The sequence below is a fragment of the Molothrus ater genome, chromosome 2, assembly GCF_012460135.2.
Source record: "Molothrus ater isolate BHLD 08-10-18 breed brown headed cowbird chromosome 2, BPBGC_Mater_1.1, whole genome shotgun sequence".
Classification (NCBI taxonomy): domain Eukaryota; kingdom Metazoa; phylum Chordata; class Aves; order Passeriformes; family Icteridae; genus Molothrus; species Molothrus ater.
Genome location: NC_050479.2, coordinates 97,321,854 through 97,449,117, shown reverse-complemented (window position 1 = coordinate 97,449,117; position 127,264 = coordinate 97,321,854). Strand labels below are relative to the sequence as shown.

General features: G+C 39.1%; 2 protein-coding genes across 2 annotated transcripts; one reads left to right on the top strand and one right to left on the bottom strand.

Moving 5' to 3' along the window:
• Window positions 1-52,446: 52,446 nt before the first annotated feature.
• On the top strand, window positions 52,447-60,634 carry LOC118692634 (T-cell receptor-associated transmembrane adapter 1). The gene is made up of 6 exons (XM_036392583.2): window positions 52,447-52,486; window positions 54,816-54,926; window positions 56,468-56,504; window positions 57,788-57,849; window positions 59,156-59,214; window positions 60,350-60,634. The coding sequence occupies exons 1-6, from the start codon at window positions 52,462-52,464 to the stop codon at window positions 60,632-60,634; spliced, it is 579 nt and encodes a 192-aa protein (XP_036248476.2). The 5' UTR covers window positions 52,447-52,461.
• An 8,624-nt stretch (window positions 60,635-69,258) lies between these two features.
• LOC118693904 (uncharacterized) lies at window positions 69,259-121,093 on the bottom strand. Its single transcript, XM_036394834.2, has 32 exons — window positions 121,054-121,093; window positions 120,030-120,544; window positions 119,133-119,199; window positions 117,328-117,389; window positions 116,487-116,514; window positions 114,216-114,262; window positions 113,598-113,637; window positions 110,908-110,966; window positions 109,649-109,750; window positions 108,833-108,896; window positions 104,734-104,780; window positions 104,115-104,154; window positions 101,425-101,483; window positions 100,166-100,267; window positions 99,350-99,413; window positions 96,639-96,697; window positions 95,380-95,481; window positions 94,564-94,627; window positions 90,465-90,511; window positions 89,846-89,885; window positions 87,158-87,216; window positions 85,899-86,000; window positions 85,083-85,146; window positions 80,984-81,030; window positions 80,365-80,404; window positions 77,676-77,734; window positions 76,387-76,488; window positions 75,571-75,634; window positions 73,110-74,674; window positions 72,549-72,612; window positions 72,297-72,384; window positions 69,259-70,247 (listed from the first exon to the last, which is right to left on the bottom strand). Exons 1-32 carry the CDS (start codon window positions 121,091-121,093, stop codon window positions 70,202-70,204), a joined length of 3,948 nt encoding a protein of 1,315 aa, XP_036250727.2. The 3' UTR covers window positions 69,259-70,201.
• Window positions 121,094-127,264: the final 6,171 nt, after the last annotated feature.

The window sequence follows — 127,264 nt, the reverse complement described above, 5'->3', positions numbered from 1 at the left end:
TTTTAGTTCTTTTCCACAAAAATATAAAAATATATCCTGAAAATTCAGCTTCTAAGACATCATTCATTGGTCTCAAATATCACATAAATCAATTAATGAAATGCAGTAAGAAGTTAGCTCACATCATAATGCCCCCAAAGTACTGCCTTCCTGTTAAGAAATGTGCAAATAAAGCTGTAGGAAGTGACAAACCTCACTTACACTTAATCACATTTCTGTGCTTCCGCTACATACGCCATCACATACAACTGCACTATAAAAGTTTGAGCTTTTGTCTTAATATTTGACAAGACTACATCCAGGGTGTTTATCTGTCCTTCACATCTAGAGTCATATTAACAGTGGCATCATTTTTACCTTGTGAATTTTCTTTTATTAGTAGTTCTTTTTACCATTACTAATATTTTGCTAGTCACTAACTTACAGTGTCCTGTCAGAATGCTGTGTACATGACAACTACAAACAGTGCCATCTTTGCATAATATTGAAAATAACACTTATTTCTTACCCCCCCCCCCCATCCCCCGTAGCAATTAGGCACTGAATTATGTAAAGAAAAGCAGGATGACAACATACAAACTTAAGAGGGCTCTTGCATAGTTTTCTAAAACACTGGGGTGCCAGCATTTAACTTTTATCCCACAACTACCAAACTTTCTTCACATAATCCTCTTCCTTTACTGATGGTCTGGGCAGCACTATAGAGAGGTGATCAGAGAACCAGGCTCTGCAAGAATGTGCAGTGCATGCACAGGACAAAATGATGGTCCCAGCTCTCAGAAGTTTACAGGACAAGTTCACACAAGGCTTGGATTCATATCTTGGGCAAGACAGACATGAACACCCATACAGAAGCTTATGCTTGAAAGTATCAACTTTCTAAAGCTAAAGGCTAAAACACAAATAGGAGTTTAAGTCACAGACTTAAAAAAATGGGGTCAAAAGAATAGGCCAGGAGAACTGATTAAAGCCGAATTTATGGAGCATGACAAAAGCAAAGAAAGCATCAACCATCATCCCACTTCCAAAAATGGCTACTAGTGGATATATAGGAAAAGAAACAGTAAGATACACCTTTTTTGTACAAAGGTGAGTACAGTTCTTGTACATAAGAGGATAAATACTGTGAAAGGACAGCCAGGATAGGAAGCTTATCTGTAAAAATCAGTAGGAAAAAACATGTCCTGCTAGACAGAAGCTGCAAAGTTCAGATGAAGTCTGAATATGGGAACCTATAGATGCCCCAGCAAAGGTGACATTCAGCTTTGTGTCCCTTTAGTTGTGCCTTGTGGTAGAAAACATAATGGAAGAATGGTTTTAGGGAAAACCGGCTCGGTAGCCCTAGATTCCAAGAGAATGCATCAATTAATTTAAAGGGTTCTGTTAGCCAGTTGTCTCAGTCAAAATCTTCTGTGTTTCCTCAAAGGAAAGCCAGAAGGAAGCAAAGGGAATCCCTCAAGGAGAGTGGAAATCACAACAGAGCAGATCATAGGATAGAAGGGAGAGAGGCAGACAAAAGGGGCACAGAATAAGCAGCAGGAAGCATAAGTGAGATCCTGTAAGGAGTCCTTACAGTGAGGGTCACTAAAACCATGGGAAGAGTGGCAGGTGTTTCAAGGCCAGTTACACTCACCCAGCAGGTCAGTGGCTGAGGTCAGCCACACAGGATGGGAAGGGCAGAGGAAAGGCAACAAAGGAGGGAAAGGAAGGGAGCTAGGAAAAAAAAAGATTAATGAATGAAACAGAATCTGATTTTCCTAAAAAACAATCAAAGGCTGATGAGAATAATAAAAAGGGGAAAATATCTAAAGACCATTTGATTTACCTTTGTTTAAAGACTTATCAGCAAGCACTGATCATACAACAAGTGATTCATTAGGCAGTATGAAGTACAGGTACCATGACTTTCATGTGAACATAGCCCATGAACTGCATTGCAGGATGGTTTTCCCACACTGCTTCATCTTCTCTGATCAAATTAATTTTGATTTTCTCCAGCACAGTTGTATATGAAAAGGTGAACTTTTCTCTTTTTCAAGGACAATTTATAAAAGTGACCTGAGTAGAGACTATGTGAGGATTCCCAGCTTTTCTGTGGATTTCAGAGCCCAAGAACTTCACTTTGGCAGCTTACTATTTGCCTGCAAAGGCACCTGCCCTCTCTCTGTGAGAAACATTCTCCCTAACCCTTAGCTGGTCTCCTGCTAGATTTCATTATTTTGTAAATAATTGGATGAAAATATATGAAATCAGATTGTAGTTTAGCCCAAATCAGTGCTTGTAGACCCCCAAACTAGTTAGACAACCTTTGTTCTTTTTGACACAAATTAGTAGAGGCCAACATTTATCAAGGGCTTTGTGTTTTTACAGCATGCCTAGATTAGAAGTGCTGAGCCAGGCAGGAACATGCTTTCTCTCTCTTGATTAACAGGGAGAAAAAAAAGGACTTGAACTACTGCAGCACAGCTATAACAGACTCTCTTGCTGATGGAGTTCTCAGTTCTGTTCCATTTTGACTCCCTTTCACAGACAAAGCTTCCCACTGCTACTGTTGCTACTATCAAATTCATATTCAAATCCAAATGCTCCATCTCACAGCATGAAAGCTGAGTGCAATGATTCTCTGGCTTGGTGCCTCTGAAAATAACTCCACTGCACTGGTTAAAATAATCATGAAGGAGGAAGCAGAAATGAAAATTAACGGCACAAACGCTTCAATTTTTCTTTGGAAGTCTGAGAGTTTATCAACAAAGCTTATTTAACTCCTGTAGAAGAGAGAGGGGTAAGATTTTGTGCTTACCTAAAGACTATTATAATCTATTTGTATAGATATGCTCCATTAAAAAGGAGGAAAATACATCTTACTATGCAATCATTTGTGGTTCAGCTCATCTCTGCAACCTGAGACACTGGCAGTGTAAATGTGGGAAGCCTTCCCTGTTCTGTTTGTTGAGACTGTCCTACTTGCAGCTCAACACCTCACTTCTGTGATCTAGAGAATACATCTGTTGGATATGAATTCACAAGGACCTTATTACTCATCTGTGAAGAAAAGACTTGTTATGAGACACCACTTAACATATATGCAAAAAATTTCAAATGTTCTGCAACTGTTATTAGGACCAAAAGAGAGAAACTGCAGTGCAGAAACCCTTTACACACAAATGCCAAGAGCCCTGAATGCAGCCCCTAGGGATGACTGGCATGGCTGCAGGGTGTCCTAGGTGCTCCCAAGGGACAGTGACCTGACCCAGGAGCTGCTTCCAGTCAAGGTGCACCAGGAAACTGGTAGCTCAGGGATGACTGCCTGGTCCTGGCCCTGAGTGCCAGCCTGTCCCCAGCCCCATGGAAAAAGCCCTGAACATGACTGTAAAACTGTGCAAGTGTTACATCTGGATTTACAGAAAAATCAGATGTTATCCACAAGTTTCCTTGCAAAATTGGAGATTATTAGTGTCATACTAAAAGGTGATTTTTAACAGCAGACCTTTCAGCAGACTATCAAGTAATCTGTTTTCTTGCACACCCTCTGAGAGCCCTATTAGGCCCTTCCGCTCTGCAGCCCGTGCTCTTTACTACATGCTGGGCTTTTTATTTTAGTGAGGAGTTTTTTCAGTTGTTTTACTGCTGAAAAATATGGAAGGCCTGTCATGCTGGTTTATCACTTCATGATCCATTATACTGCCTTCTCAAACTGAGAGCTGCTCTGTAGGTTTCTGTAACAACTTTCATAAAATAACATTTCACTGAGCTTGTTACAGACAAATATGCAATGGTTACATCTAATACTGGGCTAACAGCAGGTGGGGTAGACTTTGGCTTTAGAAAGGTACTCAGTTGTTAAATCTTAGGTCCCCAAAACAAGTGAGAAATTTCTTTCATAGTGAGTGAGAAAATGGATTTCTGGATTATGTTACAGAGTTTGTCCAGTTATTTATTTTAAACTGCAATTAAATTATGTATAGAAACTAAGAAGGAACCAACAAGGTAACTGATATAAATCAACAGAGAGATCTCACCTCTGTATTAGCGTATTATATTTGGGCAATACACATCTCTCTATATCTATCTAAAGAGAAGCAGAGAGGGTTTTTATCACAATTCTTAGAGTAACTTCGTGAAGGGATAGGACCTGTAATTGAGACCAATCTCAAGAGGCTTCTGTGGGACTCCCTTGTATCAATATTTTTGGTTGGAACACGTCATTTTCTCCCCCTTTTTACATTTCACACAGCTGAGTTAAGAGAGAGAAAAAAAAGGAGGGTTCATTTTGTCATCTCAGGAAAGAATAAGGCTGATGGGTACATGGTCACCCTGTGTCCAGTGGTGATTGATAACTCCCAGTACACTGCATACCTTTTGTCTTGATTTCTCCCTGGATTGAGGGCTACAGCAGGATGCTGAGGCCAGCCTCAAATTTTGATATTTTCATTAATCAATTCCAGCCTTGTATAAGGTGTGTCACTTCAAAAGCAAATGCTCTTATATGTTAAAGAACAGGTACAGAAGAGAGCAAGGCAGGGATTTACACACCCACCTCATCATGGGCTGCCCTGGTTTCTTCAGAGACAGCACTGTGGTGGTGCAGGAGGAGCAGGGCTGCCCCATTGGCCACACAGCAACTGCAGGAGCAAAAAGCAGTGGTAGGCCTTCCTTTGGCCCTGCCATCTTCAGTGCCCCAACACAGTCACTAGCTGTCTAAGGGAGGGCTGAGAATTACCATGCCTAATGGTCACTGGATGCAGATATGCACAATGGCTCTTCCTGCAGGAAATAATCCTGGGCTGGCTGTGATAGTCATCAAGCTTCTAGCACCATTTTACCATCATTTCTCAAAGAGAAAAAACTCTTTCATGAGATAAAAACAAAATAGGGAGATGAGGGTATGATAGCTAAACATCCTTATGTGCCCATTCCAGAAGCAACAAAAAGCAGTGTCTCTCTCCCTCTGCCAGGGGAAGAGCAATTCTTCATCAAGATGTACTTTTGCGAGAAATGAGTGTCCAATAGGTCTGCCAGTGATTTTTCCTTAACCCACACAGTATGCTATTATTATCAGTCAGCCACCCAAACTCCGTTTTCAGTCTGCTTAAAAGGGAAAAATGAAGATTTTAAATTTGCATTGTATGCAAAGAAGTCATGTATTCAAGCATCTGTAGCAGAACACTCTGGGCTAGGGTACAGCAGCTCAAACTTTGGCTCATTTACCAGTTGGCAATGATGGACTGAGCGAAGAGGATTTTTGGAGTTAAGAATGCTTGCCAAACAATCTCAGTTTAGACCCATCATGAGCAACTGCCAGACAGATGCTTCCTGGCTGAGGCTGGCACCAGTACAGGTGTGCAGGCCCTGAGAGGAGTGTGAGAGCCAGAAGTGTTGAGTAGGAGAAACCCAAGAGCTGATAATATCTCTTTCAGCAATAAAGCACATTTTGCTGAGCAGGTGTATTGGGTCTGAGCTGGAGCTCCTTTTCCCTTGGAAGCTCTCACAGTGCTGTGCTTTGCATGGGTAGCTGGAAAGGTGTTGATAACACACTGGTGTTTTGGGTACTGCTGAGTAGCACTGGCACAGCATCAGCGCTGCCTCTCCACATACCCCCACCCCTGTCAAGGGGCTGGGGGTGGGCAAGATCCTGGGAGGGGACACAGCTAGGAGAGCTGACCCAAATTAACCAGAGGGATATTCCACACCACAGCGTGTCAGCTCAGATATAAAAGCTAAGGAAAGGAGGAGGAACCGGGAGAACAACTTTTGCTCTTTACAATGTTTGCCTTCTGGAGCAACCACTCCACCTGCTGAAGCCCTGGTTCCTGGGAAATGGCTGAACATCTCTTGCAGATGGGAAGTAGAGAATAAACTTTTTTTTTCCTCTCTTTGCTTATGCACTCACATACTTTCACTTTTGCTCTAGTAAACAGCCTTATCTCAATCTATGAGTTGTTTTCCATCTTATTCCCTCTCCCCTGTCCAGTTGGGAAGGGGAGTGGTGGAGTGGCTTGATGACCTGGCACCCAGCCAGAGTCAGCCCACCACAGCAGGCACAACACGTACTTGTATATGATTGACAGACAATAATTTTAAAAAGACCAGTCCAGCTTTTCCATGGGGGGGATTTCTAGCATACCTCCCTAAGGTGTCTGAAGATCCTTCTCTTACATGGTGATGCCCCTCAAGGATACCCCTCAAGGCTGGGTGAAAGTGATTCCCCATGGCCATTGGTATGGGTGAGTAACATCAATATATATTTGATAAGCTAGCTCAGATATTGATTTAATAAGAAGTACACTATATTTTTAGTTTTATTTTGTTGTAAATAATTCTGATTAAAGCCTTTTGTCTTTTGGACGTTTTGTTCTTTTCCATTTTCACTTTTTCAATTTTTACCTTCTTACCTAATCATTAACAATTTTTTAAAAAATCGTTCATTTTATTAATACTGAATATCTGGTTTGCTATCCTAAATCCTGCAGGACAAGCTCAGATAGAGGCTCTAATTCACCTATACATTCTTTAGGTATAAACTAATGACCAAGTCTGGGGGCAGGACTGGATCCAGCTGCACCGTAACTCCTATCTGAGAAGGAGTTTAGAAAGCATGATGATACATCCTGCACCTGTGACTCAGCAAGAGGGTCTCCCTGATGAACTTTTCTCAAAGTTCCCATTCAGTTGTGCAACAATATCCAGTGTAAAGGCTATGGGTAGTTATTGTCCCAGCTCTGAAATGGCTTTACAGACCCTAAGAAGGGTGGAATGGGGGATAGCCAGTTCTGGGGAATTGCTGGGCTTTCCAAATAACCTGCAGAGCCTCCAGGCCTCCAAATCTTCCTCTCCTTTCTCCTTCAAGACACCAAAAATATAAAGTATAAGCACAAATTACAGCACCTCTGTGGGCCCTGGGTTTCCAAATCCCCAGAAGTGGGAATTAAATGAAAAGTTTGCATCTTCTCCACAGAAACAGGAGACATAACCCAACTGATTTTGGACATCTGACTGAATTATACAAACTACGGCCATGAACCATGTCACCCAACTCCCAAAACTGGCTCTTTCCTCTTGGGCCATCTGAATCCCAAATTGTCTGACACAGATGCAAGAGACTGTTTTCAGGGGCAGATTGCAACTCCTGCTTCAGGTCTCAGGAAAATTCAGAGTGGCTTGTTGTCATTAGAAGACATTAATTAAATCTCTTTGGTTTAATTAAAAAAAAATCAGAATGTGTTGCTTTTCTCATTTGCTAATCCCAGATTGTTTACCTTGGTATTTGTGGTAACTGGCTTTTGCCAAGTGTTTTTCCCCCACACATTATGGAGCAGAGAGAGGTAATGCTCTTCAGACACTCATACCACTCTGCCTTCCTTCCTTCCTGTAGGTGTGAAGGTTGTGTTTTCACAGCCAACACTGAGCACACAGGCTTCCCAACACAGCTCTAACCTGAAAGGCTGGAAGTGCACAATACTTCCTTCAGGAGCCTTGCCTTCCATCACAATAAACAGAACAAGGGAAAGCATGTGTCACTTGGATTCCCTGAAGTTCCCTCAGATTATCTCATGAGTGCCTAGTGCCTTCTGGTGTATAACAGCACACCTGCACTTCAGCCAAAAATACTTCAGGGGCTCAGGTTTGTTATCTGGTTAGTTTTGCTTAAGCCTGCCTCCACCAGGCCCCAGTCTTCTTTGCATTTTCATGTAAAAGATTGAATTTCAAAAAAACCTCCATGAAGACAAGAAGTAGGCTCGTGATCAAAACGGGATATTAATAACCACAGAGCAAGCTATTGTTTCAGTGAAAAGCAGTGTTCTCAAGGCATAATGTATTAAACTTAGGTATGACAACAAAGCCTTCTCTGTTCCTCTAGTATCAGTTCTGAAAGCTGTCTGCAGTCTCTAGATGGCACTGTGACTCTTTATAATGATTAATCTAAAATGACCAACCCTTGTAAAATAGTGCATTGCCAATTGAGTAAGAAGTCACAGCTGCCAAGTGACTATCTTCAATCCTTTATATATCAGACATGCAATAATAGCTGGGTTTATAGTGCCTATTTACTTCTTCAGTCACAGCACAACCTTGTGCTTTATAAAGTGTTTCCCTTGGTGTGTTCACAGTTAATACCACACATACAGCCACGGGGTGCTGTTTTACTCATATGTTCTTTCTTAAGTAATCTGAATTATCCAATTAGAGATTCCCTTCCCTACTATTCAGAACATGTACTCTGGATGTAGCTGTACCTATAGCCAGGTTGTTAGGTCTGATTAGAAGCACATAACTGAAGGGTTAATCAGGTGTTCACAATTGCAGGGTATCAGTGTGATCAGTCACTACTAGTGAATTTACTGCTAGCCATCATGTTATTAAAGGCATGGAGAAATATATTATCCAAAGTCTAAATCAATAGAGATAATATTTTTTCCTGCTTCCAGACTGGAAATTAGAAGTTTTCTAGTATAAATCAACTTTCCATCTACATTACTATTCAGAATAGCCACTTGCAGAAACACAAGTGTAGGTGGTGGGGGGCGAACAAACCAAAAGCAGGTTCAAGATCACAGGGATCTTTTGTATTATCAGAGACTGGCATTTAGTCACCTCCTGATTAGAATGATAAAAGCCTCTAACATTATTTCCTTAATGGAAAGCAGCATGATAGCTGTCATGATGAAAGATCAGATTTAACATTTTGTATGACCATTCTGTGTATTTGGGCTGCAGTTGGATATTGTCTCTAAGAGCGCTACAGAATTAGAATGAGAGAAGAACAGAGTTTTCACAAAGAAGCTTAATCTGTTCTAACCCACTGAGAAGTCCAGTGCATTGTATAATCCTTTCTTATTTGTAATAAATACTTTAATGTAGTGGTGTATATTATCATTACGTGACCAACTATGCTTCAAAAGGAGATACAAATAAATGTTATAATGAAGGCATAGCAGTTGGAATCAAGTTATCAAGTGAAAATGACAGAATTCTTTGTGATCACATACCAAAGAGGCCTAAGCTGTTTTACCCTCACCTCTGGGATGCAAAGATATGCATCTTTCCTAAATTCAAGTCAAATATTTCAGATTTGTACAAAGATGATTTCACTGCTGTAAACACAAGGAGAAGCCTAAGCCAAGGCCACAGGGCCTAAGACAGTCAATTGGTTCAGTTTCTGCCCTACAGAGTGGGTGCAGGCTGTATTCTAACTAGATGTTAGTGATTTCTTAGCACAGCCATCAACAAGGATGGCAAGAGGACTGGGAGAAATAATGATCACCACTGAATTCCATCAAGTCATAGACAAATTACTCCAAATTTCTTTATAATGGCCATCAGGGACCAGAGAGCATTATGGTGTGAGGATGATCCACACAAATATTGTCAATAAATAATGCTGGCTCATAATTTTGTGTCTCAGATCTCAGTGGGAAAACAAGACACAACTGTAAGATATAATTAGTAAATTCTTGAATAGATGAAGTGAAGAAACTTTAAACTTTTTAGCTTTAAGCTGGTTTTTAAGTGCTACATTTAATTTTTCTAATATACTCGATGTTCCTCCAAGATTATTTGCCCGTTTTGGACAATTTTCATAGCAACAAGGAACTTTACCAGAAGAGCCAAGCAGTGCCCTGCCCTTAGAAGTGGGCTTGAACATTCTCTGAAGCAAACTTGTGTTACCTGGTGGCAGGGCAAGATGGGAGAGTAGCAATGGCCATTTGGGTTCCCATTCTGCAGGATGAAAATGATCGGGTTCCAGTTACTGCTGATGCAGTGTGTACCTCTGGCAGGCTTGGACTGTGACCCCAAACAGCCTAGAAAGGAATGTTTTACACAACAAGTGTATTTTGTTGTTGTGGTGTAAATATGCTGCTATACAAGCAGCAGCATGGTGGAAATAGCAACTACAACTGATTGAGTTCTGAAGATCACAAAGCCTCTCCAACAGCTCAGCACCATGTGCCCTTCAGCTGTCATAGGTCTTATGGAAATGGATGGACCAAGGTAGGCATAGAATTACAGCAATAAATCAGTTTATGCCTGCTTCTTGCCTCAGTGTCAATGAGACTGTGTTCCGACCTATGTTTAGCTAGAAATTTGAACTAAATGAGAACTTAATCTGAAGTAATCTAATTTCTGTTTTGCAAAAGGAATACCATATTTTTACTGTCCACATCCAGAGAAGAGCCAAAGTGAAAGCAGTTTTACTCAATGGAACAGCATTCGCATTTCTTGGTCCCATGTCCCATTCCCCACCTCTTCATTCAAACACAAGAATAAAGCAACTGATAGTGCATCTTACAGTAAATGTGGCACTTTAATAATTCTGCATCTCATTTGTCAGTTTATACTGTGCTCCTTGGAAATCTGAAGATCTATTGATTATATTCATACTAGGAAGCTAAAACAGATGACTTGCCAATAAAGTCTACCTGCTTCTGGTTCTCAAATGCGATTTACTTACAGATTTAATGCCATTTTACCATGGTGTCCTGATTCCAGAACACCAGCTCACATCTGTCTTCTTGCTACGTTACAGAAAACAAAACCCAGGCTTGTTCTATGCCAAGATGAGGAGTATATTTTGTCTAGGGAACAGAAGTAACATTCAAAGACAATTCACAAATCTGACTTCCAAATCAGTAGAAAACATAAAAGGTCATTATGAAAGATAAAAGTTGTTTTGAGGAAGATTTGAAGGGGGGAAGCCTTATTCTTATGCATTTGTGCCATGAAGTTCCACTTTTGATTGCAACCCACTTGTTTAAGGTGGTAAAGATTTTGATTCAAAACTTCTTATTTAAAGGGTTCAGATTTATGATTCTTTCATGATTTTGACTGAAAAAAACCCAATATAAACTCTTTCATTTCAGCTCAAAGATTTAAAAAGATCTTTTTTTTCAAGGTTTGGAATTTGAATATTTCAGAAATTTGTTCTGAGAAGCAATAATGATTTAACCATTGCCCTACTTCACAGTAAAATATATCAACTTTTAGCTGATCCTCCTGCTGGAAATTCATTTTTTTAATGCCCTGATTTGCACTGTAATTTTCTTCTTTCTTTTTCTTTGCATCTGCCTCATCACACACTCCAAGCACAGAGACAAGGAAACAGCTAAATACCTTTTTGAGAAGATTCTCTGATATCTGCCCAATGTTATAAATCGCTACTTGCACTTTGGCTGTTTTGGAAAAGTTTTGTAGGCTTTCCTCCTTCAAAATGAGACTGGGAGTTTACACAGAAAGCAGCCTTTGTGTACCATTTGGGATGATTTGGATAGGGGTACAGTAATCCCTTCTAGCTGACAGCAGAGCATGGCAATGTTTGCCCTAGCCATCTGATTAAGCTCTCCTGTGCTCCTGAACATGGGGCCTGAGTATTTTCCTCCTTTTTCTGATTGTTCAGTTTCAAGTAATTTAGAATTGTTACAATGGAATATTTGTTCTTAATTCAACTGTTAATATATTTCCCTAAGGGAAAAATCTGCATTTTATTCTGTCAGGACACTCTTCATAGGCTCAGGCTGTGTAAAACTTCTAAAACCAAGGCACTTAGTACAAGCTTTCAGCATTTAAACTTGGAGTTTCCCTGGGGTTTCCCTTGGCTTTTACTTGGATCTCATTTTTCCTTTCTTTACTTATGATATGAAGGGATTAGTTGGGTGCATGTAGTTACTGCCAGTCAACAGTTTCTCTTGTAGTTCCAGCCTATTTGCTGTGCCCCAAGAGTCTCAGCAATTATTTTTGGTTCTTTTCTGTTCATGTGTCTCCTTGTTTATCTCTTAAGAGGTCCTGTACAAGTACAAATCTTGAGGAATGTTATTGAACCACCAATGCCTTTTGCTGCACCTCCTTAAATTTCCTTGTCATTCAAATACTTCTGGCACATTTTATGTCTTGTGCTTTGTTTTACATCAATCTTTTTAAATCTCTATTGCAGGTGTTCACAGAAAAAAAACAAGGCTCACCTTTGCTTGTTTACTTTCTTAATATAGATTTTCCATTTATTCATTTGAGAGTGAACACAACGAAACACCCAAGCCATTAGCATAGTGATGTTCCTCACATGACAGAGTTAAAGGGGATGAGAATGTGCTTGTGCAAGTCCGGCTTTTTGAAACTGGAGCTCTGCTCTCCAGTATCACTTTAAATTGTTGTGTTAACATCTTTTTTATTAGCTGGTTGCCAATAGCTGTCTTAGTGCTGTTTGGCCTTTTGTTCCTGAAATGTGATTTTAGTGTTGCTGTATAGCAAGTGAAGTTGAATTTGGTGTCAGTTCCTCTGTGCTTTGTTATTTTAGTCGTGGACCTCAGTCTGCTGAAGGCCACCTCCAGATGACATGGGCTGACCCAGAACTCAGTGTGGCTCTTGCTTCCTGCACTGAAAATTCATGCTCCCAGCTGGCCACAAGAGCCCTGCCTGCTTTCTGGTGGAGGCCAACACTAGCAGGAGCAGTAATCACATCCCAGGTAGGATATGATTACTTTGCACTCTGATATAGAAGCATAAAGTCATAAATATGTATAAAGAATGTTTATCAGTTCCTGACCGTTACTTAAAGACTTCAGGGATTTGCAAAACCACAAGGGAATCCTGTTTGGTCAAATATTATATCCTGCTCTTAAAGAGGCAACAGTCAAAAAAAGTTTTTTCTGACTCTATACTGCTCTGTGAAATACTGCTGAAGTAGCACCAGATACTGCTTTGCTTTCTGGGCTGTTACTTCAAATCATTTAGGGAAAATATCAGCTTTGGTGGTATTAATAAATAAAGGAAAGGTCTTGTAATTGCCAAATTTGGCAATCTGTTATTTAGGCATAAGATCTCCACCAATATAGACATCCAGTCATAATGTTAGTCAATGGAGAGGGAAATAAAATTTTCCTTTTATTCCACTGCAAGTCAGGAGGTAATCTGTCGTATTAAAATAATGGTGCAAACTTGCATCAGTTAAGGGACTCAAGCCCTAAAACATTTGTTCTCAGTAATTTTCCGCTGTTACAAGATAATTATTATTGTACATTTAACGACTTTCATAATTTTAAGCCTATTGTAGACAGCTACAATTGAGTGCTACCTATATACTAGTCAATCCCATACATTTTCTATTACTTAATTATAAATCTTTATTTCTGAATAATATTTAGTGTGGAGTCAAAGTATAGAAACTATAGAATAGTATTGTTTCCAATTGCAGTAAGGATGAAAACCAAAGGCTCTGTTTAAATGGACTATTCAGATTGCACCATATTCTGGGTATATTATACAGGGTGTTCAGGGGGAAAAACACAAATTTTTTTGTGCAGAGACAGCTTCAGTCTCAGGTTTCAAATCAATCTCTGTTTTGTATGAAGAATCTCTTTTGAGCAATCACAGTATTTCCTTAGAGAAGTGAAAAATTATGCATCAAACTGAGGATGCTGGCCAGAAAGGCTAAAATGCTATTCTTAAACCATTTTGAGCAAATTATTTAGTGCTCGTTTTGCTTTGTAGGCACAGGATTCAACAGCACATGACTGAAAACAAGGAGCTGAAATTAGGAATCTTTCTGATTTCTCAAGCTAAGCACTATTGCCCATTTTAAAGTGACTTTCTTTTACAGCTCATAATGCCTTTGACCTCTGTACCCCTAGCCAGCATTTTAGATATGTTCTTTGTACTTAGAATCAGACTACCTACCACACGTAACCTTGCTTGTGTAACCAAGGTCAAAATAATTCCATCTGTCTGTCTTGAATTCCATAAATGATACCACCCTTGTGCTCTGAGGCAAAGAAAAAGCTTTCAGGCAGTGTTTCTGGTTAATGAATTCAGCCTTTATGTGTGTTACACAAGGGTCATCTTGCCGTACACCATTCAGGCAAAACAGTGATTGGAAGAAGAGGCACAGCATCTTCATGGAAATTTCTCTGACAAGCTTGGGGCGCAAAGCCAGTGCTTTTCAAAAGATTTGCTCCTTATGTCAGTGTTTTAGCATGACACTTTCCTAACAGTCCTGTTCTGCCAGCTTCAAGAATGTGTTCCCTATTGGTGTCCTAACCTTTCCCCAGTTGGCCAGAATGACTTCATAGGCTGACCATGATTATGTGCTCTGGATCAGTAAAGAAGAATTGGGAATTTCTGGTCTAATATGCACCATTTGCTCTTTGTGTAGCCTGTCAGGCTGCCTGCTGCAGACAAAGACTGACTCCAGAAAGAAATTATGGTTCAGATAGAGCAAAACAGAGAGATGTGGCAGAAAACCATTTCTGCAATCACACAACAGTTAAAATTTTTCAAGACCTTTACACAAATTACCCTTGCTTTTTAACAGAACATGTTCAATTATAGTACACAAAAAGACCCCCAAAACCAATAGACTGATGTTGGGGAATGTGCTAAGAGAAGGTAGGCTGTTACATGTCCAAGCATGGCTTGGAATGGTCCCCTCTTTTTGCTTTTGGAATGGAAGTGCCAAACCATCATCTTTCTGGCACCAGTCAGGATCAGACCTGTTTTGCTTGCTCTTCATATCTATGTATTTGTTGAAGGAAGAGCTCAGTGACAGAGATAGTGGGCAGCCCTTTGCATCAGAAGGAGTTCTCTAACAGTTTAACTTTGCATTGCACTGTGTCATTCTCCTTAAGCACACAGATCCTGCTCAAGCAGTTTAGGTATCAGACTAATAGCTTGAGCTTGATTTGGTATTGGCAAGTGTAATAGTAAAATGTCCTCAATAAGGCAGGACCATTTGGACTCTTTATTCCCTCTTTTGGGACTCACTGTAATGGGACAACCATTACAATTGTTGCCAAAACTCAGAGGATTAAGCTTTCAAAAAGTCTGTTATAAAGCTAAGTTAGCTAAGTTAGGGTTTGGTTACAGAAGTAAAACATTCCTCAACACTTACAATGAAAACTTTTGATAGCTCAGACTTCAAAGCTTCTTTTCCAAGGAGGAACAAGAGGTCCAAAAGAGACAACATTAATTAATGAAATTGAAGCTCATATCTCTTACCTTTGATAACCATGTAATTTTTTGTTACCAGTCCCCTGTAAATTCAAGCCTTTCAATTCTCAGAAGGAGCTGCTTCCAATAAATAATCCCCCTTTGGATCATGCAGTGTTCTTACTGCAGCCATGTTGACAGTCCCATTGCAAGGGTCTTGCTTACAGACAGCCCTTCTGGATTGCTAAAACCTGGAGGCAAATGGGGGAAGTTCTGTTGGCTTAGCCCTTGAATAAAAAAAAAAAAAAAAAAAAAAAACACAAGCAAAGAATCAGAGCACAACCTTTGGTTACATGCTAGACCATGTAATGTTATTCAACATGAAGGACAGATCTGCTAGGTAAGTTGTGATCAAGTCAGAGAACTTCACAAGCAACTAAAACCATGACCATTATAATACTCAGTTGTTTCCTTACCCCAAGAAACATCAATTACAGCTCACTGAAGTTTATCACCCCAGTGCAAACATTTTAAAAATACAGATTTTGAGCAGTAATTTTGATTGCCTGCAGCTCTAACATTAACATCAGAATAAATTGTAACTCTTGAGAGATGGATTTGCTGATGCAGCTGGCTCATTCTATGTCTAAATGAAACATGATCTTCCTAAGGCTAAAGGTTGTTCTAAAATGATTTACCTAAAGATTGATGGTATCCATGGGCTTATTTCATTACTTCATTACTTATTTTGTTAGTTTCCTCCTCTCCGCCATCTCTTCCCAGCCTCTCTAAGAATGGTTTAGCTTTACATTGCCTCTGTGGTTAGCACTTTTTTTTCCCACTGAGAATCCCTACATAAGGAACTGAAAAATATGTGTACTTTCTGCATAACCAACAGATTCATAGAAAAAAAGCTAAGTTACACTTTGTGTTTATATATGAGGTGTCACTTTTCCAACTTGAAAGCCATGTTAAACAATGTTTTCACAATCTGTTTTTGAATCGTTGTACTTTTTGTAACTAAAACTCATTGGAAGAACTTACATGACCAGTGTGAAGGTATGGGACTGATATACTTGTTACAAATATATTTTTTTTCCCTGTTGGCACTGTCTGAACTTTTATTTGATCATTATTATATTGATTCTAATAACAAAATTAGTATAATTAGTGATTTTTATATATTACTAATGGACAGGGGCAAACTTAACTTGAATTCTTTTCTTCTTAAGCATATTTGGGTGTTTTCTTCTGTGAAAGGACAGATTTTCAGGATTCTTATACCACAAACTTGTTTATTTATTAGTAGCAGTCATTAGGCTAGTTGAATGATCCTGTTCTATGTATATCTAAACTTTGAGAACAATAGACGGACTGAAAATATTTGATTTTTTATGGAATCTATCATATAAAAATAATATTAGAGTGAAACAACATTTAAAAAACCAAAACCAAACCAAACCTAAAAACCAAACCCCAAACCTGACAAAGTAGTTGATTAAAAATATTTACCTTATGTTTTGTCTGAAAATTCTTTCTCCCTCCACTTTTTTAAGGAAGAGAATGATTCTAGAATGAAGGAAAAATTTTGCTATGAGTTGCATGCAAGTCAAGAATAAAAGATCTAGAAGTAGACTTCTCTGAATCAAAAAAAAAAAAAGACAAAATGAGTTCTTTAAGAAAAGTTCACTGATTAGTAGAGACATGCTATCAGAAAAAGTCCAGCAAGGTGTAGATGGGGTGAGTTGGTGGTAGGGACATTTGGGTAACTGTGATCATTTGTGTAACTGTGATCCAGCTCTCAAGAAACTGGTCCAAATCTGATCATACATATACATTTATTTAGAATAATTTTCTGTGTTCTCAACACTAGCTGGATTTCTGTGTGTAGACGTCTTTCCTTTGAAATTTATCTTACCAGCATTCAAGACTGAGAATTTAACTACTTAGTTGCATTGCTCTGTTCTGTACATTAACACTCCCCTGTCTGTTAAATAAATATTTATAGCCTTGGAGGAAGGCTCATAACTAACCATGGTTGTATGTAACTAGTTACTTTGATGGTTTCTGAAGACTAAAGCAGTGCTTGACAGTGACACATCAGTGTTTTTCTCTGGCAAGTTCTGTTACTTTATTTGCAGTAAACAGGTTCTTGACAGCTGAGAATTGCTCTGAATGTAATCCAGCTGAGTGCTCAAATGCATCCTTACCTTTAACTACATAAATATCCCTGCTGAGTTCAACAGGTGCATATAAGACAAAATATATGCTACTCAGTGCTTTGGTGAATCATGACCAGAATGCACAAAACCTGCAGGATTGCATCACACAGGGCTTATTTTCATGGTCCTTGATACTCACACTGATATTTATGGAGATATCACTTTTAATGCTAATACAGGCTGGAAAGCATAACAGCTTGGTCTATGAAATTAAGAAATTTAAAATTTCAGAGTGTATACTGTGTGTTTGACACTAGGAATCATACCTAGACAAAGTGGGATTTTACAGTTTAGAACAAGGATCCCAGACAGAAAATTACTTTTAAATGCAGAAGGATACTCTTCTTTCCAATTGGAACCTGTTTTTTTCTTGTTTTGGTGATCTTTACAGAACTAGCATAGTTAGAGAACTTTTTTACTTGACAAGAAAAAAAAAGGCGCCATTTGTTTGATAAGAACATCTATTATAGGTCTTAGACGGTTATAGAACTTTGACAGAAATAATTTCGCTATTGAGTGAAAAATATAGACTTTTTTTCTGCTGGTACTCACAACTTTAAACCCATGAAGAACTCCATAGTGGATAGGAACCTGCTAAAATAGTGACAAAAATAGCCAGTGACTCAAACTGAAAAGGATTTTAGGCTTTTGTCACATGAAAAACACATAGGGCTAAAAGCAAACCTTGACATGGCCATGTTCATGCATCCCCTTTTCCATAGCTGGAACAAGCACTTTCCCCACAAACAGCCTATCTCTGGCTCCATGAGATCCTATAAATAGCAAGTCAATCCCCATGGCTACAATCTAGGATGGGCCTTAATCTGAAGTACTTTTTATAGCTCTGCTTAGAAGACAAAAACATAATTATAGCTACTTCACTGATGTGAAATGCTTTCACATGGGCAACAATTTGCAGATCCATTTCTATTGGCACAAGTGCGAGCCAGGATATACTTTTGCATTCAATTGTAGGATAACAACAGCCTTCAGAAATTCTGCAAAATTAAAGGAGTGATTTGTTTGGTTCAGGCTGTCCCTCAATTTTCCAATACCTTTTTCATCCTTTACATGCTCTGAGGGCCTCTACTGCTTATACATTACCTTTCATTTTCTCTTCTGTGCTTTTGCAGGAGTGCAGTAGAGAAATTTATCTGTTGGGGCAGGTGGGAAGAGGCTGAGCAAGATTTAGGCAGGAAAGACTAGAGGTGAAATTAGAGTAAGGATAAATCAGACTCCTCTTCCCTGCAGCTTTCACAGAGCTACTCCAAACCCTTCAAACAGCCCAGTCTACCTACATATAGAACTTCCTTTCAGCTACAGGTAGCATAACTAAAAAATCTAAAATCATCTCCCATTATCTCATCTATTCAGAGATTCTGCTGTATGAGGTACAGCAGGGTGGAGCTTTGGTGTTTGTTAGCACCTGGAGTGAACAGAGAACTATTCTGCATTTCAGTTTCTGTCTCTAAAACATGGATGCCAGGTCTTCTCTGTATCATAAGAACATCATGCCTATACATGCACTTTTGTACCCAGATACTGCAATGAAAACAGATAAAAGATGGACCTTGTTACGTGTAAAACTATAGTACTTGGGAGAGTAACCTGCTCCCTTCATGGACTGCAAGCTCTCCTTTTTCTCAATCTCAATAGCAGCTGCTGGCATGTCCCTGAACCATCTCCATCAATGTGGAACACCGAGGCTCCCCCTGAGCAGCTCAGCTGCCTGCTGCAGGCAGGCAGTGCTCTAAGTCCATACCAGATTGCTCCTTCCTCTCCTTGAATTGGTGAAACGTGGGATGCATTAGTCTTCAACTGACTATGTCTCACTTGCTCCTACCTCCTCCACCCCCCCAAATTGTCTTTCTACTTAATATGCATACGAAATAACAGTGAATTGATTTCATCTGAATTTGAAATAATCTCTACATTAACTTTGCTTTCTTAAAATCCTTCATTTTCAACTACACCTTTTATGACCAAAATCTGCAGACTCTGGGTTTTTTTCTTTTGTAAAGGAAAGACTGGTATATCTAGTCTTTATCTTTGTAAAAACAGTTGAAAAATGATACATTTATATTCTGAGGATGCGGCACATTTAAACGTCTAGAACTCTTGCGCACCTGCATTCATCCCAATTATGCAAAAAGCTAATGTTCTGAACCAGACATTCAGTTTTGTAATAGAAATCTCTAATTTGCAACACTTCCATAGTTTCATGTGCCAAAACAAGACTTCTTGTTGTCTTTGGAGTCCATTAATCAGCTTGGCTTTTGGTCTGTCTACCTCTGAAGTTGAGTGCAAGAGGGCTTCTTTCAGATCACAGCACGTGGTTCTGCTTAGTGAACCTCCAGCTATTTCAAAAAGCCTTAATAACTGGTGAGAATTTTGATCATTTTCATACATATTTTATAGACTGTTGAACTGCTACCCCTTTCCATCTGCTATTTATTTCCTCTAGTTCAGGTGAGCATTGTTATTCCATGTAGGACTAATGCAGTGTGATAAAGGAATCCAAACAACAGAAATAATCAAAGTAAATGGTTTACTTATTACCAGTGGGATGCAGATTCCTTCTCACCATTTGGGAAAATAAATAGTGGCTTTTTTTCCCTCCCTGGATGTTTGTAAGAGAAAATGTGCAGTTTTATGGGTCAAAAAAAATATTAATCAGCCCTTGAAGCCTCAATATTGGCTGCCTACAGACACAGCACTTCAGTAATTAAAAACTTAGTTTATCAGTTCAAAAGGAGAAGTAGCATCACAAGCAACTCCTACTGTATAACTGCATACTGTATCCCTACTGCTATGACAGGCAATTTTTTTTCTGGGAAGCAATTTTAGAGCTCAAGCAAATAAAAGTAGTTTACCTCTATTTGAAATCTTTGTCTCAAATATTTTTAAAATTCTATTTACACTACATTTTTTTGTTGGTGGTTGTGTTTTTTTTTTTTTCCTAACACCAAGAATAAAAACACATTCCGATTTAATCATGAGAGTCCAGGAGCTGGGTGGGACTCTTGGTCTAGATCTGGGGCTCCTATACTTCAAGCCATTCAGCAAGGAGATTTCTATAAGCTTCAAGCACTCACCAAGGGTATTGTTTCTAGGCCATCAATTCAGTTCTATCATCACATCTAAAATTAAAGTTACAAACTGTTTTCCAAATGTCATGTGTGTGAGTTTTTAATTTATGCTGAATGCTTGACTCTATTTCACCAGCTTGTTTTTCAGAAAAAGAAACAGAAGCAAAACATTCTGCAGCACTCCTCATTCATCTACAAAGTAATTTGCAGACATCCCTAATAAAGGAGCATGGAAATTAAAACCAATTAATTGCAAAACAATTGAAAAGTCATTAAAGTGATTTACAGCCTTATAAATGAAAGGTAATTATGAAATTGAAGTATGACATATATAATTAAATATAATATGATAAAAGTTTATGTTTGTTATTCCATGGTGCTTTCAGACTAATTACTATGCCAAATTTGGGAGAATTGTACTGGTTAAAAAGAGAAAAGGAAATAAATAATGTTTTACTCATAGAAAACATGCCTGTCTTGACTAAAAAAGCAAGAGTTTACTCTAGAACCTCAGTTCTCATGAGTTGGCTGAAGTGTTCTGTGGAAACCCAGGGCACCGGGAATATTTCTCTGCTCTGGGGTGCCCTGACCCCCAGGGGAGCACTGACTTTGACCCTCATTCATGGAGAAAGTTTCCTAGACTTCAAGATAGACTAGAATCCACAAAAGTGTGAAATAGATTATAGAGAGTAGTGTAGGTGTATCATTTGGTGAAAAATTTAGGTTTTGGGATTTTTAGTATGTTGTGGATGGAAGCAAAATGGAGGGCACAGGGTGTCATCCTGTGTTTCTTCTTCATGCTTCTTCTTTCTTCTTCATGGTTTGGGTGGCATTTTGTAATTGGGCAGAAAAGTCTGCATTGTGGGCTCTTTGGGATCAGTTATTGTGTTAAAAGGGAAAAAAATCTAGGTATCAGTTCTCAATTGGATAGTTTAGTCTTAAAAGACCTTGTAACAAGAGATTGTTACCCATTTTGTGCCTTCTAATGAAAAGCTGCCGAACTCACAGTAGTGAGATTGTTTTACTGATAAGAAATAATAAACACTTGAGTCCAAACATGAACTACTGTCTCAAGTGCCTTCAATGCAGACCCAGAGAAACCAACAACTGGGACCCCCACAGTACTTTTCTCTACCTGCTTCTGCTTCCATGCCTCTTGCATAAGAATGTTGTGATTGTTCTGGCTATGAGCGTTAAAAGAATAAAATGAATTTTATCTGTTCTGCAGAAGTATTAATATGTTCTTTGGTCTGTTCTACATGTAGCCAGCTGCTTCCCATTTAGGTCCTAACCTAAAAAAACCACTTTTCACTCATTGTAGTGATTATTACACATAAATTTGAAAAATAATTTACACTGCTTTCCTTAGTTGTGTGTCCTCCCAAGATCCATGAATTAGTCATCTCTCACACAGTTCTGTAGGATCTCAGCTTTTGATGAAGAAATCTCTAGCTTTCTTTTTTTTTTCTTTTTTTTCTTTGTATTTTTCTAAAATACATGCAGAAACAGGTAGTTTTCTTGAATCAATAAACTAATGTGGCTAGGGCTATTTCTGACTATAACATTTGAAGCGGTGAATCTGAATTTAACATTTTCAGATTTTCAGAAATGCTCCAGAGCCTTAGGAGCACAAAGGTGTGCTGACTGCTGTGGGTATTTTGCTGCTGTAAAGTATTTCACAGTTCATGTACCACAAGTGCTGCCTGGTACTTAGAAGTATCCTTTGCAGCCCCACATTAAACTAAGCACAGCCTTAACTTGCTCTGAAATATTTCACTTTGAAGTCTCTAAGCCCTTGAATAGCTTGGAAAAATGCAATAGCTCTCTCATCCTCTGAAGAAGCCAAGAACCAGTCAAAGGACTTTCCCACAAAGATGATCTGGCTTGGAGTTATGTTTCTCCAGTGCTTTGACACTTGTTAAAATCTGAGCAGGGTTTCATAGTTTCATTATCTCAGTGTAATGTGCACATGCATAAATCCCTCTCTATGGCACCTGGCTCTGTAGAAAGGCAGATTACACAAACCTCCTTCAGTGGATGATGGATAGAATGGGACTTTGGGTATTCAGCTCTGGTGCCTAATCAAAGTTAGACCATTTTTGGATGTGAGAGGTTTAGTTTATGAAGGTTCATCTAAAAAACTCTTTTTACAGAATAAATTGCATGAATTACAAAATGAACAAAATTTTCCCCCTAACCTGCACACAAACCAGTGGTGTTAAACTAGCTGTTGTAGGACAACAGTTGAGTTGTCCTCACTCCAAGGCTGTGTAGTTGACAACTGCTGTACAATATTAACAGTGCTGCTTCCACAATCTTAAAGTGGTTTTAGGCTTAGAAGAGAGGCTGGTTTTAAGTACAGTAATGTTAATAAGCGATTACACCAGCATATAAATGATTCTTTAAGCTACCATGAAGACCTAGGAATAATTTTGAAACATTAACTGAAGAACTAGAGAAGGAGCAGATCAACACATACAAATCTTTTAAGGCTGATCTTCTGCACAGCCTGTGTTAAATATGGCACATCAGCACTACTTACTTTTATATTCAAGTCTCCATGTGATGCTGCATTTGAAGTCTACTGGAACAGGAAGCTCCTAAACAGCACTAATATAGGTTTAGATGAAACTAAACCTATATTCTGAGCACACACAGGTTGAAACTAAAGACATCATCTCTGAACATGATGGGGAAAACAAGATTGAAGGCAATCTTCTGAGTGGCAAGTGAAGACTCTCCAGCAAAGAAAAGAGAAAAACCCCCACAACAATCTGGCATGCAGTGAAAGAATGTTAATTTCACAATGCTCTTAAAGCCTCAAATCTACAATAGCAGTCATGGACACTTAAAGCCTGTGCTTATCCACAGGCTGAGACCTAGTGAGACCATGAACAATTCCCAAGTTTCCTTACAGTCCTATACAACACTCCTGTTTTGGCATGGAGGCATGCTATAGTCATGGGCTTGGAGCAAGTAAGAGACCTAGTAGCCATCCTGTGGCTACTAGAAATCCTGGTAGTAGCAAGGTGGTGGACAAATCATGTATTTCACACATCAGTTCACTCAAAGTGACTTCTCGTTGATCAAAGTCTCTAAAGTTTACATCTTGGAATGAAATCCTATATTCACTGCCACACTCATGCCATGCAATCAGCAAACAGTGATGGCATATGTATGGATTTTGGTTTAGAGCTTGCAGAGGTGTCAGTTTCTGCCAATGTCTTCCCTGTTTACTAATATTCAACTTTAACCAAGTGATCTGAAGCAAAAAGCAATTCTACAGAAAAGGTGTGTACATATGCTGTTTAGACACATTTATTTTTTAAATAATTCCTGTCACAGGTGTGTATTTTCAACTCCTTTCTAATCTGTAGATCTGATTATAACAATGGAATCTTTTCACCTGTCCTTCCCTTTCCTCCCTAATTCCTGAATTTGGGCTCTGCTTGTAGCTGGGACTACAATCAGAGTAGTCCCAGCTACAAGCAGATATTTTGACCTAATTTTAAGAAAGTATGCAAAAAGTTAGGACTGGATCTCAACCTTAAAGTTGTGCCACTTTCTGTTAGGAGTGAAAGACACAAGCTTCACAAGCTTCTTCTGGGACATCAGATGCAGTTTCTTGTCTGCACTGCAGTTGTGCCAACTTGTGCATTTGGCATAGTCACACCCATGGGTAGTCATGGGTAATTGTTTTGCTTCATTCATATATGTCCTAAGTGGAGTGGAAAAAACCCAACCACCTCATACAAAGCCTTAAGTCACCTTAAAAAGGGACTCTATTAAGAATTTTTTTATACAGTTTATTCATACTGCCACCGTGGAATAAGGATGTAGGAAGTCCACAGTTACATCTGACTTTTCAAAAGTCAAACTTCACAAATTAACTACATTTTGGAAAATCTGTATTGGTACAGATGTGATTTACAAGGGTAGGTTCACTGGCTTGGGGTTAGATACCTGGGAAGCTTTCTACATTTTGCATCTGAAAGGAACATTGTATGGGCTCAACACTTTCCTTTGTTAGGGAGTGAGTAACCCTCCTCTGCTGGAGAACTGGAGACAGGAACAACTCACCAGAGAAGACACAGGGACTAAAACCTAAACTGTATTTCTGCATTAACATTTTCTCCTTGAGTGCAAGTCATTCCTCTCTTCCCTGCCTTAGTTTCCTCTATGGAGTGTGAGACAGAAGTGACAGCTATGTAAATACTTTGCACTTCATGAATGGAGAGGTATCAAATTAAAAAGCCAAAACCCCCAGCAATTACCAGAGCATTCTGCTGCAAGGAGTATCTGAAGGTAGCAGAAGCACGTCACTGCCTCCTCATTCCTGACTAGTGAATTACAGGACACATTGAAAAGCAAAGGTAGGCACTCAGATGATCATATTCCTTGAGACCATTTTCAAATTGCAGAGCTCTCATAAATACTTCTCTTCATTTAGCTAAAAAAAGAAATACCGTCAAGCTACTGAAAAAAACAATTCATGAAAAATGTCATGCAAGATGATACCCAGATCAAAAAGTCTCCAGTGAAATGAATATCTCCGCAAGTCTTAACTAGACACACTTGAGTGACAGCCATTATGCACAGACTAGGGGCTGAATACTCTCATATTCTTGTCACATTCCCAGTGCTTTTTATCTTAGGGTTTTTTTTCCTCATACTTTCAAGCAGTTCAAAATCATTCATTTGGCATTTTTTATTGTACCAGCTGCTTATTCCTGGTCTTATCTAATAGGATTAGGGGGATGCAGAAGGTGGGGACGTGCTGGCTCTGTAATACTTTGGGAGATTAAATGTTTTCTTTGTAACATTTTAAAGTTTTATTTCATTTTGCGCCAATTTAAAATGGAATTATTTTCCCCCCTCCCCTCCTTCCCCACTTCCTCCTCTGTTTGAAGAGTGGTGTGTCACCTTGAAAACCAGCATGTGGAATCAAGATGAGATAGGTGGGAGAGAAAAGCTTTCAGTAGCAGATCTGTAGTCCTGTGAGAATCAAAACTGTAAATCTGAAAAGCACAGGATTAACTATAATCTGAGATTTCAGGAGAGAAGTAATGAAATTGCATGCTCTTCTACATTCTTGTTAAAAGTAGTTTTCTCCTTAGAAAGAGAGTGGCATAAAATATCAGGTAGGATTTATCATTGCATCTCAGAAGCAATTCAAAAGGAACCTGATACATTTGCTAGAATTCTGCAGTTTATATAGATACTTCCCTTTTTTTCTATAAATAAGTATTTTCTAACAAATGGAGTGGTGAGTTCCCAGTAGTTAATTAGAAGTATACAGCACAGGAGCCCACAGATGTGTCTCCACAGCCTTCTATAGAAATTAAGATATATTACTAAAAATCCTATTTCAGCCTTGCTGATGTTCCTGTGTCTGAATGCAACATGAACAATGGCAGATATATTGTTCTAGGTAAGGCCATAATGCTGTAATGGACAACTCTGGAAGCCTTTGTCCCTTCCATGAGCAGAGCATTTGGCAAGGAAGAAGGATCAGGGAGTGGAATATTTAAAGATACAAAAAGGCAAGAGCAGTTAGAATGCCTTCACAAGAGGCATTGCTTACTTTAATTTTGTCTCAGCTGCTTTCAGATGCAAAGCAGAGTACGTTAAGTGAGGAAAGTGGCCAGGCTGCAGTTGACTTTCATCCTGACTAGCAACTTAAACAGCCTTGACCTCCCATGCATGAGTCTCTCTTGTCCCATCTAACTGCTCACACATGACACAAGTCAGGGCTAGCAGGAAGCAACCTTATTCCCATGCTGCAGACACATGCCAAGTGCTCTTAAGGAAATAAAACTAAATCTCTAGGGCTTGGTAAGAGGAGTTACAGATCCAGGTTGTGGTCAAGAAGGCTTAACTCTTTACTCTCTAAGTCACTCACTGTTAATTCACACATGGATTACTGTAAGAGAAAAAAAAAAGCACCCCAGCTCTCAGTTATATGAGTTGTTTTACATTTAAGCTTTAAATTTATCCTTAGACTTTCCTGAATCCTGTCTCTTTCACCCTTCTTTTCTACCCTGCTCTCTCTGCCATTTCACCTTTCCTACCAAATCTGCATTCTGCTGGATTTTAACTCCTACTTTTCCCTGTGATTTTGATCTGCACATGGGGAAAGTTAATGTTCAAAACCAGCAACTAGTAATATGTCAAAGCTGCTAAAAGGAGCTTGAATTGTGCAAGTAGACAGGTAAGAAATCTGCCTTTTATCTCTATTTACTTCTTCCACAGCAGATTGGTCAGTTTGCTGTAGGTAGGAAGATGTTCAGCATAATTCTAAAGCCCAGATTTCCATCCATCCTCCTCCACTAATCTTCATGAGCATTTGGCTTGAAGGAGTCATTATATCCCAAATTCATCTCGCTCAGCCTCTCTATTATGCCCTTTTATTAACATCTGTGATGTGACTGAAGCATTCAGGGTTTCTTTTGTAACCTGTACCAAAACTAGCTACAGACATTGATGATAAATGAAACACCAAGTTCTATGTGAAACATTATTACACAATACATCAGTTTTTTGCCAGAGTTACTGATGGTTTCATGGTCTCTCTATTCAGACAAATGGCCTGTACTCACAGGGGCTTCATAATTTGAATAGCAAGCATCTTTTAGATTGACAAAGTAATTTATCAAACCTGCATTGTGACTCAAGGCTAGTTATGTAAATCAGTTTTTCTTGAAGTGAGAGTTGCTGTTGCTTTCCGTTGATGAGTGTGGTCTGCAAGATCTCTGGAGAAACTCCTAATCCTTACCAGTATCCTGAAAATAACATTATGCTAATGAAGGCCATTTTTCACTTGTAATCCTGCCCAATTAAATTTGAGCAATGGCTTTTTGCATATGGACATATGTAACTTGATTTCCTGAGCAATTATTTTTGCATGCTATAATCAGTGTAAGATCCCACAAATTCCAAGGCACAACACCTGCAACAGCTGCTCTGAGTCATGACAAAATGCATGTTTCCTACTTTGTCCCTACATAATCTGAAAAATAAAGGTTGAGATAAAGCAAAGCATCTTCAACAAAGTATTTCTGAACCCTCTTGAGAAACTGAGTTCAACTGGTAGACCCTTTGTTAAGCTGAAGAAAATAAGTCAAATAAAACTGAGTAACTGCTTTTTTCTCCCCTCTAAAATATGTTTTTAAAAACCTCTTAAATGTATCTCCCAGGTGTAAATCAAGGAAAATTCGATTTAATGCACAGAGATGACCAGTTGCCAGCAATGCCAGATTTGATTAATTATCTCAAGCTCATCATTGCTCCAATGCTTCCTACAAGTTCCTTCTTTTTTTGCTGTATTTGTCACATTTCCTGTCCATTGCTTTGCCAAAATCCTGATAAGCTGAACCAAGAGACACCCCAGCAATGCTACTGCAGGACATCGTGCTGTGTTCTCACTTGCTGGCCTTGTTACCCAAATGCAAAGCAAGTACACTATTAAACTTTGGTCTTGAAACTTCAGTGTGACAAAGATGCCCTGCAGTGTTTCTTTAACCTGAAAACAGAGAAACTGGAAGACAGTCCTAGCAGTTTATCATTATAAACCACACAACCCTAAACTGGTAACAATACATCGTCGCAACTTTCTCTGTGGCTCAAGTTTCTTCTGTTATTCTGATATTCAACTAAGATGTGAAACAGTATTTCAAGACAGTGTTAGAAAAATGGTTGAAAAGTTCTAAATTCATCTCAAATCCTAAAATATCCAAGTGAGAATGTATTCTATTGACTGCTGATGCTGGCAATAAGGGAACAAATTCCTTTTTGTGTCAGGCTAAGCAGAATGGATCTGAATCACCTTTTCCTTCCTGCCACTGAAGCAGCAAGGGTCTTACCCAGAAACTACAAAACTCAACTTGCTTCCCTCTGAGCCTGTTGCAGTCTCTGGTTTATTCATGGGAGGCAGGAATTTTCCATATTTTAAGATTTTACTGTGTTCCCATGAAATACTCTGTTTTGATCTCCTTTTATATTCAAAAGGAAGAAAGATGAGCTTTCAAAAGGCTTACTTTATCAGAAGATATTATCTAAGAAAAGCAGCTGTAAGATTTAAATAACTTCAAGTGGCCATTTAGAGATCTGCAAAGAATTCAGTCTTTTCATATTATTTAACTACTGTAGGACTCATTTAAACAGCCATGAGAGACTAGAAAATGTATTTCTAAATTAATGAGAAAGTTATTAGGAAAATATCTAGTAGGTTGATGGAGATAACCTACTAGATTTATTTTTGTGCTTCATGTTGAGCTAATTAGCACTTTCTAATGCAACACTATTTCACAGTATTTGCATTCTAAGTGCTGGAGAGGGAACAATGACTCAGATGAAGAGATTTGGAAATAAGTGTATTGAAACTTTAGGAAATGTTTAAACATGAGGGGAATAAGATGTATCATTTATAGGCTAGGTAGCTATGCTGCTGAAGAAGACAAAGGTAAGTAAAAGGTACTTCAGCTTAGTGCTTTCCTAAAAGAAGATCACTTGAAAATAGATTAATAGATATTGCCTATGATCTGCATGAGGCCCAAACCTTTATTTAGTATCAGGCCAGAAGACAAAGAATTTACCTGTTATCACATCATTTTTAGTCCTACCTACTATATATCTGACACTCTGCAATGATAGATAAATAAAGTTCCTCCTCTAGTATCCTTTCTGCACTCAAAGAAAGGAGCCTACTGGGCAGAAAAAGCAATAAATTGTAACAATGACAATATCTTACATAAATATTATAGCAGTTATGCCTGTAAACTGCTGAATTATTCTGGGAGCCTGACAGTGAGAACATATACACATATACATGTAAGCATATATCCAAAGATACATTAGTCCAGAACGCTAAGTAGAAAGTAGTTACATGGGTAGTTTGTGCAATATTTGGAATATGTAAAAGATTTGTCCTTTATTCCTATTTTCATGTTTTGTAGTAATGTTTGGTGAGCAATGTAATACTGATAGTTACTTATGTATACATCTAGTTTTTGAGACAGCATTAGTCTTTCTGGCATCCCAAGAACTTCAACATCCTTGCCTAAAATATACACATAATAACTTAATTACAAGAAAATCTAACTTCAGTCTTCTAATATGTATATTTACCAATGCAACTATAAAGTAATGCATGAAATACCTGCAGATTTCCTTCATGTTCTTTCCAGATTCGAGGGAAATAATCTGCCAGATGACACTTACAGCCACCAAAAGATTCTTTATTATATATGGATATGAATATTCAAGACTGAGTACCAAGAGAGAAAGATAAATGACCTTGAACTAAAAAAAACCTATTATTATCTCCTCTTATTCTTCCTGTAGCTTGTCAGAAAAGTTAAAGACACAGTGCATTTTCTTTGAAAAACACTGACTTAGCACAGCATGCAAGTAGCATAAGCCTTGCTTGTTTTTTTTCTTGAGAGCTTTAAAATTGAATTTCATGTAGCAACTTGCAAGCCAGTCTCAGAGCCAACAGAGTATTTCATTTGCCTGGAATAAAAGCAAATGCCAAGTCTTATGAATGTAAATGGACTTTATTTCAAAAGTTGATTAGAAGTTCCTTAAAAGTTTTTTGTATATTTCATGGGGTTTATTCTTTGGCCTGAAGAAAAGATAAATTCTCTTTCCCTGTAAGTGCTTTAATACAAATTATCTTAACAAGCCACGAATAATTCTTCTTTCCAATCAAAATAATGAAATCCTAAGACGAGCACCTCAAGCAATGGGCACTTCTCACAGCAGTATATTTTTTAGACTTACCATTCATGTCAAGTACTACTTGGCTGCTGGCTTTCAGTATGCCTTCATTCATTAACAATGTAGATTAGATGCTGGGTTTTTTTTCATTAGACTTTAAACAATATTTACTTACCTCTATGAAAGTATCGGTGCTCTTAGAGACAGCTAAGAACCCAAGAGAGTTGCTCAGTGATCATGGGCCAACCTCAAACTTACTCTCAGATTGTGTGGTACTTAGTTACCAGCTGTGGTTAAACCATGACACCATTGGAATTCAGCAGGAATTACTGAACATGACAAATCACCGCTTTCCCTTCCCCTTTCTGCTAAGATAATGTGTTTGTTTTCACTAGCACCAGAAATGGCTATCGGCTCCTGTAATTCCTGTTAGTTTTATATCAGCCAGCATTTGTAAAAGCAGTCAAGAATTTGCACCTGACCTTGTTGGAGTCTTGCCACAGACTTTACTCCACACAACTGTTTTTCAAGCAGGTTTGCTCTTGGATGTCCTCAGCCACTTGACCAGAAGCCATGACAGCCTCCACAGAGTGCACAGCATCTAGCAGGAAAACAGCTAATAGACCAAGAGACAGTTCCTATGGATCTCTAGGTAAAACAACCTTGTGGCTGGAAAGAACTGCATTTCACTACACTGTGTTTTATGTGTGTAAAACAGTGGAGCCCAGGTAGCCCAGATGCCCCATCCCTGTAAGTGCCCGCAGTCAGGTGGGACAAGGCTCTGAGCAATCTGATCTAGTTGAAGATGTCTCTGATTACTGCAAGGGGGTTGGATTAGGTGACCTTTAAACCCAATTCCTTCCAACCCAAATGACTCTATAATTCTACAATTTAGGACAGGAAGATTTTCAAAAAACCCAGGTGCCACAAAAATATAAGTAAATATGAAGAAAATATTAATGTTGCTTTTCAGTCCAAGAAAGCTTCCCCAAAACATTAATAACTTTTAGTCCATAGCACACAAAAACTTTGAAATAAAATTATTTTGCGCCAAAATTGAAAATGTAGGCAAGAATATTGGAATGGGACTTTTCATTTTGGAGACAGATGATCATCAAAACCAAATATTTTTCACAATCCTTTTCAATATATGGCATTCTCCAATTTGCAGTAGTTTTGCCAGAAGTGAGAAAAAAAGAAACCCCAAACCCATAGACATACCTGTCTGGCTTGTAAGCTAATTTTTGTTTTAAGGAAGGTTTTAAGCTACTTGTGTGTTGAAGTAGCTTCCAAAAACTAGATGTTCAAAAAAGTAAGGATTTATGCATACTGAATAGCAATCCAGGTTTTCAATTATTCTTTGGACAGCCTTGCATGAAGAAGAATAAAAGAAGACACAGGAGGAAATTGGTTGTGTTATCTACTTATATTCCCAGTTACAAGACAGGTATTTCTTGCAAAGCAAAAAGGGAGCAGAGTAGATAAACCATTTCCTTCTGTCAGAGAAATTCCAAACTTTGTCACTACTTGAGGAATGGATTTGTGCAAACCCTAGGATTTAGCTGGGTTTTTAGTATTCATGGGATTTGTATGCATCCCCCATCCCATTTGTATGTATCTGTGGGCTTCAGACAAACTCTAGCAGCAAGCCCAAGGGTTTTCCAAATGCAGCAGCATTTCAGGTTTACTTAGCAATAAAAGCAAGTTTGCTCTTTGTGCTCCCTCTTACAGCAGCACAGTAATGAGGCAAGTGCTATAGCCAAGAAGAGCAGAGCTGGAATATAGCTACAAAGAACATACAGAACTATTTTAAGAATATTTAAGTCCTGTGTTACCAGTACTGACCAAATTATGAGATATCATAATGGCTGAATTCTTCTTAATATATACCACCTGCCCTGAATTCAGTATTTAGTATTTCACATCCCACCATTCCTGAATTCAAAATAGCTCACTGCAGGGGCAAATTGTTTGCTCTGCTATACCCTCCTCTAGCCATTTGGGGTAACCTGTCACCAGACCTCCTAGAGCCTGCTCTCTTTACCACAAGCCAGTTTATTCATTCATTACAAACATTGAAAATAAAAGTGTGGGTGAAGCAGGATTATCTTGTTCTCAGAATCCCAGTAGTGAAGGACTTCTGAATTAGATCCATTTTTTAGCCTAGAATTGCCATTATAACGCTCTTCTGTATAGTTGTTGCTGGTATTTGCTCCAGCAGTTAGTTTATGAACCCACCAAGCAACATCCAACGTCTTTTGTGTAGATGTTGCTTGTAGATGTTGTGTAGCTGCTGCTAAATGAGTTTGATCTGGATTTACTTAGAGCTCTTTCTTCCTGACCTTCAGAAGGGAGCTGATTTCTCACTATCTTCCTTGACCTAAATTACTCAGGAATTAAAAGGAGAAACACTAAGGTCCAGGACGCCGGCTGAGAGATATAAATATGGAGCCTGGAACCCTGCTGCCAAGACCCTCCCAAGGAAATTAATTTTCCAGGACACCACATCTTCAGCCACACACTGCTTTCACTATCAAAAGGACAGCTCACCTACTCCTACAAGAAGTCTGCACAGTATAGTCATCTAGCCTTTAATTTGTGCATGAAAATTAAATATAGGCTTTAGCTTCACTTATTTCTTATGTAGCTGAAATAGGGGATAGGAGTAGGGGACTGAATTAAGATCTAAAGAGGGTTTAGTGAATTGTATTGGATTGAATTGCAAAGGTTCAAATGGGCTTATCAGCCAGTCAGGCAAGCAACCTGAGGAAAGGATAATTCACTGTGCAGCAGTGCTGCCAACACTGTGCAGCTGCTGCATGCATATCATGAAAGGTCAATAACCTTTTGTCATACCTTTGTCATTCATCTTCTAAACCACTGTCTAATTCCTCTAATTTGCCTAGTTGTGTTCAGCAATCCCTTTGTGCTTTCTGAGATAATTCTTGTCCACAGAGAGCCCCAGAGCTTTTCTCTGGGAACTAAATTCTACACACGTTACTTAATGTCCCCATAAAGGCATTTTCCATTAGGGGGGCCTCAGGCTTGTTGAGATTTATTAGCATGCAGAGGTGGGCAGCATCTTGAGCAGTGGAGAGGCAGCAGACACCAGCTGACTGAAGTCCTCAGCAAGTCACTTCACATCTCATAGGTACTAACCACCTACTCTACATGCTTGCTGCAGTAAGAGATGGAAATGTTCCAGCCTCTGAGGATCAGGATTCAACCCATCTAAAGCATCAACACAAAATTTTCCCTTTCTTCCTCCACTCACCTTCCTTTCCTTATGAATTCACCACAGTTCTCCCTCCCTACATCTCTTCATGTCTCATTTCAACAGTGATAAAAGACCTTTCTTGCCTTTTGCTTTAGGGTCTTCTTTTTTAATAGAAGTGTGCCCTTTCATTCAGATGTCTTCAGTTCTATTATTTGTTTGGCTATATCTCTTTTGTTGTCCTAATTACTGCTCCTTGCCACATAATTTTTCACTTCCCTTACATATATGTATTATTTTTCTTTCATAGCTTTCTGTCTCTGCAGTCTTTGTTCCATTTAGTGTTCTCATTTTCTTCTGTAGACCCACTCAAAGTTGTTTTGATAATAAACTCAGAAGAACATGTTATACTGTGGTGACACATTAATCTGACTAGTCATAGCTACAATACACTTTGTCCTTTGAAGGAGTCCAAGGTTTCAAATAGTTTTGACCCCAAAGGGAACAAAAAGTCAACCATTTAAAATTACTTTCTGAAAACTACGTACTATATATCCTCAATTTTTAAGGGAAGAAACATATGGTGACCTGGTTTGGAATAAGGAGATTCAAGAAGGTATTCAAGAAATACTTGCTCAAGCAAGTACAAAATGAAACATCATAACAATTTTAATGAAAATTTTAGATCTCATTTAAGGTGACATTTTGGAGGAAAACTCATACAGTGAATGTTACCACTTCCAATTGTGAGCTTTCTAGATGAGCTACTCAAACAGAAAAAGGTGCATATTGCGATTTTTATAGTCATTGGGTAAATATAAATTGGCTAATGTCGAGTTTGACACCACAAGAGAATGGCTTTATCTCGAGTACACACATCTGTGAAGGTCATTAGTGCTAGAGATGAGATGCAAATGGCACCACAGACTCACCTCTGGCAGAGCCCTGCTGTGTCCCCTGCAGCACCTGTGCTTCCAGCGTGCCCTGGGCTGGGCTCACCAGGGCTGTGCCACTTCAGGACCCCATGGGAAGGCCAAACTGTCCCCACAGAGCACACACAAGGCAAAAGTCAGGACTGTGTCCCCACAGTGGCTCAGGAGGAGGTGGCAGTGTTGAATGCTCAGTGGTTTACATGGGCTAAGTAAGGTACCAGTGCTGATGCAAGCCCTGGGCAGGCACTGGGGACCTGCCCCCCATGCTGCCAGTGATCAGCTCTTAGATCAGTTATTAACTCCAGATGCAGGATTTCATCTCTGACTTGCCTCCCTGGGCACCCACTGTTCTCCCTCCTACCTTTGTGCCTGAATAGACAGCGCAGTGAGTCTTCCACAAACTTAATGTGTTCATGTGCAACTGGGAATTCCTTGAGATAGGGCTCTTTTTATCTAGACATTTTTGTCTCTAGATACAAAGGAAAATATCCACCAAGCATTAGAATTACTATTAAACAAATAAGCAACATCAAAACCTAGACAATACACAAGGTCTCGCTATCCTACTTGTTCCCCAAACTTCCCAGGAGTAGATTACAATAAAAGAAAGGTAATTCCTGGAAAAAGTTTAGGTTTTAAGACAAAATTTTAAGTTCTGTGAGCCATTGGAATGGAACAAATGACAAATACACAGCTTTGAATTTTATAGAAGAGGAGTGTCATGAAGTAGATTATTTCACACTGCTGTTCCTGAAACATCATCTTTGCTGCAAGATCTGCCTGAGCTTCAAACCTGAAGAAAGAGATACACAGTAAAAAAGCCTACCAAAAATGTGCCTTTTTTTTTTTACCTACACACATTTTTAGGATTATGAAACAGTTTCAAAAATTGAACTATATCATTAGTTTTTTCTAGTCAATATGCAAAGATTCAAGAGCTGCACTACTCATTGTAAAAAAATTATAGCTCACAAAATCTTCTATCCCATCTGGAGATCAGTTTCTGGTCCTACATATATTTTGTTGTGAAATATTAAATTCTTTTAGCTGTGGAAATTACCACCAATTGTCCATTTGATTTTCCTAACTAGAAAAATTAGTTACTAACACCAAATTATTTAGTGCAGAAAAAAGAAGCAACAAAGTCTTCTTTCAGTTCACTTGCTTGAGTGAACAAGAATCTACAATGAAGTCTTACAATAAAATAAGAAAGTGGCCTAAATTAAGCATAGAGCAAATTATGCTTTTTTCCTGGCAGGTTTTGCCAGATAACTGCAACAAACTTAGAAAGTTTTTAGACTGGTGTATCTCCACACTTCCCCACTCTTGTGTGAAAAACAGAGGGTATGTGATAGTCAAAACCAGGTATAAATAAATAATTATATAAGGGCTGTTCCATTGTAAGTTATTCAGTAACTTATATTTTATTCAGTATTTTCAGTATACTGAAATTCAGTATTTTTGAACATATTTCCCTTCACAATGAAATAAAAAGAGCCAGTACTTTCATCAGCCTGATGCATTTTCATGCTAGATGAAGGTATTTAGGCCCTAGTCTCTCACTGATGCATGACTGCTGGGCACATTACATGAGAGGAGTCTCCTTTTCCCCTGTGCCCTGATCCCAAAGACCTTGCTGTCCTTCTGCAGCTGTCACTTCTGTACTTTGTTGTTTTCTACTACACATAGATACCAGGCCTATGGTACCTATGTGTAGTAGAGGGTTTTGGAGAGGACAGTGGAGATTATTGGAACTCAAAAAACAGCCATCAAAACACCAGGATATTATTCTTGTCCAAACATTTATAACCTGGTGTGCCACAAACAATAATTTCTGCTGCCTATTCTGTGGGGAAGCTCTGCTTGGGTGTCCTGTGCTCCCTCTCCCGGATTGCCTTAGGCACTACTGTTTGCAAACAAGCATTAGCTGGCATTTTCTTGTTCAGAAAAAGACCACCAAATGCTCTCTGTGGCAATGAAAGAAATAATTTTCTATGACACATCTCAAGCCTGTATTCAAAGTGTCACATTTAAATATGTGTAAGGTGTCAGAAGTGTCATTTGGTATAAGCCTATGATGCATAAAAGTCTTACATATTTCTTTTTGCTCATTTTTGTTTATATCTCAGAGCAATGTAAGGAAGTAGCTTGATCCAAGTCTTACATTCCTCTGACATTAGGAAGAATGTGTTCAGAAGAGTTGAATGGTTCAGTGGCTTACTTGTCCCTTTCCCTCCTAGGAAATGAGATGCTACTATGGTTCCAGATATGTTTTTTTATTCAGTTCAGAGGTAATGGACACAAGCAGATAAAAAGATCCTTTCCTCTCTCTGTAATCATCTGCACTAAACTAAACACACCAAATTGTTCAGCTTCTGGAAAACAAGGTAAGAAGAAATCAGCTGATTAATGGATGGGAAAAAAAACCCCAAACAAACGAAAACCAACTCCAAGCTGGTAGCTTGGAAGATCTGAAGATCACTTTTGTGGTTTTTTCACCAAACAGAATAACTAGTTCTAAGATTCTGTCTCCCTTGTTAATATTCTGACTTTATTAAATCTGTTCATATCTACTAGATTTTACAAAACTTAGAAATGCAGAATGCTCAGAATCTTCAAATTTCTAACTGCAACAGTTTCTGGATCTATAATTTTAGAACTTACTGGCTGATGGCTGGGAAGGGGTGGCCCAAGACATGAGCTGTACCCTAGACTCCAGTGAATAAGCTGTGTACCTGCAAATATACTGTTCCAGTATGAAAAGATGCTTTAATTTCTATGAAATGGATGTCGATGAGGGAGAAAAAGCACAAACAGAGCAAAAACTAGTTAAGTGCTAATACAAAGTGTCACAAATGAGGGCTTCACTTAGAAACTGAATATGATCATATAAAAACATATTTTTCTATTAGTGACCTCTGGAACATCTCAGCACTAAGTGGTGCTGGTGTATAACAAAAGGGGGAGCCTTGTGCTTCTGTAAAAAAGGAAGCAAAGCCATACTCCCTCTTCATACATCATCAGGCATTAACAGGATAGAAAGATTACAACATCTGAGACACAGATATCTGTGCAGGTCTAATAGTTCCTGTCACACCTCCCTTAAGGCAAACTTAAATTAACTAACTTGAGATTCTGAATGGTGCAACTTCATGCCCAATCTAACACTGAAAAAGAGGCCCTGATGATGGAGCACTAGTCAGTGATGAGGAAACAAGATTAAATTTAGAGTTAGTCCTCCCTAGCAGAGAGGGGCAGGTCAGGCTGACTGAGATCCAGAGGAACAAAAAGTGCATTTCGTTTTAAGATGGTTTCTCAGGTGAACACAGCACGGTCTGCCTAGGAGCTGACAGCAACAGGACCTTCATGATGCACTCCCATGCACAACAAACCATGACAGAGTCAAGTGCATACAGGTTGTGGAATGTTCCAAGCACGGAGACATAAAGCTGTCAGGTGAGGTTGTCACAAATCATTCAGCTCTCAGCTAGGAAGCTGAGGGTAGTTAGCACTGGAAAGAGACCACTTTGGCAGTTGGCACTGGAAGAGACATCTGTGGCAGCTCAACAGGCTTTTCTAAGCTGATACTGAAAGCAACTGCCATGACAATAAGGATTAGGCAGGCAGCTGATATATTTGGCGTGCATATCTATGCATATCAAGGGTGCTAATGCGGCCCCTTCTTTGCCGGGATTGCTGAGGTTCAGAACAGACCATGTACAAACACACCCTCTTCTCTATCAGCACCCTTAGGAAGGGGAGTCAATAGTTAAAATATTTTGCTAGTGACAATCAAAATCCACATTAAAGTCTGCATTCAGAAAGCCACCAACAACCTGTCTAAGGAGAAGGAAAAGAAAAAAAAAAAAGCTTTCCATACAAATGGTTCATTTTCTTCTGCATCAGTAGATGGTGCTCTTCATATTCTCTCAGAGGTTATTTCTAAGCACAGTGCTTTTATGCCTGGGGATGAAATCTCTAAGTGCTTTTTCCACACACCCTTCTTCATCTCCTTAAATTGCCAGATCTTCTTCCCTCTAAGGTGGCTGGACAATAATCATATTAGTGCTCAATGGGTTCAGTCGGGAACTTTAGGATTATCTGTCATGGTAAATAACCAAAGGAGGGAAATGTGGGATTTCTGTGCCTTTCTGGAAGGCTACCACTTGGTAAATACTAATGTGATCCTTCTTTTGTAAGTGCTTCTGAAGGCACCTCACCATGCTTCTGTCCACGGCTGTCCTGAGCAGCAGAGTGACACCACCTCTCACAAGTGCTTGTGGGTGCACAGTGTTTACAGCCAGCACATAAGTTTAACACATTGGAGGCACATGAAAACCACCCTGTACACTTCTGTAACACCACTTACTCCTATCAGGCTTCTCAGAATCATAAACACTGCAAACAGTCACATTCAGATAAAATTTCCAAGTGCAGAATGAGGGAGGACACATCCTAAGAAAGCAGCACAAACACTATCCCATTTTCTCATACCCAAAACAGAGACCTGCATGATCTATCCAGCAGCAAAACCAGCTGTCCTCATCTCCACAGGCAGGCACAAATGCCCTTTCCATACTCTGGAAATGAAGCATCTGGGCATTTGTTCCACTGTATTCACTGTAACTCAGGCAAGTGATGAAATATCATGCGGGCTGTAAATAGGCTCAGAGGCATGACGAAAGAGAATCAATTTCTGGAATAGGAAGAAAATAACTCCAAACATACATACACATAAATCAAGGAAGATGGCACACTTGCATGAAAGTGCTATAAATGATGCACTCTGAAAAAGAACTCTGTCATTTCTCAGTTGCCTTTAAAGTCTATAGACTTCTATTCTCTCTTCATGGCTTTCTTCTGAGTCTGGCTCTGGAAATTGTTCTAAAGACAATGTGTTGTATGAAATGATGTAAAATTATTAAGAGTTTTGGAAAATGCAGCTACTCCGCAACAACAGTGGTAAGACCACAAACCACAAAAAGCAGCACTGACACCACTGAGGTAGCAATACACTGCGGTACTAGTCCATGAGTTTTCCCACCAGAAGGGAAACAAACTAATAAGCATCATGAGCCAAAATTTCACCCCCACCCAAAAAAAATGTCCAAATCTCAGGGGCATATCTGTAACCTGTACTGCTGCCCTAATTCCATAGCACACCTGGTCAGGAGGTGTTATTCCTCAGAGGCCTGAGATTGAGTCTTTAAATCTCTGGCACTGAAGGTGACCCGCAGCAATTAACTCCTCCTCAGCTGCTCCCTTTTTAAACCCAAAAAAGACCCTGGGATTATTTGTTTGTTTTGTTTTGTTTGGTTGTTTTTTGGTTGTTGTTTTTTGTTTGTTTGTTTGTTATTCTCTTTTGCCTTTGTTTAGAACCTGCTCTGTGTCCTTGGCAGGAGGCACAGTACTTCCTTAGAGTAGGTGAGGGGAAGAAGGATGTAGTGGCAAGATTCAACACTCCCTCAGACTTTTTTCACATAAATGGATAAGGTTGATATCTCCATTACCTATTGCCCCGGACCTGGCACAGTCCTTATGTAAGGGCTCAGTTTTGCTCTTGCAGCAGGGCTCCCAAAGATTTCCAGAGGGTGCTGTCCAAGAGCTCCACCACAGAGCTTAGCACCATCATCTGAGGCTCAATATCTCTGGCTACTTTAATGAAGTGTGGCTCACATCATGGGGCCTTTGTTATCTATCCTTTATTGAAATCATTAGAGTTCTGCTCTGTGTTTTCCACCCATATATTTTTCTTCATTTTTTACCTCTTCCTCATCTTGAATCTTGCCCTTCTGTTCCCTGCAGTATTGCCCAGTTGTTCTTTCCAGTAAGACACGTGATGCAATTCAACCTTTAATGTAACAGTCATTGTTAAACTCAAGTATCCAGAACCTCAGGAATTTCCTGGGAGCAAAGGAATTCAGCTTCAAAATGTGCTGCTGAAAAGCATGCACAGAGACTTTGGAACTTGCTGTCTCAGTCTGCATTTTCATTATTTCTGTGCTAGAATATTTTCCTTGAGAAAGCGCTGAATATGGCATGAAGATAAATACAGCTTTGGCACTCAGTGCACTCTGCTTTTTCATTTGTTATTTTAATGAAGCAACACAAACCCCAGTATTTTTTTCCAAACAGAAGCCACGTATCTGATAGCCCAAAAAATCCTTTTCTGCACCTTAAACACCTCTCTCAGAAATGCCACCCTGCTGTGGTAAACTGAATTATGTATCTTGACCTGATGTTTACTGAACATGTAAATTGGTTTGATTTTGCTCCATGCTCTGCGCTTTCTAGATAAGACACACTTTGAACAGAGAAGGGAAGAGGAAATGGTAACAAAGAGTATGAGAATTTACTGGCACTGGGAAGCTTCTAGCTCCTACTGAGGGCATGAGACAGGTTCTGAAAGGTAGAAAGATGAGTACAGAGCTGAGAACAGAGCTGACCTGAAAGAAAGGAGCTTGACAAGCTCTCCAAATTAACACAGATGTCTGCTGGTAGGATCTGATGCTCTGGCTGCTCAGCTTATCATCATAAGAAAGTCTTTGCATAGGACAGATGGATGTATTTACCATTTTTAAATCCTCTAATTAAATCTTAGTTAGGGTTAAGCTAGCAGAAAAGTCATTATGCTTGCCAGAAATCACAGGCATTGGATATAAAGCAACACAGGTATTGATTCCACTCCAGGATAACAAATATCTTCATCTGAGCTGCAGCAAGGCAGCTGCCAATTAATCGGCAGCCTCGGTGTGCTGGTGAGGGAAGGGAAGGATATGGCTGATCTGTACAAAATAACCCTGAAGTGAGATAGGATGTCTTTGACCACTCAAGAAACTAGTTGGCTCTAAGAAATGCCAGTTTCACAGGTGACACCTCACAACCTGGTCAGCATTTTCCAAGTTTAAAAGATTTGCTCTAGTCCCCTCTGGCTTCTATTAGGAGACATCAGTGACAGGCTGCGAAAGGCTCATGCATGCAGTCAAGCCTCTGTTCTTTTCCCTGTTAAGGCTGTCAGGTCTCTCATCTGAGGTAAGACAACCTCAGACAACACAATTGTCTCCCATCACATGCTTCACTGTCATCAGAGCTTTCCTTTGGGAATCAGTGCAGGAGAGACACTCCAGCTCTGCTCTACAGCTAGGTAAGCAAGTCATGTCAGGAAAGACAGTGCTCAAAATGTACCCTTCCCATAGCAAACTGCCAGCTGTTCAGCCCAAGGGGAGTCCCTCACCCACCACAGGACCAGGATGCTCAAAGCAGCAGGTGTCCCAGCAGAAAAGCAGAGACATAAAAGAATGGTGCTCTAAGTACTGTCAGCCACACATTATCGAGATGCCTGATAGTACTCTGCTCCCTCCTTTGCCTCTCCAAAGCTGAAATTTAACCATTTAAATCATCTATATGACATCTTTAAAAACACTAGCATCAAAGTGAGAAGTACAGATAGTATTTCATAATTACTTTGTCAGGCTTTCTACGGCCACAGGGAAACATTGCTGAGTTGATACAATAAGTCATGTTATAAAACACAAGTCTGTTAGGAAGTGTAGGAACTGCCTCACTCCAGGAATTTAGAAGTACTAGCACAATGCCCTTCCTGAAAACCTGCACACATTTATCTATAAATGCATTAAATCTTCAGATTTCTCTAGTGCTAAATTAGACATGAATTAATGCTCTCAGCAAATCATTGGAGACCTGAACTTGCAAATACAGTGATGCTCAAAGGAAATGCAGAGCCAAGACTCTGCATATATACCATAGATCAGTTTGCAAAGAGAAAAAATTTACCCCAGTGTGTGAAGGAAACTGTAATTACCTGCACTCAGCAGAAGCCAATCTGCATTCCTCACTGGGTATTACCCTTCCATCATGGCTGTGAACAACCTCACAGAGCTGCTGCTGGGTGAGGTGTGCATTCTAATTCAAGGCTGGGTGAATGATCATGCTCTGTATGGTGCACAGTATTTATTGGTTTCACTTTATGAAGAGTTTTGAAGTTTACGTTTCAAAGACAGACAGTCCTGTAATAATACCAGGTTTTTAAAGCACCTCAGTACAGATTCTTTTTGGTTTGGCTTGTCTCTGGATTTCATTGCCTAAAATAAGCAGGCACATTAAAATACAGAACTCCATTATATAATAGCAGGGAAAATAATTAGCTTCAAGTCACAGCATTAGCCTAAGAATCATGCACCCAATTATACATTTAACCAGTGACAGAGAAAACTTAGTGAAGTCTCAGAGCTTTTTCCTCCCAGTTGAAAAAAAGAGAAGCTATCAACAGTTTCTTTAAAAGAACCTCCTTAGCCTCCAGTTATGGAGAAAGAAACTCTGGGTTTTGATGCCAAAATTGCATGTTTGTTCAGCAGTTTTATCAGTGCAAACTTTTGATGTATACTGGAAGTTTACAATGGTTAAAAGAAAACCAGTCATGTACATATGGAGAAGAATCCAGCTTTTCTTTTCATGCCACAGTTTTGCTATTGGTACTGAACTGAGCACAAGTCCAGCAAAACTAGTGCAAAGCACATCAGAACCTGACATCTCTGTGTGATCCAGTGACCCTCTGTGGACTGTCTGTCCCATGATGTAAAGTCATGATGTGCATGGTTTCAAACACAGAATAAAAGCATTCAGTAGGAGAAAGCTACAAACCAGAACAGTCAGCCTTTACCACTTTTTTTTCTCCCCAAGTAGCTGAAAAACCCAGCCTGTAACTGTTCATCTAAAATGGATGACTGTTTTCAAAACTGACAGAAAATAATTTACACTCCTCTCAATTTTAGTATGGTGCTCTAACTCCTAAAATTTTTTCACTTGAAGTAAAGGGCAGAGCAATGTTTGAAACTGATGCTTTATCCAGGATGCTTGAGTCACAGCAAAGACGAAGAGTTTTAAGCATGCATTTATTTATGTACTGAGAAGAAAATAAAGTTCAGTGCACAAAGATCAAATACTAACACTAACACTATTCTCTTGCTTGTTTCCCTTTGCTTTCAAGCTTCAGGCATACTGGTACTTTTTTTGTTCCCTCACTGAGGTGTGGGTAAAGCATTTTATCCAACTCTTTTTTCCTCTCTATCCCCCTACAGTACTTAAAACGATGCTACCTCTTTATTAGGGAGGTGTAGGAAAGGTTGGAAAATGGCTTGATCTACCTGCCTCCTCTGCTGAGGGATTGCCATCAAGTTCCTGAGCTCTACAGAGAAGAACCTTCCTTTCCAGCAGCTGCAGAGCATGGCCTAAGGAGTATTCTATGAACCACATAGCTATGGCACACTTTCTGATAAATGACAGCCTGTTGTCAAGATGGAAATGCCATCTATTTTGGTAGTGCTAACACAGAGGGACAGCACTGCTGGCTGCTTTGAAATCATTCAACTCCCATCTCAGCTACAATGTCTTTGCTCCCCCTGGCCGTACCTGACATGAACAACTGAACCTACACACACATGTACATCAGTGGTGATGCAGAAGGATGAACATCTTATTTTGTGCACCAGTTACCTCAGTATCTGAACAGAAATCCCTAAATAGCAACCAAATCACACAATTTGCTATAACCTTTAAATATTAAGTAATTTTGTTCTTTAGATTATAAAAAGAGAAAATCCACGCATGCACATATTTCATCACCCTGGATAGTGCTACAAACCAAACACTGACTAAGCAATCCAGCAAGAATTTGTTGGTGCCAACAACAGCACACAGAGCAACTCTTTCCTAGTCATGAACTATGGAAGTGGGAGCTGCACACACACAATAAAGAAGACAGAATATACTCCTGAGGAGCACATTTCATAAAAGAGAAAAACGCCTTTCTTAACCAAACTCAAAATAAGAGTTATGAAGGACAGAACATGAATAAAAAGAACTTTAGTAGCCTAGATTATAAACGAAACAAAAATTGAAGTCACGTGATTATTTTGCCAGTTCAAGGTAGCCACAACAAACCTTGTTTAGAGCCTATCAGTGTTTTTGGCAGTGCCAGACTTTTGAAAGAATATGGCCTTGTTAACCCAGAAGCTTAGTGAAATGAGCCATGACATTTCTCTTGGGAAAATTCTCTTGGAAAATTTTGTCATAGAATCATGGAATGGTTTGGTTTGGAAGGAACATTAAAGATCATCTAGTTTCAAACCAAAGTCCTCCCTTTGCAGCTGTAGCATTTGTGCATGACAGAGTAAGGTCACTCACAATACCTAAAGGGGTCCATGACTGCATTTTTCATCTCTCACACAGAAACAGAAGTTCTGCCTATGCCCTGCCTCCTTCATACAGACACTTTAGTCCAAGACTCTCATGCTCAAAGAAAATTCCTGGAACAGCACCTACTTTGGCCTTTGAGAAACGCCAAAATGTACATGCCAATGTAGGACAGTCACTTCCTAGACTTTCAACATTTTGTGGGACAAGACAACCATTTTCTGTGCACCTGTGTTCTTATTTTCTGTAAATGCTAACAAGCGTCTGACAGTTTAAACTACAAGAGAAGCAGCACACGCTTTGCTGTGCCCCAATGTGCTGCTCAACAGGAAGTAGTAAGAAAACAATGTTTTAACAGCCGTGAATGTGGCAAGATGAGCACTTTGATCTGCTTACCAGAAACTTCTTTAAATAGAGATGCAACTACAACACTGTTAAGCTGAAAGGTTCAGTAGTTAGGTAATTAACTTCAAATTCATCACTCCAATGCATCACTGACCACTTTTTAAGGCTTAGCTTAGCTTCACTGTTTTTATTTCAAATCTTTCTCTTAACCTACACACACATTAATTAGATCTAAGCAGTCATTAAGCTGCACTGTGGAGATACTCTGGCTTACTGGTAAATATCTGCGATCACAGATTAAGTTGAGGCAGGCTCATACATTTTTTCATTTCCTTGTCACTGTTTCTGACTTGTCAGACATGTGCATGACCTGCACTTCCACTTCAGTGGTTCTCCTACTGCCCCTGTGTCGAGGGAAATAGTGTCCCCCTGGATAAAATTCAGGAAGTATTTCAGAGGAGATTTCAGAGAAATGTAGTGCAAGTGCTTTCACCTGCAATGCCATGGTAAAGTGAGGTGGGAGCATTCACATATACACCAGAGTCTGACTTCTAACAAGAGCCCTCAACAAAACAGCCTAGACTAGGTCTCCATCAGATTTTAAAGAGCTCAGGGTTTTTGTTGTGCTCAGAAGAACAGGCTAACATGAACCATGCTGTGATATTACAGGCTTCAAAAAGTGGTGAAAGAGACAGTATTCAAATGCAGAGACGGCATCCTGAGTTACAGGAACCCATTACCTGCAATACCAGTCACTCAGTAGAGCACAGGACTTCTTTTGCCCAAAGTAAGGGCTATTTTCATTCAGAATTGTGGCTGGGAACACTTCACTCAAGGTAGAACAAGTTTAACCCATTGGAAACAGAGGACAAGCTTCTGACATTCTCTTAGTCGTGATGAGAAGGTCCACTATGAAGGCTAAGCTGGTTAAGGACACACCACAGAGCAGGAGTCAGCTTAATCACTTCAGCAATGAGGACACATGAGGAGTCAGTTTCTCAGCTCAGACCATAGCAAGGGATCTAGACTGTTCAGGGTGATTCTCCACGAGGCTTCCGGCCACATGTACAGTCTGAGTTTTCTACACTGGGTCCAACAGCCACATGGAGATGCCTGTGGTAGTCACAAGGAGCTTTTAAAAGAACAAGCTCAGTATTTTAGAGTTGCTATCTTGCTCACAAATTCTTCTTGCACTTTGGTCAAAGTTTATACAGTTGTAAGCTTGCTACCAAGCACAGAGTGGAGACTGCTGGCTTCCCAAGGATGTCTCCCATGAGAAATAGATGCAGGGCCAGGCCTTTGGCTGCCCAGGGGAAAGTATTTGCCCACCCTCTTGTATAAGTGTGTCAAGAGGGAACTAAAAAAACCCCCTAAAACCAGGTGAATGGATGATAGCACTTTAATAGGAAATTCATTCTTCTTGTGGCTATTGAAAGAAAAATCACTAGCGATTACAGCTCTCTCAGGATATAGTGTCTATCTATAGAACAGAAAATAAAATCTAGTGAAGTCAAGGGAAAAGCCACACTTTATCTCTGCAGGCTTTGAATGAAGTGGCATCTGTTCTATTTTCTCTCTGCTAAGTACACAGGGACTGCTCTGCTATCTCAAAACGTGCAGCACAGAAAACCCCACCCAAAGCTGCACAAGTATGCAGTGTTATATTTCAATGGAAATTTTTCAGTGCAGAGTTATCAAGATAAGAAATTTTCTCTTTATAGTCCTTGATAATAAGGTTTTGTAGCATTCAGAATAAAATTACCCAGTGGTTTCCACACAGGAAACCCATGATACTGCTTTTAATAGAAGCCACAATTGCAGGGGCAGTTAATGAGTTAGCATTCTGCTTAACACTGGTTTTAAGTAAAGCGGTGATTAAAGACAGGCTTGTCTACAATGCACAAAGGAGCATTGTAAAAAAAAACTAATTAGTTTTTTTAATTTTATCATCAAGTACAAAATTCACTGTGAGAGATAGAAGAGCTCTCTGCAGTATTTGAAGCACACTTGTAAGGCCTGACTCTTTCTGGCAGCTATTTTAAACCAACCTCTCTCCTGTAGCACTGTTGCTCATTTGTGCTCACAGCGCAAGGAGCACCAGGTCTGCACCCGACGTTGAAGCAGAATCACATGCTCAGCTTAAAAGAATAGTTCTATTTCTCCAATATGTTTGTGAGACTAGAACCAGAGCAGACTGCACTTCAGCATAGACCCAATTTAAAACATTTGTGCTGTAGTTACTTTGCCAGAAAATTCTGAAATTTTATTATTAAAAATAGATTTCCATTTCAAACAGAAATATAACTTACATCTTGGAGGTATACCTATTCTTTTCAAGACTGTTACTACAAAGAGTGTCTCTTACATTCTTTGCAAGGGGATTTCCAATACAACACTTAGCATAGAAAATGATATGATTTTTCAAATAAAGGTTGCAATTTGAGTAGTAATAAATAAAGTAGGCATTTGAGGCTTGATGGTGTTGTCAGTTGTGCAACTTATTTCACCTTCAGGAAGCCAGAATAAACATGCATTCTGCAGTTTTAGGAAAGCACAACTTACTGGCAACTTGCAAACATTACAAAATGTACTTTTGTACTATTTGTTTGACTCCATTTCAGCACAGGCTCACTCCTTCATGTACATCTGTGCACATCAATATTTAATCGTGCTCCGTTTACCTTCTCCAAGAACTTCAGTAGCAAGAGCTATTCCCAGCCAAGGCAGATGTCCACTTGAGACAGACTCTTTTCTTGAAATACCAGCATCATATGTTTACCAAAGATCACATAAGTAATTAAGCAGGCAGAGACACTTTCCCAGAATATGCACCCAGGAATTAAGGTCCCCAGCTTGGGGACTTAAAACAGAGGAGGAAATGCCTTTGTATGCAATAGATGGAGATGAAGTAGCATTGCCTTATGTCCTCTCTTTCTAAATATAGTCATGATTTGTCCTTGTCTCTCTTGTCCTGAATAACAGCGCTTTAAGCAGACTACTGGCTCTCTTAAGGTTTTTAACGTAGCACTGATACAAAGGAAAGGAAAAAAAAAATTCTCATATTCCCAATGGATTTTACTGCCTGAAGCAAATATTTTCTTGCTCTCTAACAGAGCCTTCTGTCTCTTGCAGGTTGCACAAAATAGCATACCAAGTTCACATTTATTCCAAAAGACTTTTCTTTTGCAGCCATTCGAAGCTGATACAGTGCAGCAATGATTGGCTCTTGAAGAGCAGATTTATTAACACACCAGCAGGACTACAGACTCAGAAATCCCCTGCTGCATTCTCAGTGTTCACCTTTCCATTATGCTCCTAATTATCTCCAAAGGAATTTATTTCTTGTAAGCTTCTTGTTCAGGCTGATAAGCATTTTATTTGGAATCCTCTGCAGATCTCAGATTTACCCCACATGCTCCTAGCTGAGAAATGAAGCAACTGCCTTTGTTTTCACAATGTACATCTTCCACCCTCTCCAGTTCCTCTCTCAGTTCAGTATTCTTTGATAAGAATTGCCACCATCTTGAGTATTTTCAGATTAATTCCTCCTGCACTATTCACTTCATTATGATAAAGCTCTGAGTAGTTAAGAGTCTATACCACCCTTAGACTTGAATGGGATACATATTAATCAAGACTAATCTGTTCTTTCACGTTCAAATAGGATGCTAATCCAGTAAATTATTTCTAAATTATTTCTTTCTTGCATTGTTCCAAGGCAGTTAATACAAAAATCATAATCCAAAGTAATAGCATCCCGAGTAAACACAGATTGTAGAGGACATTTTCTCAGATTAGAGAAAGAACAGAACTTTACATTGCTCCTTAGACTACACTGAGAGCTATTTCAGTTTATGTATTCCAAAAAGACTAGCATAGTCATGTGATTCACATTCATTTCATAAGAACCCCCTACTACTACTACATCATACTTTGTAGGAAATAAAACTGTTTGCTCTGAAGAAAAACCCCAAAACCCAAACTACACCTAAAAAATCAGAAGCTAACAGAAGGTTTCTAGGACAGTGCTCAGCATGCAAGTTTCCTCTGGAAGAAAGTACTCTGAATCTGAGAATAAAATGGCTTTTCTACCTAAACACAGACACATTTCATTAAATTCTAAAGATAAATACACACAGTAAGCCACATATTGGTTTATCCTTTCTTTCTACAACTGTACTGGACTGTGGCCCCAGATTCAAAAACTCTAAAGAATGGAGGAATGACATTATGTTATTCTAACCTGACTTTCAAGAGCTGGCAGTGTTATAATTCCTTCATCATGCCTCTGAATCCTATTGTTGCTAAACTGTAAGCTCTCAGCAATGATTTTCTGCCTTGGTTTAGAAACTTCAAGAGAGGAAGAGTCACATAGCACTCCTAGGTAAAATAGTTCTGTAATTTACTTTAAGAAATATCTAAATACTTTTGTTGAATTCAATATAACATTAAACCCAAGAAGACTTAGAGAGTGAATATGAATATTACAATAGTAGGTTTGTATCATATAAATGAAACTTATAGTGCTGTACATGTTCTTCTGAGGCAAGACAGGTGGACAATAAATACAAGGGTACACATAGATACTTTAATTCTCTCTTGGAGGCAAACACTGAAGGAGAATGTGTGTTTGCTTGTAAAAGCTGAACCACATTTCCTGTTTGTAAGAAAGAAAGTGAAAAAAAAAGACTGGAGGGATTTGAGATTAACAGCAACTCTAAAGACAGGTTCATGCTGCCAGGTTTAAAACAAGAGTATCCAACTTCTGCCAACGTAACTTGATTTCCTGTTGGATAAAGGAGAGAGGAGTATTCCTAGAAGCAACAGGATCAGGTAATCCTTATCTTTTAAACTTGTAAGCATAGGAGCAGAAGAACCATGCTATGTAGATTCACAGTCTTCTAAAAAGGTGGCTCAGGGTGCTAAACCTTCATTAATTAAGGCATTGATTTTATTCTGAAAATACTGTGCTGTGGGCCTTCTTATTTTACAGTGTGCTGTTTCCCTTCTGACGTATGAAGCTGATATCTTACAAAGCAATTAATTGTGCACTAATTAATTGCAGTTTAAGGAATATTTTTCAGAGAATTAATCCTGTATTAAATGCTCACACAGGTGGAAGCATTTTTAATGCTAATTTAACATTCATCAGTCTCTTAATGAGTTTCTTTTTCTAAGGGCCATTAGGACAAAATATTACTTATATCAATGTTTAATTGGAAGGGGGGAGGAAAGACAGCTTTATGTAATCGTTAACAAAATTGTAGACAAAAACAAGAGGAAAGAAAGGAAAGAAACCATTCTATTCTCCAGATTGTCACCATAAATCTGGTAGCATTTAATCTGCCTCTGTGGATAACACATTGATACCACAGATGGCATGTCCAGCTAGATGGTATCTATGTTCCTCATAGATACCTCACGTTCTTTTCAGTTCTTTTCAGTACAAAAACCTGGTAGAAGTAGCCTATCTCCCTGTTCCTCACGTTCTTTTCAGTACAAAAACCTGGTAGAAGTAGCCTATCTCCCTGTTATCCCTTGTGATGTATTCTCTAAACAAAATATATTAGAGCAAGGAGGAACAAAACATAGCACTTCTGCTACCTAATCTTATGTTGTTAATAGGACAAATATCCAACATGAATTGTTAAATCTGACTCCACTCCCGACAGGTAACTGAGTACAGGATTATATCTATTTCTTTGAGTTGCAATAAAAGGAAGAGCAGAAATTCACCTAGGAAAGATTGGAATGTTTTGGAGGCTTTTGTTTTTTTGGTTGCATTTTATTTTTGCTTCTTTTCCCTCACAGCGCTCCAGTGACAATATAATGAACCCTGTAAAGAGAAAATCTAAGAACAAATTACCAAAACTATTTATTCCCATGTTTCTGTTGGTGGAGAAAGTTGGCAATAGACTTTTAAAGAGAAAAAGCACAATTAACTATATATTTAGAAGGTCTTTTGTTTGTCTATATTTTGTGGTGTGAATTTAGTACATTCAGTTTAAAACACTGGAAAATATACTAAGAGGTGGTGAGTAACCCACCCCTGAAGTCAAAAAAATAAAAACATTATCCAAATGAAGTAACTTACCTAAGAAAGATGTTCTACTTGGATGCTACTCCAAGTTTAACCTGGTTTTCAAAGATAAATGGAAGAACAGCAGCATAAGAATGTGTCATTAATACTAGAGAGAGTCTGATATTAGTTAATCAAAATACTGTCATCTTTATAATTATTAAATATAACATTTCTCCACTCACACATCCCAAAGTTTACTAACAATATAACAAATATTGTTGTCCCTCTCATGAAACCTTGGGTATGTAATGAAAATCTTCCTTTCACAGAGGAGCACATTACTTTAAAAGACTTCAATATTATTTCTTGTAACAAACTACCACCACCCTGAAGTTTTCCTGTCACAGATAGACTGTCACAGAAAACCCTGATGGAATTTGAGCTTATAGTTTTAGAATCATAGTGTCCTATTCCCAAGCAGCCTAATTATTCCATATTACTTTTTTCAAAAGATACAAAACATTATTTTTTAAAAAAATATTCAATTTGATGGCTTGAATGAGAATGCCCCTGAATACAGTGTCACGGGTTCTTTGGACTAATTATATGTTACATAAAAAAAGATTATTATAATTTTGCTCCATTTGAGAATAGATGACTTGCATGAGAATTAAAATTAGAGAATAGAATAAAAGACAACATTTCAAAATGGAATATAATTAGTCTAATAGACTTGCTGTTTATTTCTCAGTCACCATCTACAGTCTCCTTATCTTATTTTTGTCTTTAGCACAACCAGTTTATTCTGAGAGGTTGCATCTGCTATTGTACATTTAGGGAGTGCAGTTACCCGTGGAGACAAATTGTTCTTCATACAGTTGGTCAGCTTTTCTTCTAATGCTGCTGTTGTCAAAGTAGTTAATATTGAAATAATGCAGTTATAAATGTAAGCAGCATACCAGAAACACCTATAAGAACAGGAATACATAGGAAAGATCTGGGAGTTGCATATCTGTAAAGCTAGGATATAAAATCGGATTTTCTCATATTTTAAATCTGGGTATATGATTAGCTTAAAACTAATGTTAGAATGGCGTGGAGCTCTCAGAAGAGCACCAGTACATCTCCGATCAAGGTGTTTACTATGGTTTTAAGGGCTAAGTAAAAACTGCTGTTGTTTCTCCCATATAAGTAGTGTTGTCTGACAAACAAATAGCTAGTATTGCAAAAAGAAACAAAAAAAAATATATATTGAAGTCACACATATGTTTGTATACATTCTACTGAAACACAAGCAGATGTTTAAGTTAGTGTTATGGAAAATAAACTTTAAAATAAACTAAGTAGTGTTCATCCAGGAAGAAATTTAAATGATCTTTTCTTAATCTACCCACAACCAAGAAATTTCCTAAATCATGCCTAAGAACTATAGATTGTGAGATTTAAAACATTGTTACATTTTATGAGAAATCCAAGTTTCATATCTTTTTTTTTCCTAAAATGTTTTTAAATTCTTGAGAAGTAGGATGGCTCAAATACTATAGAATTTAAACTTGAAAACTAAAAAGAAAATAATTTTATCCATCCTTTACTATTTTCCAGATAATAATTTCAATTTAAATCAAAAACTGAAACAGAAAAATAATACTTGTCAACAAAAAGTGGGCCAGTTAAGGACTGGAAATAGTCAAATTGAAACTAAGAGTTTTCCTTCTACTCTAGAAACACCAGGCAAAAATTGGATTCCTGAATCAGAGAGATAAATAACAACATTCTACAAAAAGAAAAAGGTACAATGTTAGATCATTACTGTACCTTCAGTACCTGCTCACTCTTTTTGTTCTGATGAACCTCAGTGCTGTGGCTTGTGGAATGGGCTGCCCAGGGCGCTGGTGGAGTCCCTGTCCCTGAGGTGTTTCAGGAAAGAATGACCGTGGCACTGAGTGCCATGGTGCAGTTGGCAAGGTGTGGTTTAGTCACAGGCTGGACTCGATGATCTCAGAGGACTTTTCCAATATGGTTGATTCTGTGATTCTATCACATTTACATTTGCTTCCCTTCTCATAGGCTACAATACTGCTTCTGCTCCCTCGGAAAAGCGTTTGTAGGAAAAGAAATATGAAATGAACATGAGAAGAATGGAAACCAATCACATCAGAAAAGAAAAAAGACAGGAGAAGAATGAGAGGATTCTGATTATTTAGGTACAACAGTGAAACTTGAAATTTCTTGTCCTGGACAGACTTAGTGTTTTGGACAGGTTGCATGGGATGCAATATTAAGTGACTAATTGCACAGTAACCAGGTTCCAAAGACTGATGATTCTTGATGCATCCTGATAAAATATTCTCAGTGTAGGATCTCCCATTCTTTTAATTCCTTCCCTGAAAAATTGGAATGATGTATAGCTGCTCCATGGGGATGTTTTCTCTCCTCATAAATGTCTGTATCTCATTGCATAAAAGTGCCTTTCAACATAAAAAGGAGTATTGCAGTGATAAAGTACTCTCAAACACCTTTGGGAGAAGTCAAGCAGTAGAAAGGAAGGGAAAGAGGATATTTAGTTTAAAAAGAAGAATAAATGGTCACTGAAAGTACCATGTGCAAAAAAAAGATAAAAGTCTGTCAGAAAATTACAGCTTATTTGCTTTGTGTTGTTCCTTTTAAAAGAGCGTTCTGATCAGGAAGGAAACCTGCATCCCAGAAGCCCAGGTAATTTGTGATTTTTTACTACCAGGGCTTATCTTCTCTTGTTTTGTCATTATAAGAACATCTGGGGGTTGGAGTACAACAAAACAAAAAGAGCTTTGGCAACACCAGCACAATGAGGGGGCAAAACCTGTAAGAAGGTTTTGAGCCAGAGCCCAGTCAGGCAAGGAACAAAGCTTTGTTTTCACAGCAGGAGCAAATGCATTGCCACCCTCCCCTGACCAGCAACATGGAAAAGTGCATTCCTGTACTCCTTTAACTTGGCTTTACTTAGGAAACAAACAAAATGTGGGCTTCCTGAGGGAATCCAGGTATGTCAAAAAACAACAAAGTGCACTAAGGATCAGTATTGTCCAATCCAGCCACTTGACTGCTCTGCTCCAGCTACACGTTTCTTTTTATGCACTATTAGAGGCCATTAGTTTTGGGCACCAGGCTTTATTTCAAACACTCCAAATCTCAGAGAACATGAAATATGCCTCTGGGGAAAGTTAAGAATAAAGCTGCAAGCTCCTTTCACTCATTTATTTGGCTCAGTGTTTCCTCTGTCACAGAAGGTTTTCGCAGGCCATTCGCAGCAATGCTGATAATTTTGGCCACTAGACAGCCACAAATAGGCTGGTTTGTGATGGAAAATTTGTATAAGCTAGGTTAATCAAATAATTAATTAAATGAAAAAACAGATTTTGCACAGGGGGGGTCTTTCCTGTCTTTCTTATTGTAAGGAGTGGCAAGTTTAGAGCAAAAGAAGACTTTGTTCAGATAAGTAGACCCACCTTTTACCAAGTGATTTTCCAGGAGCTGTTTTAACTTCTCCTTGGGGCTTCACTGGTTCCCAGCAGATGCTTATCCTTTACCATCACTTTCTCTGGTTTCTCAGGCAAGAAAATAAGAACAAGTAAAACAAGTAAGTGGTTTTAATAGCTGGAAAACAATGCAAGAAAACATAACCAAATTTTCGCTTTTTTTCAGGGACTGTTAAAATGTTACAGTCTTAGCTAGTATTCAGAGACACATCCAGCAAATTTGTTTTGGCTAAATTCAGAACTATTTTCATGAACTCTAGAATTTAGCTAAGAATTTACTTAATTTACTGCAAATACTAACTTAAAGACAACTGCAAAAATAATTTCAAAGCTATCCAGTAAAATGACATTTTTCTTTATTAATTTCGGATTTTTACTGCATCTTACAGGCAAACCAATAGCTTAATCTTTGGCTGAATTCCTGTGAAACAGTACTTCTGCTAACAGTTTATTAAAGTTGCTTTCTTAATATTTAGCATCTGATTTTGATATTAATTATTTAGCTTGTATAGCAATAGCTGTCAGAGAGTAAGCAACAAAATAGCAGCTTTGATTACAGAAACCAAAAACTAGCCAAGTACAAAGAGAATACGGTAATATTGTTAGACAAGACATATAGTAAATTTTCTTTCAGTTACAGGAATGGACTGCCATTTTTCTGTCTGGGGCGTTTTGGCCTTCCTGAGTTTGTCTCTGCTTGTTTCAGTGACACTGAATATTGTACACTGTATGAAAAAGAAGCAAGGTAAGTAATGTCTCTTGGTAAGGCATCAAATTTCAATGTTTAAAGCCATCCCTGCTCAGAGCTATCAAGTCGACAAATTGATTCTTCTGAATCTTAAAGTTATATTTTGGCAGGAATGATTTTACTAGAGAAGATTTATCTTTCGAAAATTTTTAAGAGAATCAGGTATAATTACAGAACAATTGCTAACTGCCCAATCCACTGCTAAAAACAAGTATTCAAATCCATTCTCTGAAGGTAAATCAGCAAAACAGGAAGAATTTAGTTCTGACTAAGATTTTATTTTTAAAATCTATTTTTAATACCTGCAGTTTCCTTTCCTAGGAAGTATACTTTTCCTATAACTGATTATTATGTATATTTCCATTTAAAATTTATTTTAAGTAGATGCAGTGATAGAAAATACATTTGAGAAAATTTTCTCCTCCCCAAATTCCTCAATGCTCATTTGAATTTCAGATTTCATACAGATTTTATGCCTTATCAGTGTATTTTGGAAAAAACATTCTAATTGCTTTTCATAATAGGATTCTAATGTATTTCTTAAACCAGTGTGTCTCTCATATGGCTGCAGTCATACTCTGGTTTTGGTTGAAATTAACTTTTACTTTTTGACAGATTGTGCCAGTGCAACCTGTCTTATGCATGTGATTCTGTGTTTAGGAAGTTGTACAATTCTCACTATTCCCTTTACACAGGGAAAACTGCCCCTGTGCTGTACATGTAGGGGTGGGCAGGCAAACACTGGTGACTTCAACAAGGCTAAATACACCTGAGTATATAATCTACATAAACAGAGGGTCTGTGCTTATAAACTGAGCTCACTAAGTATTAGAGAGTCAGATATTCACAGGATATCAAGAGAGTTGCTGGAGTCTTTTGGGATGGGTGTCAGTTGAGCTTTTTGGTTTGTGTTTTAGGGCTACTAGGCAGATGTCTCTACGAGGAAGAATCACAATCATTTACGAAACTAACCTGACCAAGATTGAGGTCAGAGTGGCTGATGCTGCATTAGTCATTGAGTTGGAGCTTACTGTGGTAAATTCTGGAGTCCTGGGGCAGAGCTTAGAAAGTCAGGCATTCCTGAATTATTCATCAGGCTCTAGCATGAAATCTCTATGTAGCCATTGCCTCTCTGCTTCAGTTTCTTCATCTGTGTGGATCACAGGATCTCTTTTTCAGCCATACCAGAACTAGTGAAATAAATAAACCCATTACTTTGTAATATTGACACGATTCACCTCCCCAGAGAAAATCTGTGAGAAAAAAATGAGGGCGAAGGAGAATGTGGAGGAAATAAAGAATTAATCACATGTGTTACAATATGTTTTTTGGGTACTGTAAACTAATGTAGACTTTGTAGACACAGCACAGGGCCATAGCAGAAACATTTTTTGTAATTGACAAAATATTTGAGAAAAGCAGAGATCCTGAGAGACAAAGCTTTCAAGTGTACTCTCTAAAACAAAACCAAAACCATGCCTGTGAGACTGAAGTGTTCTAAAATTATGTTTCATTTTCTCTTTTTTTTTTTATTCCAGCTAAAATGCATAAAGACTATGAAGAGAACGATCCAAGGTAAGTTGTATAAAAAAGTTTTTTTCTGGCAAGGGTTAAATATGCAATAAATAACGACAGATGGCTTTGGAGGGATGGCATAGAGAAAAATTCAATATCTCATGCAGTCTGCCTGGAAATGTTGGTAGTGGAAAAAAAATTCAAAAAACCTAGGGAAAAAATATTCACCTCTGAGATACATCATCCAGTCATTTTATCAACAATGAAATAATTGCATGCTAATACTATTTTATCTGAAAGTGCAAGGTATTGAGATAAACCACCTTTACCTATCACTTATAGTCAATAATTCATAATAATTTAAAAGAACTCTCAGCTCTCACAAAGCAGTGACAAAATATAGTCTGATAGTTAATACTTGTGGAGTGGTAATTTACATGTATTTACATTTCGTAACCATATTTTACACATAGCATCCAAAAGCAATAAAAAAGTCTGTTTACAGCTGTAGGATATCTCATGATCTGTTACACAAATCTGTTTCAAGTCTCTCTCTCTTATGCCACACAGAAGAAAACCCCGAACCAAGCCCAACTTTAGAAAACAGAGATGCATAGTCTCATCTCAACCCAAATATAAAGGGACCTTGAAATAAAAATACAAAAGCCTGCACCTGTTACCCAAACCCAATTCTCAGTTACAAATTTTCTTGACATTAGAAAATCTATATTTGTCTTTTACTGCCTGTTCAGATGAAAAATACCACTGAATGTGGTGTTAGAGGACAACTTCACCCCCTTTATGAGATGCAATATAGGGGTGCAGTAAGTAACAAGTACCACCAGGTAATGAAACACAACATACAATCAAAAATGCAAAGCTGATGGTCTTCTCTGTTTGTGTTGACCGAAGTGTTTTAGTTGAATCAAGAGGGGATCTTTTAAAAACATCGTCCCAAAAGACACATATGGTGCTTTAGTTTGTATTGCACAGTGGTCTCAGAGGACATGAATTGGGTTCCTTTCAGTGATCATCAGTATTTCTTACCCTACCTCAAACTGTAGCTTAATAGTCTTGAGATTAGCTTTGTGCTTAATGAAGTTACAGGGAAGGAGAGTTCAATTCTGGGCTAGGTGACAAATCTCTCCTGAGAATACCCATACTGCCATTTCTGCCTCCTCTGATATTTTTGATCTTGTTTATAAGATAACAAACTATCTGTTATATATAGATATACACATGCAATCTGCATATGTGCATAAAACATTTACTAAAATATAGTATTGGGGTGCTAAATAAAGCATATTCTGTGAATTAAAAGTATTTTTTCATTCCCCTTGTAGCTATGATGGCTATCACACAGAAGATGATCCAGTTTATGGCAATCTCAATCAAGATATTTTAGGTAAGCTTCATGTTAGGGACACATGTCTATTCAGTGGCTATAAAAATGTATGATTAAAAATGACTGGCTGACATATTTTGCATTTCTCAAACGGCAAACTTGAGAATCTACATATTTTCAACTATTGATATAATTGAAATTATTAAAAGATACTTGGGACAGAAATGCAAACCTTCATACTGCACTACTATTTATAAGAACAGATCTCATGCTGAATTTGATTGATATGTTCCTATTCAGTCAAGTATCTCAAAAAAAAGAGCTTGTCTAAATGTAAAGCTACTCTAACTGAAACAGCAGCCTGATCCATGCCTATTAAAGCAATCTAAATCACATATTACTCCCGGTCCAAGGTCAGTGCTCCCACAGAAGGAGGCAGAAACAAACACATACCAGCTCTCTGCTGTGGCTATCCACATATCACTAGCGACACTGACAAATGTGTTGAAGCCCAGCAGCTGAATGGTGGGCAGACAGCTTGGCTCTGCTTTACTGTACTCAAGTTAACAATCCTTGGCAGAGACACATTAAAGGCTGTAACATCATGTAACTGCAGCGAGAGCTGGGTGTGCAGAGGGTTTCAAAGCCCTTATAGAGATAAAGCTGTATTTAAGTAACGAGAACGACTTTTTCTGCAAGCCTTAATTGGAGCTAAGCAAAACTAAAGCACTTCAACTGCAGGGGAAAAAAAGGTCCAAACAAACCCAACTTTTTCATACACAGTTTGCATAAATTGAATCAAGTCAAGGCTCAAATGCAGTGACATTGTAAAAGTCTGAAAACTGTAAGGAAGTAATCTGTTTTACTGGTGGCTAAAATGAGATATAACATGAGAAAATAACTAGAACTGAATTTAGAGAAAACTGAAGACTCAGGAACAAAATTTAATCACCAGCTGCTGCAACTCACAACCTCTTTCTCAGTCAAAGAAAAGGCTGCCTGTGCTGAAAAATTAATCAGTACGTGGCTACCTCTTAATTGCAAGAAGTCCTCCTACCACTCTAAAATGACACTCATATAAGTAAATAATGAGAAACCTCTCCTTCATATGAACACAATTATTTCCATTTTCACAGTATGTGTCTGAATTTCTTAGCTATTTACCTCTCTATAATTAGAGGGAGGGAACTGTGTGTTATTTCAAAACAAACACAAACATCCTACCAAAGCAAACTGGGGGGAGTTTAGAGCATTAATTTAATGTAATGTTAGAGCATTCTCTAACACAGAAAATCTGTTGCTCTGATCATTTAAGACTCAGTAGTATGTCTTAATAAAAAGATTTTTCTACTTTGATAAATTACAGAAGAATGTTGTTACGAGCAGATGAAGTCCCACCCTCAAAGACCAGTTAACCAGCTACAGGTATCTTTAATTTTAGTTCTAGATTTCTGAATTAGAGTAATATGGTCTGTCTCAGAGTTCCTTTATTTATCCTATAAGAGTACATAACAAAAATCTTCACACTCTCACAAAAATTACCATGCATTAGTATCTCAGTTCATCAAAGTATTTCAGTACAAACTTGACCCTCCATTCAATCTGAGTCATTAATAAGGAAGCATAATTATAGACAGTTCAGATTCATGCAATACAGCATAATAAAGCTCAGCCACAGGCATGAAGATCACGTGGAATTAAATTTGCATCCATGGCTAATGTAACGAATTAATTTTATTTGGTTTAGTTATCAACCAAGTGAAAACACAAGCTGCATCACATGATATTCATGAGTTTGACTGGCTCTCTCCTGTCCAGTGCAAAATCTATATGCCTTAACCAGGGAAAGATTATTTTCTATTGATTTGTACTTTGTTGAGATACCTGTCTGCCTAAAAGCATGAAAGCTTCAAATGAAATTTGCCTGTGATTGAAGCATTCCTAGCATCAATTTCCTGAGTTGATTGCCACGTATTTCATAGGGATGGATTTTCAGACTCTCTCGCAGGGTATTTCCAGCAGGTAAAGAACAACTTTTTAAATCTAGACATTCCAATCTCAACAGTCATTGATGGTCTGGCTTGAAAAGCACAAAAATCAGGGGAAAGACACAAAAAGCATATATTTTGCACTGGAAATGAGATCATATATATAGACAAGAATCATCCATCTTTCAATTTCTGCACAAACAAAGACTGTTAATAACAGGATACCAGCTAAAAAATAAAAAAGTGAGAAGAAAACCAGATCAAATAATGTCTTGCATCCCAAAGAATCTGGATTTATTACATGAGCTTCCCTCTTTCCCACAGAGACTCTTTCTAGTGATACCTTGATGAATTTTTTCCATATTGCCACTATCAGTCATTTACCATTACCTTATATTGATCTGTTTTCCATTCTCCCACAGTTTAATAATTTGTACTTTTAATGAGCTGTTTTATAGCTAGTTTAGGCAAATTAAAGGCAGGATTATGATTAGAGCGTAGACATAGTTGAAGACTTAGATATTAATTTAAAGCAAGGATAACTACTGAACGTAAAGTGAATTTTCTTTCAGGTGGAGTCTGCCAGTCAGATGTGTTATGCCTCACTTGATCACAGTGTCAAGGGAAAATGCAGAAAACCAAGGAGAAAGACAGATCCTTCATTAGAGGAAGATGAAGGAGAAAGATCATCTAACCCCATGGTGGCTTCCAAAGTTAGCATTTACCTCAACAGTGAGCAGCTGGCTGCCGAAAACACGGTGAAAGTAGAAGCCATTCACGATGATCCCATCAGATTAATGGGCTTGATTCATAATACAAAAGGGGAGAACCGAAAGTGTAATGAACCAAATATGTAACCATAAAGTGAGATTTGCTTTTTCATTCTGGAGGACCAGAAAAAATATTCCAGAAAGCCGACATACTAAACAGTGGAATGAAATGGGCAAGTTAAGTGTTCCAAACTGTATGCCAAACATATTTATAGACTAAGCAAGACATAGGTCCAGACTGCCACTCAGATGAATCTGCCCTTCTGTGCAGCACTTCTGCAGACAATTTGAAAGAGTTGCAGAAGCTGGTAGCTCAGTGTTCACATGGTAGTGATTCCAGTAAGAATGGATCCTGTTTTAAACAATCATCAGCTTTCAAGCAGTCCTAAAAGACCCCCTTGTTGTCTATACAGCTTTAGCAGAGTACAACTATTTCATATTAACTTCAATACTTTTGAAATGAGATTGTGTTTCGTACTTGCACACTTGGTGATTAGTTGTTTTACCAAATAAGAACTAATCTGCTGTTCCACCCTGTGAACTTTCTGACTGTGACTGGTCTATGGCAATGACTGGAGAATAATTTAACAGCTGATTTAAAGTAGTAATTGTACATTTCATGAGACTTAGCAGTATCTTTTTGTATCTTTAGTTTCCTCTAACAATCCTAGAATACATCTCAAATCTCAACTCCTCTACTAGTGTAATATTGTATACAGCTGAATTCAAGGGTCCACAAAGATAATCACACCATCTGTAACAATAAAAATAGGAAGGATTTCTTCCAATACCCATGTTATGTTTGCATTCCTATTAGGTTTGCCATTGCCATCCTTAACTATTTTACAAAAAGAAGAGCTTTTAATTTCCCCAAACCCTTCACTTACTGTATGCACATACTTTATTTGAAGATTAAACTCTTTAAATGGTAAGTTTTATAGAGTGGGTATCTGTTTTATATTATATTTTATATTCTGGGAGTCATTAAGTAGTTGCAGCAGGAAACAATAAAGCAAGTTGATGCAATGTGTCCACCTCTAGGTGTCAAACACTTCTGCCTGCTCAAAAAACCAGGATATTGGAGCCTTTAAAATTCACAGATCAGTGCCAAGGAGCTTAAAACTCAGAAGAGCACAGAGCCCTAAAACTGTGTCAGGTCCTGAGAGGTAAACCTGGAAACAAAAGGCCCATAGTACAGAGAGCCAACACCTTCTAACAGTAGAAATGGATGGACAAATGAAGGGATGACATACATTTATGGAAAAAAAAAACAAACCAAAACCAAAAAACAAACAAACAAACAAAAAAACCCAACAGAAAGAAACAATGGTTAAGTTCAATCTGTCATTTCAATCTGGTAACTAATTTAATGGAAATGAGGGACCCATTTTTCTCATTGAGTGTATGTGTAACATAGGGTTCACTTCATGGGATTTAACTACATTTAGTTTCCTTTCTATTCTCGGTCTTCATTGTTTAGCCCAGCTATATTTTACGCTAATTTTCATCAGCTGCTTTCCCTTGCAACATAGTTTGTTCAAAGAGCATTTTTGTAAATATTCTCCATATTTATCTATACACGCTTCCTTTCCACATTTAATCACTGCCACCAATAAATTATTTATTGTGGCTCTCAGGATGATCTTTAATAGCCTATCAGCTATTTCCAAGGCATTTGTAGTGCTGCCACATTCAAATTTAGCTTTATTCTTTTGGCTCTTTACCCTGCATCTGCTTAAATAAGCAATCAAACAACCTAATTTTTTTTAAACAAGTTTTGGGGTAGTTTTCAAATGACTACTGAATCCTTACATAAAAAAGCATCATTTTCAAGACATTAGAGAAAGACCTACATAAACTATCATATTGTCCTAGGTTGACTATATGATGCTTTTATCCCCAATCACCTTGTTCTTTTTATGCTGAATAATAAATTTTGCACCTTTAAGACGTGTTCCAGAGAGTGAAGGGAGGAGAGAAGAAGTGCACAGTTTGTTTTCAGACACTGCACTCACCCGTCCACATTCCTGCTCCTGGACTGTGTTGTCTGTGGATGGACAGACAGCGGGACAGAGCTCTCCTTTGCTTTTAGTTAGTTTAGCTAGCTGAGGCAAAGAAGTTCCCTGGACTGTGAGCTTTTTTTTCCCTTTTTCTTTGGACCTGTTCAAACCTGCTCTGGACTGAACACCCAGGGGAGCACCATCAGCTCACACCTGTGGCCCACCGGGCCGGGCCTGGGCCGCGACATTTCCAGCACCGGAGGGACTGATAAGAGACTGAGTGAGCTGAACTGCAACCCTGGGAGGGACTTTCTGAGTTTGTCATCTCTTTTGGAGCCGCAAGGGGGTTTATTGTTTAATATTGTTTAGGTTTTATTGTTTAATAAACAGTTTTTTTCCACTTTTCCCCAAGGTGGTATTTTCTCCTGGACCAGTTGGGGGAGGGGCCGATTGAATCTGCTTTCCTAGAGGAGCCCCTTTGGGGTTCTCTCCAGAATTTGCCATGAATCAGGACAAATACATCTATTGGCGCCCAACGCGTGGCCCAAGAAAGTGGAAAAAAGCTCTATTGATTGCATGTTGGTTGTGCTTGCTCTGTTGTGAGTTAAAGCAGTCAGTAGCCATTTCACTTGAATTTGTAATGTCTCTTGGAGTGGAAGCCTTCAAGTGATTCTGGTCTCTAGACCTTTTTGAGGTTTCAATACCTTTCTGGTCACTAGGATTATTGTCTATAACACATAATTTGTACAGTAGAGGGGCACGGATTGGAATAGCTATTGTGCTGGCCTTGGTGATAATGATTTATAGGGCGAATACAAAGATACTGGAGTCTGTTTACAATACTTATGGTTTATGGTTTCTTCGTCCTACCCTGCATCCCAGTTCCAGTAGTATGTTTTGGGAATTTATTAGTAATTTCATCCAGTTTGTTAGAGGAGGAGCAGGAATGAGGCTTTCCAGCTTTTCCTTTCCTTCTTCTCCTTTGAATCTGTTATGTCACTTTTTGAGAATGTTCAGTTTCCCCTGAATGCTAAAAAGACCATCTTTCTGGTATTTAATCTGGTAAGCTTCCTCTATATGGTCTGCAGCTTCTCTAGAATGAAGGCTGAGATGTCCAGAGGAGCCGATGAGACCCCTGACTCAGAAGTAGACGCAGGTGTGGAAAATCCTGAATGGTGTGGAAAATGGGAAAATATAGGCCAAACCCCGAAGGAATTTTCTGATCCTGTAAACAGGCATTTTCCACGTGAACTAATCCAGAACCCAGCTGAGGTGGGGAAAAGTGCCATGATGACTAAAGAGAAAAGGCTCATTGCAATAAGTTGGGATCTGGCCTATGCTTATTGCACTCTGTTAGATACTGTAGGGCAGCAGACAGAGGCAGGGGGGCAGGGAGATAAAGCAGCAGCTACTGCAGTCACTCAGGCTGCAGCCAACACCCCAGGCTCAAAGCCAGCAGCTAAACCAGATAAGTGAGCCTAAGCCACTGGCAGTTGCTGCAGGAAAAAAGCACACAAGCAAAACCAATCAGCCAGTGACCGATGATGATGATCCGGGGGAAGGACCCTCAACACCAATTACTGATACAAAAGCCAAAGTTAACAACTGACACAGCATCAGAAGCCACTATTGAGTCCTATTCCCTGAAGGACCTTCGTGGCCTAAGGAAGGATTACACTCAAAGACCTAATGAATCTCTAATTAGCTGGTTAGTCCATCTCTGGGATGCTGCAGGTGAGGCTACAGTTTTGGATGGCACTGAAGCGAGGCATTTGAGATCCCTGTCACATGATCCTGTCATTGACCAAGGAATGATGAGGGGGGCTAACCCTCACAGCCTCTGGGCACGGGTTCTGGGAAGTGTAGCACAAAGATGATCTCTAAAAGTGTGAGGATGATCTCTATATGCAGCAAACCCAGGGGAAGATCATAGAACAAGGGATTCGACGCTTGGGGGAAATAGCAGTGGCAGAGATTGTCTCTTCAGATGACATAAACACTCTAAATCCAGACTTGGTACCATGCACATCTCTGATGTGGAGAAAACTTGTACGACTTGGGCCACAAGAATATGCTTCTGCTTTAGAATAATGAAGCAGGATGATGGGGAGGAGACTGTGCTTGATATGGCAAAGAAGCTCTGAGCATATGCAAATGCTGTACATGGCCCAACACAAGCCAGAATCACAGCAGTGGAAACACGTCTGCAGAAATTAGACAAGATGGAGGAGAATCACAAGAAACTGAGGGAGGAGATTAAAGAGGACTTTCTCCAAATCTCAGCAGTACAGATCAGAGGTTCTGGTACTCAATGCAGACGTTCCCCAGATGGAGAGAGAAGGTACACCCCACAAGCTGAGCTGTGGTTCTTCCTGCGTGATTGTGGAGAAAACACGAGGAGATGGGATGGAAAATCTACTGCCGCCCTGGCACTACAGGTGCGTGAACTGAAGACTCAGAGAGGAAGTTCCAAAAGGGAAGAAGCTTCAGTGGCCAGTAACCGAACTGTCATATATGATAATGACAATATTTTCGATCCCCTGGAAGAAACCTCCAAGACATATGCCTAGGGAAAGAAGGATAACCAGGCTTAGAGGGTAGGTAGGTAGCCAGGTAGAAGCTAGGGAAAATGGTGTTTTTTGGACTGTGTGGGTTCGTTGGCCTGGCACACCTGAACCACAAGAATAAAAAGCTTTGGTCAATACTGGTGCAAAATGTACATTAATCCCATTGAGACATGTGGGGACAGAATTTGTTTCTACTGCTGGTGTGACAGTGGGATCACAGGATTTTACTTTGGTGGAAGCTGAGGTGATCCTGACAGGAAATTAATGGAAGAAACACCCTATTGTGACTGGCCCAGAGGCACCATGCGTTTTAGGCATAGACTTCCTCCAAAGTGAGTATTTCAAAGACCCAAAGAGACTCAGATGGGCATTTGGAATAGCTGCTGTAGAGACAGAGGGCATCAAGCAATTGAACACCTTGCCTGGACTGTCAGAAAACCCATCTGCAGTGGGACTCCTGAAGGTGGAAGAGCAACAAGTGCCGATTGCCACCTCGACTGTGTACCGCCGACAGCACCGAACGAACTGAGATGCCGTGATCCCCATCCACAAAATGACCCGTGAGCTGGAGAGCCAAGGGGTGGTCAGCAAGACCCACTCACCCTTCAATAGCCCCATTTGAAGGAGAATGGAGATTGACTGTGAACTACCGGGCATTGAATGAAGTGACTCCACCGCTGAGCACTGCTGTGCCGGACATGCTGGAACTCCAGTACGAGCTGGAGTCCAAGGCAGCAAAGTGGTACGCCACTATAGACATTGCTGACGCGTTTTTCTCCATTCCTCTGGCAGCAGAATGCAGGCCTCAGTTTGCCTTCACCTGGAGGGGCGTGCAGTACACCTGGAACTGACTGCCCCAGGGGTGGAAGCATAGCCCCACCATCTGCCATGGACTGATCCAGGCTGCACTAGGAAAAGGGTGAGGCTCCAGAATATCTGCAATATATTGATGACATCATTGTGTGGGGGAAGATGGCAGCAGAAGTGTTTGAGAGAGAAAATCATCCAGATTCTCCTAAAAGCTGGCTTCACCATCAAGAAGAGCAAAGTCAAGGGACCTGATCTAAACTGTTAGATCCAGTTTCTGGGAGTGAAGTGGCAAGATGGACGGCGTCAGATTCCCACCAATGTCATCAATGGGATCACAGCAATGTCTCCACCATCCAGCAAGAAGGAAACACAAACTTTCCTAGGTGCCATAGGTTTTTGGAGGATGCACATTCCTGAATACAGTCAGATTCTGAGCCCTCTCTACCTGGTCACCCGTAAGAAGAATGAGTTCCACTGGGGCCCTGAGCAGCAGCAAGCCTTTGCACTGATCAAGGAGGAGACTGCTCATGCAGTAGCCCTTGGCCCAGTCAGGATGGGACCAGAGGTGAAGAACATGCTCTACTCTGCAGCTGGGAACAGTGGCTTGTTCTGGAGCCTTTGGCAGAAGGTGCCTGGGGAGACTCAGGGTCGACCACTAGGATTTTGGAGTTGAAGCTACAAAGAATCTGAAGCCAACTATACTCCAACAGAGAAGGAAATTTTAGCAGCCTTTGAAGAAGTCCAAGCCGGTTCAGAGGTAATAGGCACTGAAGCACAACTCCTCCTGGCACCCTGACTACCGGTGCTGGGGTGGATGCTCAAAGGCAAGGTTCCTTCCACTCACCATGCCACCAGTGCTACATGGAGCAAGTGGATTGCTCTTATCACACAGTGTGCCCATATTGGACACCTGAATCACCCTAGGATTCTGGAAATAATTAAAACTGGCCAGAAGGTGAAAACTTTGGTCTCACTGATGAAGAGGAACAAGAAGTGACACATGCTGAAAAAGCTCCACCATACCAACTGCCAGCAGAAGATACATGATACGCTCTTTTTACTGATGGTTCTTGCCACATTGTGGGAATGAAACGAAAGTGGAAAGCAGCCCTATGGAGCCCCACATGACAGGTCGCAGAGGCCACTGAAGGAGAAGGTGGATCAAGCCAACTTGCTGAACTCAAAGCTGTTCAACTGGCCCTGGACATTGCTGAGAAAGAGAAGTGGCCAAAGCTCTACCTTTATACTGATTCTTGGATAGTAGCCAATGCTCTGTGGGGCTGGCTGGAAAGGTGGAAAGAGGATGACTGGCAGTGTATAGGAAAACCAATTTGGGCTGCTGATGAGTGGAAAAACATTGCTGCCAGGTAGGCTACCTGTGAAGGTCTGCCATGTAGATGCCCATGTCCCAAGAGTAGAGGTAATAAGGAGCACCAAAACAACGAGCAGGTAGACCAGGCTGCAAAAATAGGGGTGTCCAAGATAGACCTAGACTGGGAACACGAGGGAGAGATATCCCTAGCTCGATGGGCCCATGATGCCTCATGCCATCAGGGTAGAGATGCCACCTATAAGTGGGACAAGACTGAGGGGTGGATTTAACCATGGGCAGTATTTTTCAGGTTATCCATGACTGTGAGATGTGTGCTGCCATCATGCAGGCCAAGCGAGTGAAGCCCCTATGGTATGGTGGTGGTGGTCCAAGCTGAAGTATGGGGAGGCCTGGCAGATTGACTACATCACACTGCCCCAGACACGCTATGTGTTGACCATGGTAGAAGCCGCCACAGGATGGTTGGTAACCTACCCTGTGTCTCATGCTACTGCCCAGAACACCATCCTGGGCCTGGAAAAGCAAGTCCTGTGGAGGCATAGTACCCTCGAAAGGACTGAGACCCATTTCAAGAACAGCCTTATCAACACCTGGGCTAGGGAACGTGGCATTGAGTGGGTGTACCATATCCCCTACCATGCACCAGCTGTAGGCAAAGTGGAGACGTACAATGGACTGCTAAAAACCACCTTGAAAGCATTAGGTGGGGGATCTTTCAAAAACTGGGAGCAGCATCTGGCAAAAGGCACCTGGTTAGCTAACACCCGAGGCTCTACTAACCAAGTGGGCCCTGCCCAATCGGAGCCTTTGCATAGAGTAGATGGAGACAAAGTCCCAGTGGTACATGTCAGAGGTTTGTTAGGGAAGACAGTTTGGATTAATTCTGCCTTGAATACAGACAAACCCATTCATGGGGTTGTTTTTGCTCAGGGAACAGGTTGCACATGGCGGATAATGCAAAAAGATGGAAGAACACGATGTGTACCTATGGAATACCTATGGAAGGAAGATCTGATTGTTGAGTGAGACCTATGTGTAAATTTTTTTTTTTTTTGCTTTACTACCATTGTCTAAATAGCTTTATATTGGATGTATAATGTATGGGTTTGTAGAGTTAGAATATATATTGGTTTTAGTAGTAAGCTGATGATATGGGGATAAGGGGTGGAATGTCCTAGGTTGACTATATGATGCTTTTATCCCCAATCATCTTGTTCTTTTTATGCTGAATAATAAATGTTGCACCTTTAAGACGTGTTCCAGAGAGTGAAGGGAGGAGAGAAGTGAGCAGTTTGTTTTCAGACACTGCACTCACCCGTCCACATTCCTGCTCCTGGACTGTGTTGTCTGTGGATGGACAGACAGCGGGACAGAGCTCTCCTTTGCTTTTAGTTAGTTTAGCTAGCTGAGGCAAAGAAGTTCCCTGGACTGTGAGCTTTTTTTTCCCTTTTTCTTTGGACCTGTTCAAACCTGCTCTGGACTGAACACCCAGGGGAGCACCATCAGCTCACACCTGTGACCCACCAGGCTGGGCCTGGGCCGCAACATTTCCAGCACCGGAGGGACTGATAAGAGACTGAGTGAGCTGAACTGCAACCCTGGGAGGGACTTTCTGAGTTTGTCATCTCTTTTGGAGCCGCAAGGGGGTTTATTGTTTAATATTGTTTAGGTTTTATTGTTTAATAAACAGTTTTTTCCACTTTTCTCCAAGGAGGTATTTTCTCCTGGACCGGTTGGGGGGAGGGATTGATTGAATCTGCTTTCCTAGAGGAGCCCCTTTGGGGTTCTCTTTAAAATTTGCTGTGAACCAGTTAAATTCTTTACATATAGAGCAAGTTACAACTAATTACAACATAAGAGGGGCTAGGTTCTAGGTTTACAATTTTGTCAAAACACGTAATGCAATTATCAAACCTATTAAACAGTATAAAATTTTATTGAACAACCAACTCTGGAAAATTTTAACATTAACATTGCATAGCAGACTCGAGTCATAGTATATAGCAATGATTTTTGTATTAAACAGTATAAAATTTTATTGAACAACCAACTCTGGAAAATTTTAACATTAACATTGCATAGCAGACTCGAGTCATAGTATATAGCAATGATTTTTGTATTAAACAGTATAAAATTTTATTGAACAACCAACTCTGGAAAATTTTAACATTAACATTGCATAGCAGACTCGAGTCATAGTATATAGCAATGATTTTTGTATTAAACAGTATAAAATTTTATTGAACAACCAACTCTGGAAAATTTTAACATTAACATTGCATAGCAGACTCGAGTCATAGTATATAGCAATGATTTTTGTATTAAACAGTATAAAATTTTATTGAACAACCAACTCTGGAAAATTTTAACATTAACATTGCATAGCAGACTCGAGTCATAGTATATAGCAATGATTTTTGTATTAAACAGTATAAAATTTTATTGAACAACCAACTCTGGAAAATTTTAACATTAACATTGCATAGCAGACTCAAGTCATAGTATATAGCAATGATTTTTGGGTCTGTACTGATGCATTCAAAAAGCATGAACAGGCAACAATTTAGGTAAATAAGCTTATTCCTTATTATTAATACAGTTTCCTTATTATTAATACAGTAACAATCAAAGCTTAACAGCAAATAAAAAGAATACAGATCACACTCTGTTATTACAAATACTGTCAAATATAAAAATCCAACTTAGCCATAAATTGAGTAAGAAGTGCCCTGTTAAAAGGGATGAACCCTTTCCCAAAGATTTGAACTACAATGAAGTATAAGTCAGAACTATTTGTGTATTGCTTACATATAATTATACATCCTTGATTCTTGGAAGAAGAAACAACACTGAATAAAACCCAACCTATATAAAACTTTTTTAACTGTAACAATGCATTAATGCTTCTTGGTGAGCTTTAACCAGAGAGTCATCCAAGGGATTCCTACAGTTGGTCTTTCCCATCAGTGTAGCTTAGTTTTCTGTATACTCTAAGGAAAAAAAACCCAAAACCTTTGTTTAGATGATGGAGTAAATTACACAAAAATACTGTACATTTGCTGAAACTCCAGTGAACAGGATGAAATTGAAACAAATTGTAAAAGCAAGGTATCTGAACATCTTGACTGTCAACAGCAGCAGGGCTCCTTGTCTGCTTTCCTATGTGCTTTCACATGGAGAGGAAGCTTTCCATGCTATGTCATTTTAATCCCTCAGTAGTGCTACTAGATCAATCTAAGTTATGTATATCTATTAAACTTTGAGATGCAATCTTGGAATGTATTCAGAACTAGATAAAAGATAAAGATACAAGTGAGAACACTTTGCTTAAGAAATTGCATAGATTTTCTCTCCTATTTTGAACTAATTTCGTTTACATCTGACAATTAAGTATAGCAGTAAAGCTGTAGGACAGCGTTCACGCAGAGCTGTTATGAACATTTATGTTATGTTATTCGTTAGGAACATTTCCTTTTCAGAAATCTCCTTCATAATCATCTTCTAGATAAAGGCAATCTGGGTCCAGATAGAAAAACATTATCCCTTTTCTTTTCACAACCATTCATTAGAAAATAGAGCATTTTTCCACATAGCATTGAACGTCTGAGGGATCTGAAGCCATTAAAAAGCTTCACTGCTGGGAACCATAGAAAGCTGAAAATATCACACCACAGGCCTCAGGAAGCTTTCCAGCTGACAGTCTGTTTTGGCTACAAATCAGCAAACATGTCTTTGTATAATTAAAGAAGAAAGAAATAGATTTTATTCCAGATGATTTGGAAGAAAACTCTGAAATCTTGATTTCTCTACTTATAGGCATTAAATAAAGAAAACCCATTTCCTTTAAAACAATAACTAATCTAACAGGAATGGCTGTTTTGTATGAGGAGACAGGATACCGTAGTGAGGAAAAACAAAAGGCAATCAAAGAACTGAGAAGAACTTTGCTCAGTTAAGTGGGCATACTCAACATCACAGAAACATCCTTGCATACTCATCAGCTTGTCTCCAATCTTTCATTATATACGAAATAATCAAAAAATAATCTTTATCAATATTGTATGTATTTGTAAGCCTCTAAATTTCAATTCCATCTTTGCTTAAACTGAAACTTGATTTCTTTACATCATTAAAACTTCTTTTCTGGGTAAATTCTCCATACAAGTAGTTTAAAAAATACTTTCAGCCTTCCTTTGACCTTCCAATTCAAACATTGTCAGTTAATGCTGATACGATGATGGCCTCAAGCATAGTGAAAATATTTCCTGACTGAGCCTGGGAAGCCAGCATGTCTCGTGAAAAATTACACTTATGGCAAAAAAGCACGTAAAAAATGTTCTGGTAAATAAAATCAGGAATTTTTTAGAGAGCTTTTAATGATTCAGAAATTCTTGGAATATTAAATGTTTGTAATTAAAAATTGAAGAGATCTGAAGCTTGATAATCCTCTAAAAGTTACTTATTTTCTATGAAAACCAGACATTTTAGGCCAGTATTCAGGGAACTGGAAAGTGTCCTGCTTCCAGAGATCTAAGTACACTGCCAGTAGTGATAATAGCAGGAGGAGAGTATCTCTGATATGTTCCAAACAGAACCACTGCTTGTTCACACAGAGCCAAAATGAAGCTAATGATGCCCATCTGCACAGAGGCCAGCTTTTGCAAGTTCTTTTAAATAACAATATATTGCAATCCTCTCTGAGAGGACTTGTCAGTTTAAACACAGAGCCACAATCAATTCCACAGCATATCTAAAATAATAAATGCCTCTATAATGAACACCAGATAGGAATTACAGTAGGTATTCAGCCAGGTCATCTTACTGTCTTGTGCTCAGCAGCTCTCCTTGTTGGAGTCTGGCTAGTTTTGACCACAGACACTTGCCTCTCAGTGTTCAAGTCTGCAGCTGTGATTAGCTTGGGCTCTCCCACACTCATTTTCATTCTACAAAAGTATGCATGTCACCTCCATATCTTTAAGGCAGGCGTAGAGGAGTAAGAATTAATTTTGAAACCGCTTTTAAAAAGAGGCTATTATTACCTTGGGTGATGCTTGCTCATATTTCTGAGAGAGCTGCAATTCTCCATTGCCCCAAGCCAACCAGAGTGTGCACCTGCAGTCCCAGATTCTGGTGATTAGAAACAATGGATAAAAAGGGCAGGAACAATGCTGAGTAGCATGAACATTACAGAATGTTAGGTATTAGCCTATTTAAACATTGGAAGTACTTCTATGGGCAAATTTCCTTAAGAAAATACTCTTGCATGAATTAATAAAGTGTCTGAAACTAACCTTGCAGGGAAGTGCCAGAGATACCAAGAAAACTTTGTTGTGAAGAATCATGAGATCCAGAGACCTGAAAATAAAGCAGCAACATATAACATTCATTAAAAGATATACTATTTCACAGCTTGCCTCAGAAGAAATTACTGTGAACTTGGAAAGAAGTGTCTGATTTAAATCAGAAAGTTTAATGATTCCTGTGAAAGCCTATAAAGATTAATTTGTTTTACCTTGTCCATCTCTAAAATTAATGTCATTATTTCAAAAGGACAACACCATAACGGAGTCAATATTTGAGACCATTTTTTCAGTGACATTGTCTATTAAAATGGAGTAAAAACTTTCATTTAGAACCATTTCAAATTTATTAAATATAAAGAGCTTCATCATATGGATCCAGGAGACCTGATATCCCCAAGCCCCCAGAGCTGTAAAACATCCCTACTGACCAAAAAGCACCATAAGTATGCTATCCTTAGTCGAAACAGCTTGCAGCTCTAATCCATTCTTAAGCCCTTTTCCAAATATCTAAAGGTGCACAGTTTTTTCCCCCCCAAGCTCCTGAAATACCTGACAATGACAGTTGCGATCAGCAAAAAAGCTGGGCTTGCTACAGTTGTACGTGCTCAAAAAATCCATGCCACCTGTCTGAAGATTACCCTCTTTACTGTGGGAAATCTCCTGACATTTGCTTGAAGAAAAACAATATTCCGGTATAAATTTCAGTCGCTTTACTGGTGAACAAAGAGGATGGTTTTGAAAATTTCCTGCTCTTTTAGCACTGGAAATTGCAGAATAAGTTCTGACAGGAGAATTAACAAGAGCATTTACAGTTTCAGGCATCTGTATTTCTTCATACTTCCTGAAATTTGAAGTTCTCTGAAGCCCAGGAGATTTTGGAACAGACTTCCCACACAGTTTCTCAAATTCTATACCACACTGTTTAAGGGACCTCTCAGAATCACTTAGATTACTCTTCACTAATGTTCCTTTCTCTTCATGGTTCTGTGAGTTTAAAAGAGGTCTTGTCAATGTCAAAGGCTTAAAGTATTCTCCAGAAATCACTCTGTAGTAGAGTTTGTCAAATGCAGCATCTATTTCTTCATCCCTCTTTGAAGGATTCTGCTTCCAGGAGGAAAATGACTTTTTGTGCTGGAAAGAAGTTATTTTTTGAGGACATATGAACATAGTATTTGATGATCTTGCAGGAGAACAATTTGTGGTAGGTATAGAATTGTTTCTATTGTCATGGGAACTGCAAGCAGATGAACACAACTCTGAGGTACCAACACAAAAGTCGGTTTTCTGAGTCTTACTCTCTTCTACAAGATGAAACGCTCTTGAATCTGAACTGGCAGTAGATGTTATAAAACTCGGTTCTGAGAAACATTTGTAAGTAAATTTTTCACCTTCTATGTATTCTGAATTCTTTGGTGAGGCAATAGCCTGTAATTTATCTTCAACTAGAAATGTCTCTCCCATTCTATCCATAACATCAGGAAAAGCAGTGTGTTTGCAGACTTCTTGACGTTTTCCAGATGCCAAATGTTGTTCTAAACTTGAGTCAGAGTAGTGCATTTTGATTTCATTTGTATCAGCACAAGCATGAGGCACCAGACCAGATGAATTACTAATGGGACAACTGTCATAACAGAATTCTCTGCTCTCATTTCCAAAAGTTGGATTTTGGTTGTCTTCACTTCTACGGCAACACATGCTGTGGAATGCTTTCTTTGGTTTACATTTACAGGGTCTGAACCCTGTAATTTTGTGTGCAGTGACACTGAGCTTTGGTCTTCTAGAATGCCGTCTCTTGGACCTTAAGTGTCCAAACATGTACTTCAACACTTTTCTCTGAGAATGCTTGGTCATGAGCTTTGTAAGTATCGCTACCATTGCTGGATACAAGCCTGAAAGAGTTGTACTGCTCAAGGAGCATTCCTCATCTGCAGACTGGTATTCTCCAAGGATACTATCACATGAAGTTATGCTCAGTTCTGGACAAAGTTGATGCCTGGGTGAGGCTACTGTATTTGATGGAATGGGAACAGCAGAATGTTGTAACTGTGGATATTTGGATGAAGAACATTCATTTGAAAACTCTAGCTTCTTTCTGCAAACAGTAGCTTGATTGCCTATTCAAAAAAACCCAAAAAGCAAACAAAAAAACTACAATGAGTCAAAAAAACAAAAACAAAGACAGAAAAAAATCCGAACCTATTAAGGCACTTACAATAATATATTGTATAGCTTAAAATAAACTGCATATGATTCAGATAGCCTTACTGATTATTACAAAAAAAATTAATACATTTCTAACCATATGGACTTCACATATTAAAGAAGAAAGAAGTTAAATGTTGGAAAACTGCATTATTCAAATAGCATAATATGCAGCTATTCACTGCAAAAGAAGACTTCTTTGAAATTTTGTCAATCCTGGTCAGAAGTAAGAGCCTTATCCAAAAGGTTGTGTTACTTATTTGCAGTGTTCCCTGAAAGCTTTGTACTCGGCTATTAAAAGTACAGCTTTTGTTTTCATAAATCATGATGAAAATATTGCTTTCAGTAGTTAAGCCTAAAATATTTATATTAAAACTCTTAAGCTTGCAATGAGTCTGGAAAGCTTCTGACCAAAGTTCACTGACAAAGAACCACTCTGACTATCAGTTGCCAGCGGACCCCAAGCCACTGTATTACATTCCTTGAGATTAAAATAAGCAGAACTAAAAACCATTGCTTACAGTGAGCTAAATGCTGCTGAATTTGTAACTATGCATATTGGTTCCTGAGGCAGCATGAAAACAGCTGGATTTATACAGACAATTTGTTTGGTTTCTGTTTTCAAAATACAGTTTGCCATAAGAAAAATCATGTCTGACTTTCCTATGAAATCCAGACTATTAAAATTTTAAGCTGGATAAATAATGCCTTTGTTTACAAGAAATGAAATATTTCTCCTAATGAATTTCAATAAAACCATATTTTTAAAGAAATACATTTGACCAACAGACAAAAGACTTAATTGTACCAAGCAGTTCTCGCACGGGCAAAGTTGAACGACGACGTTTTGACAAACTTGGAGGAGTTGTTATCTGAAAAACATAGAAAGAAAAAAACAATCTAATGTTCTGAGCTTTTTGCATGTTAAAGATATCAGCAAAACCTAACTTGTGACTTCCTTGCCTCTTGCTCTTCTGGGTCATGTACAGTAGTTATGGTCTTTAAGGGCTCAGCCAAGTTCAGACAAAGTGGAAAACATCTTGTCTAAGACTTCAGTAGAAAGTTTTAGGACTCGCTAGTTTATTCTTGGAAAGCTATTCATAATTTTTTCAACTTATACGTTACACGTCATGTACTAATCCCTACCCCAAATATAAGAACTTATCCATCGATATATATCTACACACACACACTTGAGTAATCTACACATCTCTGGCAGCTCCAGCAGAAAAGAGAAGCTGCATCCTGACACTTCACCCTGACCTTCCTCACTCCCCAGATCAAAACAAAGCTAATTCTTTTTCTTTGAGCCTCTACAAAGCTCAGATTTAGACTTTTAGGAAAATTAACAGCTCAAAGATCAACCTGCACATCAGGGTTCCAAGAACAACATATAAAAGTAAAAAACAAGTGAAAATACATTTAATAAAACATTTGCTTTGTTTCTTACATTTCATAGCTCTCACAACCCCAAGATCCTACAATATCTACACAGACATCAAGCAGAAGAACAATGGGAGAAGCCCAGAGAAGTTGTGTGAAAATGCATTTAACTGCTACCCAGTTAAAGAGCTTTTATTTTATTCTAACTAGCTCATAACTTAGAATAGGAGAAATATCTCACCGTTATCCATTTGGGAATATTTCTCTCATCACCTTGTAATATCACATCCACTGGAACTCTTTTTTTCTTCAGGATTTGGCCATCAGATTCTACATTCAGATTCTAAAAGGAAAACAGAATTATTAAAACACATGGAAATTATTGGCACAGGCAACTCCAAAATGATTATCCTGATTTACTGCAAACAAGTACTCTTCAGATCAGGCTATATGCAACCTGCATAAACTTATTTTTAATGTACACGTTTTAGGCAAAAACCTGCCTCCCCACCTCCCCCCCAGCCAAAAAAAACCCACCACAATTCCATAGAAGGAACTACCTGTGAAGATATTTAAAAAAGGAATAATAAACAAGTATATTCAAGGAACAGCACACTCGGCCTAAAAGATCCTCTGATGAAAACCATCAAAAATCCCAATCAAATAAAGGAAAGAGGAAGAAAGAAAAAAGGTTACAAAGCTCTGACGATTACAGCTGCAAATCTCTACTTGTATTCTCAACATTCCGTGTGAAGTCATATACAAATGAAGGTCTACTCTGCAACTACCCTCAATGTAAAACCTAAGAGAATTTTGGAATAAAAGGCCATTCATTACTCAAACTGGAAGCAATCTCTGGAAGCAACTGGAAACAATCTCCTTTCTGAAGCAGATTGTATTAGCTGTTGTCAGAGAGAAGACACCAGCACAGTGCTAGACAAGTAAGGAAAGTAAATCCCATTTTTGGCAACGCTATTGGAGGAAGCAAACCACAGGATTAAAATGGCTGCACACACAAAGTGCGTGTTATATTTTTCCTCAACACTGTAAATAGTCCGGCTAGTCCTGACCCTAGTCTGGTTTGGGAAGCAACAGCAGAAGATCCCAGACTGCTTTTGTTATGGCAGCCATTACTGCTCATTTACCATTTGCTTCCAATCATGTTACCTATTTACTCTAGACTCTCAGGTGAACGACCATTCTTTAACAAGCGTTTTCACCTTATGATCCATCTGCTTTCTCTTTTTCCTTACCTAGAAAAAGCCCTTCTTAGGGCTGCCTGCTGATGCAGTACATTGTAGGCCTTTCTCTGGCCCACTGGTATTAGCAAGACAATAACATCACTTGTCATTGATTGGTCTCTGTGACGCTACTTATTGAACTCCTCACTTGCCAAAAATGTGCATTAAGACGCAGACGATATCAAGTCTTCTGCTGACTGCATCAGCTCATCAGGCATGTGTAAACTATTCAAATAGTAACTAGCTTCTATTGAATCACTACATTCTATTAGACACCCAAAATTTTTACCTTGAGACGGATTCCTTTAAATTTTCTTCCTACTGAGGCTACGTCACCACCTTCTTCACCTGCAATTTGAAGGTAAATATTAAATCAAACATAGCTGAACTCAAAACAGAAATGTTTTTAAACACACACTGTGCAAGTTATTGACTACACTGTTTTCATTCTAGAAAACAGTTTTCTACACTATAACTTTTAACTGTATTACGTTTCCATTCCAATTCCAATTGAAAAGCATGGTTTGTAGCTCCATAAATGACTTCAGCAGAGCAAAGAAGGCTTACGAAAACTTGTTTGCCATCAGTTCTTTACAACTTCTATTAAACATCTCAGAGAGTAAAACATTTTTAAAGCTCCTTCTTTTGTGGCTCTCTAAGATTCATTAATCATTAATGCACAATCCCCACTGCATTCCCAAATATGCCAACAAAGATAGCCAGGATTTTCTTTCACATTTCCTCTCAGTACCTTTCGGTTGTCAAGACCACCTCAGGACTCACAAAGTGAGAAATAACGCAGACTTGAGAATATGAAAAAACAAGACAGACTCTGGTCACTCAGTTTTAGGTATTCTGTGGGTGGTTTTGTGAATGAAATGCAACAAAACATTGTTGTCCTCAATGTAGGCAGACCTTCCAATTCATCATTAGCTAAAATCAGTCATCCATGAGCATCAAATACATGACTGCATTTTCAGCCCCGATTTCTGAACTTCCCTGCACTCATCAGAGGGAAGGAAAAAGAGAGGAGAATAACCCTGGAAATCGTGAGTGAAAGAAATCTTGGTTATCATACTACCACATCACTGCCTCGTCATACTACTCTTACATTGCTGTTTCTCTTTCTGCCATACAATCTTCTTCCTCCAGCTCAATTGAGCACAAACCTGTCAGATTGCTTCCTAAATGTTCATCCAGATGAACAGACTGGACTGCTACAAAAATGGGTGCTTCTCGAGATAAAGGGAACAACTCCTGTGTCACACAATAATTGACCCCATCACATCAACTATAAATTATTAACAAATAGCTTGCATCAGAGCACGAGTTGATTTCTATACAGTGGAAAATTCTTCTAAGTGTGAGTCCTCAAAAATCTAATTTTAGTATATCTTCAATGTGCTGGCAATCATACTTCCAAATCACTGGAACACTTCAGTAATTAGCAGTGGGCCATGGCACAGAATGGAAAAATAAAAGTATTTTCTCCAGGGAATCCAAAAGTGGTCTTAATGGCCAAAAGGGAAATTCAGTAACACCTTTGCGCCTCAAAGGCAGAACAGAGAGAAAGAAAGACAACTTCCATCTTCCTCTCTCAAAAATATGACCTTTATTTCAGAAAGCTATATCACAGGAGGTGCATCCAAAACACTCTCATTCTCTAAGTTATAACTTAGAGAATAATAAACAATAATAATAAAAAAATTAATAATAATAATAAAAATAATAAATAATAATACTTCTCCAAATTATTTCAGTCCTCTGTGATAGGACCCTGCTGGATACAAGTAATTGTTAGATGTACTCTGCCATGCTACTTCCTGAGAAAGCAAGAAATGGTAATCCTAATAACTTTCCCTATCAAGGACAGACTTGCAGGCCCAGGTGAGAGCTGCTCCACTTGACTTTTGCCTGCTGTAGACAAGCTTTGCACACTTTCAACACAAAAATAGTGGATAATACCTGGAAGAAACTCTGCCTTCCCTGACAAGTATGAGGTATTCTGTATGAATACTAAAAGGGGAAAACACCTGCCAAAACTAAAACCTTAGTTAAAACAGCTAAAGACTGATTTCTTCCCTTAAGTTAGTGTGCCCTACTGGTAAGCTTTTATGTATCAAAAAGCCACCAAAACCCAACCAAGTAAAACGGACCCTGAAAACACCCAACCCAAACTACCAAAGGCCAAAACATCACACATCACAAACACCACAGTGCACTCAATTTTTTAGGTGAGGAATCAAATCCCATATCCCTAAGAATCTAATTTCTACATCTTAAAGGATTTGGAGATAGCTGGAACTCACAGAGGTTTCTACAAATCCTCACCAGATGCTTCGCAGACCATTCGTAAGAGGAGGAGGAGAAGCGCATAATCATTTTAGTGGATGCTGCTATGAAAATACCAGAGTCTGTGAAGCACTTCACTCATTTATCCCACAAGTGCAAAAGGCAAAGGAAGTTACAGAAGCCAAGCTACAGGCGCCTCTGAAATATTTTTCCTAGCTTTCATTGAGCAGGCTGAGAAAAAGGGCGTGCTTTCTAAATTGGCAGAAATTATTTTATCATTCAAATGCTTATTTGAAACTATCCTCTCAAATGACTGTAGGAAATATTTCCCTCAACAGGGAAGAAATTGCCAGCCTTAGAGTCAGCTATGTAGATGAACAAGCTTATTAATTACCAGAATACTTAAACCCCAAGCTAAACACACTCTAGCACAACTTCCCTTTCAGCCATTAACTGCTGGCTATTGCCTAGCCATAGCTGAATCTATGAAAAACACTACAAGTTTTCATTTGCTCAAACTGTTGAATAATACCAGTTATAAACATTAAAAACAAGTCAAAGGCAGTTCCCACTAATTAATGCAATCAAATAATTATTTGGGAATACAAGGTCAAAACCTCACTATCTTCAATTTTCTCAACAAAGTTAATTAAAGGTTAGATAAGCAGTAAATGAAAAAAACCCACCTGTATCAGATGTATCTGCACCAGAGTTCTCAGAAGGTTCCTTAAAAGCACATGAAAGGAATTTTACTACCTGGTAGCTTAAACTATATTAATTAGCCCATAGAATTTTCTGCTTTCACTACATGCTCAGTTTTTGGGGGGTGGTGGTTGTGAAACAAATGCAGGTGGTATTCCACAAATTTTGACCAAATCACACCATCTTTATTAACAAGTCTATACACACACTTACTTTGAGTCAAAAGAAGCTATTCTAGACTACACAGATTTTACAAGTAGTAATTTAAAAAGTTAGACCCACATATTGCCTAACTAAAAAGGCACTTGGTGGTGAACAGCCCCTATCCAACTGCTCTCTCTCCCCCTCCAAAATAACCCTAATAATACAGCTGAAAACCAGTCCAGATATCGTGGTACAGGACCATCTGCTCATAAATGATTTCTTAGCTTTTGACTACATAAATACATTTTCCCAAAGAGACGGACATAGGATGGTTGGGGGTTGGAAGGGACCTTAAAAATCATCTAGAACCATCCCCTCTGTGATGGCCAGATTGCTCAAAGCCTCACCCAGCCTGGCCTGGAACACTCCATCAAAACAGATGCAATGTAGCACCCATACCTGGTGTTCTGCTGAGTTCTCATCTTCAAAATCACGGCTCTGCTTCTCTGATATTTCGTAGCATGAATGAGAGAGGAAAAAAAAAGTTCTATTACTTTCATAATATTTAGCCTCTCTTGCTATTTTTGTTTTCAATTTCTTTTATTTTTCCCTCTATTTACGTCCTATCACCAGTGGCTCTAGTAAATGGTTTCTTTTTCTGACTCCCTCTGGCCAATCACACTATATTGAAACACAAACCAAAGTACTGCAGCACCCTTTTTATCACTGTTGAACAGTGCAGAAAACCGGTTTTGTGTGCTTCACGTTCAAGGCACTTGTGCATATCTTCTAGCACGGTGTGTGCTATTTTTACAGCGGAGTGCGATATCCTTGCTTGGCTCAAGCAGCTTTCAAAATTGTCTCTTCAGCATTTGATTATTCCAAAGTAAGTCTATTACTTTGAACTCCTTTGCATGAAATCGAAGAAATTTCAGTTTTAGCCCAAATTTGTCAGACAACAAATTTCTCAGTGGGCAACACCACCTGCTATCATCTGAGAGTTAATTAAGGGTATTCCCTCTTCCGTTAATTACTTAAATAAAGTATTTAACCAATAAAGTGCACAGGACAAGTCCTGTAGAAAAACCACCATGTTTGCCCCAAGTTTGGACACAGACCACTGATAATTATTCAAAGCACAATTTTCCAACCAGTGGCTACAAAACCACTCTCTCATAAAATTCAACAAGCATATAACTCGAAGGCTCTGGCTTAAGGTTGTAACCCTCTCTGGAAATTAATCCTCATGATTTTGCAAAACACTACTGTAATACTTCCTTAACAACATATTCTTTTAGAAGCCAAAGAGTGCCTCTTCCAAACATATCTGGGTTGGGAACAGACGGCATCAGAAGAATAAAGTAGTGTCCAGTTGAAATCCCTTACTGAGCAAGGTCTATGAAACACCACAAAGCCCATTTTGTTCCCAAAAAATTCGCAAGGAAAAAAAGCCAAATCATGTGGCTAATATATGACAAAAATATCACTTCTCTGGCAGGTTGAAATTTAACATACCTGGTCCTCCCTCATTCAGAGCTGCCATATATGAAAAAATAAAACCCCACCACTCAAAGGACTGTCGTTTAAATCACTAAAACTTGATGAGGGTGCTGGACATGCCACCCAAATAGTAAAACTCAAATCTAGCAAAATGCAGAATTGTGAGTTGGAAAAAAACAACACTAGTGATATTCTAAGGGGAGGGGGTCCAGTGATAGGTAGTTGTTTAATGCTTAGACGTAATAGCACAAACCTTCATGTATCCTAATTTAAAACACTTAGGTCTACTTAAGAGTAAGTGAGTAAGTAAAATCCGTACATTAGCATTAATAATCCATAGTCAGACGTATCTTTTTTGGGCTGAGGGCTTAAGGTGTATGGGCTGGTTTGATTTTTCGCCTTTTTTAAGGCTAACAGCAACCAAAACCAGACAGTTCAAATGCTTTCATGTGTCTTTGTGTTTCAATTAAACAAAGCCAGAGCAATGGTTTTCTTAAGCTGGAAAAAATCTGCAATATTCTAATTTTTATGGAATATATAAATATACATAGGAAAATACAAATCTATGCAGGCTTACTTTGTTCAAAAGAAAGCTGTTTACCACCCTTGAATATTTAGTTAGAAATTTCTTCCCTAGGATGACTTGAAATAAAGTAATACTTTTCTCAAGTAACATCAGAAGCTGCAAAACACCTATTACCCATTTTTCTGCCTTTCTAGGTCATCTGAAATGGAGGACACTAAATTTAAAATTAATAAGATCAAGTCTTTCCAGCATTTAAGACAACCACGTAAACTCCTTTTTGTAAGAGCTTCTAGGATATTCAGACCATAAAGTAGATTTGCAAAGATTAGCAAAATATTTATTCTAAGAAACTTGAAATACTGTATCTTTGAAAAAACATAACTTTCTTTCCATGTTTTATCAGAGACTATAGCCACAATTTTGTACCACTTTGCCCCATTAGCCAAATGGAACAAGAAGTAAAGGTCAGGACCATCTGAAACTTTTTGTACCAGACCCTTATTTTCCAGCTCTACATTCAGATTTCTTAAGCTGATTCAAAGCCTGTATCTGACCACCGTATGGACAATCTTTTTTGGCAGTGCTGTGGAGGAAGCCCGTGCTAGGCAGTGCTTTGTCCTCTTGTGCTCCAAATAAAAGTTTGCTGTTTCTCAGACAAATGTCATAATATAACAGCAAAAAAACCTGACTACACAACCTTGAGAGACTTGAGCCCAACATGCCTTTATTTTGTGAAGGTGGCATGGTGACATTTTGGCCACAATAACGCCCTGCAACACTACAGGCTGGGGATGTTGTGGCTGGACAGTGCCCAGGCAGAAAGGGACCTGGGGGTACTGGCTGACATGAACATGAGCCAGCAGTGTGCCCTGCTGGCTAGTAAGCCCAAGGGCATCCTGGCCTGTGTCAGGAACAGTGTGGCCAGCAGGAGCAGGGAGGTCATCCTTCCCCTGGACTGGGCACTGGTGAGGCCACACCTTGAGGGCTGTGTCCAGTTCTGGCCCCGCAGTTTGGGAAGGACCTTGAGACACTTGAGCGCATCCAGAGGAGGCAACGAGGCTGGTGAGGGGCTTGGAAAACAAACCCTGTGAGGAGTGACTGAGGGAGCTGGGGGTGTTTAGCCTGGAGAAAAGGAGACTCAGAGGCGACCTTATCACTCTCTACAACTTCCTGAAAGGTGGCTGTAGCCAGGTGGGGGTTGGTCTCTCTCTCCTGTCAGCAATGGACAGAACCAGAGGAGCCAGTCTCAAGCTATGTCAAGGGAAATCCAGGTTGGATATCAGGAGAAAGGTTTTTACGGGAAGAGTGATAAAGACCAGAATGGTCTGCTCAGGGAGGCAGTGGAGTCACTATATCCCTCAATGTGTTTAAAAAAGACTGGATGTGGCACTTGGTGCCATAGTCTAGTTGAGGTGTTGGGGCATGGCCTGGACTCAATGATCTTGAAGGTCTCTCCCAATCTAGTGATTCTGCGTGATTCACTCTACTACACCGGAAAAATTTCTCCCCGATCACTTATCCCAGTAGAGATATATATTTTATTGGAACATATAGCTCCTTTTCAGAAAAATGTTCAGATGTCACACATCCCATCCAAGTAGTATCATATCTATGCTTGGGTGTACTGACATGTTTTGGTTTCTATTCCGGAACTTAACTCCCAATAAAGTAACTGTATGCTCCTTTTTCCTGGAGACATCCTGATTCACTGACTGCACTGAATAATCTCCTAAATTATGGAGAGCCCATTATGGAACTTCATGAGATTATTGTAGTACGCATTTTTTAATATGCCCACTTACCTCCTAATTTTCAAAAAGGGCTGCACAAACAGTATGTAAACATTGTAGCTTTAAGGAGTTCTTACTGTCAGGTGTATGGTAAGAGGAGGAGGAGGAGAAGCGCATAATCATTTTATTGGATGCTGCTATGAAAATACCAGAGTCTGTGAAGCACTTCACCCATTTATCCCAAAAGTACAAAAGGCAAAGGAAGTTACAGAAGCCAAGCTACAGGCGCCTCTGAAATATTTTTCCTAGCTTTCATTGAGCAGGCTGAGAAAAAGGGCGTGCTTTCTAAATTGGCAGAAATTATTTTATCATTCACATGCTTATTTGAAACTATCCTCTCAAATGACAGTAGGAAGCATTGCCCTTAACACAGAAGTAATTGCCAGCCTTAGAGGCAGCTAAGTAGATGAGGGAGCTAATTGAATACCAGAATACATAAACCCCAAGCTAATCATATACTTTACTGCAACTTCTCTTTCAGCAATTAATGCTGGCTACTTCCAAGCCATAGCTGAATCTAAGAAAAACACTGGAAGTTTTCATTTGCTCAAGAATCAAAAATGTTGAATAATACCAGTTTAAAATAGTACAAAAAGCCAGTCAAAATCTTTGGCCACTAATTAAAGCAATCAAGTAATTATATGGAGATATGAAGGCAAAACCTCCCAAGAACGAAATACTTTTTCTAAGAAATATTAATAAAGAAATACATTTGACCAACAGACAAAAGACTTAATTGTACCAAGCAGTTCTCGCCCGGGCAAAGTTGAACGACGACGTTTTGACAAACTTGGAGGAGTTGTTATCTGAAAAACATAGAAAGAAAAAAACAATCTAATGTTCTGAGCTTTTTGCATGTTAAAGATATCAGCAAAACCTAACTTGTGACTTCCTTGCCTCCTGCTCTTCTGGGTCATGTACAGTAGTTATGGTCTTTAAGGGCTCAGCCAAGTTCAGACAAAGTGGAAAACATCTTGTCTAAGACTTCAGTAGAAAGTTTTAGGACTCGCTAGTTTATTCTTGGAAAGCTATTCATAATTTTTTCAACTTATACGTTACACGTCATGTACTAATCCCTACCCCAAATATAAGAACTTATCCATCGATATATATCTACACACACACACTTGAGTAATCTACACATCTCTGGCAGCTCCAGCAGAAAAGAGAAGCTGCATCCTGACACTTCACCCTGACCTTCCTCACTCCCCAGATCAAAACAAAGCTAATTCTTTTTCTTTGAGCCTCTACAAAGCTCAGATTTAGACTTTTAGGAAAATTAACAGCTCAAAGATCAACCTGCACATCAGGGTTCCAAGAACAACATATAAAAGTAAAAAACAAGTGAAAATACATTTAATAAAACATTTGCTTTGTTTCTTACATTTCATAGCTCTCACAACCCCAAGATCCTACAATATCTACACAGACATCAAGCAGAAGAACAACGGGAGAAGCCCAGAGAAGTTGTGTGAAAATGCATTTAACTGCTACCCAGTTAAAGAGCTTTTATTTTATTCTAACTAGCTCATAACTTAGAATAGGAGAAATATCTCACCGTTATCCATTTGGGAATATTTCTCTCATCACCTTGTAATATCACATCCACTGGAACTCTTTTTTTCTTCAGGATTTGGCCATCAGATTCTACATTCAGATTCTAAAAGGAAAACAGAATTATTAAAACACATGGAAATTATTGGCACAGGCAACTCCAAAATGATTATCCTGATTTACTGCAAACAAGTACTCTTCAGATCAGGCTATATGCAACCTGCATAAACTTCTGCCTCCCCACCTCCCCCCCAGCCAAAAAAAACCCACCACAATTCCATAGAAGGAACTACCTGTGAAGATATTTAAAAAAGGAATAATAAACAAGTATATTCAAGGAACAGCACACTCGGCCTAAAAGATCCTCTGATGAAAACCATCAAAAATCCCAATCAAATAAAGGAAAGAGGAAGAAAGAAAAAAGGTTACAAAGCTCTGACGATTACAGCTGCAAATCTCTACTTGTATTCTCAACATTCCGTGTGAAGTCATATACAAATGAAGGTCTACTCTGCAACTACCCTCAATGTAAAACCTAAGAGAATTTTGGAATAAAAGGCCATTCATTACTCAAACTGGAAGCAATCTCTGGAAGCAACTGGAAACAATCTCCTTTCTGAAGCAGATTGTATTAGCTGTTGTCAGAGAGAAGACACCAGCACAGTGCTAGACAAGTAAGGAAAGTAAATCCCATTTTTGGCAACGCTATTGGAGGAAGCAAACCACAGGATTAAAATGGCTGCACACACAAAGTGCGTGTTATATTTTTCCTCAACACTGTAAATAGTCCGGCTAGTCCTGACCCTAGTCTGGTTTGGGAAGCAACAGCAGAAGATCCCAGACTGCTTTTGTTATGGCAGCCATTACTGCTCATTTACCATTTGCTTCCAATCATGTTACCTATTTACTCTAGACTCTCAGGTGAACGACCATTCTTTAACAAGCGTTTTCACCTTATGATCCATCTGCTTTCTCTTTTTCCTTACCTAGAAAAAGCCCTTCTTAGGGCTGCCTGCTGATGCAGTACATTGTAGGCTTTTCTCTGGCCCACTGGTATTAGCAAGACAATAACATCACTTGTCATTGATTGGTCTCTGTGACGCTACTTATTGAACTCCTCACTTGCCAAAAATGTGCATTAAGACGCAGACGATATCAAGTCTTCTGCTGACTGCATCAGCTCATCAGGCATGTGTAAACTATTCAAATAGTAACTAGCTTCTATTGAATCACTACATTCTATTAGACACCCAAAATTTTTACCTTGAGACGGATTCCTTTAAATTTTCTTCCTACTGAGGCTACGTCACCACCTTCTTCACCTGCAATTTGAAGGTAAATATTAAATCAAACATAGCTGAACTCAAAACAGAAATGTTTTTAAACACACACTGTGCAAGTTATTGACTACACTGTTTTCATTCTAGAAAACAGTTTTCTACACTATAACTTTTAACTGTATTACGTTTCCATTCCAATTCCAATTGAAAAGCATGGTTTGTAGCTCCATAAATGACTTCAGCAGAGCAAAGAAGGCTTACGAAAACTTGTTTGCCATCAGTTCTTTACAACTTCTATTAAACATCTCAGAGAGTAAAACATTTTTAAAGCTCCTTCTTTTGTGGCTCTCTAAGATTCATTAATCATTAATGCACAATCCCCACTGCATTCCCAAATATGCCAACAAAGATAGCCAGGATTTTCTTTCACATTTCCTCTCAGTACCTTTCGGTTGTCAAGACCACCTCAGGACTCACAAAGTGAGAAATAACGCAGACTTGAGAATATGAAAAAACAAGACAGACTCTGGTCACTCAGTTTTAGGTATTCTGTGGGTGGTTTTGTGAATGAAATGCAACAAAACATTGTTGTCCTCAATGTAGGCAGACCTTCCAATTCATCATTAGCTAAAATCAGTCATCCATGAGCATCAAATACATGACTGCATTTTCAGCCCCGATTTCTGAACTTCCCTGCACTCATCAGAGGGAAGGAAAAAGAGAGGAGAATAACCCTGGAAATCGTGAGTGAAAGAAATCTTGGTTATCATACTACCACATCACTGCCTCGTCATACTACTCTTACATTGCTGTTTCTCTTTCTGCCATACAATCTTCTTCCTCCAGCTCAATTGAGCACAAACCTGTCAGATTGCTTCCTAAATGTTCATCCAGATGAACAGACTGGACTGCTACAAAAATGGGTGCTTCTCGAGATAAAGGGAACAACTCCTGTGTCACACAATAATTGACCCCATCACATCAACTATAAATTATTAACAAATAGCTTGCATCAGAGCACGAGTTGATTTCTATACAGTGGAAAATTCTTCTAAGTGTGAGTCCTCAAAAATCTAATTTTAGTATATCTTCAATGTGCTGGCAATCATACTTCCAAATCACTGGAACACTTCAGTAATTAGCAGTGGGCCATGGCACAGAATGGAAAAATAAAAGTATTTTCTCCAGGGAATCCAAAAGTGGTCTTAATGGCCAAAAGGGAAATTCAGTAACACCTTTGCGCCTCAAAGGCAGAACAGAGAGAAAGAAAGACAACTTCCATCTTCCTCTCTCAAAAATATGACCTTTATTTCAGAAAGCTATATCACAGGAGGTGCATCCAAAACACTCTCATTCTCTAAGTTATAACTTAGAGAATAATAAATAATAATAATAAAAAAATTAATAATAATAATAAAAATAATAAATAATAAAACTTCTCCAAATTATTTCAGTCCTCTGTGATAGGACCCTGCTGGATACAAGTAATTGTTAGATGTACTCTGCCATGCTACTTCCTGAGAAAGCAAGAAATGGTAATCCTAATAACTTTCCCTATCAAGGACAGACTTGCAGGCCCAGGTGAGAGCTGCTCCACTTGACTTTTGCCTGCTGTAGACAAGCTTTGCACACTTTCAACACAAAAATAGTGGATAATACCTGGAAGAAACTCTGCCTTCCCTGACAAGTATGAGGTATTCTGTATGAATACTAAAAGGGGAAAACACCTGCCAAAACTAAAACCTTAGTTAAAACAGCTAAAGACTGATTTCTTCCCTTAAGTTAGTGTGCCCTACTGGTAAGCTTTTATGTATCAAAAAGCCACCAAAACCCAACCAAGTAAAACGGACCCTGAAAACACCCAACCCAAACTACCAAAGGCCAAAACATCACACATCACAAACACCACAGTGCACTCAATTTTTTAGGTGAGGAATCAAATCCCATATCCCTAAGAATCTAATTTCTACATCTTAAAGGATTTGGAGACAGCTGGAACTCACAGAGGTTTCTACAAATCCTCACCAGATGCTTCGCAGACCATTCGTAAGAGGAGGAGGAGAAGCGCATAATCATTTTAGTGGATGCTGCTATGAAAATACCAGAGTCTGTGAAGCACTTCACTCATTTATCCCACAAGTGCAAAAGGCAAAGGAAGTTACAGAAGCCAAGCTACAGGCGCCTCTGAAATATTTTTCCTAGCTTTCATTGAGCAGGCTGAGAAAAAGGGCGTGCTTTCTAAATTGGCAGAAATTATTTTATCATTCAAATGCTTATTTGAAACTATCCTCTCAAATGACTGTAGGAAATATTTCCCTCAACAGGGAAGAAATTGCCAGCCTTAGAGTCAGCTATGTAGATGAACAAGCTTATTAATTACCAGAATACTTAAACCCCAAGCTAAACACACTCTAGTACAACTTCCCTTTCAGCCATTAACTGCTGGCTATTGCCTAGCCATAGCTGAATCTATGAAAAACACTACAAGTTTTCATTTGCTCAAACTGTTGAATAATACCAGTTATAAACATTAAAAACAAGTCAAAGGCAGTTCCCACTAATTAATGCAATCAATAATTATTTGGGAATACAAGGTCAAAACCTCACTATCTTCAATTTTCTCAACAAAGTTAATTAAAGGTTAGATAAGCAGTAAATGAAAAAAACCCACCTGTATCAGATGTATCTGCACCAGAGTTCTCAGAAGGTTCCTTAAAAGCACATGAAAGGAATTTTACTACCTGGTAGCTTAAACTATATTAATTAGCCCATAGAATTTTCTGCTTTCACTACATGCTCAGTTTTTGGGGGGTGGTGGTTGTGAAACAAATGCAGGTGGTATTCCACAAATTTTGACCAAATCACACCATCTTTATTAACAAGTCTATACACACACTTACTTTGAGTCAAAAGAAGCTATTCTAGACTACACAGATTTTACAAGTAGTAATTTAAAAAGTTAGACCCACATATTGCCTAACTAAAAAGGCACTTGGTGGTGAACAGCCCCTATCCAACTGCTCTCTCTCCCCCTCCAAAATAACCCTAATAATACAGCTGAAAACCAGTCCAGATATCGTGGTACAGGACCATCTGCTCATAAATGATTTCTTAGCTTTTGACTACATAAATACATTTTCCCAAAGAGACGGACATAGGATGGTTGGGGGTTGGAAGGGACCTTAAAAATCATCTAGAACCATCCCCTCTGTGATGGCCAGATTGCTCAAAGCCTCACCCAGCCTGGCCTGGAACACTCCATCAAAACAGATGCAATGTAGCACCCATACCTGGTGTTCTGCTGAGTTCTCATCTTCAAAATCACGGCTCTGCTTCTCTGATATTTCGTAGCATGAATGGGAGAGGAAAAAAAAAGTTCTATTACTTTCATAATATTTAGCCTCTCTTGCTATTTTTGTTTTCAATTTCTTTTATTTTTCCCTCTATTTACGTCCTATCACCAGTGGCTCTAGTAAATGGTTTCTTTTTCTGACTCCCTCTGGCCAATCACACTATATTGAAACACAAACCAAAGTACTGCAGCACCCTTTTTATCACTGTTGAACAGTGCAGAAAACCGGTTTTGTGTGCTTCACGTTCAAGGCACTTGTGCATATCTTCTAGCACGGTGTGTGCTATTTTTACAGCGGAGTGCGATATCCTTGCTTGGCTCAAGCAGCTTTCAAAATTGTCTCTTCAGCATTTGATTATTCCAAAGTAAGTCTATTACTTTGAACTCCTTTGCATGAAATCGAAGAAATTTCAGTTTTAGCCCAAATTTGTCAGACAACAAATTTCTCAGTGGGCAACACCACCTGCTATCATCTGAGAGTTAATTAAGGGTATTCCCTCTTCCGTTAATTACTTAAATAAAGTATTTAACCAATAAAGTGCACAGGACAAGTCCTGTAGAAAAACCACCATGTTTGCCCCAAGTTTGGACACAGACCACTGATAATTATTCAAAGCACAATTTTCCAACCAGTGGCTACAAAACCACTCTCTCATAAAATTCAACAAGCATATAACTCGAAGGCTCTGGCTTAAGGTTGTAACCCTCTCTGGAAATTAATCCTCATGATTTTGCAAAACACTACTGTAATACTTCCTTAACAACATATTCTTTTAGAAGCCAAAGAGTGCCTCTTCCAAACATATCTGGGTTGGGAACAGACGGCATCAGAAGAATAAAGTAGTGTCCAGTTGAAATCCCTTACTGAGCAAGGTCTATGAAACACCACAAAGCCCATTTTGTTCCCAAAAAATTCGCAAGGAAAAAAAGCCAAATCATGTGGCTAATATATGACAAAAATATCACTTCTCTGGCAGGTTGAAATTTAACATACCTGGTCCTCCCTCATTCAGAGCTGCCATATATGAAAAAATAAAACCCCACCACTCAAAGGACTGTCGTTTAAATCACTAAAACTTGATGAGGGTGCTGGACATGCCACCCAAATAGTAAAACTCAAATCTAGCAAAATGCAGAATTGTGAGTTGGAAAAAAACAACACTAGTGATATTCTAAGGGGAGGGGGTCCAGTGATAGGTAGTTGTTTAATGCTTAGACGTAATAGCACAAACCTTCATGTATCCTAATTTAAAACACTTAGGTCTACTTAAGAGTAAGTGAGTAAGTAAAATCCGTACATTAGCATTAATAATCCATAGTCAGACGTATCTTTTTTGGGCTGAGGGCTTAAGGTGTATGGGCTGGTTTGATTTTTCGCCTTTTTTAAGGCTAACAGCAACCAAAACCAGACAGTTCAAATGCTTTCATGTGTCTTTGTGTTTCAATTAAACAAAGCCAGAGCAATGGTTTTCTTAAGCTGGAAAAAATCTGCAATATTCTAATTTTTATGGAATATATAAATATACATAGGAAAATACAAATCTATGCAGGCTTACTTTGTTCAAAAGAAAGCTGTTTACCACCCTTGAATATTTAGTTAGAAATTTCTTCCCTAGGATGACTTGAAATAAAGTAATACTTTTCTCAAGTAACATCAGAAGCTGCAAAACACCTATTACCCATTTTTCTGCCTTTCTAGGTCATCTGAAATGGAGGACACTAAATTTAAAATTAATAAGATCAAGTCTTTCCAGCATTTAAGACAACCACGTAAACTCCTTTTTGTAAGAGCTTCTAGGATATTCAGACCATAAAGTAGATTTGCAAAGATTAGCAAAATATTTATTCTAAGAAACTTGAAATACTGTATCTTTGAAAAAACATAACTTTCTTTCCATGTTTTATCAGAGACTATAGCCACAATTTTGTACCACTTTGCCCCATTAGCCAAATGGAACAAGAAGTAAAGGTCAGGACCATCTGAAACTTTTTGTACCAGACCCTTATTTTCCAGCTCTACATTCAGATTTCTTAAGCTGATTCAAAGCCTGTATCTGACCACCGTATGGACAATCTTTTTTGGCAGTGCTGTGGAGGAAGCCCGTGCTAGGCAGTGCTTTGTCCTCTTGTGCTCCAAATAAAAGTTTGCTGTTTCTCAGACAAATGTCATAATATAACAGCAAAAAAACCTGACTACACAACCTTGAGAGACTTGAGCCCAACATGCCTTTATTTTGTGAAGGTGGCATGGTGACATTTTGGCCACAATAACGCCCTGCAACACTACAGGCTGGGGATGTTGTGGCTGGACAGTGCCCAGGCAGAAAGGGACCTGGGGGTACTGGCTGACATGAACATGAGCCAGCAGTGTGCCCTGCTGGCTAGTAAGCCCAAGGGCATCCTGGCCTGTGTCAGGAACAGTGTGGCCAGCAGGAGCAGGGAGGTCATCCTTCCCCTGGACTGGGCACTGGTGAGGCCACACCTTGAGGGCTGTGTCCAGTTCTGGCCCCGCAGTTTGGGAAGGACCTTGAGACACTTGAGCGCATCCAGAGGAGGCAACGAGGCTGGTGAGGGGCTTGGAAAACAAACCCTGTGAGGAGTGACTGAGGGAGCTGGGGGTGTTTAGCCTGGAGAAAAGGAGACTCAGAGGCGACCTTATCACTCTCTACAACTTCCTGAAAGGTGGCTGTAGCCAGGTGGGGGTTGGTCTCTCTCTCCTGTCAGCAATGGACAGAACCAGAGGAGCCAGTCTCAAGCTATGTCAAGGGAAATCCAGGTTGGATATCAGGAGAAAGGTTTTTACGGGAAGAGTGATAAAGACCAGAATGGTCTGCTCAGGGAGGCAGTGGAGTCACTATATCCCTCAATGTGTTTAAAAAAGACTGGATGTGGCACTTGGTGCCATAGTCTAGTTGAGGTGTTGGGGCATGGCCTGGACTCAATGATCTTGAAGGTCTCTCCCAATCTAGTGATTCTGCGTGATTCACTCTACTACACCGGAAAAATTTCTCCCCGATCACTTATCCCAGTAGAGATATATATTTTATTGGAACATATAGCTCCTTTTCAGAAAAATGTTCAGATGTCACACATCCCATCCAAGTAGTATCATATCTATGCTTGGGTGTACTGACATGTTTTGGTTTCTATTCCGGAACTTAACTCCCAATAAAGTAACTGTATGCTCCTTTTTCCTGGAGACATCCTGATTCACTGACTGCACTGAATAATCTCCTAAATTATGGAGAGCCCATTATGGAACTTCATGAGATTATTGTAGTACGCATTTTTTAATATGCCCACTTACCTCCTAATTTTCAAAAAGGGCTGCACAAACAGTATGTAAACATTGTAGCTTTAAGGAGTTCTTACTGTCAGGTGTATGGTAAGAGGAGGAGGAGGAGAAGCGCATAATCATTTTATTGGATGCTGCTATGAAAATACCAGAGTCTGTGAAGCACTTCACCCATTTATCCCAAAAGTACAAAAGGCAAAGGAAGTTACAGAAGCCAAGCTACAGGCGCCTCTGAAATATTTTTCCTAGCTTTCATTGAGCAGGCTGAGAAAAAGGGCGTGCTTTCTAAATTGGCAGAAATTATTTTATCATTCACATGCTTATTTGAAACTATCCTCTCAAATGACAGTAGGAAGCATTGCCCTTAACACAGAAGTAATTGCCAGCCTTAGAGGCAGCTAAGTAGATGAGGGAGCTAATTGAATACCAGAATACATAAACCCCAAGCTAATCATATACTTTACTGCAACTTCTCTTTCAGCAATTAATGCTGGCTACTTCCAAGCCATAGCTGAATCTAAGAAAAACACTGGAAGTTTTCATTTGCTCAAGAATCAAAAATGTTGAATAATACCAGTTTAAAATAGTACAAAAAGCCAGTCAAAATCTTTGGCCACTAATTAAAGCAATCAAGTAATTATATGGAGATATGAAGGCAAAACCTCCCAAGAACGAAATACTTTTTCTAAGAAATATTAATAAAGAAATACATTTGACCAACAGACAAAAGACTTAATTGTACCAAGCAGTTCTCGCCCGGGCAAAGTTGAACGACGACGTTTTGACAAACTTGGAGGAGTTGTTATCTGAAAAACATAGAAAGAAAAAAACAATCTAATGTTCTGAGCTTTTTGCATGTTAAAGATATCAGCAAAACCTAACTTGTGACTTCCTTGCCTCTTGCTCTTCTGGGTCATGTACAGTAGTTATGGTCTTTAAGGGCTCAGCCAAGTTCAGACAAAGTGGAAAACATCTTGTCTAAGACTTCAGTAGAAAGTTTTAGGACTCGCTAGTTTATTCTTGGAAAGCTATTCATAATTTTTTCAACTTATACGTTACACGTCATGTACTAATCCCTACCCCAAATATAAGAACTTATCCATCGATATATATCTACACACACACACTTGAGTAATCTACACATCTCTGGCAGCTCCAGCAGAAAAGAGAAGCTGCATCCTGACACTTCACCCTGACCTTCCTCACTCCCCAGATCAAAACAAAGCTAATTCTTTTTCTTTGAGCCTCTACAAAGCTCAGATTTAGACTTTTAGGAAAATTAACAGCTCAAAGATCAACCTGCACATCAGGGTTCCAAGAACAACATATAAAAGTAAAAAACAAGTGAAAATACATTTAATAAAACATTTGCTTTGTTTCTTACATTTCATAGCTCTCACAACCCCAAGATCCTACAATATCTACACAGACATCAAGCAGAAGAACAACGGGAGAAGCCCAGAGAAGTTGTGTGAAAATGCATTTAACTGCTACCCAGTTAAAGAGCTTTTATTTTATTCTAACTAGCTCATAACTTAGAATAGGAGAAATATCTCACCGTTATCCATTTGGGAATATTTCTCTCATCACCTTGTAATATCACATCCACTGGAACTCTTTTTTTCTTCAGGATTTGGCCATCAGATTCTACATTCAGATTCTAAAAGGAAAACAGAATTATTAAAACACATGGAAATTATTGGCACAGGCAACTCCAAAATGATTATCCTGATTTACTGCAAACAAGTACTCTTCAGATCAGGCTATATGCAACCTGCATAAACTTCTGCCTCCCCACCTCCCCCCCAGCCAAAAAAAACCCACCACAATTCCATAGAAGGAACTACCTGTGAAGATATTTAAAAAAGGAATAATAAACAAGTATATTCAAGGAACAGCACACTCGGCCTAAAAGATCCTCTGATGAAAACCATCAAAAATCCCAATCAAATAAAGGAAAGAGGAAGAAAGAAAAAAGGTTACAAAGCTCTGACGATTACAGCTGCAAATCTCTACTTGTATTCTCAACATTCCGTGTGAAGTCATATACAAATGAAGGTCTACTCTGCAACTACCCTCAATGTAAAACCTAAGAGAATTTTGGAATAAAAGGCCATTCATTACTCAAACTGGAAGCAATCTCTGGAAGCAACTGGAAACAATCTCCTTTCTGAAGCAGATTGTATTAGCTGTTGTCAGAGAGAAGACACCAGCACAGTGCTAGACAAGTAAGGAAAGTAAATCCCATTTTTGGCAACGCTATTGGAGGAAGCAAACCACAGGATTAAAATGGCTGCACACACAAAGTGCGTGTTATATTTTTCCTCAACACTGTAAATAGTCCGGCTAGTCCTGACCCTAGTCTGGTTTGGGAAGCAACAGCAGAAGATCCCAGACTGCTTTTGTTATGGCAGCCATTACTGCTCATTTACCATTTGCTTCCAATCATGTTACCTATTTACTCTAGACTCTCAGGTGAACGACCATTCTTTAACAAGCGTTTTCACCTTATGATCCATCTGCTTTCTCTTTTTCCTTACCTAGAAAAAGCCCTTCTTAGGGCTGCCTGCTGATGCAGTACATTGTAGGCCTTTCTCTGGCCCACTGGTATTAGCAAGACAATAACATCACTTGTCATTGATTGGTCTCTGTGACGCTACTTATTGAACTCCTCACTTGCCAAAAATGTGCATTAAGACGCAGACGATATCAAGTCTTCTGCTGACTGCATCAGCTCATCAGGCATGTGTAAACTATTCAAATAGTAACTAGCTTCTATTGAATCACTACATTCTATTAGACACCCAAAATTTTTACCTTGAGACGGATTCCTTTAAATTTTCTTCCTACTGAGGCTACGTCACCACCTTCTTCACCTGCAATTTGAAGGTAAATATTAAATCAAACATAGCTGAACTCAAAACAGAAATGTTTTTAAACACACACTGTGCAAGTTATTGACTACACTGTTTTCATTCTAGAAAACAGTTTTCTACACTATAACTTTTAACTGTATTACGTTTCCATTCCAATTCCAATTGAAAAGCATGGTTTGTAGCTCCATAAATGACTTCAGCAGAGCAAAGAAGGCTTACGAAAACTTGTTTGCCATCAGTTCTTTACAACTTCTATTAAACATCTCAGAGAGTAAAACATTTTTAAAGCTCCTTCTTTTGTGGCTCTCTAAGATTCATTAATCATTAATGCACAATCCCCACTGCATTCCCAAATATGCCAACAAAGATAGCCAGGATTTTCTTTCACATTTCCTCTCAGTACCTTTCGGTTGTCAAGACCACCTCAGGACTCACAAAGTGAGAAATAACGCAGACTTGAGAATATGAAAAAACAAGACAGACTCTGGTCACTCAGTTTTAGGTATTCTGTGGGTGGTTTTGTGAATGAAATGCAACAAAACATTGTTGTCCTCAATGTAGGCAGACCTTCCAATTCATCATTAGCTAAAATCAGTCATCCATGAGCATCAAATACATGACTGCATTTTCAGCCCCGATTTCTGAACTTCCCTGCACTCATCAGAGGGAAGGAAAAAGAGAGGAGAATAACCCTGGAAATCGTGAGTGAAAGAAATCTTGGTTATCATACTACCACATCACTGCCTCGTCATACTACTCTTACATTGCTGTTTCTCTTTCTGCCATACAATCTTCTTCCTCCAGCTCAATTGGGCACAAACCTGTCAGATTGCTTCCTAAATGTTCATCCAGATGAACAGACTGGACTGCTACAAAAATGGGTGCTTCTCGAGATAAAGGGAACAACTCCTGTGTCACACAATAATTGACCCCATCACATCAACTATAAATTATTAACAAATAGCTTGCATCAGAGCACGAGTTGATTTCTATACAAGTGGAAAATTCTTCTAAGTGTGAGTCCTCAAAAATCTAATTTTAGTATATCTTCAATGTGCTGGCAATCATACTTCCAAATCACTGGAACACTTCAGTAATTAGCAGTGGGCCATGGCACAGAATGGAAAAATAAAAGTATTTTCTCCAGGGAATCCAAAAGTGGTCTTAATGGCCAAAAGGGAAATTCAGTAACACCTTTGCGCCTCAAAGGCAGAACAGAGAGAAAGAAAGACAACTTCCATCTTCCTCTCTCAAAAATATGACCTTTATTTCAGAAAGCTATATCACAGGAGGTGCATCCAAAACACTCTCATTCTCTAAGTTATAACTTAGAGAATAATAAATAATAATAATAAAAAAATTAATAATAATAATAAAAATAATAAATAATAAAACTTCTCCAAATTATTTCAGTCCTCTGTGATAGGACCCTGCTGGATACAAGTAATTGTTAGATGTACTCTGCCATGCTACTTCCTGAGAAAGCAAGAAATGGTAATCCTAATAACTTTCCCTATCAAGGACAGACTTGCAGGCCCAGGTGAGAGCTGCTCCACTTGACTTTTGCCTGCTGTAGACAAGCTTTGCACACTTTCAACACAAAAATAGTGGATAATACCTGGAAGAAACTCTGCCTTCCCTGACAAGTATGAGGTATTCTGTATGAATACTAAAAGGGGAAAACACCTGCCAAAACTAAAACCTTAGTTAAAACAGCTAAAGACTGATTTCTTCCCTTAAGTTAGTGTGCCCTACTGGTAAGCTTTTATGTATCAAAAAGCCACCAAAACCCAACCAAGTAAAACGGACCCTGAAAACACCCAACCCAAACTACCAAAGGCCAAAACATCACACATCACAAACACCACAGTGCACTCAATTTTTTAGGTGAGGAATCAAATCCCATATCCCTAAGAATCTAATTTCTACATCTTAAAGGATTTGGAGATAGCTGGAACTCACAGAGGTTTCTACAAATCCTCACCAGATGCTTCGCAGACCATTCGTAAGAGGAGGAGGAGAAGCGCATAATCATTTTAGTGGATGCTGCTATGAAAATACCAGAGTCTGTGAAGCACTTCACTCATTTATCCCACAAGTGCAAAAGGCAAAGGAAGTTACAGAAGCCAAGCTACAGGCGCCTCTGAAATATTTTTCCTAGCTTTCATTGAGCAGGCTGAGAAAAAGGGCGTGCTTTCTAAATTGGCAGAAATTATTTTATCATTCAAATGCTTATTTGAAACTATCCTCTCAAATGACTGTAGGAAATATTTCCCTCAACAGGAAGAAATTGCCAGCCTTAGAGTCAGCTATGTAGATGAGGAGCTAATTGAATACCAGAATACATAAACCCCAAGCTAATCATATACTTTACTGCAACTTCTCTTTCAGCAATTAATGCTGGCTACTTCCAAGCCATAGCTGAATCTAAGAAAAACACTGGAAGTTTTCATTTGCTCAAGAATCAAAAATGTTGAATAATACCAGTTTAAAATAGTACAAAAAGCCAGTCAAAATCTTTGGCCACTAATTAAAGCAATCAAGTAATTATATGGAGATATGAAGGCAAAACCTCCCAAGAACGAAATACTTTTTCTAAGAAATATTAATAAAGAAATACATTTGACCAACAGACAAAAGACTTAATTGTACCAAGCAGTTCTCGCCCGGGCAAAGTTGAACGACGACGTTTTGACAAACTTGGAGGAGTTGTTATCTGAAAAACATAGAAAGAAAAAAACAATCTAATGTTCTGAGCTTTTTGCATGTTAAAGATATCAGCAAAACCTAACTTGTGACTTCCTTGCCTCTTGCTCTTCTGGGTCATGTACAGTAGTTATGGTCTTTAAGGGCTCAGCCAAGTTCAGACAAAGTGGAAAACATCTTGTCTAAGACTTCAGTAGAAAGTTTTAGGACTCGCTAGTTTATTCTTGGAAAGCTATTCATAATTTTTTCAACTTATACGTTACACGTCATGTACTAATCCCTACCCCAAATATAAGAACTTATCCATCGATATATATCTACACACACACACTTGAGTAATCTACACATCTCTGGCAGCTCCAGCAGAAAAGAGAAGCTGCATCCTGACACTTCACCCCGACCTTCCTCACTCCCCAGATCAAAACAAAGCTAATTCTTTTTCTTTGAGCCTCTACAAAGCTCAGATTTAGACTTTTAGGAAAATTAACAGCTCAAAGATCAACCTGCACATCAGGGTTCCAAGAACAACATATAAAAGTAAAAAACAAGTGAAAATACATTTAATAAAACATTTGCTTTGTTTCTTACATTTCATAGCTCTCACAACCCCAAGATCCTACAATATCTACACAGACATCAAGCAGAAGAACAACGGGAGAAGCCCAGAGAAGTTGTGTGAAAATGCATTTAACTGCTACCCAGTTAAAGAGCTTTTATTTTATTCTAACTAGCTCATAACTTAGAATAGGAGAAATATCTCACCGTTATCCATTTGGGAATATTTCTCTCATCACCTTGTAATATCACATCCACTGGAACTCTTTTTTTCTTCAGGATTTGGCCATCAGATTCTACATTCAGATTCTAAAAGGAAAACAGAATTATTAAAACACATGGAAATTATTGGCACAGGCAACTCCAAAATGATTATCCTGATTTACTGCAAACAAGTACTCTTCAGATCAGGCTATATGCAACCTGCATAAACTTCTGCCTCCCCACCTCCCCCCCAGCCAAAAAAAACCCACCACAATTCCATAGAAGGAACTACCTGTGAAGATATTTAAAAAAGGAATAATAAACAAGTATATTCAAGGAACAGCACACTCGGCCTAAAAGATCCTCTGATGAAAACCATCAAAAATCCCAATCAAATAAAGGAAAGAGGAAGAAAGAAAAAAGGTTACAAAGCTCTGACGATTACAGCTGCAAATCTCTACTTGTATTCTCAACATTCCGTGTGAAGTCATATACAAATGAAGGTCTACTCTGCAACTACCCTCAATGTAAAACCTAAGAGAATTTTGGAATAAAAGGCCATTCATTACTCAAACTGGAAGCAATCTCTGGAAGCAACTGGAAACAATCTCCTTTCTGAAGCAGATTGTATTAGCTGTTGTCAGAGAGAAGACACCAGCACAGTGCTAGACAAGTAAGGAAAGTAAATCCCATTTTTGGCAACGCTATTGGAGGAAGCAAACCACAGGATTAAAATGGCTGCACACACAAAGTGCGTGTTATATTTTTCCTCAACACTGTAAATAGTCCGGCTAGTCCTGACCCTAGTCTGGTTTGGGAAGCAACAGCAGAAGATCCCAGACTGCTTTTGTTATGGCAGCCATTACTGCTCATTTACCATTTGCTTCCAATCATGTTACCTATTTACGCTAGACTCTCAGGTGAACGACCATTCTTTAACAAGCGTTTTCACCTTATGATCCATCTGCTTTCTCTTTTTCCTTACCTAGAAAAAGCCCTTCTTAGGGCTGCCTGCTGATGCAGTACATTGTAGGCCTTTCTCTGGCCCACTGGTATTAGCAAGACAATAACATCACTTGTCATTGATTGGTCTCTGTGACGCTACTTATTGAACTCCTCACTTGCCAAAAATGTGCATTAAGACGCAGACGATATCAAGTCTTCTGCTGACTGCATCAGCTCATCAGGCATGTGTAAACTATTCAAATAGTAACTAGCTTCTATTGAATCACTACATTCTATTAGACACCCAAAATTTTTACCTTGAGACGGATTCCTTTAAATTTTCTTCCTACTGAGGCTACGTCACCACCTTCTTCACCTGCAATTTGAAGGTAAATATTAAATCAAACATAGCTGAACTCAAAACAGAAATGTTTTTAAACACACACTGTGCAAGTTATTGACTACACTGTTTTCATTCTAGAAAACAGTTTTCTACACTATAACTTTTAACTGTATTACGTTTCCATTCCAATTCCAATTGAAAAGCATGGTTTGTAGCTCCATAAATGACTTCAGCAGAGCAAAGAAGGCTTACGAAAACTTGTTTGCCATCAGTTCTTTACAACTTCTATTAAACATCTCAGAGAGTAAAACATTTTTAAAGCTCCTTCTTTTGTGGCTCTCTAAGATTCATTAATCATTAATGCACAATCCCCACTGCATTCCCAAATATGCCAACAAAGATAGCCAGGATTTTCTTTCACATTTCCTCTCAGTACCTTTCGGTTGTCAAGACCACCTCAGGACTCACAAAGTGAGAAATAACGCAGACTTGAGAATATGAAAAAACAAGACAGACTCTGGTCACTCAGTTTTAGGTATTCTGTGGGTGGTTTTGTGAATGAAATGCAACAAAACATTGTTGTCCTCAATGTAGGCAGACCTTCCAATTCATCATTAGCTAAAATCAGTCATCCATGAGCATCAAATACATGACTGCATTTTCAGCCCCGATTTCTGAACTTCCCTGCACTCATCAGAGGGAAGGAAAAAGAGAGGAGAATAACCCTGGAAATCGTGAGTGAAAGAAATCTTGGTTATCATACTACCACATCACTGCCTCGTCATACTACTCTTACATTGCTGTTTCTCTTTCTGCCATACAATCTTCTTCCTCCAGCTCAATTGGGCACAAACCTGTCAGATTGCTTCCTAAATGTTCATCCAGATGAACAGACTGGACTGCTACAAAAATGGGTGCTTCTCGAGATAAAGGGAACAACTCCTGTGTCACACAATAATTGACCCCATCACATCAACTATAAATTATTAACAAATAGCTTGCATCAGAGCACGAGTTGATTTCTATACAAGTGGAAAATTCTTCTAAGTGTGAGTCCTCAAAAATCTAATTTTAGTATATCTTCAATGTGCTGGCAATCATACTTCCAAATCACTGGAACACTTCAGTAATTAGCAGTGGGCCATGGCACAGAATGGAAAAATAAAAGTATTTTCTCCAGGGAATCCAAAAGTGGTCTTAAAGGCCAAAAGGGAAATTCAGTTACACCTTTGCGCCTCAAAGGCAGAACAGAGAGAAAGAAAGACAACTTCCATCTTCCTCTCTCAAAAATATGACCTTTATTTCAGAAAGCTATATCACAGGAGGTGCATCCAAAACACTCTCATTCTCTAAGTTATAACTTAGAGAATAATAAACAATAATAATAAAAAAATTAATAATAATAATAAAAATAATAAATAATAAAACTTCTCCAAATTATTTCAGTCCTCTGTGATAGGACCCTGCTGGATACAAGTAATTGTTAGATGTACTCTGCCATGCTACTTCCTGAGAAAGCAAGAAATGGTAATCCTAATAACTTTCCCTATCAAGGACAGACTTGCAGGCCCAGGTGAGAGCTGCTCCACTTGACTTTTGCCTGCTGTAGACAAGCTTTGCACACTTTCAACACAAAAATAGTGGATAATACCTGGAAGAAACTCTGCCTTCCCTGACAAGTATGAGGTATTCTGTATGAATACTAAAAGGGGAAAACACCTGCCAAAACTAAAACCTTAGTTAAAACAGCTAAAGACTGATTTCTTCCCTTAAGTTAGTGTGCCCTACTGGTAAGCTTTTATGTATCAAAAAGCCACCAAAACCCAACCAAGTAAAACGGACCCTGAAAACACCCAACCCAAACTACCAAAGGCCAAAACATCACACATCACAAACACCACAGTGCACTCAATTTTTTAGGTGAGGAATCAAATGCCATATCCCTAAGAATCTAATTTCTACATCTTAAAGGATTTGGAGATAGCTGGAACTCACAGAGGTTTCTACAAATCCTCACCAGATGCTTCGCAGACCATTCGTAAGAGGAGGAGGAGAAGCGCATAATCATTTTAGTGGATGCTGCTATGAAAATACCAGAGTCTGTGAAGCACTTCACTCATTTATCCCACAAGTGCAAAAGGCAAAGGAAGTTACAGAAGCCAAGCTACAGGCGCCTCTGAAATATTTTTCCTAGCTTTCATTGAGCAGGCTGAGAAAAAGGGCGTGCTTTCTAAATTGGCAGAAATTATTTTATCATTCAAATGCTTATTTGAAACTATCCTCTCAAATGACTGTAGGAAATATTTCCCTCAACAGGGAAGAAATTGCCAGCCTTAGAGTCAGCTATGTAGATGAACAAGCTTATTAATTACCAGAATACTTAAACCCCAAGCTAAACACACTCTAGTACAACTTCCCTTTCAGCCATTAACTGCTGGCTATTGCCTAGCCATAGCTGAATCTATGAAAAACACTACAAGTTTTCATTTGCTCAAACTGTTGAATAATACCAGTTATAAACATTAAAAACAAGTCAAAGGCAGTTCCCACTAATTAATGCAATCAAATAATTATTTGGGAATACAGGGTCAAAACCTCACTATCTTCAATTTTCTCAACAAAGTTAATTAAAGGTTAGATAAGCAGTAAATGAAAAAAACCCACCTGTATCAGATGTATCTGCACCAGAGTTCTCAGAAGATTCCTTAAAAGCACATGAAAGGAATTTTACTACCTGGTAGCTTAAACTATATTAATTAGCCCATAGAATTTTCTGCTTTCACTACATGCTCAGTTTTTGGGGGGTGGTGATTGTGAAACAAATGCAGGTGGTATTCCACAAATTTTGACCAAATCACACCATCTTTATTAACAAGTCTATACACACACTTACTTTGAGTCAAAAGAAGCTATTCTAGACTACACAGATTTTACAAGTAGTAATTTAAAAAGTTAGACCCACATATTGCCTAACTAAAAAGGCACTTGGTGGTGAACAGCCCCTATCCAACTGCTCTCTCTCCCCCTCCAAAATAACCCTAATAATACAGCTGAAAACCAGTCCAGATATCGTGGTACAGGACCATCTGCTCATAAATGATTTCTTAGCTTTTGACTACATAAATACATTTTCCCAAAGAGACGGACATAGGATGGTTGGGGGTGGGAAGGGACCTTAAAAATCATCTAGAACCATCCCCTCTGTGATGGCCAGATTGCTCAAAGCCTCACCCAGCCTGGCCTGGAACACTCCATCAAAACAGATGCAATGTAGCACCCATACCTGGTGTTCTGCTGAGTTCTCATCTTCAAAATCACGGCTCTGCTTCTCTGATATTTCGTAGCATGAATGGGAGAGGAAAAAAAAAGTTCTATTACTTTCATAATATTTAGCCTCTCTTGCTATTTTTGTTTTCAATTTCTTTTATTTTTCCCTCTATTTACGTCCTATCACCAGTGGCTCTAGTAAATGGTTTCTTTTTCTGACTCCCTCTGGCCAATCACACTATAATGAAACACAAACCAAAGTACTGCAGCACCCTTTTTATCACTGTTGAACAGTGCAGAAAACCGGTTTTGTGTGCTTCACGTTCAAGGCACTTGTGCATATCTTCTAGCACGGTGTGTGCTATTTTTACAGCGGAGTGCGATATCCTTGCTTGGCTCAAGCAGCTTTCAAAATTGTCTCTTCAGCATTTGATTATTCCAAAGTAAGTCTATTACTTTGAACTCCTTTGCATGAAATCGAAGAAATTTCAGTTTTAGCCCAAATTTGTCAGACAACAAATTTCTCAGTGGGCAACACCACCTGCTATCATCTGAGAGTTAATTAAGGGTATTCCCTCTTCTGTTAATTACTTAAATAAAGTATTTAACCAATAAAGTGCACAGGACAAGTCCTGTAGAAAAACCACCATGTTTGCCCCAAGTTTGGACACAGACCACTGATAATTATTCAAAGCACAATTTTCCAACCAGTGGCTACAAAACCACTCTCTCATAAAATTCAACAAGCATATAACTCGAAGGCTCTGGCTTAAGGTTGTAACCCTCTCTGGAAATTAATCCTCATGATTTTGCAAAACACTACTGTAATACTTCCTTAACAACATATTCTTTTAGAAGCCAAAGAGTGCCTCTTCCAAACATATCTGGGTTGGGAACAGACGGCATCAGAAGAATAAAGTAGTGTCCAGTTGAAATCCCTTACTGAGCAAGGTCTATGAAACACCACAAAGCCCATTTTGTTCCCAAAAAATTCGCAAGGAAAAAAAGCCAAATCATGTGGCTAATATATGACAAAAATATCACTTCTCTGGCAGGCTGAAATTTAACATACCTGGTCCTCCCTCATTCAGAGCTGCCATATATGAAAAAATAAAACCCCACCACTCAAAGGACTGTCGTTTAAATCACTAAAACTTGATGAGGGTGCTGGACATGCCACCCAAATAGTAAAACTCAAATCTAGCAAAATGCAGAATTGTGAGTTGGAAAAAAACAACACTAGTGATATTCTAAGGGGAGGGGGTCCAGTGATAGGTAGTTGTTTAATGCTTAGACGTAATAGCACAAACCTTCATGTATCCTAATTTAAAACACTTAGGTCTACTTAAGAGTAAGTGAGTAAGTAAAATCCGTACATTAGCATTAATAATCCATAGTCAGACGTATCTTTTTTGGGCTGAGGGCTTAAGGTGTATGGGCTGGTTTGATTTTTCGCCTTTTTTAAGGCTAACAGCAACCAAAACCAGACAGTTCAAATGCTTTCATGTGTCTTTGTGTTTCAATTAAACAAAGCCAGAGCAATGGTTTTCTTAAGCTGGAAAAAATCTGCAATATTCTAATTTTTATGGAATATATAAATATACATAGGAAAATACAAATCTATGCAGGCTTACTTTGTTCAAAAGAAAGCTGTTTACCACCCTTGAATATTTAGTTAGAAATTTCTTCCCTAGGATGACTTGAAATAAAGTAATACTTTTCTCAAGTAACATCAGAAGCTGCAAAACACCTATTACCCATTTTTCTGCCTTTCTAGGTCATCTGAAATGGAGGACACTAAATTTAAAATTAATAAGATCAAGTCTTTCCAGCATTTAAGACAACCACGTAAACTCCTTTTTGTAAGAGCTTCTAGGATATTCAGACCATAAAGTAGATTTGCAAAGATTAGCAAAATATTTATTCTAAGAAACTTGAAATACTGTATCTTTGAAAAAACATAACTTTCTTTCCATGTTTTATCAGAGACTATAGCCACAATTTTGTACCACTTTGCCCCATTAGCCAAATGGAACAAGAAGTAAAGGTCAGGACCATCTGAAACTTTTTGTACCAGACCCTTATTTTCCAGCTCTACATTCAGATTTCTTAAGCTGATTCAAAGCCTGTATCTGACCACCGTATGGACAATCTTTTTTGGCAGTGCTGTGGAGGAAGCCCGTGCTAGGCAGTGCTTTGTCCTCTTGTGCTCCAAATAAAAGTTTGCTGTTTCTCAGACAAATGTCATACTGTAACAGCAAAAAAACCTGACTACACAACCTTGAGAGACTTGAGCCCAACATGCCTTTATTTTGTGAAGGTGGCATGGTGACATTTTGGCCACAATAACGCCCTGCAACACTACAGGCTGGGGATGTTGTGGCTGGACAGTGCCCAGGCAGAAAGGGACCTGGGGGTACTGGCTGACATGAACATGAGCCAGCAGTGTGCCCTGCTGGCTAGTAAGCCCAAGGGCATCCTGGCCTGTGTCAGGAACAGTGTGGCCAGCAGGAGCAGGGAGGTCATCCTTCCCCTGGACTGGGCACTGGTGAGGCCACACCTTGAGGGCTGTGTCCAGTTCTGGCCCCTCAGTTTGGGAAGGACCTTGAGACGCTTGAGCACATCCAGAGGAGGCAACGAGGCTGGTGAGGGTCTTGGAAAACAAACCCTGTGAGGAGTGACTGAGGGAGCTGGGGGTGTTTAGCCTGGAGAAAAGGAGACTCAGAGGCGACCTTATCACTCTCTACAACTTCCTGAAAGGTGGCTGTAGCCAGGTGGGGGTTGGTCTCTCTCTCCTGTCAGCAATGGACAGAACCAGAGGAGCCAGTCTCAAGCTATGTCAAGGGAAATCCAGGTTGGATATCAGGAGAAAGGTTTTTACGGGAAGAGTGATAAAGACCAGAATGGTCTGCTCAGGGAGGCAGTGGAGTCACTATATCCCTCAATGTGTTTAAAAAAGACTGGATGTGGCACTTGGTGCCATAGTCTAGTTGAGGTGTTGGGGCATGGCCTGGACTCAATGATCTTGAAGGTCTCTCCCAATCTAGTGATTCTGCGTGATTCACTCTACTACACCGGAAAAATTTCTCCCCGATCACTTATCCCAGTAGAGATATATATTTTATTGGAACATATAGCTCCTTTTCAGAAAAATGTTCAGATGTCACACATCCCATCCAAGTAGTATCATATCTATGCTTGGGTGTACTGACATGTTTTGGTTTCTATTCCGGAACTTAACTCCCAATAAAGTAACTGTATGCTCCTTTTTCCTGGAGACATCCTGATTCACTGACTGCACTGAATAATCTCCTAAATTATGGAGAGCCCATTATGGAACTTCATGAGATTATTGTAGTACGCATTTTTTAATATGCCCACTTACCTCCTAATTTTCAAAAAGGGCTGCACAAACAGTATGTAAACATTGTAGCTTTAAGGAGTTCTTACTGTCAGGTGTATGGTAAGAGGAGGAGGAGGAGAAGCGCATAATCATTTTAGTGGATGCTGCTATGAAAATACCAGAGTCTGTGAAGCACTTCACCCATTTATCCCAAAAGTACAAAAGGCAAAGGAAGTTACAGAAGCCAAGCTACAGGCGCCTCTGAAATATTTTTCCTAGCTTTCATTGAGCAGGCTGAGAAAAAGGGCGTGCTTTCTAAATTGGCAGAAAGTATTTTATCATTCACATGCTTATTTGAAACTATCCTCTCAAATGACAGTAGGAAGCATTGCCCTTAACACAGAAGTAATTGCCAGCCTTAGAGGCAGCTAAGTAGATGAGGGAGCTAATTGAATACCAGAATACATAAACCCCAAGCTAATCATATACTTTACTGCAACTTCTCTTTCAGCAATTAATGCTGGCTACTTCCAAGCCATAGCTGAATCTAAGAAAAACACTGGAAGTTTTCATTTGCTCAAGAATCAAAAATGTTGAATAATACCAGTTTAAAATAGTACAAAAAGCCAGTCAAAATCTTTGGCCACTAATTAAAGCAATCAAGTAATTATATGGAGATATGAAGGCAAAACCTCCCAAGAACGAAATACTTTTTCTAAGAAATATTAATAAAGAAATACATTTGACCAACAGACAAAAGACTTAATTGTACCAAGCAGTTCTCGCCCGGGCAAAGTTGAACGACGACGTTTTGACAAACTTGGAGGAGTTGTTATCTGAAAAACATAGAAAGAAAAAAACAATCTAATGTTCTGAGCTTTTTGCATGTTAAAGATATCAGCAAAACCTAACTTGTGACTTCCTTGCCTCTTGCTCTTCTGGGTCATGTACAGTAGTTATGGTCTTTAAGGGCTCAGCCAAGTTCAGACAAAGTGGAAAACATCTTGTCTAAGACTTCAGTAGAAAGTTTTAGGACTCGCTAGTTTATTCTTGGAAAGCTATTCATAATTTTTTCAACTTATACGTTACACGTCATGTACTAATCCCTACCCCAAATATAAGAACTTATCCATCGATATATATCTACACACACACACTTGAGTAATCTACACATCTCTGGCAGCTCCAGCAGAAAAGAGAAGCTGCATCCTGACACTTCACCCCGACCTTCCTCACTCCCCAGATCAAAACAAAGCTAATTCTTTTTCTTTGAGCCTCTACAAAGCTCAGATTTAGACTTTTAGGAAAATTAACAGCTCAAAGATCAACCTGCACATCAGGGTTCCAAGAACAACATATAAAAGTAAAAAACAAGTGAAAATACATTTAATAAAACATTTGCTTTGTTTCTTACATTTCATAGCTCTCACAACCCCAAGATCCTACAATATCTACACAGACATCAAGCAGAAGAACAACGGGAGAAGCCCAGAGAAGTTGTGTGAAAATGCATTTAACTGCTACCCAGTTAAAGAGCTTTTATTTTATTCTAACTAGCTCATAACTTAGAATAGGAGAAATATCTCACCGTTATCCATTTGGGAATATTTCTCTCATCACCTTGTAATATCACATCCACTGGAACTCTTTTTTTCTTCAGGATTTGGCCATCAGATTCTACATTCAGATTCTAAAAGGAAAACAGAATTATTAAAACACATGGAAATTATTGGCACAGGCAACTCCAAAATGATTATCCTGATTTACTGCAAACAAGTACTCTTCAGATCAGGCTATATGCAACCTGCATAAACTTCTGCCTCCCCACCTCCCCCCCAGCCAAAAAAAACCCACCACAATTCCATAGAAGGAACTACCTGTGAAGATATTTAAAAAAGGAATAATAAACAAGTATATTCAAGGAACAGCACACTCGGCCTAAAAGATCCTCTGATGAAAACCATCAAAAATCCCAATCAAATAAAGGAAAGAGGAAGAAAGAAAAAAGGTTACAAAGCTCTGACGATTACAGCTGCAAATCTCTACTTGTATTCTCAACATTCCGTGTGAAGTCATATACAAATGAAGGTCTACTCTGCAACTACCCTCAATGTAAAACCTAAGAGAATTTTGGAATAAAAGGCCATTCATTACTCAAACTGGAAGCAATCTCTGGAAGCAACTGGAAACAATCTCCTTTCTGAAGCAGATTGTATTAGCTGTTGTCAGAGAGAAGACACCAGCACAGTGCTAGACAAGTAAGGAAAGTAAATCCCATTTTTGGCAACGCTATTGGAGGAAGCAAACCACAGGATTAAAATGGCTGCACACACAAAGTGCGTGTTATATTTTTCCTCAACACTGTAAATAGTCCGGCTAGTCCTGACCCTAGTCTGGTTTGGGAAGCAACAGCAGAAGATCCCAGACTGCTTTTGTTATGGCAGCCATTACTGCTCATTTACCATTTGCTTCCAATCATGTTACCTATTTACGCTAGACTCTCAGGTGAACGACCATTCTTTAACAAGCGTTTTCACCTTATGATCCATCTGCTTTCTCTTTTTCCTTACCTAGAAAAAGCCCTTCTTAGGGCTGCCTGCTGATGCAGTACATTGTAGGCCTTTCTCTGGCCCACTGGTATTAGCAAGACAATAACATCACTTGTCATTGATTGGTCTCTGTGACGCTACTTATTGAACTCCTCACTTGCCAAAAATGTGCATTAAGACGCAGACGATATCAAGTCTTCTGCTGACTGCATCAGCTCATCAGGCATGTGTAAACTATTCAAATAGTAACTAGCTTCTATTGAATCACTACATTCTATTAGACACCCAAAATTTTTACCTTGAGACGGATTCCTTTAAATTTTCTTCCTACTGAGGCTACGTCACCACCTTCTTCACCTGCAATTTGAAGGTAAATATTAAATCAAACATAGCTGAACTCAAAACAGAAATGTTTTTAAACACACACTGTGCAAGTTATTGACTACACTGTTTTCATTCTAGAAAACAGTTTTCTACACTATAACTTTTAACTGTATTACGTTTCCATTCCAATTCCAATTGAAAAGCATGGTTTGTAGCTCCATAAATGACTTCAGCAGAGCAAAGAAGGCTTACGAAAACTTGTTTGCCATCAGTTCTTTACAACTTCTATTAAACATCTCAGAGAGTAAAACATTTTTAAAGCTCCTTCTTTTGTGGCTCTCTAAGATTCATTAATCATTAATGCACAATCCCCACTGCATTCCCAAATATGCCAACAAAGATAGCCAGGATTTTCTTTCACATTTCCTCTCAGTACCTTTCGGTTGTCAAGACCACCTCAGGACTCACAAAGTGAGAAATAACGCAGACTTGAGAATATGAAAAAACAAGACAGACTCTGGTCACTCAGTTTTAGGTATTCTGTGGGTGGTTTTGTGAATGAAATGCAACAAAACATTGTTGTCCTCAATGTAGGCAGACCTTCCAATTCATCATTAGCTAAAATCAGTCATCCATGAGCATCAAATACATGACTGCATTTTCAGCCCCGATTTCTGAACTTCCCTGCACTCATCAGAGGGAAGGAAAAAGAGAGGAGAATAACCCTGGAAATCGTGAGTGAAAGAAATCTTGGTTATCATACTACCACATCACTGCCTCGTCATACTACTCTTACATTGCTGTTTCTCTTTCTGCCATACAATCTTCTTCCTCCAGCTCAATTGGGCACAAACCTGTCAGATTGCTTCCTAAATGTTCATCCAGATGAACAGACTGGACTGCTACAAAAATGGGTGCTTCTCGAGATAAAGGGAACAACTCCTGTGTCACACAATAATTGACCCCATCACATCAACTATAAATTATTAACAAATAGCTTGCATCAGAGCACGAGTTGATTTCTATACAAGTGGAAAATTCTTCTAAGTGTGAGTCCTCAAAAATCTAATTTTAGTATATCTTCAATGTGCTGGCAATCATACTTCCAAATCACTGGAACACTTCAGTAATTAGCAGTGGGCCATGGCACAGAATGGAAAAATAAAAGTATTTTCTCCAGGGAATCCAAAAGTGGTCTTAAAGGCCAAAAGGGAAATTCAGTTACACCTTTGCGCCTCAAAGGCAGAACAGAGAGAAAGAAAGACAACTTCCATCTTCCTCTCTCAAAAATATGACCTTTATTTCAGAAAGCTATATCACAGGAGGTGCATCCAAAACACTCTCATTCTCTAAGTTATAACTTAGAGAATAATAAACAATAATAATAAAAAAATTAATAATAATAATAAAAATAATAAATAATAAAACTTCTCCAAATTATTTCAGTCCTCTGTGATAGGACCCTGCTGGATACAAGTAATTGTTAGATGTACTCTGCCATGCTACTTCCTGAGAAAGCAAGAAATGGTAATCCTAATAACTTTCCCTATCAAGGACAGACTTGCAGGCCCAGGTGAGAGCTGCTCCACTTGACTTTTGCCTGCTGTAGACAAGCTTTGCACACTTTCAACACAAAAATAGTGGATAATACCTGGAAGAAACTCTGCCTTCCCTGACAAGTATGAGGTATTCTGTATGAATACTAAAAGGGGAAAACACCTGCCAAAACTAAAACCTTAGTTAAAACAGCTAAAGACTGATTTCTTCCCTTAAGTTAGTGTGCCCTACTGGTAAGCTTTTATGTATCAAAAAGCCACCAAAACCCAACCAAGTAAAACGGACCCTGAAAACACCCAACCCAAACTACCAAAGGCCAAAACATCACACATCACAAACACCACAGTGCACTCAATTTTTTAGGTGAGGAATCAAATGCCATATCCCTAAGAATCTAATTTCTACATCTTAAAGGATTTGGAGATAGCTGGAACTCACAGAGGTTTCTACAAATCCTCACCAGATGCTTCGCAGACCATTCGTAAGAGGAGGAGGAGAAGCGCATAATCATTTTAGTGGATGCTGCTATGAAAATACCAGAGTCTGTGAAGCACTTCACTCATTTATCCCACAAGTGCAAAAGGCAAAGGAAGTTACAGAAGCCAAGCTACAGGCGCCTCTGAAATATTTTTCCTAGCTTTCATTGAGCAGGCTGAGAAAAAGGGCGTGCTTTCTAAATTGGCAGAAATTATTTTATCATTCAAATGCTTATTTGAAACTATCCTCTCAAATGACTGTAGGAAATATTTCCCTCAACAGGGAAGAAATTGCCAGCCTTAGAGTCAGCTATGTAGATGAACAAGCTTATTAATTACCAGAATACTTAAACCCCAAGCTAAACACACTCTAGTACAACTTCCCTTTCAGCCATTAACTGCTGGCTATTGCCTAGCCATAGCTGAATCTATGAAAAACACTACAAGTTTTCATTTGCTCAAACTGTTGAATAATACCAGTTATAAACATTAAAAACAAGTCAAAGGCAGTTCCCACTAATTAATGCAATCAAATAATTATTTGGGAATACAAGGTCAAAACCTCACTATCTTCAATTTTCTCAACAAAGTTAATTAAAGGTTAGATAAGCAGTAAATGAAAAAAACCCACCTGTATCAGATGTATCTGCACCAGAGTTCTCAGAAGATTCCTTAAAAGCACATGAAAGGAATTTTACTACCTGGTAGCTTAAACTATATTAATTAGCCCATAGAATTTTCTGCTTTCACTACATGCTCAGTTTTTGGGGGGTGGTGGTTGTGAAACAAATGCAGGTGTATTCCACAAATTTTGACCAAATCACACCATCTTTATTAACAAGTCTATACACATACTTACTTTGAGTCAAAAGAAGCTATTCTAGACTACACAGATTTTACAAGTAGTAATTTAAAAAGTTAGACCCACATATTGCCTAACTAAAAAGGCACTTGGTGGTGAACAGCCCCTATCCAACTGCTCTCTCTCCCCCTCCAAAATAACCCTAATAATACAGCTGAAAACCAGTCCAGATATCGTGGTACAGGACCATCTGCTCATAAATGATTTCTTAGCTTTTGACTACATAAATACATTTTCCCAAAGAGACGGACATAGGATGGTTGGGGGTTGGAAGGGACCTTAAAAATCATCTAGAACCATCTCCTCTGTGATGGCCAGATTGCTCAAAGCCTCACCCAGCCTGGCCTGGAACACTCCATCAAAACAGATGCAATGTAGCACCCATACCTGGTGTTCTGCTGAGTTCTCATCTTCAAAATCACGGCTCTGCTTCTCTGATATTTCGTAGCATGAATGGGAGAGGAAAAAAAAAGTTCTATTACTTTCATAATATTTAGCCTCTCTTGCTATTTTTGTTTTCAATTTCTTTTATTTTTCCCTCTATTTACGTCCTATCACCAGTGGCTCTAGTAAATGGTTTCTTTTTCTGACTCCCTCTGGCCAATCACACTATAATGAAACACAAACCAAAGTACTGCAGCACCCTTTTTATCACTGTTGAACAGTGCAGAAAACCGGTTTTGTGTGCTTCACGTTCAAGGCACTTGTGCATATCTTCTAGCACGGTGTGTGCTATTTTTACAGCGGAGTGCAATATCCTTGCTTGGCTCAAGCAGCTTTCAAAATTGTCTCTTCAGCATTTGATTATTCCAAAGTAAGTCTATTACTTTGAACTCCTTTGCATGAAATCGAAGAAATTTCAGTTTTAGCCCAAATTTGTCAGACAACAAATTTCTCAGTGGGCAACACCACCTGCTATCATCTGAGAGTTAATTAAGGGTATTCCCTCTTCCGTTAATTACTTAAATAAAGTATTTAACCAATAAAGTGCACAGGACAAGTCCTGTAGAAAAACCACCATGTTTGCCCCAAGTTTGGACACAGACCACTGATAATTATTCAAAGCACAATTTTCCAACCAGTGGCTACAAAACCACTCTCTCATAAAATTCAACAAGCATATAACTCGAAGGCTCTGGCTTAAGGTTGTAACCCTCTCTGGAAATTAATCCTCATGATTTTGCAAAACACTACTGTAATACTTCCTTAACAACATATTCTTTTAGAAGCCAAAGAGTGCCTCTTCCAAACATATCTGGGTTGGGAACAGACGGCATCAGAAGAATAAAGTAGTGTCCAGTTGAAATCCCTTACTGAGCAAGGTCTATGAAACACCACAAAGCCCATTTTGTTCCCAAAAAATTCGCAAGGAAAAAAAGCCAAATCATGTGGCTAATATATGACAAAAATATCACTTCTCTGGCAGGCTGAAATTTAACATACCTGGTCCTCCCTCATTCAGAGCTGCCATATATGAAAAAATAAAACCCCACCACTCAAAGGACTGTCGTTTAAATCACTAAAACTTGATGAGGGTGCTGGACATGCCACCCAAATAGTAAAACTCAAATCTAGCAAAATGCAGAATTGTGAGTTGGAAAAAAACAACACTAGTGATATTCTAAGGGGAGGGGGTCCAGTGATAGGTAGTTGTTTAATGCTTAGACGTAATAGCACAAACCTTCATGTATCCTAATTTAAAACACTTAGGTCTACTTAAGAGTAAGTGAGTAAGTAAAATCCGTACATTAGCATTAATAATCCATAGTCAGACGTATCTTTTTTGGGCTGAGGGCTTAAGGTGTATGGGCTGGTTTGATTTTTCGCCTTTTTTAAGGCTAACAGCAACCAAAACCAGACAGTTCAAATGCTTTCATGTGTCTTTGTGTTTCAATTAAACAAAGCCAGAGCAATGGTTTTCTTAAGCTGGAAAAAATCTGCAATATTCTAATTTTTATGGAATATATAAATATACATAGGAAAATACAAATCTATGCAGGCTTACTTTGTTCAAAAGAAAGCTGTTTACCACCCTTGAATATTTAGTTAGAAATTTCTTCCCTAGGATGACTTGAAATAAAGTAATACTTTTCTCAAGTAACATCAGAAGCTGCAAAACACCTATTACCCATTTTTCTGCCTTTCTAGGTCATCTGAAATGGAGGACACTAAATTTAAAATTAATAAGATCAAGTCTTTCCAGCATTTAAGACAACCACGTAAACTCCTTTTTGTAAGAGCTTCTAGGATATTCAGACCATAAAGTAGATTTGCAAAGATTAGCAAAATATTTATTCTAAGAAACTTGAAATACTGTATCTTTGAAAAAACATAACTTTCTTTCCATGTTTTATCAGAGACTATAGCCACAATTTTGTACCACTTTGCCCCATTAGCCAAATGGAACAAGAAGTAAAGGTCAGGACCATCTGAAACTTTTTGTACCAGACCCTTATTTTCCAGCTCTACATTCAGATTTCTTAAGCTGATTCAAAGCCTGTATCTGACCACCGTATGGACAATCTTTTTTGGCAGTGCTGTGGAGGAAGCCCGTGCTAGGCAGTGCTTTGTCCTCTTATGCTCCAAATAAAAGTTTTTCAGATGAATGTCATAATATATTAAGATATTTTGCAATCGATTTAAAAAAAAAACCACTACCTGTGCTCCTTGGCCTTTGACCAACGTGCTGCAATAGGAAAAAAAAAAAGTCAGAATAATCAAAGAATAGCAAAATTATTTTAACCATTGTATTTATTTACAAGAACATACCTGTGCCCACATAAGAGGCTAAGACAAAGAATTTCCCTCACAGTCTTTTACGGATTTGGTTGGGAAACTTGGGGGCAGCAATGCTTAGTAGACTGTGCACGAGGCATTACCAGGAGTGGAAAGGGAACCCTAAATACAGCCTCTTTTTGGTCTCCATTAAATCCACTCATGTTGCCTCAGACTGAATTTCATTCCTCATGCCCTCACTCTGTGGGGTTCAGAACAGCTTCTGAGTTACTGCCAAGGCACGCCATACTGGCCATGGGTTTACCTGACACACTGACTGGTGAGACTGCAAAGATTCTTTAATTAATCTGGCATTATTTCACAGAGAAAAAAAAACAGAAACTAAAGATGAAACCAGAAACCCCTGCTGAATCAAAGAGCTGACTGGCTGAACAAAGATAAATTGATTCAATGCAATAACTGCACAGAATACATTCTGATGAGTTCCAAAAATACACACTCCCAACAGACAGCAACTGAAAAAAAAATTTCTCCAGGTTTACAAGTGCTAACCAATGATAAATAGTCATCTATTTTAGCTAGATGCATCGGAAGCATCTTAAACTATCCTAAACCTCTATTGTAAAGCATATGATGACCTCCTCAATACCTCTGAAAATATTATATAGCATGGCAAGATTAGAATATAATCCTATCTATCTATACATCCACAAAGAAATATTGCTGCATTTTGGCTGCGCAGTAGGACTGTACTATTAAATACCGTAAATCCTTTCTTCCAAGTTTTAACGTCTTTCCTTGACATATGGTCCCATCGTTTAGGTCCTAGAAAAAAACAAAAAGCAATAATATTACCACTTATCATAATACCATCTATACTGAATATCACTCTAACAAACATTTGGGAACGACATATTACAGAATAACAAAGCATTAGCAAATCTGAACTGTCTACTACCACATTTGCTGAAATAAAAATTTAAAGGAAGACAAACCAGGAGAATATGGCAATTCAAGTTGAGAAGTCAAGCAAGACATAAAAGATCATCACATATGCTGTGTCTAACAAGACTGAGCTAAAATCCAAAGAGCATTACAGCCCCATAATCTACCAAGAGGAGAAAAGAGGCAAAAGATTTTAGGTTCTAGATTTTAGTTGATGAATGCAGACTCCATGGTATCTGAGGTTAGTTAAAGCCATAATTAAGGCTCTTTGGGACCAAGATCCATAATTCCTTCCATTTTGAACAGAGATCACTAACCCAAAAGCATAACCAATCCCTTACCAATGCAAAGCTGTCTATTACAGTACTCTATGAATGCTTCCTCCCTCTCCCATTGGATAACGTGTATGAAATGCAAGCCTGCCAGTCTGTAAAAACCTTTGGTGCACAACTGGTACTTCCTCGCTCTCTCCAGTAAGCTATAAAAACTGAGACGGCAATTCACGAATGTGGTAGTTTTTATGGGACTTGATTTTAGGTGAAGAGGGAGAAGGCCAGTCACGGAAGTGATTTTCTGGGAAGAGCTGCCGAAAGCTTCTCCTGTGCCTGGCAAAACTAATTGCTGGCTGGCTCTGAGAAGAGGCATGCTGCTAAGCCAATTAGAGAAGCTGGTAATGCCTCTACGACAATGTATTTAAGAAGCAGAGAAACTGCGAGGGCTCTCTATCTCTGTGGTCTCCGAGGAGTGGCGCCGCTCCCTTTCCTGGTGGAGCCTGCAGGGCCGTGCTGCGGGCCCGTCAGGCACGGCAAGGAACCACGCGGCCGAGACCAGCGCGGGGAGCGGCCACGTGGCCGGGAACGTGGATCTGGAATTGGCGACCGGGGCCGCTGCTATCTTGGCAGGGCTCAAAATGGCCGCTCCTAGGCAGCCGCGCTGCAGACAGAGGGGCCAGGGCGGCGGTGGCGCCTTTTCCTTGCCGGCGCCCACGTGAAGAGAAGGCGCGAAATGCAGCCGGCGGGGACCTCGCCTTCACAACAAGCAATTCTCTCACGCAGAGCCCGGACGGGATCCACCTTTCAACATTGCAGAATTTTGATCAACCATTACAAAAAAAACGGGATAAATATTGTCATGGGCCCACATGGTTTAGATTTATGCTAAGAGGAATAGTGGATTTGTCTTTACGAATAAGCTTGGGTCTGTTTGTAGATAAAATTTAAAAACACTGTCTACCTACTCCACCCTGATGTTTGGCACAGCAGTAATTTATCATAGCATTATTCAGAATATTATGTTGAGATGAAAATACATAATCCATTCATGCATATCAACTCCTGCTAATGTCTGCATTCCTTTTCTTCCTTCAAGTCATCCAAATACCATTTATACCATGAACTTTGCTAATAACCATTGTCTTCTCTAGAATGGAGCACACGATAAACTAATAATGCATATAGGAGTAAACTCTTGGTACTATACTAAGTCTACATATGATTTATCATATCTTAGTGAAAAAAAATCAGTATTCGTCACGCTTAAATATTCTGCAGCTGACAACACTTGCATGCTTTACTAAGTCTACACATACAGTATGTAAGCAATGTAGCTTTAAGGAGTTCTTACCCTGAGGTGTATCGTACGTCAAAGAGTCCATGGAAATCAGTATGTCATCCCTAAAGGGATGATTATACTAAAGAAAAAAAACATTAAATATTAGAACAAACGATCAAAGTAATATCTTTAATGTCTGTTTTATGTATTCTTATTAGAACAATTTTTTCTTTTACCCGAAACATGAAGTTATCATTATGCTGTTTTATTGGCCAAAGCTGTATGTCAGCAATCCGGAAATATTAACTCCTAGAGGAAACCGGTGTATTTTAATTATATGCGTAAGCCATTCAACCTAAGGCATACGCGCTGCCAAAACAGGGCTCCAGAGAGTTTTAAAATGCAGTTAAGTCGCTCTCTGAACAGTTTCACCCAAATTTCTGCTGTAGAAACTAAAAGCAACCCACAGCTAAGACCAACAGCTCATGACATGTAAAAATATCCGATGTGCCACTAGGCGAGAAAATCCATCTAGTGCCAGATTTAGCCCAGCGGCGGCACAAAACATCTCCCGAACGGGAAAGGACGCATCCCGGGATAAACGGGGATGCACGGAGGAGGACCATGCCCACACCTTAAACACAGAACGGCTCCCAAGGGAGAGGGACTCACGGAGTCCCCCACTTTCTGTAGTTTCATTGGAAATCCCCCGTCTAACGCAAGCTAGTCGGGGTTAAGGACACTGTGAAGTCAGCTCGCACTTGTAACTAAGTCGCGTATCCAGCACGGGCAGTCCCAGGTGTCCGTTTTGTGGCTGTATCCCGGGACCTGGCTCTTGCCAGCCCTCTCCTGCCAAGGCACAGGAGTGCGCGGGCCAGCACAGACGGCATGGCTGCTCTCAGTCCCCGCTTCCCCGCCCGCCTCAGGACGGCGCCCGGAACCCGCGGCCATCCCGGTCGCATTGCTCACGTGCTCGATGATGCGCGTCATGGATGCGATGAAACGAGCGCTGCTGCGCCGCAGCCCCTCCTGCATCGTGGGATCAAACTCCATAACGAAAAACCGTTCCCGCCGCCGGCCGCCTTCCACTCTGCACACCGCGGCCGGCCGCTCCCGCCCCAATTCAAACGGCCGCCCTTTCGCCGCGTCCGATTGGTTGTTGCTAAAATCAGTTCTGGCACTATAGCCAATAAGAATCCGCGGTGGACGGGCTTTATAGTCTGATTGGTTACTGGCGCTGTTGAGTGCCCGATCACCCCGCCTCCAAGTCCTGGCTTTGAGCGCCAAGTCAGGTGCGACGCGGGGCGTTGTTCTGCCTGTTAACGTCGGCTGGCCGCGGGTCCCGTTGGCTGCGGCGCACGGCGCTGCCGGAGCGCCAGGCCCGCCTCCCGGCGGCAGGACATGGAGCCGCAGCGCAAGGCGGCGCCTCAGCGCGCTCTCCGGCCTGGGCAGCTCCAGACAGAGATGTACAGAATGTTGTGTCTCTGTCGGATTCGGCACAGACGGCCAGAGGAGTCGGGGCTGGGGAATTCGGCGTTCAGTGGCCGGCGGTCACGCCCTCCCCAGTCGCTCTCTAGCTGGTCCGCAAAGGCTGCAGGCCTTTGGGGAAGAGCAGGCCAGAGCGTTACCTGCTCACTGGCACTTGTATTTTAGATTCCGTTCTGTTCCTTCCCAATATTCTTCAAGTAACCATTGGTTTTCTATAAATAACGATTTTTTAAAGTAAAATACTATCAAGCACATCCATTTCCCTGAAACTTCCCATTAAAAAAAAACATTTTCCATTTTGGTAATGTAAAGAGGTGCCTTTTTCATAATCCCTTACTGTTTAAAGCTGATCTGTATTTACTTACTTCTTATAAAGTTGTGTTAAATTTTTGTTTAAACGGTAGGACTTTAGAAAAATACATCTTTGATCCACATTTAAGCATTCTTACTAGGATGATTGTGAAGTTTTCACAGCTGACAAGATCTGTAGTAAGGCCTTACTTACCCTGTTTCTGGCAGGTCTTACCCTTTTTCTGGTTCTTCATTTAGGCCTTATCATTTTTCAGGGTATGATTTTCTGCCAGCACTGCATTGAAATACTGCTCTCAGTGGTTAAATCACATGTGTGTGTTGAGTGGGCCAGCCAGAAGAGTACTGAAGTGTTGATTTCAGCATGCAGGAAAAGATGAGTGTGGTAATTCCAAGGTAACACAACAGGTCCCACTCCTACATTTTTCACTGTGTTTCCACCAGGATGACTGCAGGACAAATCATCCTTAAAAACCCAGAATCTCACTGAGGAGCACCTAATTCTATGTTCTTTATTTTCTTGATACATACCCAGTAGATTTGCAGAAGCTCTCAATACTTTGTCTTTACATTCACTTTGATGGAAGCCATGCTTTGAATATATCAAAGCTTATATAAACTTCCTAAGATTTAAAAATAGGGGGGAGAAAATGTAACTACCCTAAATAAATTAGAATCTCTGTATTGCAGATTGACAAAATTGATGAGCACTCAATAGTTTGAAGCAAGTGCCTATAATCTTTCCCATTGGTAAAATATACTACTAATTTCACTCCCTTGAATAGGTGAAATATAACTTCTGTGGTGCTTCCAACATGGTAAAATATCAGGTTAGTTTGGAATAGTAGTAGAAATTTTATTAGTAAAGTAATTCTATACATACTCAGAGCCAGCTTTACATGATGTGCAGAGAATGAGACCTGGAGCCCCACATTTAGAGAAGGATAAAAGGAAATAACAGGTAACTAACTATTCAACACTTCCAACTTTCAAAGTGCTAATCATATGGAAAAAAAAAATTGCATCATTAAGTCACTTGTGGGGAAAAAAGAAGCATGAGACTATCTCTGTATTTTCACCAGCAGGTTTAGGGTTGCCATGGCCTTCATGGTGGTGTTCTGTGGTCACCTTGTAGTGCTTTGATGACTTAAGGCTCAAATACACTGCACACAGAGGATGAGATTACTTACTTTCCTCTGACATTTCCTAGCTTAGGACTCACTGACTTCACAGCCTAAATATTAGATGTAGCCCTTGACTTATTTAATATTTGAGGTAATCATCAACCTAGAAAAACAAGGGTGTGATCCAGTTATTTCAATTTTATCCAGAAGTTACTTTTGTCTATTTTGAATTCATGGTACGCTTCAGTAGAGTGACAGGAGCATTCAAGTGCAAAAAATTTCTTCTATCACCCATATGAGAAAATGAGATTGACATTCAGGAGCTGTGCATGGAAACTGTCCTAAGCCAGCAGTAATTGGTATATTTGATAAGGTGTAACAAAAATTTTTTAAACTGCATGATCTTAAGAACCACAAAGTCAACAAAGATAAGTTAATGCTTGGGTGAATTTATGTTGACTACAAAGCAAGACTGTGGATCAAACTGTTGACAAACTAAAGAAAGTGGCACAATGTTCACTGTTAACATAGTAATAAGTAAACAGTGAACATTGTGCCATTTTTTGCTAGAAAAGAGAATGTATTAATATGATACAGAAACAGACATTTCAAGAAGAAAACTTCTTTGGCGCATTTGTAACATCAGAACCTCATCCTCTATTCTGTTCAAGCTCTACATCTTCTGCCTTTCTGTTGAGTAGATCTGTTCAGAAATACATGACAGAAGATTTAACTTCAACTATCCTTTGATTAGTTTGACTTGTAGAAGAATAATTTGTGGCTCTGAGTTGAGTGTGTCATTGTTTACCCTATGGTTTACTGCTGTGTGTTACTGTTTTATTCATGTTGTTTATTCATATTTGGAGAGGCCTGTGTCCTCCCCAGCTCATCATTTAGTCCAGCCTCAAGCTGTATTTTATCCCTTTAATCCATTAATCACTTTTTTTTTAATAAGTCAAAACAGCTGCACTGAGTGATCATTTTTACTATTCTGCTCTAAACTCTTTCCAGTCAGTCAGTATCCTTGAATACTTAGGCATCTGGAATAATAAATAATTTCCTGAAAGCAACTTCTGAAGAACTATATAAAAGGCAATTTACGCATCTATTTTCTGTAAATGTTGATCTTCAGATACAGCCAAAACATCACATTGACTATTGAAATGACATACTCCTCTCTTTTCAGTATATTTCTTTGGGATTGCATGCTGCTCTCTCTCTTTGTACAAGGGAATAAGAAAGCATAAAATAACTGCTCTTTTCCAGAAAACCTTGCACAGCTCAGTTTGTGTCAAGCCAGTGAATATAATTAGAAATTCAGAGACTGTTAAAAAGAAACACTGAGGAGAGTGGAGGGGGGAGTGGTTGTAGATGTGCAGGAGAGCTGTGGAGAAGGGAAGTGTGAGCATCCCAGGAAAACTCCACAGTAAAAGAGTAAGCACAGGCCAGGTTCTGCAGCAGGCACTTTGAATCATTCCCTCTGCAAAGGAGCCTTGCCTTCCCAGCTCTCTGAGAGGTGGGAGGGAAAGCGCTATTTTATGCCTTCTTACTTACAACTCCACTCAAAGTCATAAATTAGTTTCTTCACATAAGGCAGTGCCTGCATGAGTGTCTGTTACACAGAGAAATGTTTCCAAACCTTATCATAATTAAACACACCCAAGCACTCCATAACTCTGCTTATATAAAGCATGAAAGAAAACAAAAAAAAAAAAAAAAACAACCACACTTGGCCATCAGGAAGGCATCAAACGATCTTGCTTGCCAAGTCAAAAATGTCACTGAGCTTCCAAACATAGTCCTGGGATTAATAACATTATTTCTATAATTTCCCTATTTCTGAAAATTGTGTGCAGTCCTGCAGGAAGCACATTTGAAGCAGGCTGTAAGGCTGTGCTTACTGGATCCCTTGTTTTCTGAAGGATTTTACTGCCCCCAGTTGTCAAGAGCATGTGTAATTTTGTTTGGGAGTAATTTTATTAGTTCCAGTCTAATCATTCCTCTGCCAGAATGGGACTTCACCATTTTCTTTTTTTGGTTCTGATCTACTGGATCTGGCTGGGATGAAGCTAGCTCTTCATAGCAGCCCTTGGGTGCTAAGTCTTGGGTTTGTGGCTAAAGAAGGTGACGCTGGTAAGACAGTAATTGTGTAGCTATTGATGAGCAGTTATTGCAAACACAAGGCTTTTGCTTTTTCCCCCCACTGTGCTGCTCCTCCCCCACTCCAGTGAGTATGAGTAGGTTGGACCTATGCAAGAAGTCAGAAGGAGACCAAATAAGACATCTAAACCTGAATTGAGCAAAGGGATGTTCCATGTTGTACAATCTTATGCTCAGCAATAAAACCTGGGGTAGAGGAAGAAGAAGATGAGAGGTTTTTTTTTTCTTTCAGGTTGGCCATTACTTGGAGACTCCTCTTATGGGAAATAATGAGTCATTGCTTTTGCATCACTTAGTTCTCATAGGACTCTTTTGCATCACTAAGTTCTCACTTAGTTCTCAAAGAGGGATGCTTTCCCCCTTCTGTCATTTACTCAAGTGTCTTTACCTTGATTTCTCTGTTTTCTTACATTTTCTCTTCCTGTTTTCTCCTCTGTCCTGGGATGCATGTGGATGCTTGGCTTCTGCAGGACTCAACCTACAGCAGGTTATTTCTGCTGTATAATCTAGTTATTTCTGAAGCCTTCTGATCACTGAAATATGTTTGACTGCCAGCTCATTTATAAAGACAGGTCCCAAGTTCAACCACTCTGTCTGTGGATAGAGGAATAAGCAATTACTAGGACAACAATCACCAAGAAATGGTCAATCCTTTTTCTATCACATGTGGGAATGCAGAAGAGAGAACAAAAATAATTTTTAATCATTTAGGACTCAGGGTACAAAGCACAGAAATCTGATCTAATAGAATTGTATTACCATTCGTTATAAATGATCAAACTGTGAGCCAAAATTATCAAAAATTTAGCGAAAGTTTATTAATTTGTCTGCGAGACCGAAGTTCGGTCTTCGAAACCACCGCAGCCAAAGAGACAGCATTGAGCTCGGGATCGGCGCCGGGTGAACACGGATCTGACCTCCGAGTGTCAGAGTCTCCCCAGTTCACGCTTGCGGCTCCATGCAGCAAGGTTTTATGCAGTTTATTCTGCCCGAGGCAAAGATGACCGAATTTTCTTTGTGTCTCTTCACATGTGTCACTGTTGCTTTCCATGTGCAGAGGTGGACAGAAGCCTTGTCCAGGTGTGTCGTTCGTGTCAGTCGACTCCTCCGGAGAAGCCATGTATTCAGATGTATCAGGATGGCGCCGTTGGTTATCTCGACAGATGCAATCGGCAGGGCAATAATCGCTTTTGGGTGGTCCCTGATAACTTGGGAAACTAGCGATCATCGCCCTGGAGGCTTCTATTCTTACGTTAAAAGTGTCAATGTTTATCTTAACAGTGCATCCGGGGTCTAGTTGTATCTGAATAAGACAGCTGCTCCCGGCCAGGGTAGTCAAAAATACATGGTTTGGATTTTACAATATTTTATACCATACATTGATAGCATCAATTATCACTACCATATACTACACATTGAAGCAAAGGATGAGAATTTCCTTGAAAAGGAATGAGTGATTCTTGTCCCTTTTACTACTCACCACTGTTTTCAGTTTTCAGCATCTGTTGAAACTGTCTGGATTGACTTTTGCTCCAAACTCTTCACTCTCTCAGGCATTTTGTAGAAGTAGCTCTCTAGCTCCTGCTTGGGTTGGCAAAGAACTGAGTGTCACCAATGTGCTGAACAAATGCCACTACTCAACAGTCACATCATGCCTCTCTTGCATAGGTATCAAACTGCTTCACAAAACATGGCAAGAATTATTAACCTTGCCTTGCTAGACAAAAAACCCGAGGCACAGAGTGAGGTGATTTGCCCAGGGTTGTGCACATGCTGTTGGCACATCGGTGAACAGGCTGTAAGCGCACCCTAAATTCTCGTCTAGCATCCTCCTTCTTGACAGTATTAACATTTAACTAATCATAGCCAATTCCCCAGGTGCTCCCACACACGTCAGTATGGAAGCGTCAGGATCTCCCCCCTGGATGCTGGTCCTCCCGAGGCATGCATGGCTACTTGTGGTGTCCCTTTCAATCTGCCTTTGAAGGAAAGGAAGCAACCGTTGTGTGTTACCCCATTCATTCCTGCCAGCTTGCACAAGTAGATGATTGTAGTCAGGTACATTGAAGGTAATATAAAAGCACATTCATCTCTAACAGAGACCACTAAAAGATGTGCTGTAATCATCACTGCTACCTAACCTCTGTCCTGCATGAGCCAATTAAATTGTTTTAAAATATTTGAACACGGTACTCATTGTGATCAATGTCATTCTGTTGCTCAGATCAATGGGAATGAAGAATAAAACCCCATTTACTGAACAACAAATATTGGCTGTGTTTCCAGAACAGGCTAAGGGCTTATTGAAAAGAATATTGATTGTGCCAAGAAAACATTGAGCAGTTATAAAAGTTTAATCATATTCTCGTTCAAGCATGCCTTCAGTGCCAGGAACTAAAATGCTCCCATCTCCTGAGGATGGAAGATACATTTCCATAATGTTCTGTATGTTTCCAATGCTTAGCATCTGTACTGAATGGTGGAATTATTCATTGCAAGTGATTTAGCTGAGATTTATACACTGCTTTCTGCACCAAGTGTACAAGATGTGAATGTTTCTCATTTGCAATTGTCTAGCAATGGCTGGGCAAGTGTTAGCCCACAAGATACTTTTGAAGTGATCAGAATAAATATTTGGTCTTCATGATTGAACAACATATGCCTGGTCCCTCAAATCAGATGAAACTCCAATGATTCCTCAGCTAGAAAAGATTGGTTTCATTATAAAGATGTGTCTATGTCTTAATTAGAAAACTGCTCATAAACATTTACAGTTGGCTGAGTGAACTACTGTGTGCAGGGAGTGAAAGGTGATGTTCAGAATGGCACAAGTGCTGTGGTAGTGTCTGGTTATAGAGGCTCTATGGGGTTAAAGAGCAGACGTGTTTGCCAGGAGAAGACAGGAAATTGTCTTTCTGGGCTCTGGTTGTGAAGACTTACACTTTTCTAAGTGAAGCTCACTGCTGTGGAGAACAAAAACAAAATAAGAGCTATGTCTGAGCTACTATTTCCCTTCCCCTTTCAAGAAGCAATCCTCAGCTTCTCTTACATCTGTGGCAATCTTTATGGAATTCAGTTGCTGCTGGATCTGTCCTGCAAAGGGAGATGTGAATGTAGCCAGGG

Excerpts from the sequence above, each read along its gene's own strand:
- LOC118692634 (XM_036392583.2), top strand. The coding sequence starts at position 52,462 with ATGTTAGATCATTACTGTACCTTCA. Across the intron at positions 54,927-56,467 it reads CTGTATGAAAAAGAAGCAAG|CTAAAATGCATAAAGACTAT; the intron begins GTAAGTAATGTC and ends TTTTTATTCCAG. Across the intron at positions 59,215-60,349 it reads GACCAGTTAACCAGCTACAG|GTGGAGTCTGCCAGTCAGAT; the intron begins GTATCTTTAATT and ends ATTTTCTTTCAG.
- LOC118693904 (XM_036394834.2), bottom strand. The coding sequence starts at position 121,093 with ATGAAGAACCAGAAAAAGGGTAAGACCTGCCAGAAACAGG. Across the intron at positions 101,484-104,114 it reads TGCAGATACATCTGATACAG|GTGAAGAAGGTGGTGACGTA; the intron begins GTGGGTTTTTTT and ends TTCAAATTGCAG. Across the intron at positions 81,031-85,082 it reads GCCCGGGCGAGAACTGCTTG|AGAAGCAGAGCCGTGATTTT; the intron begins GTACAATTAAGT and ends ACGAAATATCAG.